This window comes from Balaenoptera physalus, assembly GCF_965194825.1.
Source record: "Balaenoptera physalus genome assembly, chromosome: 2".
NCBI classification, from domain to species: domain Eukaryota; kingdom Metazoa; phylum Chordata; class Mammalia; order Artiodactyla; family Balaenopteridae; genus Balaenoptera; species Balaenoptera physalus.
This window is the reverse complement of record NC_138883.1, coordinates 7,471,873-7,616,051: the sequence shown is the minus strand read 5'-3', so window position 1 is coordinate 7,616,051 and position 144,179 is coordinate 7,471,873. Positions and strand designations below refer to the sequence as shown.

Here is a 144,179-nt window from a genome sequence, read left to right as displayed (position 1 = left end):
ATTGACTTCTGTCAACATGTATCCAACCACAAATTCTATTGGATAATTTCTCCTCCTTCTACAAGACCCATCTCAGGTGTCAACTGCCCAAGTAGCTTTCTTGAGTCCCCCACCCCTCCCTCAGTGGATCTCTGTGCTTCTACAATTCCTTGACCTTTCTTTATTTCCATACTGACTAAATCTCCTCTGTACCTGACATAGATGTACAGCAGAAGTTTGTCGAGCTGTCTCTAAATTACCATTCTGTAACTTGGACAAGTTTCTTGACCTCCTCAAATCTCAGTCTCTATCCTTGTAAACAGGGTTGTTAAACCACCTTAAAAATTGTGGCCAGATTTCAAGTAGGTTATTTAAAATAAAAATGCTTGGAAAATATCAAACCTCATAGTTAACACAAATAGAATTGCCTGTTATTTAAGATATTTTTAGAATCACAGAGATGGTCACCCTAAATGAGACTGTACATTTAAATAATAACCAGATTCTTGAAATTAGATCAGGGAATACAGTAAAAATTATATTGTGGCTCAAAGTCTGGGCTTTGGGGCTAGTCAGCTTGGGTGTGAATTTTGGAATTGCCATTTACTAGATTTTATGACTTTAGTTAAAAAACTACCCTTTCTGTGCCTCGGTTTCTTCACCTGAAAATGGAGGCAATAATAGGATTGCTGTAGTGATTAAATTTGTTAGCACATTTTTAACTCTTAGCATAGTCTCTGGCAATTGGGGATCCTCACTAAATGTGAACTACCACTACGGTTAATTATGATTAATAGAATTTGAAGGAAGACCTTTTTGATATCACTGTGAAATCAAGACTGCCTGATGGCTAGTTAAGCACAGGTATCCAAGCTGCACAATCCCATTACTGACAGAAATTATGGCCATATTCGTACTTTTGGAGAATAATGATAGGACATATAAATAGAAGGCACTGGGATGTCACAAGTAGATTTAACCCAAGAAATGGAGAGGTACTGCTCATGGAAGAATGTTGATGCCCTTCTCTTTAAATATATGAATCCTTCACATATATAAATATGGCACAAAACTAACAAAACGTGAATGAAATTTTATCACACTGATTAGTAAACAGAAAGTGAAGAACAGAAATGCCAAAGCAGGGATTTTTCAAACATCAATGGAATTAGCTTCTCCCCAGAATAAAGTTCTTCTGGATTCTACAATTTTAGAAACTTTATTTCTAGAAAAGTGCTATTAAGAACTGTATGTCAGAAGTACCCTGTAATCTGCTTTAGGGGTTGAGATAGGGTGGATGAAGAAAATAATACAGAAATGAAAAGGGCAGTGTAAAATTCCTTTTCCAGCTCTATGGGGAACCCTGATGTAAGCAAAAGATACTGATATATCATACAAAAACTGATAAAAACCTAAAGAATATGTTTTGCTATATATCAAATTGTACACTTGTAATATGTGCAGAGTTTATTGTATTCATTAAAACCTCTGTAAAGTTGTTAAAAATAAGTATTTTTAATGTGTTGCAAAGTAAAAGAAAACAATGAAAAATGTGAGATAAGATCAAGACATGATAAAAGGGATCAATTTTATCAGAAAAAGAACCAAGTAGAAAAACAAGAAATAAAAAAAAATAATAATTACAATGAAAATGTTTCTGTTTAATAACAGTGCTAATTAAAAGATCAATGAACTGGAAAATAGATCTGAAAAAAATATTCTAAAAACGCACCTTAGAAAGACAAACAGGATGAAAGAATGGTTAAGGAATATGGAGGATAGGGTAAGAAGGTCTAAAATATGTTTAAGAGTTCAAAAAGGAGATTGTGAGAGAATGTGGCAGAGGTGATATTTAAGAAATAATAGATGAAAAAATTCCATAACAGATAAAGTATATCAATCTGAAAATTCAGCAGGCTAAACAAATCCCAAACAGCTTGAACAAAATAAATTCATACCTACTTAGACACATTATACTCAAAGGCAGAACACCAAAGACAACAAGAAAATCTTAAAAACAGCTGGAGAGAAAGAAAAGGGTTTTCCTTTAAAATTTGTAGGTAAGTTGTCTTATTAAGAGCCACAGCAGGAGGCAGAAGACAGCAAATAATAGCTCCCACATAGTGAAAGAAAACAGTTGTCAACTAAGAATTGTCTATATAAGAGAAAAACTATTTCAAGAGTGAGGGTGAAATTAAGACATTTTCAGAAAACAAAAATGGAGAGAGTTTAACCACCAACAGAACTTCTAAAGGCCATTTTTTTTCTGGCAGAAGTCAAGTAAACCCAGATGGAAGTCCTGAAATTCAGAGGAAATGATCAAACGATGTGGTATCTGTGTGGGGATATCTAATCAAACATTAGCACTATGAAAAAATACTAAAGATGTGTCAACTTTAAAAAGACTGATCAAGATACATAAATAACAATCCACAAAAGTTAGGAGGAAAGTAATTTGAATTAGATTCTTTCAAAGTCTTTGTATTATTTAGAAGGGTGGTAATGCCAATTAGCTCAAGTCCGTGATAAATTAAGTATAAATCTTAACATTTCTTGGGTATCTATTAAAGGAAAGAAAACACTGAATATAACACTCAAACTAGGAGAGAAAAAAAGATCAAATGACAAGTAATCAATCCAAAAGAAGGAAGGACTTCCCTGGTGGTGCAGTGGTTGAGAATCCACCTGCCAATGCAGTAGACATGGGTTCGAGCCCTGGTCTGAGAAGATCCCACATGCTGTGGAGCAACTAAGCTCGTGCACCACAATTAAAGAGCCTGTGCTCTAGAGCCCGTGAGTCACAACTACTGAGCCTGTGAGCCACAATTACTGAAGCCCACGTGCCTAGAGCCCATGCTCCACAACAAGAGGAGCCGCTGGTATGAGAAGCCCACGCATTGGAATGGAGAGTAGTCCTCACTCGCCACAACTAGAGAAAGCCCGCATACAGCAACAAAGATCCAACACAGCCAAAAATAAATAAATAAACAAATATGAATCTCATGCAAAAAATAAATAAATAAATAAACAAAAGAAGGCAAGATATTAGACAAAACAAATGAAGAAAAGACAGGTTACTGGCATCTACAAAATCAATTGACTCAAAATAAACTCAAATTTAGAAATAATTACAATAAATGCACATTATCAAAATGCTTCAGTTAAAAGATATAAATTTTCAGAATGGATAAAAAATAAAGCCCAGCCTTACACTGTTTTAAAAAGATACATCTAAAGTACAAGAATAAAGATAGCTTAAAAGCAGAGGCATGGGAAAATATATAGAAGGTAGCTACTAGTCAAAAGGAGGCAAGGGTAGCTATATTGATAAAAACAAAGAAAAAAAAAAAAAAAGAAAAAACAGAGATGGTCACCTCATAATGTTAAAAGGGTCAAGTAACAATTCCCAAAACCAATGCATCTATGAAGATAGTCTCAACATATATAAAGCAAAAAAAAAAAAAAAGACAACTTCAAGGAGAGATTGACAACATTATGGGAGAGAAATTTTAGCATACTTCTCTTTGTAACTGATAGATATGGTTAGTATTGCATAGACAACCTGGGTTCAAGTCTTGGCACTGGCATTTATTAGCTGTGACCCTAGGCTGCAGAACTTAGAGACTCTTCCTAATTTTCTCATCTGTAAAATAATAGGGATTCACTTATAAGATTTTGTAGAAATCATATGTTAGTATACAGAGAGCATTTGTAAAATTATCTTATGAATAATAGTTCTATATGTAAATATTATTTTTTAAATTGAACCAATGGGCATATACAGGCTACTCTAGCCAATGATTGTAGAATACATATACTTTCCAAACATACAGAGAACAAATACAAAAACTGACCACATACTAGGCTAAAAGTAAATCTCGTTCAGACTACATTCTCTGACCCCAATGTAAATAAATTAGTATTAATATCAAAAATACATCTAAAAACATCACTGTATCTTTGGACATTTAGAGATATAGTTTTGTTTTTTGTTTTTTGTTTTAATTATTTATTTATTTATTTTTATTTATGGCTGTGTTGGGTCTTAGTTTCTGTGCGAGGGCTTTTTCCAGTCGTGGCAAGCGGGGGCCACTCTTCATCGCGGTGCGCGGGCCTCTCACTATCGCGGCCTCTCCTGTTGCGGAGTACAGGCTCCAGATGCGCAAGCTCAGGAATTGTGGCTTATGGGCCCAGCCGCTCTGCGGCATGTGGGATCTTCCCGGACCAGGGGTCGAACCCGTGTCCCCTTCATTGGCAGGCAGATTCTCAACCACTGCGCCACCAGGGAAGCCCGAGATATAGTTTTTAACAACTCATACATTAAAGGAGTAATTGTAATGGGAATTAGAAGTATTTAGAACTGAATATTAATTTAAAACATTCAAAATATGTCTGAAACAGCCAATGCAGTATGTAGAGGAAAATTTATATTCTTTGAAGATTATTCTATAAAAAGGAAAAAGTTGAAAACTAATGAGCTTATTCTCCAATTTAGGAGATTAAAAAACACAACAATAATAAAGACAATAAATTACAAAAAGGAACTTATTTTTGAAAAAAAGAGTAAAAAAGTGAAATTAAAACGCATGGAATAGAGAGGATTGGTAGAGTAAAAACCTGATATTTAAAAAAAAATAAAGAAAATAAAATTATTACAAAAAGAAGACACAAGCAGAAGTAAGAATGAAAGAGAAATGGTATGTTACTACTAAGTTGAAAACATTTAAATGGTAATAACAGGATATTACAAACAATTTCATACTGATAAATTTTAAATTTCCAGTACAATGGAAACTTTCTTAGAAACAAATGTGACTTACTAAAACTGACTCAATAAGAATTAAACAAAATATGAATAGCTCTATAATGTGTAAGGAAATTTGGTCACACTTAAAAAACCTTCCCCCCCAAAAGCTCCAGGTCTACATAGCTTCATCAGCAAGCTTTACCAGAGAGTCAAGTAACAAATAATTCAATGTTATACAAATTGTTACATATTATAGAATAGAAGAGAACACACCTTAACAAATTTGGGGACCAAAGGAACCTCAATACCAAAATCCAAGAATCGTTTTATGAAAATAAAAATTATAGACAAATCTCCCTGTGAACATACATGAAAAAATCATAAATAAAATATCAGCAAGCAGAATAGAGCACTATATAACAATGATCATTCATTAAGTCCAAGTAAGATCACTTTCAGGAATGAAAATTAGTAGAAGGGTTTACTAAGTTTTCCAAAGTCAAAATCAACCTACAAAATTCAATGACGTGTATACACAGACAGTAAGTAGATAATGTAATTTAATAGCTATATTATTGTTAATAACATCAAGAATATTAGGAATTTAGGAGTATATCTAACAAAATATGTTCAAAGTCTTTATAAAGAGAACTAGAAAAAGAATTCTTATGAGACCTTGAAGATCTATAGAAATTGAGATAATGTGGACCAACAGTTGGCAGATTCAGTGTCATACACGTGATGACTCTCTCCAAATTGACCTACAGAGTCATTGTAATTTCAAGACCAAACCAATAGGTTTTGTGGGCATGTGGGTATGCATGTGAAATTTGACAGGCTGATTCTAAAATCTATATGGAATTGCAAATGGCAGGAAAAGGGGCATCCTTCTGAATGAGAAGAGCAAAGTTGGTTGGCTGGCTTTTGCAGATATCAGTAATTACTTTAATGATGGTAATTAAGACAGTGTGATATTGTTCCTGGCTCAGACACACCAGCCAATGAAACAGATTAAGAGTCAGAAGTGTGTGTGTGTGTGTGTGTGTGTGTGTGCGTGTGTGTTTATTTTATGTGCAGAAGTGGCATTACAGATCAGTGGCAAAATAATGGATTTTTAAATACACAATGGAGGACAATTTGTAATCCACAAGAAAAATTAGAACCTTACATCGCAATATACACTAAAATGAATTTCAGTTTAAAGAAATACATGTAAAAGGCAAAATCATAAATGTAATAAAAGAAAACATAGGATAATGTACTAAATGAATTTATGTGAAGAGAATTTTCTTCAATAAGGCACAAAGAGCAAAATCCATGAAAGAATAGATGAATAAATTCAGAAGACAGCAAAATAAAGAAAAATAGAATCTTTAAAAATAGAAAAGATATTTATAGCATATATAATTGAGAAATGATTACTATACAGGATAAAGAACGCCGACAATTCAGTAAGAAAAATACAAGTGACCTAATAGAAAAATGGTCAAAACACTTAAACAGATACTTCCCCAAACCAGAACCTCAAATGGCCAGTGACAGAGCAGGAGATGTGCATTGGTAAATGGGAATAAAAATTAGAATCATAATGAGATACTATTTCATACCTACCAGAGGGGCAAAATTTCAAATAACTGCTAATAATAAATTTTGGCAGTGATAGCGGAGCAAGGGAGGCTCTTACATTTCTCAAGAGGGTGAAAAGGTAAGGCTGTTATGGAAAACAATTTACCATTATCTAGTAACAACTCTGCTCAATATTCTGTAATAACCTAAATGGAAAAAGAATTTGAAAAAGAATAGATACTTGTATATGTATAACTGAATCACTTTGCTGTACATCTGAAACTAACACAACGTTGTTAATCAACTATACTTCAATATAAAATAAATTTTTAAAAAAATAAATAAATTTTTAAAAAGAAAGAAAATATACACATCCTTAATCCAAGCACTTCCTCTCTTGGAATACACCCTAGATGTCTCCTATACATAGAGATCTGGCAATGTAGAATAATCAGTCCAGAGAAACTTGACCTAGTAAAACACTGGAAAGAACCCAAATGCATACCAGGAGCAGACTCTATAAGGACATCCTGGCCTGGTCACACAATAGAAGCTTGTCCAGCAGTGAACATAAAGCACAGAGACACACAACAAGGATGCATCTCAGAAACAATATTGAGCCAAAAATGCACAGCGAACACACCACAGCCATTGCAAAAATAGCATGTTGTCAAGAGAACCCATTCAGGATGATTCCACACATGAAATTCAAAAACATGAAACCATGAACAATGATTTGTAGGCAAGTGGTAAAGCTCTAAAGAAAATAAGAAAGTCTTAAAAAGACAGGTGAGTTGTTCCAGCTGGTGATAGAAGGTGTCAGGCTTGGGGTCTAAATTGTGTGGGTCATACAGGTGTTTTGTTGTATTTTAACTTTTTATAGCTTATATATATTTTGGAAGAAGTAATTATTCAGATATATATATATATATATATATATATATATATTCATAGTGTGGTATAATGTGGGTATATGATGACTGGAATTACTCCAGTTTTTGACGAATATGCTGTAGATGTGTGAAGGAGATGGACTTGCTTGTATCTTGTGATTCTGGAAGGCTTCTGGAAGGTACAGGGGTTTAAAGGAGGTCAAAGCTTTGTTACATCCATAGTGAGGAAGAACATCTCAGCTTGTACAAAAAGGAGGAAGAGGTGGAATTTTAAGTGGGGAGGGACCTAGGATAGATTTGGCATTTCAGAGTTGCTAGAACTCGGACAATTTTTAAGCAGAGGTAAAGATTCAATGAAGCCCAGGGTCGAGTAAGTGGGCATGCATGTTGTGGTTGATAATGGTCTTGGGTTTGACCCCTGCCTCTGCCAACGTTCTGGCCGTGTGACCTTGGAGGAGAAATGTCATCACCTTGAGGCTCACTGGCTTCCTCATGATGGAGTTAAGAAATGCACATGCCTCACAGTGTGGTTTCGAGGGCTCAGTAAAGGAATGCATACAGAGCGCCTGAAATCAACTAATCAACCGTTGGTGTTGACCACTGTTTTATTGTTGTGCTTGTGGCTGCCAGAGGTGATGGACAGAAAGGACAACAGATGCGGGAGGAGCCGGTGTGGGGATGCAGGTAGGACAGGAGAGAACCTCACAGGGCGGGGTGTCTGGAACCCAGTGACCGGGGGGCACCAGGGGGCTGTGAGGCTGCAGCGGAACAGATCATGAAAGGCCTTCTGCGCCAAACTGAGAAGGTCGAATACAACGTGGAAACAGTCAAGGGAAGCCACTAGAGTGTATCAAGCAGTATAGGAGCACGCTCGTGGAGGGAGCGTGACGTGTCTTAAATCTCAGCTGTGTGACTTTGGGGCTGCATCAGCCCAAGGTGGCCTTTATTTTGTGAGAAAGCTGCCTCTGCGTGGAGGGTGGCTTGGGGGCCACCGACGGGACAGGCATTTGGGAGGCTGTGCTTGCCGTACCGCACAGGTCTGAGAACCGGTTGCAGCTGGCAAGAAGGGGCTGATAGGAGCCCCACGCAAGCAGGAGGCGTCTTTGACAGCATCCCTCGGTGGCTTAGTGTCAGAGCTTATTTTAAATGCAAAAAGGGAAATGGGGGCGGCCTGGTGAGCAGGGTGGCGGGGAGAAGGCAGAACTCAGATCTTATCTGGACTCTTGGCTGTCATCGGAGCTGTTCAGAGCAGGTGTTTCAAAGCCTTCGGCGGCATTATCCTGCATTCGGGCCGTGGCGGGTACACACACAAAGTGGGCATGCATTATTCAGGTGGCATCGCCTGCTTCGCGCCGCTCGTCAGAACATTTGCAACGTCGGTCCCTCCTTCCCCAAAAGCCCATTGTTAAGAATTATAAACAAACAGTCACTTCACTGCTGGCGAGATCCACAGTCATAACAGGAAATCATGCCCTTGCTGCAGAAAGATTCTGTTCTAAGAAGCGGCATGAATGCCATTGACCTAAATTCCAGCGCCCTAGTCTATACCTGCAGAACTTTTCACAAAGCAATGCTGGCGAGAGGCAGATTAAAAGGATCTGTAACTATTTCCTTCTTTCTGTTTTATGAGAATTCATTGCCATGAATATCTAGTGACCCTGAAACCTACTTCTGACTTTTCAATCAGCTCTCCCAAGGTTGACTAAAGGTACAGAAGAAAATGCAGAAGATGCCGGCTTGTTATTCATGGAAGCTGATGTCATCTACGCTGTGACTGAGCAAAGTGACCTTGTGGCCCAGCTCTGCCCTCAAGGGACCTGCCTGTCTGCAGCGCCAAAGGGGCAGTGCCAATGCCCGTGATCTTTCAGATTTGGATCCAAGTCTGACGCGGCTAACTCACAATGCCTTGCCTGTAGTGGCTGTTTCAATGATGAGCACATCTGTGACGGTGAATTATTACTTTTTTGTTTTGGCAATTCTGTGGTCTTTCAATTTTCTTAGCATTTTGCAGTTCTTAAAATGACTTGCCCAAGATATCATGCTGTCGCATAGCTAGAGCTCAGAGAGTTCGTTCACCTGGACCTTTTTTCTCCCACTTCAACAATGCATCTTTTAGGCTACCTCATTCATTTACGCAGTCATCAAGTAACTATTTATAGAATAACTACTGCATTCAGGCATGGTACTAAACACTAAAGAAATGGAACTTAATAAAATGTAATTCCTAGCTGCAAAATTCTCACTGTCCAATAAAAGAGCAGGTAAGTTAACTGCTAGATATGATACACAGTGATAAATGCCACAATAGAGTTTCTAGGGGATTCCAGAGAGGGGTCCTTAAGACCAGGCTAGGGTGTCCAAGGAAGGCTTCCTGGAAGAGGTGACATGGGCATTGATCTATAAAGATAATAATCTGGACTTAGTAATTTGAAAGATGAAGGATGTTCTGGGGAAAGGCCATTTGGATTTGAGACAACATAACAACTTTCAGCTGGTCATTCATTTTGGTGGGGAAAGGGTACACCATGGCGAATGGCAAGAGATAATAACCTTGATGGGTAACATACCAGATGGGTACCAGGAGAGCTTAGGTGTTCTAAACCCTTGATTTCGACCACTGCAGCCAAAGAACAATTCTATAAAGTAGTCACTAGGAATCCCTTTTAAAGTTTAGGAAATGGAAGCTTATAGAGGTGGGTGACTTGACCAGTCACAGAGCTAGCTGAGTGAGAGATGGGAGCTTTGAACATCTGAACCCCACAGTCTGTCCCAGAGTCCACACAATTAACGACCATCTCCTCTTCTGTCCCACCCAGGAAATTGATTACACCTCCTTTAGTGGAGGGATTCTGATTCCTGTTCCTTTATCCTATCATCCGGAGAGTAACCAACAGGGAATAGGTATAACTTTCTGCCTGACAGTGGGTATCATTGCATTTACTTCCTCCTCTTGCACCTTGGAAAGGGATGCACTGGGTAAAGTGTGGGGCATTGGCACAGCAAGTATTAGTATTGCCCCACGAGTGTGCATTTCCAGCTGGCAGATTTCTCTATAGCTCAGAGACTCCTGTACCCATTTCCCCGCTGTCTCCGGAGGGTCATTTCTCCACTTGGAACTCTCAGGCCCTGCTATCCTCTGGCGATGAAGTGAGAGGGATGGAATGTCATTCGTTTGCTTTAAAGACTCATCCCATGTATACCTGGAAAGAAAGAGCTGGCCAAGAAGAGCCTCTGCTTTTCATCCTAATATGCTGACTCTTGGGGGGAAACCCATCTTGCTCCAGCAAAGTGGGCCCTCAGGGTGGCTTTGCTGAGAAAAAGAACATGTGGCAGGGCCACAGCTCACCCGAAGGCCCCTTTGTTTGCATGTGACAAGGTGCCCCTTCCTCTGGCAGACACATTCCTGCGTCAGGCACTCGGCCTGGGAGGACGTGCTCAGGCCAAAGTCCCAGTAAGGACTTTGTTCCAGCCGATGCTGCAAAAGGGGGCGTGGTGGCCCTGGTGGCCTGCAGACTTCCTCAGGCCTGGGTTTGAGTCCTGGTCTATGGAGTACTAGTAGCGTGATCCTGGACCAGCTGTTGACTTTCCTTATCTTGGTGTCCTCATCTGTAAGCGGATCTGTGCAGCATTACCCGAGAATGAAATCACGTACCCGTCTCAAGGGCTGGATAATGGACTTAAGGCACTCAACATCGTGCTGCACTTGACAAGTGTTGGTTCCTGATGAAATAACTCAAATATTCCTCCATGACCCTAGTGACAGACAGTGACTATGCCTTCCTGCCAGACACTCCACGCACAGGAGCGAGACTTCCTACAAAATAGTGACCCCCGCTTCCAGCTCCCTCTCAGGGAGGTGAGAAGGGAGGCTCAGAGAGGGCAGGTAACTTGCCAGGGTCACACAGCAGGGGATGGAGCTGAGCTTCGAAAGAGTGACTCCCGGGATTTGCCTCTTGGGTCTCAGACAAATTACTTAATCTCTCTGTGCCTCAGTTTCTGCACCTGTAAAATGAGAAAATTCAAGTTATCTACCCATCTGGGAGAGTAGCGAGAACCCCCTGAGTTGATAAAGGTAAACCTTCTAAAGGTCTCACAGACCTTTGAACGTTCTGTTTTCTGTGCCTGGAATGTTCTTCCCCTATTTACATTTCCATCCTTCCCCCACTCTCACTTTATTTTTCCTATCCTTTTTTTTTTAATTGCATTTTTTTCCTATCCATTGTTAAGGCTGGGTTCAAACATCATTTCGGAATGATGCTGTCTCTCATCTCTAACTATTGTCATTCGAAACAAATTCTTTTGTCCTATTCATTGCAGTTTGTGATTATATGCGGTCCCTTGTACCTATTTGATTAACATGTGTCCCTGTCCCGCTAGCTGGCTAGTCTTTGCACCCATGAAAGTAGGTACCGTTGCTGGCTTATGCTCACCATTACATTCCTGGGCCAACCATATAGGAAGCCCTCAATATACAACAGGATAAACTGCCCATTGCATGAGGGTCCTTGGCTTTCTGAAGGGCTGTAGGAATGAAGCTGATGCTGGACTGAAGAATGAATGCTTTTTCGCTTCCCTCCGTAACTGCCAGGTTCTGTGACCAGGGTTTGCCAAATCCCCAGCGGTTTCGCCTTATCTCCTTGACTGTGTTGTCTCACGTGCCTATTGAAGTAAAATATTGTACTCCCAACAAAATGATTGTGTTCCGCATAATGCACCAGTCATTAACTCGGCAAAGTTACTTTTCATATCACTCTTGAATGTTCATTGCTAGGTGTGTGCAGTGTTTCCTTCCTCTTCTGTTTATATCTGCATAACTGTGTGTGCTAGTTGTGCTATTTTAATTCTCTCTGTATATTTTGACTTTATTAATTGATTCCATCTGATTACATTAATCATGAGTAATTGAGATGTAAAATAGTTTTCAGCTGAAGTTTTTCAACCGTTGCTACAGTAGAGAAAGGGTCTCCGTCTCTAATGGCCAAATCGTATTAGAAACATATTTTGCCTCTGGTTCAATGTACGTGTGATACACATACACATGTATCTGATTTATTTTAATTTTTTACATAATTGGAAGTCACTACGCATTTTGTTCCACAACTGACTTTTACCAATAGACTTTGGAAACCTTTTCCGTGTCAGAGCTATCTTCTTTGTAAGCTGTCTGGTATTTCATATTATGTGTACACTGTAATTAATTTAATAAAGTCCATTTAGCTCGTTAGCAATTTTTCACTATTACACAGACACATACAAAGCTGCAACAAGCAGCCTCTGCATAGATCATATAATACATAGGAGAAACTCCTAAAAGTGGGATTCCCAGGTACTTTGCTGAGCTTGTATGAGTCTCATTTTCATTTATTTTGCTACAACAGCATGTAGGTTGTTTGTTACAGTTATTCACTTTAGCACGTGTGCATGTGTGCACATGGCCTGAAGTTGTTGAACACACCACGGCAATGCTGTGAAGAATTCTTATGTGAGCCCTCCTATGCTACATACAATGTATTTGCAAAGTTCACCCGTTTTCACCTGCATGCCTAAGAAAATAACAAACCTTCTTTTTGAACTCTAGTTACCTCTGCTGTACATCCATCCATTAGCAGGATAAACTGCTAATTTCTGTTTTACTTTGTTCTGCATTAAAGTGGTAAGAATATCAATTTTTGTTAATCTAGGGGTATTTTCCATCTTTTAAAAAATTATAAAAGTGAACAGAAGTCGATCTTTCCTGCCTCTTCTCCATGTCAGAATTGCCCTCCGAGCTGTCCAGCGCAGTGGTTGGTTGGAAGCTTTAGTTTACGAATCAAATGGGCAGGTGACTCAGTATCTTCATGCCTCTCCTTTGCCACCTCTAAGATCGCTGCCTCATAACGAGTCAGGACAGCACTCAGGACAGTGAACACAGCAATTCTTCATGCACTGGTACCTAGGGGGTAAATAACAGAGGCTGAAAATCTGATTTTGGATTCAGGCAAACCTGGAGTCAAAATCTTGCTCAGTTGCCACCAAGCGAGACAATTTTAGGCAAGTTAATAATTCTTGGATTCCTAATCCACGAATGAAAAAATGTAACAGTACATATTTTAGACAGTTGTTATAAGAGCTGGAAAAATAAAGGTGTTATATAGAGTCCTTTGTGCCTGGCAGGTAGTAAGCACTCAGTGATGGTTAGCTGTCTTTAAGCCTGTTGTCAAAATATGGGGACAAAAAAATCTTATTGTCACACTTGAGTTGGAAGATAGAACTTGAGGCACTCCACAAATAAAGCTACCTCTAGTTTACACTCCCCAAATGACCAACCAGGCTGGGTGCTGAAAATTCATTATTTTGTAAGGGATTTTTGTACAAAAATACGCAAGATGTGTTTTCCCTGGAGGACTGGAGAATGTCTCATTTCTTCTGATTGACGGTGAGATTCCTTGAGAAAATGACAAAGTAACACACAGTGGAAGGTGACCCACTCACCTAGCCAGTGACTGGGATTGGCTTTGCCACCTCCAGGACAAAGACCACAGCTATGCTGAATTAAAAATAAAGACGGAAGCCAGTAAACCCAAAGTGAATGGAACAGATTGTTTAAAGTCACTTTCCCTTATCTGTACAACACATGCATAAGATAATGCCGTTGACATTTTTGTCAAGGAAATGAGATGTGGACCCTTAGCATCACTTTAGATGGAAGTCAGGGGGAGGAGGATTGGCAGCGGGCGTGCCAGGACCCAAGTATCCGATGATATGACAGACACAGTGGAGGACTTGCATGTTCTCGGCACCAAGTGAGTAACTGCGCTCACGGTTAACCACTTGGAAGAGATAGAATGATCTGCTCAGCCCTGCAAAGAATTGGAGAGACCACGTATGTCCTAAAATGTTAGCAGTGCAAGGGAGCTTGAAGATGGTCTTGCTTGCCTTTTCTTCTGTACATGGTCAAACAGAAAAAGGACTAACCCAAGGTCAAAGGAAGAGGTAGTAACAGGACAGAACTCTAAGTGGAATGTCCCCCATTAACAAGGGTGGGGGGAGTACTGTTAAAGTACCAGAGTATATTTTGCCAAAGAATGCCTCCTTCTTCTGCAGTTGAAGATATGTTTGACTTCTACTTCTAAACCCTCTCTGTAGCTATTGTTGCACCTTCTGTTCCCAGTTGCTTTTGGCTTGAGCCCCAAATGTGCTTTATTTAAGGCAAGTTCAAAGAAAGGTTCTCCACACTGTTAATCACTGGAGCATCAAACTAAAGGTACTTGAGAGAAGAAGATGAAGTGCTAGTAGTGGCCAATCTTGGTCTACAGCCCATTGAGTCTGAGCAGAAAATAAAAATGAAAATAAATCCACATCTAGGCACATATGGTGAAACCGGTAAAGGGCAAGGACAATCCCTAAAGCAACCAGCAAGAAAAGTCAGATTATCTGGAAAGGATGAACAATTAGGCTGGCAACAGACTTCTTGTCTCCAACACCAAAGGCCAGAAGACAGCAGAATAATATCCTCAAAACCCTGATGGAACATAGATCGCAACCTAGTTCTAGACATAGCTAAATGCTGATTCAAGAGTGAAGTAAGACATTTTAGGCAAACAATGTCCCTGGGAGGTATCACTCAGGGACTGCTGCTTAAAGAACTGTTGGAGGGTATACACACAGATGAAGGACACTGAAATTTAGGATAGGGAGGGATGTGAAAAACAATGCTGGGAAAAAACAATGATTGATTTTGCATACAGATTTATAGCAAACTGAGTAATTATCATACAGATGAATTTGAATAGGTTTAGAAATAAGAGAATGTTATACCACAATGTCATGAAAGATAGGAGAGGGAATTAGATGTTCTATAGTTCTTGTAATATTCAGAAGAATAATCATGTTGACTAGAGTTTGTTAAGTCAAATATGTATTTTAAAAGTGAAGGAAACCACCAATGAAGGGATAATTTAAAGAAAAAAAACAAGAAAGAAAATCCAATGAATGCAATAGAAGGAAAAATAAAGGGGAAAACAAGAGTTAAAAAGCTGCATTAGGGGCTTCCCTGGCGGCGCAGTGGTTGAGAATCTGCCTGCTAATGCAGGAAACACGGGTTCGAGCCCTGGTCTGGGAAGATCCCACATGCCGCGGAGCAACTGGGCCTGTGAGCCACAACTACTGAGCCTGCGCGTCTGGAGCCTGTGCTCCGCAACAAGAGAGGCCGCGACAGTGAGAGGCCCGCGCACCGCGATGAAGAGTGGCCCCCGCTCACCGCAACTAGAGAAAGCCCTCGCACAGAAACGAAGACCCAACACAGCCTAAATAAATAAATAAATAAAAGATTTAAAAAAAAAAAAAAAAGCTGCATTAAATAAAAAATAAGATTATTGGATTAACCTTAAATTTATCATTCGTCACAATAAATAAATGAAATTTGCTAGTTTTAAGAAAGATGTGTGTATTAGAGTAAAAACACTTTCCAGCTATATAATATTTTCAAGAGTTATAGATAAAAATAATAGCATGGAGATATTGAGAGTAAAAGAATTAGGAAAAAAGACAGTAAAAGTAAACAGTTTAAGTAGAAAACCTCAAGGAATCTACAAAATATTCCTAGAAATAGTGGGTTCAGCAAGGTCACAGGATATAAGACAGAGAAAGGCAAATTAATACTATTTCTATATACTAGAAATGAATGTATGGACACCAAAATTAAAAATACAGTGCCATTTATAATCCCTCAGAAGAATGAAATACTTAGGTGTAATGAAAACACCTAATGAAACATGAACAGGACTTGTATGCTGAAAACTACATAACACTGATTAAAAAACAAAGGAAATTTGAATAAATGGAGAGATATACAGTGTTCATGGATTGGAAGACTCTGCATAGTAATGATGTCAGTTATCCACATATTGATACGTAAGTTTAATGTAATGCCTATCAAAATCCCAGCAAGATGTTTTGGGTAGATATAGACAAGATTATTCTAAAATGTATATGGAAAAGCAAAGAGACTAGAATAGCTAAAACAATGTTTTAAAAGAGTAATCAACTGGGAGTAATCATTCTACCCAATTTCAGGACTTACTATATAGCTACAGTAATCAAGACAGTGTAGTGTTGGCAGAGAAGCAGACACATGGATCAATGGAACAGAGTAGAGAATTCAGATACAGACCCACACAAATATGTCCAATGACTTTTGACAAAAGTGCAAAAGCAATTCAATGGAGGAAGAATAGCCTTTTCAACAAACGGTGCTGGAGCAGTTGGGCATCCAAAGGCAAAAACAAAAACAAAAACAAAAAAGAGCTCTTGACCTAAGTTTCATGACTTATAAAAATTAAATTAAAGTGGATAAGGGATTTACATGTATAATCATAAAAGCTTTAGAAAAAAAAGAGAAAAAAAAATCTGCAGATGTAGGGCCAGGCAAAGAGTTCATAGACTTTAGATCAAAAATGAAATTTGTAAAAGAAAAAATTGATAAGTAGGACTTCATCAAAATAAAAAAAAAAAAAACTTTTCTGCCTAAGACATTGCTAATTGAATGAAAAGACAGGTTACAGAGTGAGAGAAAATATTTGCAAATCTGATAAAGGACTATTGTCTGGAATATATAAAGAACTCTCAAAACTCAACAATAAATAAACAATCCAATTAGACAACAGTCAAAGACATAAAGAACATTTCACCAAGGAAGATATACATACAACAAATAAGCACATCAAAAGGTGTCAGCATCATTAGCCACTAGGGAAATACAAATTAAAACCACAATGAAATATCACTACACAGTTATCAGAGTGGCTAAAACAAAAGATAGTGTGTATCTGTTAATCCCAAACTCCTAATTTACCACACCCCCTTATAGATAACAACAAGGTCCTACTGTATAGCACAGGGAACTCTATTCAATATTTTTAATAACCTATAATGTAGAAGAATCTGAAAAAGAAAAAAAAATATGAATCACTTCGCTGTACACCTGAAACTAAAATAACATCGTAAATCAACAATACTTCAATAGAAAAATAAAAATAAAATAAAATGCAAAAATAAAAAAAAAGATAGTGACAACACCAAATGGTGATGAGGAGGTAGAGAAACTGGATCACTCATATGTTGCTGATGTGAATGTAAAATGGTACAGCCACTCTGGAAAACAGTTTGGCAGTTTTCTGAAAAACTAAACATGCAACTACCATATGACCCAGCAATTGCATGCCTGGGTAATTTATCCTAGAGAAAAGAAGACTTATGTTCACATAAAAATCTGTACACAAATGTCGATAGCAGTTTTATTCATAATATCTAAAAACTGGAAACTACCCAGATGTCCTGCAATGAGTGAAGGATTAAACTGTAGTATGTAATACTACATAATACTACTCAGTGATAAAAAAAGAACTAACTTTTGAACACACAACAACCTGGATGCAACTCTAAAGAATTATGCTGAGTGAAAAAAGTGAATCCCAAAAGGTTAAGTACTGTATGATCCTATTTATATAACATTCTTGAAATGAGAAAATTATAGAAAGGGAGAACAGATTAGTGGTTGCAAGGGGCTAAGGAGTGGTGAGGACAGGAAGGGGGTAGGTGTGGCTATAAAAGTTGAATGGGAGGAATCCTTGTGAATTTTCTGTACCTTGACTGAACCAGTGTCAATATCTGAGTTGTGATATTGGACTACAGTTCTGCAAGATGTTAACACTGGGTGAAACTGGGTAAAGGGTACATGGGATCTATTTTAGTTGTCTCTTACTACTGTATGTAAACCTACAATTATCTTAAAATGAAAAGCTGTTTAAACAAAAAAGCAAACAACTTCTACCTATTTTCTATTTACAAGGGACATATTAATAAATAAAGATAATGATACAGAAATGTTGAGAGTAAAAAGATTAAAAAAAAAAAATGGTAAAAGCCCAATGCAAAGGAGAGACGGAACAGCAATATGAATAGCAGAAAAAATAGACTTAGAGACAAAAAAGTATTAGGGAAAATAATTTTGTTAGATAGTGTTTAAAACAACAACGATTCTCTAGGAACATAGAACAATCCTGAACCTGTATGTACCTAACAACATGTTTTCAAACTACATAAAGGAAAAATGGGCAGAACTATAATAATAATAGAAAATTTCAATTATAGTGGGAAATTTTAACATCTCTCAGAAACTGATAACTCAGGAAGACAAAAAGTTATTAAGGAAAATTCCAACAGTAAAAATAAGCTTGATCCAATGACTTATATGAAAAGGAAGAGTGAGAGTGACGGAAAATGTAGAAATATAAATAACCTTGTTAAGAGTATATATAGCACAGCATTTTTTAGGGGGGGATCTGGGGATCTGATTGTTTCTCAAACTTTGCAATGATTTTTTTCCCCAGCTTCATTGAGATGTAATTGACTTATAACATTATGCAAGTTTAAGGTATAAAATGTGATGATTTGATACATGTATATATTGCAAAATGTGTATCACAATAAGGTTAGTTAACACATCCTTGTTATGGTGAGAATTTTAAAGCTCTACTATCCTAGCAACTTTCAAGTGTACAATAGAGTATTGTTAACTATAGTTACCATGCTGTACTTTAGATCCCCAGAACTTACTCATCTTATAACTGAAAGTTTGTACCCTTTGACCAATATATCCCCATTTACCTTAACCCTCAGCCACTGGCAACCACCATTCTTTCTGTTTCTATGAGTTTGATGTTTTCAGATTCCCATATAAGCGAGATCATGCAGTATTTGCCTTTCTCTATCTAATGTATGTATATACCACATTTTCTTTATCTATATTCATCAATCAATGGCTTAGCAATTGTGAATAACGCTGCAGTGAACATGAGAGTGCAGATATTTCTTTGAGATAAATAGTGATTTCATTTACTTTGAATACATACTTAGAAGTGGAATTGCTGGATCATATGGTGGTTCTATTTTTATTTTTTTGAGGAATCTCTATGCTGTTTTTCATAGTGGCTGCACAAATTTACATTCCCAGCAACAGTGCACAAGGGTTCCCTTTTCTCCACATTCTCACCAGCATTTATGTCTTGTCTTTCAATAATAGCCATTCTAGCAGCTGTCAGGTGGTATCTCGTGATTTTGGTTTGCATTCCCTTGATAACTGGTGATGTTGTGCACCTTCTCTCTCTTTTTTTTTTTTTTTTTTTTCATAGAACACAGCATTTATTACACAAGGGGGAGAGTGGTTCACTCGGTCCAGCGGTGGCCGCAGTGTGGGGCCGTGCACACGTAATACAAGCGCATGGCATCCTCGGCCCGGGCACTGTGTGACTGGAAGAACACCGCCTCCTTGTGGCCGCACTTTTGGCAAGGGTGGTCTTCGGTCCGCGGCAACGTGGGGTCCTGGGACACGTCAGCGATGATCTGGGTCAGTTCGTCCACTTCGTGCGTGATTTTGTTGACGTAGATGCAGCTGTTGTCGGCTTCCTGCTGGTAATCACAATTCCGGCACGCGTACAGCAGAATGCGGTTCTCCTTGTCCTCCTTGGGGTAAAGCATGTTGTTACTGTGCGGAGGGGGAGGTCAGAGGTCAGTACTGGGGCCACTACTTGCTCCCCTTCCACAGTGCTGGCCGGGTCTCACCATTCCTGACAGAATCGAATACCCACGAAGCCCGGCTCGTAGGTCCCATCGGGTTCCATGGCGACTCACTGCCCGCCTAGCCTTCAGCGATTGCTCCGCCGCGCGACAGGTAGGTCATTTGTATATCTTCTTTGGAGAAGTGTCTGTTCAAGTCCTCTGCCCATTTTTTTAATCAGATGACGATGGTGATGGTGACGGTGATGATGATGGTGACGATTTCTGCTGTTGAGTTGTATGAGTTCCTTAAATATTTTGGATATTAACCGCTTATCAGACATATGTTTTGTAAATATCTTCTTTCATTTGTAGGTTGCAGCACAATGTTTCGATCTGCAGATGAGAAAGTAAAAGTTCAACCGCACCTGCTTGCTTAATTGTTAATGTCTCTGTGAATTACTGAATCTATCCAAGGCACTGAGCTGCCACTGGTCTATTTCAGAGGCTCCTGAATGCTTACCTGTAGGTCAAAGATAGTTTGTGAGGTCACTTTCACCAGTCTGCAGCAAAATGAGAAAAATAAGAGAGAGATGAAGTATGATTTCATGGTGGGGACTTTCTTTGTTCATCACTGTGCCTTTAAAAATGTCCTTTCTCCTACAAAATGATGCTGTTGATGTTATTATGTTTATTGTTGTTGTTCTAATTTTCTTAATGGATAAAATTCAAAGTTTGAAATACCTAAAAATTGCAAATATATATATGTTCATCTTCAATTTTTTAAGTATTTCGAACTTTGAATTTTATCCATTAAGAAAATTAGAACAATAAACATAACATCAGCAGCATCATTTTGTAGGATAAAGGACATTTTTAAAGGTACAGTGATTAACAAATAACACACTACCATGTGTAAAATAGATAGCTAGTGGGAACATGCTGTATAGCACAGGGAGCTCAGCTAGGTGCTCTGTGATGACCTAGATGGGTGGGATGGGATAGGGAGTGGGAGGGAGGTCCAAGAGGGAGGGGATATATATATATACAGATAGCTGATTCACTTTGTTGTACAACAGAAATGAACACAACATTGTAAAGCAACTCTGCTTCAATAAAAAATAAAAATTGCAAATGGATTATGACTCTCTTGTTCTTCCTGATTCTCCTCAGTACACAGGTCAAAGTCTGTGACATTGGGTGTCTTTTGTGTTATTTGCCATGGCAATTTGTTCCAAGCATTTTTACAAATGTGGCCTTCCTTCAAACGACCTTGAGGCTGATGGCACTACACCCATTTACCAGAAGAGTAAACTGAGTCTCAAAGATTTTGAGGAACTATGGCTGCCTTGGATTCTTCACATTTATCATTTGACTCCATGTTCATGTCACTTTTTCAAGCAAACTTACCCTCTCCTTCCATTCCCCAAGACATATTTGAGTTGGGTTTCTTTATGAATTGATGCTCTCCAAATCTTTGGGTTAGAGGTCTCACAAAGGCACACCTAGTGTAGAAATGGTAACTGACATGATTTATTTCAGGGGAGGGAGTTTCAAGCTCTCTGCATTAAGGTCCTGTCAATATGCCCTCTTAAATTATATGCTTAAGAGAAGAAGCTGCTTTAACAAAAATAGATCCTAAACGACATGTTATTCTTTATAATTGGACCAAAGATCACAAAGATCATACACTTACAAGATAATCTGAAAATGAACGGCCAAATAATATAATAATCACCAAATCCTTATTACTTGAAGCCTATACGTGCCAGGAGGCCCTTTCTCCTTTGATGATCAAGCCTGACCCCTATTAATTTTAATAGGAGTTAAGTAGTCACATCAAGGAAAGTATCAGTGAGTACTCTCTGCAAACCAACCCCGGAGATTAAGACCTCCACTTTCGGCTTTCTGCTGAAAATGTGACACATCGCCTGATGCTTATCTGCTTTTAATTGTGTGTTGTGTGTGTATGTTTTTCTCCCTTCTTTTTGCAGAGGAGGCAATTTGCAACTCGTTGCTATGTGCTTCCCTACAAGGAAGAGATAAATTATGTGAGAGGCTGTGGTGTTTGGCCTGTTTGATATCCTTTGCTGATAAATTGAAGTGTACCTTCATAATTAATACCCAATCTTTTCTGATCGACTCCATTTCACTAAAGCTTGAGGACATCTTACTGTAATGAAAAATGATTGTTGTGCTGCACCCTGCCTTTTCCCCTCTTTTTATCTCTCTTGTCAAAAATATGCACGGAACAAATCTACTGGAGGTTTTGTTGGACAGCGTCAGAAAGATCTCTCGTTTTTATTAAGCAGCGTCTTCAAAGATTCAGCAGAGACAGACTTGCTTCTGTGAGCTTTTTAACATGTAAGTGACATTTCCCTGCGTTTAAATATGGCTTTGTTAGGCTGTGCTTGCAATCAGAATGCAAAAAAAAAAAAAAAAAAAAAAAGCCCCACTGTTAGAACCTGAAACCAAAGAGAAATAGATCCTCCTTTAGTTTCGCTCTTGAAATAGGAAGTCAAGGGAAAGCCAGAATCAGAGAAATCAAATTAGATTTAAAATTCCTGTGAGCTCTCAGAATGCAAGATCAGGATAAACATTTCATCCTGAACAACTAAACCAAACAAAGCAAGATACCATTTAATAAGATTTTGTGATGGATAAGTGAGACTGTGCATTTGTGCCGGAATACATGGTTTAAGAATACCAACTCCCTGCACTTCTCATTTAGAGGGGGCAAGAATAATTCAGGCCATTTTGCAGATGAGGAAATGGACTCCGTAAGTGAGCATGACCTCTCAAGGCAGACCCAGGGTCAAAACAAAGGTCTTTTGACAGCTGTTGCCATTTAATAGCAGACTCCCCAACATTTTATGGTGATTTACAAGACAGGAGGTACCTACGGGGGAAATAGACAAAACAGAGGAGAGATGGAGCCAGCGTCATCCCATTGGTGAGCCATTCCAAGCGTCTTCCATCTTCCTTTTCCAGAAAACCAGCCAGTCCACTGGCTCTTTTTAACTGTATGATTTCATTTATTTTTTTTCATTTAAAATTATTTATTTATTTATTTATTGAACTATAGTTGCTTTACAATATGATATTAGCTTCAGGTATACAGTATAGTGATTCAGTATTTTTACAGATTATACTCCATTAAAAGTTAAGATAATGGCTGCAATTCCTTGTGCTGTATAATACATGCTTGTTGAGTATCCATTTTATACATAGTAGTTTATATCTCCTAGTTCCCTACCCCTATCTTGCCCCTCCCCCCTTCCCTCTCCCCACTGGTAATCACTAGTTTGTTTTCTATACCTGTGACTCTGTTTCTGTTTTGCTATATACATTCATTTGTTTTATTTTTTAGATTCTGCATATAAGTGATATCATACAGTATTTGTCTGACTTATTTCACTAAGCATAATATTCTCTAGGTCCACCCATGTTGCTGCAAATGGCAATATTTCATTCCTTTTTAGAGCTGAGTAATATTCCATTGTATATCTATCTATCTATCTATCTACATATACATCATATCTTCTTTATTCATTTGTCTTTTGATGGACACTTGGGTTGCTTCCATGTCCTGGCTACTGTAAATAGTGCTGCTATGAACATTGGGGTGCATGTATCTTTTTGAATTTTTTTTTTTCCATATGTATATACAGTTTTGCAATTGCTGGATCATATGGTAGTTCTAGTTTCAGTTTTCTGAGAAACCTCCATACTGTTTTCCATAGTGACTGCGTACATTTACATTCCCACCAACAGGGTACAGGGTTCCTTTTTCCATACCCACTCCAACATTTGTTATTTGTAGACTTTTTGATAATAGCCATTCTGACAGGTGTGAGGTGACATCTCATTGTTGGTTTCATTTGTATTTCTCTAATAATTAGCAATATTGAGCATTTTTTCATGTGCCTATTGGCCATCTGTACATCTTCTTTGGAAAAATGTCTATTTGGGTCTTCTGCCCATTTTTTGATTGGGTTAACTCTTTGATATTGAGTTGTATATATTTTGGATATTAACCTCTTATCAGTCATATCATTTGCAAATATTTTCTCTCATTCTGTAGGTTGTCTTCTTTTTGTCCATGGTTCCCTTTTCTTGCATAAGATTTTAGGTTTACTTATATCCCATTTGTTTATTTTTGCTTTTATGTCTTTTGCCTTCAGAGACAGATCCCCAAAAACTTTGCTTTGTTTTATATTAAAGGAAGTTCTGCCTATATTCTCTTCTAGGAGTTTCATGGTTTTAGGTTTTACATTTAGGTCTTTAATCCATTTTGAGTTTATTTTTCCATATGGTGTAAAGAAATGTTCTAATCTTATTCTTTTACATGTAGCTGTTCAGTTTCCCAGCATCACTTGTTGAAGAAACTGTCTTTTCTCCACTGTATACTCTTGCCTCCTTTGTTGAAGATTAATTGACCGTAAGTGGGTGGGTTTATTTCTGGGCCTCTCCATTTTGTTCCATTGGTCTATGTGTCTGTTTTTGTTTTGTTTTGTTTTTCCAGTACCATGCTTTTTTGATTACTGTAAGCTTTGTAGTATAATCTGAAGTCTGGGAGGGTGATGCCTATAGTTCTGTTTTTTGTTGTTGTTGTTGTTTTTTTCCCTCAAGATTACTTCCCACTGGCTTCCTGAGGGCCATCCCTCCACTTGATACTCACCATTTCTGTTCCTATGGCCGCACTGCTAATCTAGTGTCTGGCTCCTTGTCATATTCATCAGCCCTCACTACCGCCAGCAGAGTAATATTCCCCTGCTCTTTAAGAGAGACCAGAGAAAAACCTCAGGGCCTGGGGGGCGGGGGGCGGGGGGCAGGGCAGTCTTTTGGGGGGACCTCGGCATCCCGAGAGCCAAAATTGCTGGTGTCAAGATGTTTTAGCTTTTGCAAGGCATCTGAGCTTCTGGAGGGGGCACAGAGTGACTCTACAAGACATGTGTCTGAAAACGCAAAGCTCTTGTTCCTAGAAGTAGACCATTATTTTTAAGTGCCTGCTGTGCAGGAATTTTGTGGGGAAACCAAACTAAATCAAACTGAGAGTTTACATTTTTAAATGTCTTTCAAATAAGCTTATGCAGTTCTGGCAATCCACAACATGGAACCAACTATTCAACCGCCCACCCATGCAACCTTCGTTGGTCAAATACTAATTAAGTACATACTTTATGTAAAAATCTTGTCTACTGTGGAGTTTAGGTATTGAAAGTTTCTGTAGAGAAATGTAATTCAGAGTAAGGAAAGAGACAGTCAGCAGAGGATCAGTGAAGGTGTCACTGAGGAGGTCACTTCTGAGCAGTGACCTGATCAGAAAGAGTGAACTATGTAAAGGATGGAGGAAGGAACATTCTAGGAGCAGAAGATGACAAGGTAAGAGGATTTTAAGGGTACGTGACTGTGAAACATAGCAAGACGACCAACGAGACAGCCCTCTAAGACCCCTGAGCCTGACAACATGCATCCATGAATGGACATCCCCAATTGCCACTGACCAGCCTCATGCTTTTGGGAAAATTATTTCTTCTTGAAATTGTTTCCCAACAATTGGAACAGTTGGAAATAAGGGGATGGACTGAAAAAAAATATTCTGGGTCACTTTGACTAAAAATCCTGATTCCATGTGAGGTTGACCCCAATGAATGGATAATCCATTTTTTTCATTTCCCCTAAACCTATTTTCCATTCATATTAGAAAACTATGGTGAGTCCCCTTGGGATTCCAATCATGGGCTCCAGTGGTGGTTTCAGAGATTCCAAATGTAAGGAATGATGAGACACATCGTGTATTCTTGACGAAGTATCCTTAGCACAGATAGAAAATCATGCTTCAGAATGAAAGTCAGAATGGGGTGCAAAAATGGGGAAAAATCATAAACAGTAGTAAATGGATGGTGATTATTCTGAAGAAGACAGTTCATGTGGTGAGAAAGCTCTGCTGCCAACCTCATGTCTATATTCAGTTGAGAGAGTGCCAAATCCTAACCGTTAGACCACTAGGGACATATTCAGTTAAGATATCATCTTGGAAAAAAAGATTGATATTAACCCTTCAAGCCAGAATGTTTAGGAGAGACTACCCATGTTCCTGCCGTATAAATATATAGAAGCCATGGGTATGAAAGATCAGAAATTCAAGAACTGTTCCACAAAAAAAAGCTTTTACCTCTTCCTTTGCAAAGAAAAACAAAATGAATTCCTGAGTTATTCAGTGATATATTATTGTATCTATTAAGTCTATTAAAATATATATTGCTTTTAAAAAATTGAAGTATAGTTGATTTACAATGTTGTATTAGATTCAGGTGTGCAAAATAGTGATTCAGATATATATTATATGTATATTTTTTATATTTTCTTTTTTCAGATTCTTTGCTATTATAGGTTATTACAAGACATTGAATACGGTTCCCAGTGCTATACAGTAGATCCTGTTTTTTATTTTATATACAGTAGTGTGTATCTGTTAATCTCCAATTCCTAATTTATCCCTCCCTCCCCCCTTTCTGCTTTGGTAGCCTTAAGTTTGTATTCTATGTCTGTGAGTCTATTTATGTTTTGTAAATAAGTTCATTTGTGTTATGTTTTTTTAGATTCCACAGATAAGTAATATCATATGATATTTGTCTTTCTCTCTCTGACTTAGTATGATAATCCCTAGGTCTATCCATGTTGCTGCAAATGGCATTATTTCATTCTTCTTTATGGCTGAGTAGTATTCCATTGTATATATATGCCACATCTTCTTTATCCATTCAACTGTTGATAGACATTTAGGTTGCTTCCATGTCTTAGCTACTGTAAACAGTACTGCTGTGAACATAGGGGTGCATGTATCTTTTCAAATTAGAGTTTTCATCTTTTCCATATATATGCCCAGAAGTGTGATTAGTGGATCATATGGTATCTCTATTTTTAGTTTTTTAAGGAACCTCCATACTATTCTCCATAGTGGATGTGCCAATTTACATTCCCACCAACAATGTAGGAGTGTTTCCTTTTCTCCACACCGTCTCCAGCATTTATTATTTGTAGAGTTTTTGATGATGGCCACTCTGACTAATGTGAGGTGATACCTCATTGTAGTTTTAATTTGCATTTCTCTAATTATTAGTGATGTTGAGCACTTCTCCAAAGAACCCATACAGATGGCCAACAGGCACATGAAAATATATTCCTTTTTAAAAAATGTTTTGGAGATTTGTCCTAAAACTGTCAGTTGCAAGAATGCTTACAATTTGGAACATTTGTTGGTAACTGAGTGCATGGTAATAACAGGGCTTCTGTTGAAAGACCATGGATCTTAGGGTTAGAAGATAAAATTCAGGCCACAGCTCTTCATTTACTAGCTGTGTGACCTTAGTCAAGTTACTAGACTAGTCTAAACTTTGACTTAACAGTCTATAAATTAGGGGCATTACACCTGTCTAATTTACTTCATAGAGTGAGAAGCAAATAAAAACATGAAAATAAAATTCCTCCATTAGCAGCAAAACACTGGCAGATATGAAGAAGAAATATAAAGGAAGGAAAAATAGAGAAAAAAATTAGAAGAGGAGGAAGAGGGGGTTGTTGACGGAAAGAACTAAACTCTTACACATTTTCATCCCATTTAAAGTAGGCGTCAGACTTAGAGGATCTGAGCAGGAGTGGGTTGGACTCTGGACCCACATTCTTTCTCCAGCATGTTCAATACAATGCACAACATTGTAAATCAACTATACTTCAATAAAACTAGTAAAAAAGAGATGTCGAGAAAAACTGGTGATGGAGCTGGACTGTGAAATGTCCTTAGAGTCAGGGAGAAAGGGGATTGACCCCAGTCTGCCTTAGAAATGGGGTACAGGCTGGAAAGTGAACACTGGAGGACAGGATAAAGGCATTCAGTAGTGCAGCTGCGAACCACATTCTTGGGATCCTCTCAAACATCATAGGAGATAGGCTTTGTTTTTTCTAGCTTACACTTAAAAACTGATGTATATGTATAACTGAATCACTTTGCTGTACACCTGAAACTCACACAACATTGTAAGTCAAATATACTCCAATATAAATAAAAATTAAATTAAAAAAAACAAACCCTGATGTTCAGAGTGTTGAAATGGCTTTCTTCAGCTCTTAACCTATTTTTAAAGTGGACCTAGAATCCAGATCTGCAGACTCTGAAAGACATTCTTTGTTGACCACATGTAGCTAGTTGCGCAAACTTGAAACTCAGGCTGAGGAGGTTGGAATCTCTGCTGCAGGGTATGGAGTATGATGAAGAGTTTTGTGCTGGGAAGTGATTTGATGAACGTGGAGGCTTGATTCAGCGTCAATAAAATGTTTATGGAAGATCAGTCCGGAAGTAGCCAGGAACTGATTCACAATGACAGCAGTGGGAAAGATCAAGAAGAGGCAGATGCAATAAATATTTGGAGGAAGGAACGTGTGATGAAATTGTCAAAGTCAAAAGAGGGGCTGGGGAGACATGAATGACCTGGAAATTCCATGTGCAGGACCGAGGATGAAGAACCAGATGCAATGGGACATAATGAAGAAAATTACAGCTACGAGGGTATGTGCTTGTGGGTTGAGGTTTGGGTTGCACAGAAATTTGATTCCTCTTGGAGATCACAAGTGCTCCCAAACCCTAGAATCAGCATTTGCCTTTGAGAATTAAAATCATCCCATCCACACACTATAGGTGGGTTAGCCATCTTTGGGCACGAACTTAGCAAACCATAAATGTGCACTGAAGCTTGGGTACAGCTCAAACCCAAATCAAGGAATCAGCAATAGTATCTAAGAGTCAGGGCTGGAATGAGCTTATCCTTTAGGACGTGGGTGCCTGGTGGTTTTTATTATGCTTATCAGGAGAAGAACCTTTGTGATTAGCTGGAGGGTGGGCAGCCTGAGAAAAAGAACTGGGAAGTCCAGCTGGCTAGACCTGGTAGGGCCCATAAGAACTGTCCCAGCAAAAGCAGTCCTTGGTTCAGAATTTTTCCTGGTGGTGATTCAGGTATGAGGCTGTCGTAGCCAGATGTCAGAGTCACCCACTCACTGTCTGGGTCCCAGTGGCCATTCTCCTTAAGAAACCTTTGCGCTTCAGTAACTTTCTTGGTATGGCTGCATATGGAGAGTGAATATTTTGGTCAGCTTGGGCATTTTGTCACTGGCAGGTCAATTTCTTATCTGAACCGAGTCAATGAACATTTTGGTAGCTCTACATCTGACTTTTTGTGCTTGGTTAGCATGAGTCCAGGCATGAGGGATGGGTCATCTCTTCCAACCTGATTGAGTTCCTGAATGTGCCAAGGTGAATAGCAATGCCTGGTCCTGTACCATAATGTAGTCATGATTAGCAGCTTTTAGAAACATTCTTCTGTAACCACATGCTTTTCTCTCAAATGACAACACTCCATAATCTCTTGATGGCTAGGGCTGGTTCACCTCTGCATGAGCTCTTTATGTCCAGGGCAAAGTCATGTACGTTTAAGCTATGCCTTTCTCAGAGGAAACACTCAGCAAAGTAGAGAATGAATGAATGAATGAATGAATGAAAGGAAGTTTGCTCACTTCAGTCTATCAAGGTTCTAATTCTGATGTTCTATTTTTTTATGTGTGAAATATTGTCTCTAATGCTTCGCTCCCACCAAAATAAGCATTGGTACAAGCAGGAGTTTTTACAAACATTTCACTGTGCTCAAGCCACACGGCCGTTTATTAATGACACTTCCAAGCTCTGTTACTGTGCTCAAATTGGCAAAGGGGAGTTCTGTGCTCGCAGAATGTAATTCAAGAACCAATAAAAGTTGATTACATACATATGAAACGTATGGACTGGGGGTCGGAGTCTTGGATGGATTACAAAGCGGGTGTCATGTTTCATCTTCTGCATGGGGTTTTATGGGAGGCCCGCATGAAGCCACAGACTTCTACATCGTCCCTTTCACTAAACATCATGTAAACAGAATCATGTTCTCATTCAAAAATATGTCTGCAAGATCACAGTTCAGAAAGAGGTCTAGGTTTTCTATCAACTTTAGCTCTAACTGGAGAATCTTACAAGAAACTCAGTAATTAATTAGGAGGTACAGGAGGTCATCTTTAACTATGAACAATTAAGATAAAACAGACTATTAGTTCCCTGATTGGAGGGTGGCAGCTGGAGGTACACGATCTTATACAACGATGAGCTTTTTCTACTTCAAAATAGAGGCAGAAATATAAAGCCATATTTCTCACTCCCCCATCCTCGAATTGTAGCATCTACTGATAAGTATAATTGAGAAGGCTTTTTTTTTTCACTAGCAAAAGAAAATGCCTGGGTACTCTGCTGGTTCTCTCTGGAGCCTTGGCCACAGAAATACCCAAACCTTGTTCTGGTCCGTGTTGAAACACGGCCACCTCTGGGTAGCCACATGGCAGCTGTTTGCCAGCCCCATAGCACAGCTGGTTTTGAGCAGGAAATGAGGGAACCCTTCTCGGGGGAAAACTACAGGGAGTTTTTGGTGAGCAGAATGCAATTACCCTGGCTGGAAGTGTGCCAGGCTGGGATGGTACATGCCTGACGGTTGCAAAGGCATCACAGGACCCTCTCCCACGTAGGCTGTGTTTTAAACAGAGGACAGAATGAGAATATAATTATGAGCGTCTTAATGACTATAAGATTATTACAATGATGTTAATAACTCTAATATTTTTCAATAAATATTCTTTAACTTTTCAAGGTTGAGCGTGAAAACCGATGGACTCCACGATTGAAAACAATAGATTCATAACAAATGATCTACCAGTGGTAATAATCATCTTGATCAACACCTTCAAAATTACTGACAGGTATGCATCAATTCTTTAGTAAGTTCTGGTGACTGTTCTACTGGTCAAAATAGCAACATGAATTCTTTCCAGAGCTTACATTTACTTTAGCGTTTCACAAATCATTTTCACAGCCATTTCCTCTGTGCCCTCATGCCAATTTAAAAGCCTTTTGAAAAGATGTATGCTTTTATTTTCTCCAATTTACAGATGAGAAAACCAAGGCTTAAAGAGAAGAACCGACTCGTTTACAATCATACATTGGTAAGTGCTAGAGCGATTACACTACATTAGTCCCTACACTTCACCACTCTTCCAGAGAAAACTTGAATAATACACATCATTCTTCCCCCAGAAATGCTAATTTATGTTTCTCAACATATTTTTAGTGCCAGATTTTAAAATTATGTAAGATGTAGCTTTGAAGTTGGAGCCATCAAAAAGTTCAATCATGACTAGTTGACTAGAAAATATATCTGATAATAAAAATTCAGTTCAAAAAATGGATTACATAATCCATTTTGCTAAACATAGCCTGCAAGAATCTAATGAGAGTCAACTCTGAAATCAATCACTCAAGAAGCTAAATTGTTAAAGTTCTTGTGAAGTAGTTTCCTGATAAATGGCATTCTTTGATGGAGCATCTGGGTAAATACGGTGCACTCATGATTGATCCTCCAGAATCTTGAGTTATTTTAAAAAGAATACTTCATTTTTTATGCTGATATGCGGTTGCAAAGAATGACACACATGGATTCAAATTCCAGTTCCACCATTCTCTGAATGACCTTGGAAATGGTCCTTCATTCTGGAGTAAGATGTCAGGAGGTAGAATAGAGTTGACATTATATGCAGAGCTATGAGTGATTAAATAATATATATGAAAATGTCTACGATGACGTCTCCACACAGATGTAAGCCCCAGAGCTTATCAAAATGATTTCTAAGAGTTAAAATAATTGTCTACCTTCAATCAAAGTAAAATATGAAAAGAATTTACAGGACATACTTCTCAATGCATATATTAATTTTCATGACATTCTCTTGAGATTTAATTTGGATTTTATATTGAAGACAGAGTGAACTAAACCATATTTGGGAGTTGCAGATAGAAAATTCGTTAACAAATAAAATAGAAACAGAGCAGAGAACTGTTTCAAATGACCAGAGGTGCAAAGCACTTGAGTTCTAGAAAAACTAGGCTCTTTCTAATTGAGTGATTTTTTTTGTTTCATCCATTTATTTACCTAATATTTGTTAAATGCCTACTAAATGATAGGTAATGTGCTAGGTGATGAGAATATAAAAATTTTAAAGCAGGGATAAAGATAAAAAGTATACTCTTTGGTCTCAAGAAACTCACAGAATAACTGCTAAACAGATGTGGAGACAAAGTATTTTCATATAATAATTATATTTATGTGTAAGCGATGGTAGCTTAAGATCAAATCCTCTTGGAGACTCTAGATAATTTCCAGTGCCTTGAAGCATCACTAATCCTTGGTTACAAACAGCTGGATGGGATAGACAAGAATAGTACTGAATGGTAGACCTTGATTCTCAGATGTCCAAGATCTTCTTTATGGGCTTCCTTATGGGCTGATCTCTAGCTCAGCTTGTAGAATTCCTGCACAAACCCAGGAGTCTTACGTGTAAACAGGGCGATACTATTTTCTGACATAATCGTTGGGATACCAGGGCTTTTTTGACATCTGTGAGAAATTAATGGAACATTCAGATCCAAATCTCCAATCCCATGCAAGGTCCGAGGTAACAGATGCAAACATGCAAACATGCTTGTCCCTCTTCTTTGTAGGGTCCCACTATTTTGTGACTTTAACCAGAAGTGTGGGTTAATTTCATGAATCCATCATTAAACTTTGTAATATAGTCAGTGTTCCATATTAAGACTAGAAGGGGAAAAAAATCTTCAGGGCACTGCCAATTCTGAGCTGTCAGCTCCAGCATCTTGTCTCTTTCTCATGATGGCAGATAAAAGGAAATGAGAGGGAACAATAGAACAGGAAGGGAGGGAGGGACAAGAGACTGAAAATCGCAAATCTGGAAGCTTCCTTACCACCGCTGAAATCTTTGTCCACAATTAGACATCACTATTTTCAGCATTCCTATCCCAGACCTCCTTCCCAATTAAATTGGCTGCATGTGTCAACGAGTTTCTATAGAAACATGTTTCCGCCTCTTGACAAAGCTGTAAGGACCTACCTATAAATGTAGTATCTAAATCTCTTCCTTTTCATTGTGCAACTTATGACCTTTAGGAAAATTTGCAACATTCATTATCCATTTCATTGAAAACAGAAGTCATATCTAATTCTTGAAGCATTTTTGGAAGCTAAAGAAATACAGTCTGGCTTAATTTGCAAAATAATTGTGTTGACTCTCCAAGTAATAACGTACCATGGAGAACAGGAGACAAGGGGTTAGTAGGAGTTTAGGGTATATTCTATCAGAGTCCATGTATGATCTTGGGAAGTCGCTGGTGTTTTTAGCTTTCCAAGGACAGATTGGACTCTTGGTATCTTTTAGCAATATGACTCATTAGCCACAGGTAACATTTGGCCCTGATGACTCACAGCGTTATTATTGACCCAACACAATTTTCACAACATTTCTTCATTTCATGAGAGAGTCTTAGGCTGCAGAAATGCTGGGCATTCGCTCTTCCTTCTCAACCTATGACATGTTGGAGCGTGTGAGTGTTTCCTTTCATTTCCTTGAAGAAAGGGGCTATTGTATGGTTTCATGGCATTTCCATAGATGGGATTAGTCTCCTCATCACAATAAACTCAGACAACATTAAAATGAGTAACCAGAACACACACACACACACACACACACACACCACTGCAGTTAATGAATTGGTGGGGGCGTTTCCCTATCTTTTTAATTCTTGAGCATCTTAGGGATCAAGATTTGACATGTGACTCCAGGTATTTCTATTAGTATATGGTGAACTGGGGAAATTAAATACAACTTGGAAACAGAACTTATATAACACATAATTTACATAACTTCTTTTGTGCCAGTAAAAGAGATTGTGTTCAGATGCAACTGGGCCCTTGAAAAAGCCATCTAACTACTTCTCATTTCACGACTCCTTTCTAATAATCCTTTCCAGAACCCCCAAGGATGGAGAGTTTGGAGACTGCCTTTAACATCAGGCAGCAAGCCACACCCCTGCACCCTTACCGTGAGAGTACACCATATTTTTCATTTCTTCAACTTGCATTGGCAATCTGTTGTAGCATAATTTACACATTTACACATTTTAGAGAGCAAGGCACAGTCATTCAACTTAATTCCAAAAAACATAAGCACTGAAGGCCTGCCTCTGCACATTAGCTTTGCAAAGCATATGAACGCCTTTGCCGAAACCCAATGCAAGGCACAGGCTTATTCGGAATCCGTGTCAAGAGGTATCTGCTGTTTGTCATTTCCCACCCCAAATTCTCTGGAGTAGTCATTTTTAGCCCTATTAGGTTGACCTTTAAATATTGGTCTGGGGTCGGCAAGCCTTGGTCCTGGGTTCAGCCTACCTTCCAGGTCTATGTGTTCACTAGCATTCTGCAGACACCAGGAATTCTGCTGACGAACTTGCTTCTAAGTGTCAGGGGAGCAGGTTTTACCCAACTCTTCTATGAAGAGTCATTTGACTGATTCATCCTCCCACACTGACTATTTCTTTTAAATGGGCTTATAAAGCTCAGTGGAAAACAGAGTTGGTGCCTCTTAGCTGGAGCAAAATCTTTGGAATTGCACAGAATTGGGTGCAAGACTCACCCCTTCCCTTTCTGGCCTTGTGACCTTGAAGGTGGACTTTACCCCTCTGGGACCCCATTTCCATTTCTGTCAACAGAAGGGAAAAGAGTTCACTAAAAATCTTGTGTTAAAGAACTGGTGAGAAAACGTATGGGAAATAGCATTGGCACAGTGATCCCTCCTTTGATATCCATTCTCTTCCCTTCTCTTTGCCGGTGGGAGGTGGAGCTGTCGCTCAGTAAAGGAAAAGGACAAATCGTTTGCAGAACAAAGTGTGCCTTGCATCTCTCGAGAGGAAGGCTCCTCTGAAAGACACTGTTTGTGACCCCCTCTGACAGTCGTCTTGGTATACAGAGTAATTGAGTTTCCCTCCTATTCAATTGGGCTGCTTCCTTAAAAGTAGTGATTAAAACAGATTTACTGGAGGGCAGGATGACATTTATATGGACTAGAGGCATTTTCCTGTTCATTTTGTTTGGGGAGTAACCTTTCAGAAAGGGTAGATTTAATTTAGGGAACATTTCATTAAGGCAGGAATGGATCACCGGAAGGAATACTCTTACAAGGAAAAATGCCACCCTCTCAGAAGGGTGTGCTCAGTTTTCAAAATCTGACAGTTAAGGGAATTGAGGATTTGGGGAGGGAGGAGTAATGCTTCTTTGAGTTGGTGGTACTTGGATTTCTTGCCTTTTCTTTCTTGTGTTTCCCCTGCCTTTTTTGGTTTTAAATAATCAGTGGTGCAGGAATGCCTATTCAGTACTGCTGGCAATTGTTGGTGAACTTGAAATAAATAGAGTCATATAAATGCAGACACTTGAGGTGCTAATCTGTATGTTGAATTTGTTCAAAGAGTAATCAATCTTTCCCCTGACCACAAAAGTCCACCTTCAGTTATTAGAGCTATTTGGAGATCTTTTAGGATGGCTGTATGTCAACTCTTTCTTAGGCAGAAAGTTGAATGTCTAGCAGAAAACATCAAGGAATAGGATGGACTTCATTAGTTTGGAAAACACAGTAGCCTAGGGGAATAACACACATTTACACAAAAGCAGCATTTATTCACTGAATCTTTCCTTCTTGACCCTAATAGAACAGAACACAAAGGTGTTTTTCAAAGACCTTTGGGTGGTCTTTGGCAAGTCTTTTGGTGCGAGGAGGTTTTTCTTATGTGTTCTCATTGTGTTGTTGTTTTTGCCCCTTTGAGTGGTTTTCTCGCTGCCTCTCCTGGTTGCTTAGTCGAGTATTCTCTATGGCTCTCATGGCAAAATCTCAAAAAGACCATTTTAAAAAAAAATTTGTTTATTCATTTATTTAATTTTTGGCTGCATTGGGTCTTTGCTGCTGCACGCGGGTTTTCTCTAGTTGCTGAGAGCGGGGGCTACTCTTTGTTGTGGTGCGCAGACTTCTCATTGCGGTGGCTTCTCTTGTTGCAGAGCACGGGCTCTAGGCGTGCGGGCTTCAATAGTTGTGGTACACAGGTTTCAGTAGTTGTGGCTTGTGGGCTCTAGAGTGCAGGCTCAGTAGTTGTGGCACACGGGCTTAGTTGCTCTGCGGCATGTGGGATCTTCCCCGACCAGGGCATGAACCTGTGTCCCCTGCATTAGCAGGCAGATTCTTAACCACTGCACCACCAGGGAAGCCCTCAAAAAGACCATTTGAAACCAGGTTCTCAAGCATCTCTTCTGTTCTTGAACTCAAAGTGTCTGTCCAAATACCAAGTGCACCATCCACCTTCTCCCTTTGGCATAGTACCAAGCCCGATAATATGAAGTCCTTGAAGATGCACTAATTCAATCACGTTTAGAATCTAGTGCAAACTGACTTAAATTTTATGCAAAAATCTAGTATCACCCTTGTTTCCATGAAATTTTCCCTGGACTAGAAAGACTTCAGTATCTTGTAATAACCTATAAAGGAAAAGAAGAATCTGAAAAAAATATATAGATAGCTAGATGATAGATAGATACATAGAAAGATACATAGACAGATAGATATTGATACTGAGCAGGACCCGGTGGGGCTCCTGGGCACAAAAGCCTTTCTGTGTTCCTCATTTCTTGATTACAGGAAATAGGCTTCATTCAGCCTCCACGACCTTCCCTGAGTTCCAAGGGGCAGGTTCAAACAGATGCTAATTAGAGAAGGGAGGGTATTTGAGACAAGGGAAGGACAGTCAAGAAACAATTGTGCAGGCTTGGGGCGGAGTCCTGTTTCCTCCTCAAGGGATATGCATAACAATATCTTGAGCTGTTTTGCAGATACTGAAACCTGCCCACACCAGGTGGGAGAAGTTAACTGTATGCTGCCTACAAGCACTGAACCACAGACCAGTTGGAACCAGATGGTTGATGATGCTGACTCCCACTTACCTCACCACCAGCCAATCAGAAGATTGTCCACGAGCTGATCACGCCCTCTTTGAACAATTACTATAAAACTCCTCACTACCCACTCCAGGTTGGGACACACAGTTTTCAGGGTGTTAGCCTGCTGTGGCCCCCTTTGCCTGGCAAAGCAATAAAGCTATTCTTGTCTACTTCACCCAAAACTGTCTCTGAGATTTAATTTGGTGTTGGGGTACAGAGGCTATCTACCGATAGATAGATAGATAGATAGATAGATAGATAGATAGATAACTGAATCACTTTGATGTACACCTGAAGCTAACACATTGTAAATTAACTATGATTCAATTTGAAAAAAAAATAGCTTTTCTAACAACACAGTCTACTATGTATGATAATGTATCACAATTTTGTGGCATTCATTGATCAGAAAACATTCTGGAGGTAAACTTTGAAATTTCTTGAATTAAAATATTTTTTAAATGACTCTATTGCTTGGTATACGTTTAAAAATTATTTCAGGCAAAAGTTACCATTTTTTTGTCATCTTTCTAATTTGCAGACATTTGTAAAAACCTTGCAACAGAGGAGATACTGTGAGACAAGCACTCGTATATGCTCGTTGCAGGAGGGTAAATTGGTATAATTTTTATGAAAGGCAATTTGCCAATATGCGTCAGGAACATTAAATATGCTGGTACCCTTTGACCTTGTAATTCTATTTCCAGGAATCCATTTTAAGAAAGTAATCCAACATAGCCATTTTCCATGAATTGGTTTATTTAAGCATTACTGCAATTATGAAGAAAAAAACGGAAACTACAAAATGCCCCCAAACAAGCCAAAGATTAGCTAAAGTATTATATATAAGTATTAAGTTATATAAATGAGGAAATTTTAGCAATATAAAGAAATATTTATTGATGAGATTAAGAACAAAACGCAGTGAACTCAACTCTATAAAATGTACATGCACAGAAGACAATGCAAATAAATCATGCCAAAGTATTTATTATTGGTTATTGTTTTGGACCATTTTTCCTTCTTGCTTTATCATTTTTGTATTATAAGCATGTAAAATAATTAAAAACATTCTAAGCAGTAATCATAATTTGGCCAAAATTGTGTGTGTGTTTGTGTGTTTAAATGAAGAAATTTATTTTAGAAAAAATATGTCTAGCAAGAAAGATGAAACAAAGAAATAGTTGGGTTAAGTTCACATTTTTCAAACCTACTTGTGCTTCTAAAATAAAATTCTGCCTCTCTACACACTGGGTTCCTGGAAGCTGACCAAAATCTGCTCAGTAATATTAACTCCACTTAAAAAAGGGAAGAGAACATATTGAACGGCATTCACTTACGGTCTGGGTGCTTGGAGGAGATCAGTTGGTGAGTACCAAAGTGATGACATGCATGTTTCTATTTGCATGTTGAAAATTGACAGATAATTGAAAAGAATCAGCATATGCAATTTCTCAGAGGAAGCAAGCTGAAAAGTCAGAGGAACCTTGCCTACAAAGGCATCCTGTTGCCCAAAGTCTCATTGCAGAATGTTCTAGAACCATATAACTTTTTAGTTATCATCACATGGATTCCATGTTTGTTGGGGACCATGAAGACCTTTGCCTGGCTGTCCAGCCAATGCAATAATAGTGTGTATATTCAGAACTTCTTCCCTGTTCCTTACTCCAATTACGATTGCTGAAAAATTGCAGAGACCTTACACAGGAAATCATCAGAAATCATAATCCATCCTGGTGCCTTTTAGGGTATCCACAGAAATACTCTAGAGAACAGCCTTATCTACTTATTAGGTTTTAAACTAGAAATGGTAGGACTGGCTTTACCTTAAACAAATATTTAATATATATATTTTAAAAGAATCATGACCATCTAACAATATTTTAAGGTTGCAGCCATGCACAAAAGAGACACTAATAGATTAAAGAATAAAAGCATGTAGAAATATAAAAGAAATACCAAATTTGTCCCTAATTAAAGAAAAACACAACTACTGAATAGAGATGTTTTGTGGAGGGAACAAGAGATGGTGAAAGTCACAAAGCCAGAAAAATGGGGGAAGAGGCAGAGAGAGAGTTAAAAGAAACTTTACTAACAATAACATGAGATTTTGGTTGTAGCTGTGTAAGTTTAGACCTAAAATACCTATGGGAAACTATAAATCTGAATTTACCACCTCGTTCTGCCCCCGGGGCAGGGGTAAGGGTGCTGAGAAGCAAACAGAATTTATCCGAGAACATTGCTTGCACGTCTCTTTCCTTTAGTGCTCCAGTCTCCCACAAAATGTATTTATTTAACAAATGTCACCCAAAACAGCTTGGTAGCAGATGAGGTTTATTTAATGGCAGTAAAACAGGTAAAACATTCCCTACATTTTTTGTCTCTGTTTATGTTTCTATCAAAAAAAAAAAAAAAAAAAAACTGAGCTAGTTACAGCTCTTTAGACACTCAAACAGAACCGTGGCATATATTTGGGAAGTCATGCAAATTTCACTCAGTAACTGGCTAGGAAAATACACATCTCTATATTTTCTCAAAGCAATTTATGATTTCTCTACCCAGAGGACAGGAGCATCCAATCCGGATTCAACTTTGTTTTATTTTAATTTTTTTTTTTTCGAATGCTTTCTCCTTCAAGATTTGCCGTCTCGGTTTGGCACCGGTTTTAAGTTCTTTTAAGTCTTCTGTTCTCTTCCTATTTTAGCTTTACTATGCTTTGGAGTGCCCTCTCAGTGAGGAAAAAAAAAAACCCACCCGACCTCCCCCCCCCAGTCCTTTCAGCTGTAACCTTTCTACAAGTAAATGCTAATTGAAAAAGAAAGAACACCACTAATCTTGGAATTTAAATGCATTTAACAAAACCAATCTCACTCTAAATTGTTGTTTCGCCATTCCCTTTTCCCTAACAGATGTCGAGAAACTGCAATTCCTATTAAGAACACTTGACTGTTTACTCAGCACGAGAACTTCAGCCTCAGTCTGTATCAATCTAAACGCCGTTTCGAGACGTCAGGTCCCCGAAAAGTGCAGACAGTTAGTTGGTTATTTTTAAATGTAATCTTCACATAAAAGCATCACAGCATTTTCCCTTTCACTTTGTCAACCTTTCTCTTTTTTAAAGATGGCATCCAGCATCGGCAGACGAGGGAATTTTTATGACCCGTTCCATTTAAGTGGCTGTTGGCATGAGCTAGTGGCTTTGTCATGCGGCGAATGAAATTATTAGTTAAGTTTATGAAGTTGATTGGGAGAAAATGTGCTGTCCGAGATTCTCTAGCCCAAACGCGTAACATCTGAAATGGTGTTGCGTTTTCCTGATGGTGTGTGCACGTGTGTGGGTGGCCACTGGACACAGGTCGGCAGGGAGGGGGTCCCTGCTAGGGGGTGTCCCTGGTGTGGTACTGGCTGGCAGACGGGGACGAGACGAGCACACGTCCACGTCGGAATTTAGAACACCCTCACACTCACTTGGCCTTATCCTCCAAGAGTCTTATCGTATTTGTCATTTGTTTAAAAGCACTTGCTTAGCACTTGGCACGTAACATACATATACTGCACGCGCGAGCTGCGTGATTTTGCAGCTCTGTGTTTGCACTGGGTTGTAGGGGCCCTTGTCATCTTGCCAGCACCAAGCTGCACGATTTGGAAAGTTATATTTTCAGAATTCTTGGCATTTTGACATGTTTTCCCTTTCCAGTTCACTGTCCCTTTGATTAAACTTATTAAGAATAGAAGAAAAAAAAAAAAGAGATAAGGAAATAGTATCAAGTCAGAAATGGAAAAAAAAAAATCCCTGTTTGGAATGTAACTGGGGCGTGTAGGTTTTGGTTCCCTGATAATAAATCGACTCAGGCAGTCAAGTGCTCTGATGTATCACCTTGACTTTGTATAGCAAATGATGATACAGCTCTTATTTGCTCCATTTTATAGGTGAGAAAACTGAGGATCTGAAACGGTGATTTGACCTCAGAGCTAGTCTGTAAAAGAGGCCAGACTAGTACTAAAGCTTATATATACTCTTATCCAGATCCTGCAGGTTGCTGGCATTTTTCCTTTTTGAATTTCCTTTTAAAACTCTTAAGAGACATTTAAACATACATGTAAAGTCTCTCACTACATGGCAAGCTACTGAAGGGCAGAATTTGTCCTGATTTAATATGGTATAATCCCCAGAGCTTGCACACTCCAGCTGGTCACGTATTAGTGGTCGAATGATGAATTAAGGAACTAACAAATACATTAATTGCTAGAGTTGCAGTCACATCTGCACCTTAGGTATAACTTTCCAGTAGAAGTTGACTTTTCTAGCCTGAAGATAAAGAAAAAAAAAAAGGAAACATCCTGGGCACTGGGTCCTGGCCCCCAGGTCAATTGGCATGTGTGGTTCAGGTTGAAAACTGTTTCCCTCACTTGTTCTAACTGATTTCCATGCTTTGGAGTTCAGTGTGTGTCTGAGACTCTTTGGGTGAAAACAGGGTTGAACTTGGAGACAGGCATCCCAGCCCGGTGGGCAGTCCTGGACTCTGGAATCAGGCGGGCCTGGCTCTGGGCTCACCTCTCAAGCAGCTTCAGGAAAATGATCTGGTCTGAGACCCAGTGTCTTCCTGATGATGGTGACAAGTAACCGTCCTCCCGGCAGGGAGTCTGCCGGGACTGAGGAAGGGAAGTGCGGAGATGTGGTGACTTGTAGCCGCACCGTCAGCTTCAGTTTATGTTAGTAAACATTATAAACTTGAAGATCCAGACAGCAAAGGGCAGGGGTTCTAAAGTTTAGTCTTAAGTGTGTCCCGTCTCCTAATTTTCTCCTGTTGCCCATCTGTTTTCCATTTCTTTGTCTCTCTGTTGCTTCCCTGCCTCCGTCTCTTTCTGCTTTGCTTCTCTCTTCCTGACTCCTGCTCTCTCTCCATCTTCTGTTTCCTCCCTTTTCTCGCTTCCCACTTTTTCTAGGTCTCATTTTTCCCCTCCCTTATCTGTAAACCCTGTTCCCAGGATCTGTTTGTACCTCGATTAGGAGTAGCAGGGAGCAGGGCGCCCAGAGGTGGGCAGTGGGAGGCATCAATCATGGCTCCTGCTGTGGGTGTTTCCATGGGGCCAGTCTGGGTTGGAGACTCTCTCTGGGGCAGGATGCTAACCGGATTTTTTGTACTCCAGACACTTAGACTCTCAGAATCCCTCAGCGCCGGCGGAGAGGTATGGCCCTACATCTATCTGGAGAATCCTGGGGAGAAATCCAGCTCTGGTGTTCTCTCTGAGTGTGTCTTCCTCTTGTGTTCTTTGAGCTTCTTGGATAGTAGGTGACAGCAGGAGGAAGTGAATAAAGAGAGGGGGGAAGAGGGGAGATGTTAAGACTTAAAAATCTTAAAATAATTTAGTCCAATTCCTTTTATGCAGGAAGAAACTGAATCTCAGAGAGGTCAAGAGACTTTTCCAAGCTCACACAGAAGGAAACAAGGAGGAAAATTGAAACCCAGGTCTCTTGACGCTCAGATTTCTCTCCATTCTTCCTCCTATTTCCTAGAAAGTGGACAAGGGAGGGGGTGGGGTCAGAAGGCAAGAAGGAAGGAGAGCACAGCTGAGGATCTGGTGAGGTTTGGCCTTGCCAGGCAGTCCACAGGCTGACCTACACACGCTTGATTTGAAATCAAATGGCTGATACAGAGCCTCGTGACCTTGAGGAAGACTTTGACTCCTTGATTCCTTTTCCTTTATCAACCCAGCAGCACTTCCCTCCCTTCCTCCTGTAGAAGATCCAGGCTGAAATCTCACTGACATCTGTGGACACCTGCCTTGTCCCCTGCACTGTGTAAGCCATGGATAAATCAGTTCTTCAAATCAGCGTTTGAGTTACCTTTTACTGCCCCATTTTATAGATGGGGAAACTGAACCAGCAGCTTCCTTTCAGGCTCTTTATCAGATGCACTTGTGTCTGAATCTTTTCCTTCCTCCCTCCCCCCTTCCTACCTTTCTTTCTTTCTTTCTTCCTTTCTTTCTTTCTTTCTTTCTTTCTTTCTTTCTTTCTTTCTTTCTTTCTTTCTTTCTTTCTTTCCTTCTTTCCTTCTTTCTTTCTTTCTTTCTTCCTTCCTTCCTTCCTTCTTTCCTTCCTTCCTTCCTTCCTTCCTTCTTTCCTTCCTTCCTTCCTCCCTCCCTCCCTCCCTCCCTCTCTCTCTCTCTCTCTCTCTCTCTTTCTTTCTTTCTTTCTTTCTTTCTTTCTTTCTTTCTTTCTTTCTTTCTTTCTTTCTTTCTTTCTTTCTTTCTTTCTTCCCTTCACCACTTTCTACATTTTTTCACTCTGTAATAGCCCTAAAGTTCAGCCTTCTCATTTGTCCATGGCAATAAGGAAGCTGATGTTGCAGGAATAAAGGGGGCTGAGTGGGAACTCTTATAGGAAGGCATCCAGTCCCTGCTAGAGAATCTGACCCCGCAGGAAGCAGAAGCAAATGAAAAGGCACACATTAGCACCTGTGACACTTCAGTCTGGAGCTTGGTTCTGAAGGTGGGTGAACAGAGTAGATGAAGAAAGATTCAAGAATCTTCCTACATATGGAATTTCATTCTTTACATTCAGGAGAATCCAACAGAGTCCCCACTAGGATTGAGTCATGCTTCTTGGTTTTGAAACTGTCAGAATGCTTCAGAAAACAACACTATACCTATGACTGGTGGGTGCAGAAACAGGGAAGTTCTTAATGAGGCAGAAACAATGGCTGGAGAGCAACTTCTAGACCCTCAGAGCGCTCACATTCCCCATGCATCCCCGGCTCTTCCTGTGTGGCCGGCCCCCTGGTCCCCACGTGGAACAGCCAAAGGGAAAGACACAACGCGGGGGCAGTGCACAGGGAGATACACACTCTAGCCAATCCATCTATTCATCTTCCGGGGAGTTTGCAGAAGAAAAGATGAGAAGAATGGATAGGAGGACGAGTTCATTGTAATAATTTAGACGCTACGTTCTTAGATAGTAATCCACGTTGTCCACATCCAGAAGGTAATTGTGTGCCATTTAGAGAGCTTTTGTCGAATTTGGTAAGTGTGATCATGACAGGTTCTGCCTGCAACCTTGCCCACCATCTACGTGGTTGAGAATCCTTGTACAAAAACTCAACCAGACGTTCCAAAGCCACTGGCATTCAGCATGATTCAAAACAAAACAAAGCAGAAGAATGAGCTCCAGTTGGCTATCACAGCCTCCTTGTCTTCCTTTCCTTGGAGGAAGGAGCCCTGAGTTGAGCCCCACCGTTGTCATAGCCTGAATGCCTGCCTCCCACTTTCCTGCCCTCTGCTTTTCTCCCACTGTTCATCCACCTGGCCTGCCTTTTCCCGGTTCCATACCTTTGTGGCCTGTTCCAAACCTGTCTTTCATTAGGAACCTCGGGACCCCTTCAGCCCCGGGCCACCTCCCCTCTGCCTGGTATCAGTGGAATCTCCTTTCTTGTGCTGACTTCTTCCCCAAAATCACAGCTCTGTCTCCCCAGGTCCACTCTTTCCAACCATCTTTAGGGCTCCTGATGACACAATAGGACACTTCTGCGATTCTCCGTTCTGCATGGTGCCAAGCAGGGTGCTGTGCACGTGAATTCATACAGACGTTAGTGAATATGCACAAGCCGCAGCCTTGGAGGGTCTGATCCAGGGTCATTCACTGCAGATCTGTGCCTTGTAGAGGTTGTTCAGTGCTCTCTGCTCTGTGCTTTGGAACCATGGGGTTGAGGTTGGAATTCTGACTGGGCCAACTCCTGATGTGCCCTTGGGCCAACTCAGTAAATTCTCTGTGCCTCGGTTTCCTCATCCATCACATGGAGAGGTTAATGCTGCCTGTCTCCCAGGGTACTATGAGGATTAAATGAGTTAATGCATGGACAGCATGTGACCAGGACTTGACATCGTTAGTGGTCAATATAGGTTAGCCCTGAAATGCACAGGATATAAACAAGGAGACTCAGAGAGACTCCCATCCAGTCCCTGCCAATGCAGATTGAAGAATGCGCATTCAGAGAGGCTGAGAGCCCCAACAAAGTTCACGTCCATGTGGTCAGATAGTGGTGGGAGCCCAGCTGAGACCTCTGAGTCTTTGTGACATTGAACATTACTGTGAGTGCGTGTGTGTGTGTGTGTGTGTGTGAGAGAGAGAGGGTAGGATAAAAGGATGGGGAGCGAAGGCAACACCAGCCAGTTTCCAAATCTGAGCAGATTTCTAATTAGGATAACATTCAACTATTCTTATGAGAAAATATAAGGAAAGAGGAACTCATCACCGGGCCTGCTTAGAATACACGATGGCAGAAGGTAATCAAGCTTCCTTGAACCTCTGCAACTGCTTGGCTCAGAATCTGGCACAGCTATCTTTGTTTCCCTATCTTTTCCCGAAGCCTTTAGCAATCGCTAACAATCCTATTTACTCTGTGTACCAGACAAACACACTTACTGTCGCCATCTCACTATTTTTATCTAATATTGAAATTCCTCTTCCTAAGAACAGCCTTGAATATATTATGATATCTGCTGAATAAATGATGTGCATAATATACTGTGCAGAGATGGTATTTATGAAGCCAGGCTCTAACCGAAATGAAGGAATCCTTCAGTTCTCGTTTGAAAGGAAATTCAATCGGATACATTTTCAAGAAAGCAAAGTCATGCTTTTTTTTTTTTTTAAATCCTTGCAAACTTTTGGATTCAAGACCAATTTCTTCATATTCCCCCATGGGATAGACTGTCCTGCAATTTCTAGCATACTTTTCCTGCAGAAATGAGGCTGTCTTCCTGTTCTTAGATGAGGATTGTCCCATTAATAACATCATTACCATTGCTTTTATGTATAATAATATGTCAAACACATTTAATAGTGCTTGAGACATTACAAGTCATTCTCTTAACAGGCCTCTGAGTAAAAGGGGTGTTTTTAAAAGATGCCCATTTCGCAGAGGAGAATGCTGGTCTGTACCACGGGAGGGCTACAGAGCAATCGCTGTTCCCTCAGCAGCTTTGCCAGCTGTATGAAGTGTTTACTATTCACAATGTCATTTTGTTTTGCATTTTATGTTTTGTGCAGAGTGATGGTAGCACTGCTGTTATTAATGATAACACTCTTTGCTTATTACAGCAGGTTGGAAAACACCACCGTCTCCAGCGACACAGGTGAACTGAGACCAGGAGAGGAAGGGTGGGTAATTTGTGCACAATCCCGTGGATAATAAATGCTGAATTGGGTTCAGACCAGGATTTCTGCTTCTGAAAGCAAGGCCATCAAGAGGTCTTTACCAAGACATGCTGCCTTCCTCCTGGGGCCTGGATCCTTGTGGTTCTGAATCCAGAAACAAAATTCAGCTAACTTTGTTTTCATGGAATGGAAAGTCAAGAAGTCAAGCCCATGGGTAAGAAGTGCTGGTCCATGTGTCTGTGTATTCTTCACCCTGTGAATTTGCCTCTACCTTCTAGCTCTCCTAAAAGAGAGCAAAAATTATCCCACAGTTGGAACAAAAGCAACAAAACAACAAAACCCTCAGGGATTTCCTCAGTGAATGCCTTCTTTTTTCAGCTGAGGAAAGTGATTTTGTTGATGAAGCTCAGAAAGGTGAAGCAGCTTTCCAGAACCATGAAGCTAATGCATGGTAAACTGAAGACCAAGACTAGGGTTTCTTAAATGGATCCTTCCATGAGGTCATGAGGCTGCTTCTTGGCTGGTCTTCAGCCCTTTAAGAAAAAGTTTCCCAACCAAGTAATCATGGATCTTACCTGCTGGATCTATTAGCCTCCCCAGATCCCAATCCTGTCCCCCCAGATCCTGGATCACCCAGGTGAAGGTTAGCAAAGTAGGGTAAAAACTCTTCCTTTTCTGCATCCCACAGCCTGCTCACAAACACATGCTTCAGAGAAGTATCCCTCAAGACAAGAGTCCTTTGGGTAGGCACAGGGGATAGATACCTAGGAAGGTCAAATAAGTTTGGGAAAATTCTGGCTTAAACAGTTTCTCTGTATTAGGATTTTCCCACCCATTTAAGGGGCTAATGTGCATGATAAGTGTCCAGGAGTGTCAAGATGTGAAGTGCTTCTCAACTTATTTGCCTAGAGAATCATTTTTTTCCCCAAGAATATCTTGTTCAGCTCAAGGTTCTTGGATCATACTTTGGGTAATGATGCTTTAGACCAGTGATCAGCAAACAATGGTCCACAGAGCAAATCTGGCCAGGTGCCTGTTTTGCAAATAAAGTTTTATTGCAACACAGACATGCTTGTTTGTTGACATAGTCTTCTGGGTGATTTTGCACTACAAGAGCAGAATTAAGTAGTTGCAACAGGCACAGTATGGTAGGCAAAGTCACACCTATTTGCTAACTGATCCTTTACAGATAAAACACGTATAACCCCGTAGAGAATGCTACAATGGGATCCTTTTTCCTTTTTATTACAAACTTAGAGACTCAGTATTAATCATCACAAGTGTTAGAGCCAGAACATTTTTCTCCCTTCTGAATGGTATAATGGGACTTAGCCATTGAGATGGTCATTATGGACACATTTTTAGAGTTATAACTTAGAGTCCATCTAATTTTCCATTCATGGGTAAGTTTCCTAAGACTTAGCATGTAAATGTGACAGCCCTGAGATCATGAAGATGGGCATTTACAGGCCTGGGTAGTTACATCTGCTGCATGGCAATCTCTTTCACTTGCGACTGAGTAGAAGAAATTGGGATGGAGTGGGTGCATCTCTATGGCAAAGTACATCCTGATTGGATGTCCATTCTAAGCTTCCCAGCGAAGAGGAACAACAGCTGAGCTGCCACCTCTCCTATGCCAATGGTTACAGGCACGCCGACTTTGTGTTTTGCTATAGGCTTAAATTTATCTTTAAATTCTTTAATTTTTTTTCTTTGTTGCAGATTGGCTTCCAGTGAACTGAATATTTAAAAGATATTAGAGGGAGAAACAACACGGTTGGCTGATTGTTTCTCCCCAAAATGGATGAGATGATGAATGAACGCTTCCATTTACATAAACAATCAGCTGAGAGAGCCTCGCCAAATGTGAGCATTTATATTTGATGACATCCTGATTGTAACCATAAATAACAATATTTTCATTGTTGGGTAATAAACATCATTACCCAGTGTGTTTTAGGTAAGTGGGCACTTAACGGGGTAAGGAGGAGATGATAAGGAAGATTAAGGTGAGTACTCAGCAATATGGGAAGAGATAACCTTGCAAATTTCAGATGTGTAATAAATATCTCTGCCAAGGGCCCGCTGGTAAATAAGATGAGATTTTTGACTCATACCAGGTTAACCCGTGCAGAAGAAACAAATCGAGGCAGAAAAATGATTTCACGCAACCCCCAAGCCTGTGTCTAGGGACCAAACGTGCCAGGCTCTGTCCTTGAGCTGTGGTCTGGCTGGATGACAAGAACACACCCAGACAACCGGTGACAGTGTCATGTGATAAAAGCATCAAAGCAAAGAACCCATGTTTCAATGAGTCTCTTTCCTTGTAGACACTCTAAAGTCCTGTGATCCTGATTTTATTGTCCTATTCTTTTGATTTGTTTTGTCTTCTGGTTATTTTTAAATTTTTAGTTTTTCGTTTTGAATTCTTTTACTGAGGTCTGACCTACCTCCAGAAGGCTCATTAAACTTTGGTTCCTAGGTTGATGAATTTTTACATTACCTACATCAAGACACAGAGTATTCCAGCACCCGACAAGTGGAGTCTTTACTTTTAAATGGGAATTATTGAATTAAACAAATATTTTAAACTCAAGAGCAGTGTACACTCTAAATAAACACAGGGAAAAAATATCATAGAGACAAAAAAAAAATACTTTGGAAAAAAATGACAAAGAATGCAAGTTCCCCAACGGTCACAAACACAGGTTTCAGCACAGACAAACCTGAGTGGAAATCCAGCATTGCCATTTACAAGCTGTGCGTTTCTAGAAAATTTATCTTATCTCTTTGAGACTCAGATTCCTCTTCTGCAAAATGCAGACGACAACACCCACATGTGAGGCTGATGGTGACCTTTGTGCAGTAACTGTGGTGGCACAGGTGGAACGGACACCCAGTACCTCGCCCACATAAGAGCTAATGCGAGCTGATACTGTAGTATAATGACAGCAATGATGCAAAGACCACACTTTCAGCAAGTCAACAGTTTGTGCAACCCCCAAATAATGGATTTACTTGTCAAAAGAAATAAAATTCATAAAGGAAGAGGGACACGCTGGTGATGGATGATCATGCATTGTGAAGTAAAATGTGATACGGAGACGATTTAAGAAATCTGGGTTTTGTAGATGATAGATGCCCATCTTGATGTTTCTCATTCCATAACTTCTGTGCTCTTTGTCACCTGAGCCTTCTCATTCACTGGGAATAATGGATCTGCCTCTTCACAGGCTGACCCGAGAATGTGATGTTTCAACTGGTTTTTGAACAAGGATAGGAGATTCTAGACTCAGAGGATTTTCTCTTTGTCACTTTGCATCTCATCATAGATTACTTTCTTGTGATGGGAAATTTTATGTGTCGATTTGGCTGGGCCAAGGTGCTCAGATATTTGGTTACACATGATTCTGGATGGATGCTTCAATGAGGGTGTTTTTTTGGATGAGATTGACATATAAATCAATAGACTTTGAGTAAAGCAGATTGCCCTCCATCCAATCAGTTGAAGGCCTTAACAGAACGAAGACTGACCTTCCCTGAGAAAGAAGAAGAGGGAGTTCTGCCATCAGATGGCCTTTGGACTGGAATTGTATCTATTCCTTGGGTCTCCAGCCTGCCAAGCAACCCTGCAGATTTTGGACTTATCAAACCTCTATAACTGGTGCAATTATTTTGTCAAAAGTGGTAGGGTTGATTTTTTTTTTTTTAATCTTTGAAAAAAAGTTAATTTACAGTTTATTAACTTAGATTACTGGAAATCGCTCCCATGGGCTTTTTAACTGCAACAAGACCTCAGAAAAGTGAGTCCTTAAGACCAATCTGAAAGATTTAAAAACATTAATAACTATCATCGAACCAGCAGGAGGAAAAATAGACTGTCTTTTTTTCCTCCCTCTGCATTCAGGATCAAGTTTTTGTATTTTCCCCACAAACAACCTGAACTTGATTTTTCTGTTCTTTTCTCCTGCAACACAAATGGCTATTTTCTGTAACGATGATAATTATATAGCACCTAAGAGCTTAAAAACACACTCACTTCCACACTCTCTATTACCGGACTCTTAGCTCATTTCAGAAAAAAAAAAGATTATTTGTTGATTATCTGGTTTTTAGTTGAGGGAACTGAAACTCTGGGAGGATGGCTAGTGTAACCAAGTTGAGGTGACCACAGTGGCTGAGGAGGGTCTAGAAACTGAGGTTGGTTTGGGTACTAAGCCTCTGAGCTTTTTTGTGATAACAAGCTGTATGTCCAAATTATACAAATTTAACAACCAAATTGAGGACCATCTCCTGTCCATTGTCTAGGTCCCCCTCGCCTTTCTCATCCCTCCCCATCTTTGAAGATATATCCAGGTCTGTCTAGATCATCATCATCCAAGATTCATTCCTCCCTAAGCCAAAAGTTACCTGTTGAGTGCCTCCAAAGGGCCACAGGGAAAGACAGCAGAATGCACATCTCCTGTTTGGAGTTTAAGTCCTTTATCTGACATGTAAATAGCTGTGTGATCTTGTCTAACTTGCTTCTTGTCTCTAACCTCAATCTTTCTATCTTTAAATGGGAAGACTGATATCCAACTGGCAGCATGATTATAATTATTATGTGAAACAGTATTTGCACATATACAAGGAAAATAGTTAAGCATATGATAGGTTCTTCATAAACGTTGGCTTTATTTCCCCTCCTCCCTGGAATGAGTTAACTTTTCTCAACATACTGACATGGATTGACAGATACGGACAATGTGAGGTCTGCTGATGCAGAGGTTGCCAGAAGATCACCAGCTCTGCCACCCACCCTCTTCCTGAACACACAGCTAGATCACGCTAACCAGCCTCCTTCACATTAAGCATTGACACTTGCCTTCTTGCACAACCCCCCATGCTTTGTTCCCCTCCGGCTTGATGAAGAAAAGCATGGCGAACTTGAAAGCCACTCTTTCCTTCAGGGACACACGTGTTAAAATGAACTTAAGCAAGAAATAAACTTCAAAGTGTTAAATCACTAGAAGTTGAGGGTTTAGCTATTTTAGTGGCCAGTGTTAACCTTATCCATTACTTATCCACACAATAGTTTTTAATTCATTTACAAATAGATCAGACGTACACCGACACAAAGACACACCTACACCAACACACACACACACAATGCATATACACATAATAGCAACACACATAGACACATACCTACACACCAGAAATTTAGCATTTTATGGACACAATGAACGTTTTATTGGCTTAATATTTGAGTTCTCACCTGATTATTCTTGGCCTTACCTGTACAACTTAAAGAATACTATTAAGAATTTTAAAATTTATATTGGAATTTATATTTAAAATTTATATTTGAGGGACTTTTAGAGGCCAATATAGAATCCCCCTTCCATAGCTGTCTTACAGATCACCATCTTCTGCTTGAACCTCTCCCGTGACATGGCGCCCACTGCCTCCCATGGAAACTGGTGGCCAGACAACTCTAGGCATTGCAATGGTGTGTTACATATGAAGGTCAGAGCTACCTTCTCTAACATCCACCATGGAGCCATCCCATGGCTCCACCACCTGAGAAAAAAAGAAGCAACCTATTTGATTTTCTATAGGCGACCCCCTTAAATAATTGAAAATACAGCCAGTTTTGCTGTAACTCTTGTTTTTGAAAACACACATTTGTGATTGATATATTAAGGAATGATTTAAACATTATGCAAAACTTGCATTTGCTTATGTGTCATTTTCGCTGCAGAAAACACTAGTGAAAGCAAAAACCTGCACCCATGTGGATGGAGTCATGCGGAAATGCACAGATTACACACGTGTGTACCCCTCAAACACCCATCCACCACCCCAGTCTACCGCAGGGGTTATGATTCACACTAGTGATACAACTTTTCCTCTGATTTCAGAAAACCCTCCTTCCACCATTTTGCAATAACTCACAAACTTCCACCCTTCCCATACACACTTCTGTAAGCAACTTTGAGACTTTTTCTGGGTAAAGTACCATATTTAGTGCCATATTCATATATTTTTCTTAACCACTGAATATATATTACCTTTTCTATCCACTCTTATCTTTTTCTTTTTTTCAACATGCCATTGATGAAGTGTTTGAATGTTGATCCCCAGCCTAATTTTCCCCATAATTCTGTGGTTCTTATTGCACAATTTTGCATAATGGGTGATATTTAGAGATACATATATCACATGTTAGCGGAACTGGTTGTGGAACTTGTATCTTCCTTTAGTCTGTTAATAGAATGGGGAGTATTTGTCATTAAGGTACATCTCCACATTCTCTCAATAAAAAGGTATTGTATGCCAAGCCTGGCCTGATGCTGGCCACCCAACAATGAATAAACACATGTAGTCCCTGCATGTTTTAGAGCTCATAAATTCTAGGTCTACTGACCTCCTAATTCTCCCGGGAGGGAGAATGAATTGACAAAAATAGGATACCAATTAAATGGCGTAATTTCTGATTAGCTAATTCAGCCACTAAAGGCAGGAAAAAGGAATGAATTAATATTTGGTGGGCCACCTATGCCAGAGTCTATGCCAAGTGTTTGTATGAGCATTAGGAAAACCCAACCCCACTTCAACCTCTCAGATAAGCATTACATCTGCCATTTTGGAAGTGAGGTAGTGAAGAGTTTTAGTGCCTTCTCAAGAGCTAGGCATCAAGTCTAGTTCAGCTCTGACACAAATTCTTGTGCGTTTTCCAATATGCCGTGTTTCTTCTGCTGTGCTTTCTTGTCTGCCCAATGCCTACTCTACTGAATTAAGGATGAACTATGTTCTTGGTACTGAGAATTCTTTACAAGAAGTCCACAAAGCAGCCAGAGAGGTGAAAATTGGAACTGCCAAATAAAAGTAGGTGGAATTCATCTGACCAGAAAGGATGAAAGGGAAAAACAAGTACACAGATTATTAGCAAACACGCCTTGTCTCCAAACCTAATTTAAAACTAATAAAGTTGCATAATTCATGCAATCATAAAGTCAAATATTTTGTAAAATTGCATCACTTATGGAAGTGATGAACTTCCATCTAGTATCTGAAATGCAAGGGTGATTTCAAAGCTGCATTTCAAGTGGTGCTTGAGGGATCATTATAGGCTGGAAATGGCCAATACAGTGGAGTTGCAGCCATTTGGTGCAGGCATGGAAACTAAAAGCTGGAACTGCAGCCAGAAATGCAGTAAAAAGAGACTATTTATCCTGTTTCTATGACTTGTATTCATCACTACAGACAACCAGGTAATTCAATTATCTTTGGCCTTGGAAGTCTGTCTTGTGGTTTACGTGCCCTTCTCTATCAGGCCCTGCTGTTCAGTCAGACCTGCGGACACTGGTGCTGGGCTTGCGGGTACCGGGGGGGAGCCCTGGTGTGCACGTGGACGGGAGGCTGAGAAAAAGAACCTGTGTTATTTACTCTGAAAGTGACGACAATGATCTCATGGTCCAGAATGCATTGTCCCTTGGAGCCCCCGGTATGAATATCATGATTCACTTTTATAGCAGCACATTTTATACAAACTCTTTTGTTGGTGGAGAAAAATGTCTCATCTTACATGATTGCAGGGGAAATCTCTTTGTGTTCCTTTCTCTCTCTTGCCCCTAATAGTCTCGTGCCCATCTATAAGAGTACATAAAATGTGTGGCGTGCAGGATGGTAATGAGATGGCAGACTTTTTCTAACATCAGAATTTCAATAAGGAGGGAATTTGCCTCCAAAAGAGGACAGTGATCTTTTCACAAACACTGTCCTTTGTCCTGAGGCACACAAAATCCCTAAATCCCTAAAATATTTCATCTGAAGATAAGATAATTTTGCTCTAGCCTAGGCTGAAAAAGAAAGAAGGGGAAAAAGCCATCTATCAGATGCAGCCAGGAAAGTCCTGTTGCTTAGGGAGAAAGTAGATTAAAGGCCCCTATCTTATCTGTATTTCAATTAAAATCTTATTTTTGGTCCCCAGCAGTGTAACCCCTTGAAGTCTTTCCAAGTAAAAAACACCACTTCAGTAGGTGGATGTTAGAGAAATCTTTAATGGGCACATTCTACATGTGATATGGGCTACTTCTCATGTGTGGGAGAAATGACAGGACAATATTTTGAAAGAGATGTGAAACTTACAAAGGTGGGAAGGGCAAGAAATGCATTACCCTGGTGAATTCTCTACTGCGGGATCTTTTTTTTTTTTTTTTTTTTTCCACTGAGGCCCCATTTGAATATTTGCAAACCTGCCCCAAGTAGTTAAAAAAATCACTAAGGGGGCAGGAGGAGAGAAATTCAGGGAAAGGAAATAGGAGCTATTTGAGTATCTTGTGATAATCCTTTTGAGATTCTGAGTTCAGGATCAGGTTTATCTCCAAAAAGCTGGTGAAAAGAAAGAAGCCAGTACTCAGATTTAGAGAATGTTATCCATGTAAGTAATGTTTATGGAAACAGTCTGGTAGACCTCAATGACTGAGATCTAAGGACCCATGATAAATCATAGACTAAATCAGGCATCAAACAATAGATCAATCAATCAATCGATCAAACCATCAGTTGGGACTTCCCTGGTGGGCCAGTTGTTAAGACTCTGCACTTCCACTGTAGGGGGCACACGTTCTATTCCTGGTCAGGGAACTAAGATCCCATAAGCCATGCGGCACAGCAAAAAAAAAAAATCGATCAATCAAACTAAATGTGAAGGGATACAAAACTATGTTCCAAAGTAAAAATAAGGCAAGTGTAAAATGCAGGTTTTAAGTTATCGAGCAAGGAAGCACAAAGGAAGACTTTCTATGTCCAGGGCACTGTGCTGTGTAATCACAGCGGGGGAATGGGGCGGAGGAAAGGGACGAAGAAGCATGTTCTGGAGTGAAGGGAGGACGGGCGTGTTCTATTGCTGGCTTGGCTACAGTTGACCAAGACAAAGGTCAGTAAACTTTCTCTATAAAGGACTAGATAGTGACTATTTTAGGCTTTGCAAGCCAGCAATGTGGCCTCTGTCAAGCTACTCCACTCTGCTGCCTAGAGCAGATACAGCCATAGACAACATGCAACTGAATAGGTGAGGCTGTGTTCCAATAAAACTTTACTTGCAGACGTTGAGATTGAATTACATGTAATTTTCATGTCCTAAGATAGCATTCTTCTTTTGACTTTTTTTCAATCATTCAAACATGTAAAAACCACTCTTGATTCAATGACCATGTAAAAGCAGACGATGGCCAAATTTGGCCTGTCCCTGTTAGCTTGCTAACCGTTGATCAAGATGGTACATTGGGCTTCCCTTGTGGCGCAGTGGTTGAGAGTCTGCCTGCCAATGCAGGGGACACGGGTTCGAGCCCTGGTCTGGGAAGATCCCACATGCCGCGGAGCAACTAGACCCGTGAGCTACAACTACCGAGCCTGCGCGTCTGGAGCCTGTGCTCCACCACAAGAGAGGCCGCGATGGTGAGAGGCCCGCGCACCGTGATGAAGAGTTGCCCCCGCTCGCCGCAACTAGAGAAAGCCCTCGCACAGAAACGCAGACCCAACACAGCCAAAAATAAAGAAATAAATAAAAGGAGTTCATTTAAAACAAACAAACAAACAAAAAAAAAACCTGAGCAAATAATAACTGTGCTACCTAAATTGAAATGAAAAAAAAAAAAAAAGTACATTAATACCAGCACAGCGTGATCAGGTTCATTGGTAGAAGTGATTCGGAGAATATCTGGTCTGAATTGTGAGAGTGGTTTCACTCTTGGTGTTCCAAGAGGCAACATCTACTCCTGTTCAGATAAATTAGCTTATGTGGGAGAAGATGCAGGCAGCTTTAGTTAACTGTTAACTGTTTGGTTAACTAGAAACAGTTATGATAAGCAGCAATGGGCTCATAATAATAGAAGTAGCAAATCATCTTATTGAGCTAACACTTACTGAGCACTTACTCTAAGCTGGGCACACTGTTCTGCATGCATTTCCACTTCCTTAACCCTTATAACAATCAAGCGAGGTAGGTATTATTTCTACCATCACTTTGTAAATGAGGAAACTGAGGCCTGAGGAAGTTAACTAACTTGCCAGAGGGCGCAGAGCTGATGAAGGGTGCATCCAGAACACATTGGGACATGTGGTTCAGAGATGAGAATGTGGAAAGTGCCATGTAGAAGTACAGATCTAGAACCCATGAGTCAAATTGTCTGGCCTCTAATCAAGACTCCACCACTTGCCAACTCCAAGAAAAGCTTCCTAATCTCTCTGAGCGTCGGTTTCCTCATCCATGAAACAGAACAATAATTGTATCTATTTCACAAGCTGAGGTTGAGAAATAAATGAATTTAGGGTTCATAGCTAGTACCCAATAATGTTGGCTAATGATACCATCGACCAGGAATTATCCTAAGGTTTCTCACACTTATCTATACATGGTATCATATTACATCCTTTGCTTTGAGCTAATCCTATTCTGACTTTGAGAGATTCTTCTAGAGCCAGTCTTTGCATCAGGATTTGGCAAAAGAGGCCATGCTCACTCCGTCCATAAACATAAAATGTATAATATTTTAAAGAGCCCTGGAACGTCCTCAGGCCTTTTCAGACAGCCCTGGTCTGTCTCCCAGGAGTGTTGCATGCAGTCCCAGACTCCCTTTGGTCTGAAAACCTCAGCCACATCCAGCACTGCTGATAGAATACAGAGTCAGTGGGCTTGAAGGGACCAGGAGGTGGACGCTTCTGCCTCCTGGCCTAGCAGAGGGGACAGCATGCAAATCATTCCCTCCAGCGCTCTGGGCCTGCAGCCCCTCCCTCAGGCTTCTCTCACATCGGGAAACATCCAGAGCATCAGCTTAGCTAAACTCCATCTGGTTTTATGTGCAAACTCCTAATTATTTTAGGCAATGGAATTCCTAAGTGTCACGGATTTTCTTTTCAGTCATTCTTGGTTTAAAAATCAAGATCAGGACCTACCATCACATAATCCAAGGGTTCCCATTCCCCAGACTTCAGTGACTGCCTGTGATTGTAGGATAAAGTTCAAATTTTTTTTTTTCTGATATTCAGGGTCTTTCAAACTCTCATTCATCTACTTAAGCAACAGAGGTTTATCAGTTCCTATTACTATCTTTCAAGTATTTTAATAAGCACATGTAAGCATCTCTAAAGTTGGAATGCACCTTAAAATCCCACAGCCTGTACCCATCGCTCTATACCAAAGGCAGTCATGACACAGTCATGGCCTGCACGTGTGTGCATGTCAAAGGGTTATTAGCATTGAATCTTGCAGAGCTGCAGAGATAACTGTAACCAAGAGATGATGGTATAGCACCTTTTTAAACCCCTAGGACTCAAACAGTTGTGGGAAGGTGATAAACCAGCTAGGTTTAGCAACATTCCCAAGGAGTAAAAAATCGGTGGGTTCCACATACTTGCAAAGCGGACTTAATAGCCCAGCATCAATGATCATAACTCTTTAAAGAAATGCTGCATCACCAACACTCTGGATGGCAGAGAAAATAGTACTGTATGGAGAAAGAAAACCACAGACTCTAATTGAAAAAGTGATTCAGGAAAGTTGCAATCTGTGAGCAAGTTTTAAAACTACCATAACCATATTCCTTTTCTATCACAACAGCAATATATGATACAAATCTGTTTACTTAAGTCTAAAGGATTTTTTTCCCATAAGTATAAAATAAAATTTCTAATAAGAAAGCATCGTGCCATTGTTTTATTTTCAATCCTTTCTTCCTTCCTTCCTTCCTTTCTTTCTTTCTTTCTTTCTTTCTTTCTTTCTTTCTTTCTTTCTTTCTTTCTTTCTTTCTTTCTTTTCTTTCTTTCTTTCTTTCTTTCTTTCTCTCTCTCTCTCTCTCTCTCTCTCTCTCTCTCTCTTTCTTTCTTTCTTTCTTTCTTTCTTTCTTTCTTTCTTTCTTTCTTTCTTTCTTTTTCTTTCTCTCCCTTCCTTCCTTCCTTCCTTCCTTCCTTCCTTCCTTCCTTCCTTCCTTCCTTCCTTCCTTCCTTCCTTCCTTCCTTTCTTTCTTTCTTTCTTTTTAGTGGCACATACAATATTGTTTCATCTTACAATTGATGGTATCTTAGATTCAATAAAATATGGTTGTGTGCTGATCATGGTCTAGAATCAGGGGCACAGATGAACAGAAGTGGTCTTTTCTCTTAAGGACTTACCGTTCGGTATAAAAGGACATCAGTCCCTAGGTCCTCTAGGTACCATCTCTCTGGACTGCCCTTTTCCCTCTTGGTTCTTTCCTACATATCCTTCAAGGTCCAGGTTAAATAACTCCCTACTGAGATGTTTTCCCAGATAATGTGTCTGCAGAAATAACATCTTCCTCTTTCGTATGTCTATAATGTTTTTATAATGTTTTTCTCATAGTCATGAGTTCCAGAGCCAGGGACCTTGGTTGAAATCCTGGCAGCTCTGCTTGAACAAGACAATTAAGCCTGCTGAACCTCAGTTTCTTCCTGTATGTGGTGGGTATGTATCTCATGCTCAGCTTTCATGGCTGTCTTGAGAGTTAATTACATTAACACAGGTAGGGCCCTTAGAAGTTAGCATAAGGTAAGTGGAATTGACCACTTCTCAAGCCACTTTGTCAGCATTGCTCCCGCCGTCATTTGATCCATTGTGATGTGGATCTGCATCTAGGCTCCGTGAGAGCTGTAATGGTGTCTGATGTCAGCCTCATCTCTCTCCCTGCACGTAGTACAGCATTTGGCTCAGGGTAGGGAGTCACTCATTAAGCCCGTCAACAAACATTTATTAAATTAAATACCTGGCATGCATTAGCCACTGTTCTAAGCTCTGGTCCTCGAGAGCTTGAAAAATATTTGTTGAACAAATGAGCTAATGGTTATTCATTTTACAAAGAATGAGGTGATACTCAGAAGACAGCCAAGCAATCCCTGCTTGGCCAAAGGACAGAATTCTCTAGAAGTCAGCAGCTGAAAACAGTCTGAAGTCTCTGGATGCAATTTGTCATGTTTTATTTGTTTGTTTATTTGTTTTGGGCTAATCAATACTCTCTTAAAGTTACAGCTGGCTCAGCTGACAGCATGGTCTTCTAGACTTCTCTCTGGCTCAGCCTACTTCTTTTAAGGGGTTATTCCTGACTCAGCAAGGGTCATGGGACTCTTTGTGATATAAAGGCCCTCCATCTGAAGGAATGTGGGGTCTTAGATTCCAAGAGTTCCAACTCTAGCTACACACTTACTCATCACTCTGGTCTACCAGCTCTCTAGTCTCAGCCATGGAACTCATTTCCAGCCTGTAATCCTTCTCTTCGCTCAACCTTTCCAAGTTGATTTGGATTCAACTTCTCTTTTGGTTCTTTGTTGGCTCTGTTTTGGTTTCTCTACCCCAGTTCTTCCTCCCCAAGGAAAACTTGGTAGGTAGCGCTTGTGTTTGCTGCCATCCAGTCTGGGGATCTGTCTTGCCTTTGACACTCTCATAGGCAACCCCCCTGATAGCATGGACAGAAAGGTACTATGCAGCTATTAAGAGAGCTCACCAAATATTTCATAGTCCCTGCCTTCTGGGCACAGAGTCAGTTTGTTTCTGGAACTATGTAATCATTTTGGCCAATGAGTTGTGAGCTAAAGAAATAGGTGCCACTTCTAGCGATACTATTTATTTGCCTGTGAGAGATCCTCTGGGTCTCTCTGTCCCTCTGTTTCAGTGACCAGCACAGTCAAGATGGCAGCTGACCCATCAACGTGAGTCTTGGAGTGAAAGATGAAGCAGAAATTCATTGGACCTATGACAGGCATGGAGCATGAGAAAGAAAGAAAGCTTAGTTGCTGTAAGGTTACAAATATCTGGAGGTTTCTTGTACCACAGCATAATGTAGAGAATCCAGACTGATAAGGGCACACAACGCTTTCTACATCCTTGACCTCCATTTCCTTTTGGGTTATTATAATGACCCATTAACTGTCAGTATAATGTGGATTAAATCCACGTGATATTTTTGGTACGGCATCAGCCAAACATGTCAAGATCTGTATATCTGTCTCCTATGGGAGACGGTCTCTGTTGCCAAGTTGTATGTTGACGAACCAGTTCTGGCGTTTATTACAATTGAAAAGTAGCAGAAAGCTGTCTAATAGAACGTCTACCGTTTAGCGAACAGGGCTGGAATTAGGTGATGGTGGCAGGCGACGTTATAAGCAATCGTGCTCCATGCGGGGTTTGTTTAGATTCATTCATAGTGTGGAGTCATTTCCAAATGCCAGTCTCCACTCTGCATGCTGCAGCCGTGTCTAATATTTCTAAACATATTTCGGCTCAGTGACACCTTAATGGTACACGATAACACTGGGCCTCCCTCTTAGAAAAATGGATACTCTCATTTCTCTAAACATTGGGCCTTTACCTTGAACCATTTCCATTTAAATGCAAATTTCAATCATGTCCACCTTTCTGTGTTCCAACGTGAGCCTATGGAAATGATAGCAGCTTGAATCCAAATTTTGAGAGGCTGAGAGCTGTTCCCTACAGGGGTCCTAGACAGGATAAATGGTTCCTTTTTGTCTTGGTCCTGTGTTGCTGAGATTAGTCTCAAAGGGACTGTTTTGCTTCCATTGAGTGGAGTGGCTAGGTCAGAAGAGGGAAGGTCAGCATCCAGAACTAAGGACACAGGATGGAGGTATCACATGGAGTTCCCCGAAGTGACCTAGTGTCATTTTAATGTGCTCTGGCTTATGCTTTTAGTTCTGGACTCCCAAAGACAGAATTCAGGGCCCACGAGCTCCTAAAGGGCTCCGAGGGACAATGGTTGCCTGGCGTTTCTTCCCTGAGGCGGGCCTCTGTTTCTCAGCACAGGCCTCTCATCTTCATCAAGGCCTGCGTCAGAGCCCAGGCCTCCCTGGCCTGAGGATCCTTTCTTGTCTACAGACAGGATGCTGGCACCCACGCCAGGCCAGACCAGGAGAGCAGAGCCTCAGCAGGGCAGTAAGGTCAGCATGACCTGCAGGGGTATTACAGAGCTGAGCCCTTAGTGGGGTAAAGGACATTTCTGAGGGCCTCCAGAGTCCCACCTAGTGAAAGAACCAGGGCCCAGTGACCAAGGCTACTGGGACTTCAGAAGACTCTGGAAGTCTGTCTCTTAGAGGAAAGAGCGTGAGTTCTGGAACCACACTGACTGGCTTCAAATTGGACCACGCCATTTCCTAGCTGTGGCATCGTGGGTGAGTGCATTTAACTGGGCTTCTGTTTCCACACGCATAAATAGAGACAAGAATAGTAGTTGAACTCTTGGGGCCGTGGTAAGGACAAACATGCTAATAATTCATGTCATCAGCTTACAATAGCGCCTGGCCCTCTCTAAGTGCCCTGGGAAGGTCTCTGAGGGAAAAGTACAAGGAGGACGGCTGGATGTAACAGTGTTCACTCCTTTCCTTTGTTGCTTGGTTGACCCAGTGGGTCGCCCTGTGTTCAGCAGAGAAATCCTTGCAGCCAAAAGACTTTTACTTGGCATTGGAAAGGGTGAGAACAGGGTGGCTATTATGAAGACCTTTTTTAAAATTTATTTTCCTGAAGTATAGTTGATTTACAATGTTGTGTTAATTTCTGCTGTACAGCAAAGCGATTCAGTTATACATATATGTACATTCTTTTTCATATTCTTTTCCATTATGGCTTATCACAAGATATTGAATATAATTCCCTGTGCTGTACAGTAGGACCTTGTTGTTTGTCCATTCTATATGTAATAGTTTGCATCTACTAATCCCAAACTCCCACTCCATCCCTCCGCATCCCCTCTCCCCCTTGGTGATCACAAGTGTGTTCTCTATGTCTGTGAATTTGTTTCTGTTTCATAGATAAGTTCATTTGTGTCATATTTTAGTTCTACGTATAAGTGATATCATATGGTATTTGTCTTTCTTTTTTTGACTTACTTCACTTAGTATGATAATCTCTAGTTGCATCCATGCTGGTACAGATGGCATTATTTCATTCTTTGTTACAGCTGAGTAGTATTCCATAGTATATATGTACCACATCTTCTTTATCCATTCATCTGTTGATGGACATTTAGGTTGCTTCCATGTCTTGGCTATTGTAAATAGTGCTGCAATGAACATTGGGGTGCTAGCATCTTTTCAAATTAGAGTTTTCTCCAGATATATGCCCAGGAGGGGATTGCAGGATCATATAGGCCTGGCTTGTTTAGAGACCAGAGAAATCCCTTGGGGAAACACTACTAAGGAGGAGAAGGAAGCAGGGTTGTTGTTGAAGGGAAGATGAAAGGGAAAATTCTGCACTGGCGAGCCCAGCTGTGGGACTTGGCCCTAGGGGCTTGGTGGTCACAAACTCCATGCTATTGCCATTGTGAATTAGTATAGGGTAATCTATTCCCCACTGGGAAGGGGGGGATGTGTCTGACTAAACTTCAATGTGACTACAGGTTGCATTAATTAAAGAAAATGTCAAGGGCCAAGGGATGGTGGGTATAGTGCTGGATGGACAGCTCCGGGGAGGGTTTTTGCTTTGGGACTTCGTTCTTGAATAGGAGTTGAAGCAAAGGTGGTAAGACCTCAGAGGAGGGTGTCTAGGAGAGCAGGGGATGCCAGACCATGTCCTGTGAGACATACAGCGAGGTGGTGTTAGCATGGAGGCTGGACGCCTCCAGATCAGTTCATCACCTTCTGGTGTGTGGCCCAGAGCAGCAGAACTGAGTGTAGATGACAGCCTAAGAAACGAAGCTTTTCTGATACTCTGACCTTTGCGGCAAGATCACAGAGGCTGTCGGCCAGGTCAGGAGCACCCTTTCAATGGAGGGATGCAAGGAGACAAGCAAGACACTCACTGTCCTCTGTGTGTTAATACTGAAGGGAGTTTTCCTGCTCTAGATGGGAGATGGCTGAAGTGCCCTGGGGTTTCTCATGGGAACAGGAGTCTCATACTGCTTTCGGAAAGGAGGCCCCTGCTTTTTTGTGGGTCTTTGCACTTGCACCGGGGTTTGCAGAATTGCCATGAAAGTGTTATTCCCTGAACTGCCAATAAATGGAGCTTTTCATTCTTAAAGGTTTTTATTCTTTTCCTTCAAAAGAAACACTTGACTGTTGGGGTCAGAGATGAAGCAAGTTGGCTGCAGAGGGAAGCAGACCTTGCTGCCCCAGAGCCAGACAGGGTAGCGAGACTGGGCATGTATCTGGACCTCCCTGCAGGAGGAGAAATGGCTTCCCGACCCTCTACTGGAAGGGGCCTGGTGTGAGGTAGCAAACACAAACCCTAGTGATCTGCCATTCCCCCCTGCTAATTTGCTTTTCATCAAGACCGGGGAACCGTGGAAGCTTTCCAGAATGGACTTGCCTCGAAACACTTGCCTCAGACATGGGAAGGCAGGGTGAGCTTCAGGGAGGTTAAAGGGCCCATAAAGGGCAGAATCAGGAAGGATATTGACTCATACATGACATTCCTCTACAGTTGCGGGCAACTTGGAAAATCCGTCTTCCATTTCAGCGTCTCTGCTCAAAACTTTACTAGCTTGGAGTAGAGGAAATAAGCTTATGGGTGTCTTAATTTCCTTGCCTGTAAAATGAGGATATCGATATACTTGCCCCATGATCCTGAGAATTAAAAAAAAAAAAAAAAAGAAGAATGAGAAAGGGCCAAACCGAGCTAATAAACAACGCTCTTTTCTGCAACTAAAATTAGCCTGTGTTCCCTAAGATCTATGGCATTCACTTTTTCTACACCTCCTTGATCAATTGATTTCTAGGAGAATTAATGCTCAGAAAGGGTGAGTGATTTGCTCAAAGGCACACAGTTAGAAAGTGGTTGTTTTAAGCAAACAAAATCTGCTGGCCTGGAGGCTAGTTCACTTGAATCTTGGATTTTGTCTTCTCCGCTGGCACCAACCTCCATTTAAAGAGTTCCCATCCTGGAGAATTCGGGTTATGTCTCAGAATAGCTGGCCCTGAAAGCAGCAGCCCTTTCAGCATTTAGAGAGCATTGCCTGAGACTATTCTTGAAGCTCCCAGCCTGCTCTTGGCTCTTTAATCTCAGAAAATGGGAGGATGTAGCAGAATCAGGAAGGCTGCTGATTTTCTGTAGAGGGCACAGAGGGGATGATGGTGGGGGACAGCACGAAATGCTGGGAGTCAGGAATCCTGGATTCTAGATAGATCTATTGCAGTATTTCCCATTGACGGTCCTATCAAATGTTAGTCCTTCGAACATAAGGTAACTTGCAGTTAAGTGGAAAATGCCACCTGCCCTGCTCCTCTAGGACATTCCCATGCACATGGGGATAATAAAGGCTCTGAGAAGTTCCCACGAAAGGGACCCATATACTTGTGCTTCTTCTGAACATCTCCAAAGATATTAGCATATGGAACTCCCTTCTGGACTCAACACTGCCCAAAAAGTTGTGGAACTGGTGGGAAATAGCACTTTATTTAAACATTCAGTTCATGTCATTACAGCCTCTACTGAATCTTTGCTTGTTGCCAGGCACCGAGCTGGCCTCCTGGGAGCAACAGATCTGCACACACTATGTCCCAGAATGGGTTAAGGGTCTAATGGGAGGGAACAACATATAAGCCAACCTTTAAATTACTGGGTAATAAGTGCCACAGAAAGGACATCTAACCCACACTAGGAGGGATCCACAGAAGAGATTGTGGGTGAGCTGAGTGCTAAATATAAGCAGGAGCCAGCCAGGTAGTGGAAGGGGATTTGTGGATTCAGTCCTTAAATGGATTTCTTCATTTCTTTCTTGGTTATGTGTTTGAGAATATTTGATCTATGAGTTCCTTAGTTGTGATACATGGGACAAAAGGATATTCTGCTGGAATTTTCATGAAATAATTATGCTTTTGCTCTGGATTTGACCCGTGATTCCAATATAGCTCAGGGCTATCCCTTTTCAATATAGCATGAGTACGAACCTCCATGGGGGGCTGTGGAGAGCCTGGGCCTGGGACAGCAACCCTCCAGCTTCCTCTGGCCTCCCAGCCACCACCAAACATGCGATGGGCCATTGAGCTTATCTTCAGAATGATGAAGACAGTATCTTGTAGCAGAAAGTGCCCTGGACCAAGAGTCTGAAGCCCTTGCTTGCAGTCTTGACTCTACCGTCCTGAGACCTTGAGTGATTAATACATGTCTGTAAAATGTTTTTTTAATAAAAATATTTGGAAGAAATCCTGTGGTGCATCACCAGATCAGAGAAGTACTCAGGTATCTCAAGGGTTTTAGATCTCCACCCCTCCCAGCTGCAGCCCCTCCTTGAAATTCAGTATCTCATCTATAAAATGAAGTCATTGGCTCTAACTCCAAGACAGCAGAGAGGGTCTGATGAGATGCTGTATATGACAGCACCCTGTAAACAAAGGAGCAAATGTGAGATGTGATTCCTTCTTCCCTACAAAGCAAGAGGAATTTACAGACCTCGCCAATAAGCTTCGATAAGCGGTTCTAAGCTCTAGAAAGACCCAGAAAAAGCATTGTCTGGAGCAAGTGTGCAAAAGGGACCGATACCCATTAACTCAGACAGATACAATGAGGTGACTGCCTAAATGCTTTTAGGAGAAAAAAACCTCACAATCTAAGCCTGATCCTGGTCAAACCAAGCCCTTGAGCCCTGGGTGAGGAAACAGAGAAGGCTGAGGTCCACATAGTTGGTAAACATGGAGCTGAATGCATGCATTTTGAACTAACTATGACATGGAAAGCCAGTGGTGGTGGGAAGTTTTATTCAGAGGCTGGTGGTATAAGTATCTCGGTCAGAGGACTTTCCAGTTTTGCCATTTAGAGTTTTATTTGAAGTTATTGATAGGGACACTGGCGTGAAAGACAGTAGCAGCTGGAGGTAAAGGAATTGCAATGAAGGCTGAAAAACAACCCAATGAGCACAGAAAAGCAACACAGAGCAAAGTAGGGGAATATTTGCGTGGATGGGGTTTTCCCACGAGATTATAAAGTTCTTGAGAGCAAGAACTAGGTCTGAGGGACTTCCCTGGCGGTCCAGTGGTTAAGACTCCACGCTTCCATTGCAAGGGGCACAGGTTTGATCCCTGGTGGGGTAACTAAGATCCCATGTGGCACAGCCAAAAAAAAAAAAAAAAAAAAAAATTAGGTCTGATTTGGAGAGCCTGGCACAGAGGGTACAGTTTTGACACGTGCTTGTTCAAGGAATGAGTGGAGAAATGGGTGGGTGAATGAATGAATTTGTATATGTGCTCATACACGTGCTTCCTCCCTTCCTCTCTCTCATCATCACCACAGTCATCTCACCAGCTCTTCCCTCTCCTGGGGGCATGATCCCTCCCTGACATCTGCTGTTGGCCGGCCCCATCTTGTCCTTTGGCTTCTGCTAAGAAGTTCCCCAGCTGCCTTCAAGGGACCAACTCCTATGCTGGTGACCCCTCACTTGTCACCCTCCGCCGCTCAACACTGGTTCACGATGCTCCACAACACTCACCATTCTTAGGAATTAGTTAAGTTATATTTGTCACTGTCTGCTACTCTACCCCTCACTGGAATACCAGCTGCCCCGAGGCATGGGGTGTGGTGATCCTGGTAACCTCTGTTTGCCCAGAAACTGGTACTGCACCCAATACACACAGATGCTCAATAACTATTGATAGAATGTATTAAGGACTCTTTATCAAGCTTATTATAGATACTATTTGTGGAGCACAGAGGTCTCCTAGGCCGTGGTTCTTTATATACATTGCAGATCCTTGTGCCACTGTAAAATAGGTCTTGTCAACCCCATTTTATAGATTAGTTATCTCAAAACACATGTGCGCACACCCGTGCACAGGAAGTTGGGCTCCTTTTAGCAGAAAGCTCCTGCCGACCTCAGAAAGTCCTCAAGAGTGTGATGGCAAAGGTCTGAATTCCGTGGGCTGAGCCCAGCTCGCCAAGACTCCAAGACACAGGGGGTAAGCAGGACGTGTATTTAAGGACACCCCTCTTCCAGGGCCAGCCCCGGATTCCCAGGGCCACGAACACAAACGTGCACTGCATGAGGGGGCTGGTTCTCAGCAGATGGGGGGCCCTCCCTGCCAGGCAGGGGCATGCTAACTGAAGTCAGATGTTGCAGCTTCAGGAGACAGGCCAGTCCCTGTACGTTTGGGAGAACTTGAAAGAATTCTGGAAGAGCCATAAATCTTGGACTGGAGTCTTTTATCAAGCTCTAATTTATCATGGTCTCTTAATTACTTTGACTGGAGAAGTCATAATCCATATGTATTGGAAATTTGGTCGGCCCAGGCCTGTTTCTCATGACAAGGGCAGTTCTTGACACACGCAATTTAACTTAGAGTGGTTCCACTTGGCCGTGACTGTGCCTGTGTCCCGCTGCTGGGTGTACTTATTCCCCCGGCAGAAATTCTCCCACCATCTCCAAAGTGCCATGTCCTGCGTTTGCCCATAAGGTACAGGCGGAGGAAGAGAGTCTCTCAAGAGACTTGGTATCGACTGGAATAAAAAGAAAACTAGACAATTCCAACTGAATGTGATAAATGGCATAAATGCCAAGCATGGCGTGTTGTGTGGCCACCTAGAGAAGGCACAGGACTAAGCCTAGGGCATCAGGGAAGGCTGCCTGAAGGAAGTGGTGCCCTCTTGAGACTTACAGACTTTCGGAAACCAGAGGCCATGTGAAGGCCTGGAAGAAGAAGGTAACAGGGAATGTTGGAGAACTAACATGAGCCAGGTGTGTGGCTTTATAGGCATGTTGATAAGGCCTGGCACACAGTAGGGCCTATTCTCTGAACTCCAGACAAATCCAACATGCCTACTTGGCATCTCTGTTCAGTTGGCTGATGGGCCATCTCAAACTCAACATGGGCAAAACGTGACCAAAGCTCTTGCCACATTCCACTCCCCACCCCTCTCCCCACAAGCTCCTGTCCCATCTCAGTTCTTCCCCATCTCAGCCCTGGTACCACCATATATCCATCTGATCAGGCCCCAAGCCTAGAAATCAAGCTTGCTTATTCCCTCCCGTAAACTCCCTCCTCCAGGACATCAAGGAGTCCAGCTGGTTTTACCTTCAGAATGAATTCCGAGTCTGTTCAGGTATCAGCCCCACTGCTACCATCCCATTCCAAGCCTCTACCTGCTTTGCCCACATCCTGCTGGTGTCTCCCATGGAGGACTCTGGACTCATCTAGCAGGATTGTGTCGTGGTGGTCTCAGCACCCCCAGTGCTGAGGACCCCTGCCTGGGTATGCAGGTCTGCTGGTGCACACTTGGAACTCTATTTGGAGAAAAGAAAAAAAAGAAGGTACCATCTGTTTGCAGGACATATGTTAAGTTAACCTTAAAAATACATTCCGATATACATTAGGTACAGACAAATACTGTTTGATTCCAGTTAAACAAGGTACCTAGAATAGTCAAATCCTAGAGTCAGAAAGTATATTGGTAGATGCCAGGGGCTGGGGGGAGGGGTGGAGGGCTGGGGGGTGGGAATGGGAAGTTAGTGTTTAAAGGGGACAGAGTTTCAGTTTAGGAAGGTGAAAAATTTGGGAGACGGATGATGGTGAGAGTTGCACGACAGTGTGAATGTACTTAATGCCACTGAACTGCACAGTTAAATATGGTTAAAATGGTATGCTTTGTATTATGTGACTTTTACCACAATAAAAAAAAAATTAAAAAAAAAAAGAAAATAGTGAAAACTGTTAAATTTGCCTTCAGTCCCCTGCAATGTACGTTTGGTAAAGGCAGAGGACAGTGTCAGTGGAAAACCCTCCCCATTTGGAGAGAAGTCCCATCATGTCTGCATCATTGAGGGGCCCCAGGCCCGTGTTGAGTCGGAGGTTTGGGGATCCCAGACATGATCTTTGACCTAATGCAGCATACAGTCTAGTGGGTGGGACAGGTAAATGACCAGAGCATCATGACGGAGCGGGAAAGGGCTCTGAAGAAGGTGATCACAGGGTGCTGGGGGACCTGATACAGGCAGGGGATGAAGGGGAGTGAGTCGGCTCTGAAAGAGAAGGTTCCTCAGGGCAGGAAAGGCAGTGGTGGTCGGGGTGCAGGGGGGACGGCAGTGATCATTTTAAGCTCTTTACTGTGGGCAACCTTCCACACCATTTGCTTTTTGTCACAATGTAATTATCATTCCCCTTTCCCTTTCTCGATCATTAGTAGCTGCCCCACCTCCCAACCCCATTCATTATCCAAGGTTTCCCAGTATGGCCTGTCTGTTTTACAGCCACCCCATTTCTGGGGAAACGTCACCACGTCCAAGGCATCCAGCTAATGACAGGAGGGGCTCAGTCCCAACGCACAGTGGGCTGAGGTGGAACCCTTTGGTTTGAAAAAGCTCCCCAAGTAGTTCTGATGCCACATCCACCTTCCTGTGCATGAATGCTCACTGGCTTGGGGCCCCCGCGGGCATCCTGAGAAGCTCCCGTGTGCCGGGCCCCAGCTGAACACTGTCAGCCCGACCGGCGGGGGGAGGGGAGATCACCTCTCCACGGTGCAGATGAAGAAACAGGAAGCTTGAGATCTTGTGACATTTTCCCAAGCTCACACACTCAGCCCAGGCTGGAACTAGCATCGTCTGGATTGCAGAATTTATTCTCTTTCTTTACACTTTGCTGATCCTCACTTTGGCCATTTCTGAGAGACCTAGAAGCCAGAACCAAGTGAATTTGTTACTATTCCACTGGCTCATTTCTTTAGCCAATTTTGTTGTTTTTATTTTGGCTGTTGGTGACAACTGCCCTCCTTCAGATGTGCCGCTGAAGAAAGTTTCAAGTCCATGGACATCGACCAGATTTGGGTTACCAGCCATAACCTGACTCATGGTATCACCTACATACACCTTTCCAGGGTCAGGAGGGCAGTTTATTAGAGCTTTATTTGCTCACCACAGAACCGAAGAAACACAGGTTTTGTGCTGCCTCACTAACTCCCCATTCAAGCTGGCAGGAAAGCTGGGCCTAAGGGAAGTTGTTCAAGAACTATAAGTCGCCTTCAGTTAATAGACCTCAAAGCTGCCTCCCCATCCTGCCTCAATACCTTTGTCAACTGTTAACCACTACTGTCAACTGTTAACCACGACTGATTTATCCTGGGAAGCACACACCTGTTGACAAATATATTGCAAGCAACCTCATGCGTTATGGAGTGTCCACCAAGTGTCAGGTATTTAGCAAATAACAATCTTACAAGTCAGTCCATGTCAGATCCTTTTAACAGATGAAGACACTGAGATTGGGAGGGTGCAGTGACTTGCCCTAGGTGCCACAGCAAGTAAGATGTGGAATTAAGACATCCACTAAGGTTGGTCTGATTCCAATCTTGTATCTTTGCTTCACATCAGGCTACTTCTATCTCTCCATCGAAAGGAAGGGTGCTGAATAATGAATCAGGAATAAACTTTGAGTTCAAAGTATTGACAGTTAAAAGGGGCTCATAAAATGGCACTCCTGGTATAAAATAGGCAAAGACATGGTGGTGGTACTCTCCTGGGCTATTTTGGAGACGAGCACGGTACTTATTTGGCTGGAATGCTGTGTGTGTGTGCGTGTGTATGAGCAACTATATGTGTGTGCGTGTGTGCTGGATTTTGTGCATGTGCATGCATGTGCTTGTTTTGTGCCTGTGTGTGCATGTGAAACTTTCGGAAAGTAAATTGCAATCAGATTCTGTAAAAGTTAAGACTACGACCAGAAGCCTGTGTTGTTCTACACTGTCAGTAGGGAGCCAATGGTAATTTTTGACTTGGAAATATGAGTAAGATATGAAACTACCTGTAGGATGACTGTTTTCCCAACTGACTCTCTATTCAAGCCTTAATTTGGGGACTTGTCCTTATACAGGAAATTCTAGGCAATCAATAGCATTTATTACCAAACATTTATTCAGTCAACAAAAATTTAGTAAAACCTATTACTTGCCAGATACTGGTTCACTTCAATATTAACAATTGCAATTGAATAGGGAAGATATATACGTGAAGAGAGCATTGCAAAACAGTGTAACGGAGTTGATAAAGACAAACATGGAAGATTATGTACATGTAAGAGTTTTAAAACAAACGTAAAAATTAATGAAACACTTCTTTCAAGTGTCATTGCCTAGGCTCAATCTTATAGGATGACTAGAAGTTAGCCAGGGAATGTGAAGGTACCCCAGAAAGAGGAGACTGGAAGAGAGAAGATATGGGGGCAAAGCATCTCCAGGTGATGGCAGAGATACATACTGATCACATCACTGAATAACCAGGTGTTCCTCTGCATTGCCCCTTTGCAAGAGGGAGGACCATGTGAACACTTCTACCTATAGGCTGTGAGCAGAAGTGCCGCGTCACTTCTAGGCTCAAGCATTTAAGAGCTACTGTGGAAATCTCAGCTCTTTTCCCCTGTTACTCCAACCATGGGGTCCACATGATGTGATCAAAGCATACTGGATCCCTGAGTCACTTCATGGAGGACAACTTCCCTGGAGGGTCTCCCAACATGTGTCAGAGTTTGGGTTCAACCATTGAGATGTTGAAGTTAACTTATTATTGCAGCCTAGTATGACCTACCCTGATTCAGAGAGGGGTGTTAGGACTCTAAGCAGTTTTGACATTGCCAAAGGATGAAGAACAAAGCAGAGGAAGAAGTAGCCTGCAAACTCCTCGTCTGAACTGGGAGTCTCTTGAAGCTGTTACTTTCTGACTGATGCTAAATTTCTCTTTTCATCGTTCCCACTGAGAAGGAATGCTGTCTGGAGGGTCTGATAAAGCAACTTCAGCAAAACTGAGAAAGAATTAATATATGTATTTGTATAAGAGTCACTATGCTGTACACCTGAAGTAATACAACCCTGTAAATCAACTATGCTCCAATAAAAGTAAAAAAAAACTGAGAAAGAGTGCTCCTTCCTTCCCCTTTCCCTTTCTCGATCATCTTGCCCTACAAATCTTAGTCAAACCAATAACTGGGTCTTAGTCAACCAAAGTCTCCTTCATGGGTGCAGGGAATTTGTTTTGTATACTGCTGAATCTTAGGAGCCTAGAACTATGCCTGGCACAGTATTTATTGACTAAGCATCCCAAGAAGACCAACGTGACAGTAGCTCCCTGAAGGCCGAGGAGGGTCACCTTGCAAATTTGAAATCTGACGATACATGTTTATGTCCCAGCTCTGCCTTTACCAGCAGCATTACCTTGAGTCAGTACTCCAGTCTCCCTGTACCTCAGCGTTCCCTTCCAGCAAATGAGGATTGCATGGCCACCTCCCAAATTTAAGGACATGCTTGCCCTATGAAGATGGAAGTTTTCCCAAGCTCTAAAAGAAAGTAGAGGTTGTACAACTTTTATCAATTTTTTTTTTTTTCCTCTTAGACTCTAGTAATTTGGTTGAAAGATAAGGTCCATTACCAGAGACAACTGGAAGTGTTTGCAGCATTGCTTGAGGAGTTGGTAAAATACTGTGGACTTTAGAACCATCAAGGCATCAATTCTCTTTTATCTAAAACTTCCCTAGGCAGCAAAATCACCCAGATTCCACTGAACAACCACAAGAAAACTGGGTCTGTCCCCAATCAGAAAATCTTGGGGAATCTCTGCACAGAGATAATTCTAGGTGCTCCAAGGTTTCTAAAAACTAGCAAATAGGATCTTTTTTAGAAATCCAAAAAGGGTTTCTGAGATTGTATTCCATATCATTATAGCAATGATAAATTTGTCATGACATCTCCAAAATATAGTAATATCTTGCATGAGTGCAACACTTTGCCCTTATTGTCCAATCATGAAAGCAATGCATGTTCACTGCAGAAATAGTCAACTGATAAAGATACATGTAGCCATGTAGCTACTATCTGAGTGATTGCAATGTACCAGCCTCAATTTAAAACAAGTTATAATTCAAAAAAAAATTCACATGCACCCTAATGTTCGTTGCTGCACAATTTACAATAGCCAGGTCATGGAAGCATCCTAAATGTCCATTGGCAGATGAATGGATAAAGAAGAATGTGGTACATGTATACAATGGAATATTACTCAGCCATAAAAAGGAATGAAATTGGGTCATTTGTAGAGACGTGGATGGACCTAGAGACTGTGATACAGAGAAAAGTAGGTCAGAAGGAGAAAAACAAATATTGTATATTAATGCATATATGTGGAATCTAGAAAAAAGGTACAGATGAACAGGTTTGCAAGGCAGAAATAGAGACACAGATGTAGAGAACAAATGTATGGACACCAAGGCAGAAAAAGTGTGGTGGGGGGATGAATTGAGAGATTGGGATTGACATATATACACTAATATGTATAAAATAGATAACTAATAAGAATCTGCTGTACAATAGAACCTGCTGTACAGGGAACTCTGCTGTACAGTAGAAACTAACACAACATTGTAAAACAACCATACCCAAATAAAAAAATATTAAAACAAAAATAAAACAAGTTACATCTTGGGACTTCCCTGGTGGTCCAGTGGTTAAGACTCTGCACTCCCAATGCTGGGGGCCCGGGTTTGATCCCTGGTCAGGGAACTAGATCCCACATGCTGCAACTGAGACCAGGAGCATCCAGATAAATAAATAAATATTAAAAAAAATAAAACAAGTTACATCTCTTAATTTTATCCTCACAACCATACTAGGAGGTGGATGTTATTATTATGTCCATTTAACAGATTGGGAAACAAAGGCACTGAACAAGTAAGCAACTTCCCCAAGCCTCGAAAGCTGGTAAGTGGCAAAGCCAGGATTCAAACGCAGGCAATCCTGTTCCAGAATATATGCACTTAACCAAGAAGAATAACCAGAAATAAGGTTAATCTTACTTAATCTTACTCTTATGGGCTCAACTGTGTCCCTCCAAAATTCATATGTAAAATCCCTAATACCTTGTACCTTACAATGTGACTATATTTAGAGACAGAGCCTAGAGAGAGGTAATCAAGGTTAAATGGAGTTGTATGAATGGACCTTAGTCCAATCTGACTGGGGTCCTTACAAGAAGAGGAGATTAGGAGACACACAGTGATACCAGGATACAGGCACATAAAGGGACGACTATGTGAAGAGGCAGCAAGGGGGACCCATCTTGAAGCCAAGGAGAGAGGCCGCAGAAGAAACCAAACCTGAAAACACCTTGATCTTAGACTCCTACCCTCCATAACTGTGAGAAAATACATTTCTGTTATTTAAGTCCCCCAGTCTGTGGTATTTTGTTATGGCAGCCCCAGCAAACTAACACACCAACACAAGCTAACACACACTATGTAGTCATTCAGTCACTCAACAAACATCTACTGGGCAATTTGCAAATATGTCTCCGACCATGCTAGGTCCTGGGTGGACAAAGTCACCTTCTACAAAACCTTTATTCTGAAAGAATTTATTGTCCATGTTTGCCTGTGCAGGGCCCTGTCCTGATGAAACAGACCTAAGATGATATGAGATGATGCATTATGACAATTTCATTCATTCATTCAGCATGTATTTATTCATGCTTCTTTAGGAACAAGACACCAGGGTATGGAGATAAGAGCTTGGGAAAGTGGCCCTGATCCCCAGGCTGCAGGTACACCCCAGATGGGGGACCATCAGAGTCCTGGTCCTGGAGTCAGTCTTCAGAGGTTCAAGTCTCAGCTATGCCACCTTTTGGCTGTGTGACTACGGACAGGGTTCTGAAACCCTCTGACTCTGTTTTATAACTGTCAGGAGTGTATCAAAGAGTCTCTACCAGGAAAGTCTGCTGTGAGGAAGTTGTGCAACTACACATGTGAAATCCTCAAGCCAGTGAACACTCCCTTGCACACTTGCAGTGATGATCAGTTACAGTTAAGTACAGAATGGCAGTGTCGTTAGGATGCATTTTGAATGTTCCCACAAAAGACATTTGCAGCCACAAGGCTGTACTGGTCACAGGGTGAGGAAAGCAGTCTTGTGGGAAGACTCAATCCTCAGAATGGTGGTCCAACATTCCAACTTCTTTGGGTTAAAGTTTTCTCATCTGAAAAATGGGAATTGTGTTATTTTCCTCATGTTTAGATATGTTGTGAGCGTTTGGGCACATGCTATTATTAATCTTCCATTTTGCACGTGAGGAGACTGAGGCCAGAGTGTCTCAGGAAGGAGGCCAAGGTCACACAGCTGCTAAATGTCAGACCACCTGTCTTTTGACTCCAGCATTTATGCCCTTAACCGCAAGTGGGAGGGGAGAAATGGACTGCATTTCCTTAAATGGCGGAAACTCGGCAAGGGGGAATCTCAGGGCGCGCCAAGGAGAGGATGCGGAGGGCCACCGTGTGATGTGAGGACCGTGCTTGTAATACCCCAAGGACGAGCCCCAAGGACCCTCCAGGACATGGATTTGGTCAGCCCTCCCTTTTCTGGGGGACACACAGTCCCAGCCTCCTCCACTTCTCCCACCAGCTAGGATTTGCTGTAGGAGACCAGAAAAATGGCTCCCTTCATATGCCAACTGGAAATTGAGAGAAGGTTCTAAAAGCCCCATTAGCGTAGCTTGGTGTCATGCTTACTGTTCTTGAATTTTTTTTTTTTCTTTTAGTCCCAGAATAGTGCCTTAGAACATTTTATTCTCATTTCCCAATTAACAGTGTTTGCTTGGCTTTATTTTGTTTTTTCGCACACTAGCCAAGAAGTAATAGAACCTTGACTCCAGGCCTCTGGGGCTGGGCTGTGGACACGGACCCACAGACTCTGGGGGGAAGGGAGATTTAGGGCAACACCTTCCCCGCTCTGTTCAGTTGTCCTTGCTTGTTTGTTTTTGGTTGAGGAGCAAGGGCACTGAGACATTGACAAGTGCAGAGTTTTACATTCTCATTAAAGTAGCCCCTGACTCTAGGCTCATTAAAGCCATCATGTTGGCAAAGATTCACTCAGGATATGAAATGTTGATTCCGACTCCATTGCCGATGGAGATAAATGAGCATGATCTGTATAACTTATTGAGGAATTTGTAATTTTGGATTCAAACTTGTCCCATCTGTCTGGCTTGGCCTCTACTTCTGCCCCAGGGCCAGAGCTGACCCTTCCTCATCCGCTCTCTCGAGTTGATATGAGATTTGATGCTATGCCCTGGCATCAATGTTTCTTTAGAAACCCAAGATGTTCTTAAGACTTGGCTCAGACTTGGTTCTGCCTTTCTGTATTGGGCTAAATAGTGTCCTCCAAAAATTCATGTCCACCTGGAACCTCAGAATGACATTATTTGGGAATAAATCTCTGAGGTGTGATCCAATGAAGATAAGGTCATCCTGGATCGGGGTGAGCCCTGGGCCCTAATCCACTGACTGGTGTCCTTATTTTAAGATGAAGGAAATTTGGATGCAGAGCCAGGCATAGAGGGAAGATGACGTAAAGACAGACACGGGGACCCCCACGTGGAGATGCAGGCAGAAGCTGGGGTAACGTGTCTACACAGCAAGGGCACCAAGGGTTGCTAGCAAACCACCAGTTGCTGGGAGAAACGTACGGGACAGATTCTCCCTCGCAGCCCCCAGAGAGAACCAATCCTGCCAACATCTCTGGAGACTCTCTCTACCTAGGATCCTGAAATCGTCCTAGATCAGCAGCAGGAACTGACAAGAGAGGTGAGAGTCAAATGGGCATAGTTTGGGGCAGGGCAGGGGTGTGGGCGTTTCTCCAGGTAGCCCAATCCAGCTTCTAAGATGCCTTCCTGAGAATCCACCTCTTCCAACTTCTCTCCTCCTACCCATGGGACATAGGAAAGGGACTGAGAAAGTGGCTGCCCCCCAAGGTCTCTGTGACTTCTGACGGAAATACGGTGAGGAATCATGGTTGTCCCATTTGAAAAGGCAACCAGATGGTGTCTTAAACCATATGGTGTCATGGAAGAGCAGGACCAAAAATAATAGGACTAAGTGATGGAGTAAATAAGTCACATTAACTCCTTTGTCATTTCCAAGGTGATAAGACTACTAAAAATATATCTTTATATGTCTCCCAGAGTTAAAGGTAGGCTCCAAAGAGGAGGCCATGGCAGGATATTAAAAGTTTAATGAGGTGCAGTTTCAGAGGTGTTAACATTTGACAACCAGAAACAGCAGTAGCCCAAAACTTATAATCTGAAACAGATGATCAATTATGGGTATGAAAGTCGCTCACTTAGAGTACAGTTCTGGGCTGCGGGGATGTCCTGGGAGGGGAGAAATCAGATGTGGATTCTAGGTTGGCATATGACCCAGGAAAGCACTTAGCCTGGGTTTATTTGCCCTCAAACAAGATGACCACATGTGCGTTGTGACCCTGATGGAGGTACTGAGTGGAGACCAGCACTGGGGCCATGGCGGGTACAGATAGCCATTGCTCACTGTGGCCTTGGGACAGGCATTGTCAAGGTTTTTTTTTTTTTTTTTTTTTTTATAATATCAATTTTTTCTTTATTTTCTTTCTTTACTTTTTTTCTTAATTATTTATTTATTTTATTTATGGCTGTGTTAGGTCTTCGTTTCTGTGCGAGGGCTTTCTCTTGTTGCGGCAAGTGGGGACCAGTCTTCATCGCGGTGCGCGGGCCTTTCACTGTCGTGGCCTCTCTTGTTGGGGAACACAGACTCCAGACGCGCAGGCTCAGTAATTGTGGCTCACGGGCCTAGTTGCTCCGCGGAATGTGGGATCTTCCCAAACCAGGGCTCGAACCCGTGTCCCCTGCACTGGCAGGCAGGCTCTCAACCACTGCGCCACCAGGGAAGCCCTGTCAAGGTTTTGCCTCCTTGAGAAATTTCTTTCACTGGGAAGGAACAGAGGGGCCGTGTTCTGCATTGTGCCAGGGGTTCTTGTCATCATTCTCATAAAACTTTCCGCTCTAATGTGATTTTGTCAAACTTTTAACATCTGGTTGAACAGCTCAGAGGGAAGCAAAACTGACTTAGACCCTTCTAATGAAATAACCCATTTGTGAAGGGTGTTCAGTGGCATTTCTGGAACGTGTCCAGGTTGCTGATTTCTAAAGAAGAGAGAAGGAAAGTGGGTTTGGATGTATCAGAAATTTAAAAGAGGGCCCAAGAGAACTGAGAGAGGGGCCCAAAGAACCCCCCTTCCCAGCCAGCTTTCTGGATTCTTCTGTGACATAAGTTGCCTGCCCTGTATATGTAGGTATCACCTCTGGCTGCTCTTGGACTGTTTAATGTGTGTATTGTTCCCTAGTAAGATTTTGAGATTCTGGAAGGCAGGCTGCAGCTCCAGTATAATGCATGATTTTTATGCATTTACTCCTCCATTCACTTGTGATTTCATTCATTCACTTGTGATTTCATTCATTCATTCATGCTTTCATTCATTCATTTTTAGTGGTGAGAAGCACAGATTTGTGGTACTGTCCAAAGTCTGGCTTGGGCTTGAATCCCACCCCATTTTTATCGTGCAATTTAGGAATTCTCTGCATCTGTTTCCTCATCAGTAAAATAGACTAATGATAGTTCCTAATTCAAATTGTTTTGTGAGAGTTAAATAAGGCAAACCAACTCACATAATTCCTCAAGAAAAGAGATGATTAATAAATATCAACAGTCATAAGTCATATAATCAGGCACACTTTAATGTCCAAATATCTTATTCTGTGCTGGAAGCTAAAACATAGGTCAAGTGGCTTTGTCCCTCACAGAGCACAAGTTCTAGTGAGAGAAACTTGTTTACAAACAAATAGTGATTCATTACTTATTAGGTGTTATTACAACATGGTGGTCAAAATCACTAACATGAACATATTGGACAGTTTTTCTATTGTCAGATATTTTTCGATGTGTTTCACATGCACTCATTTAGTCCTCACAAAAACCCAGGAGGTCGGCACTTTTTGAAAAATATCCATTTGACAGATAAGTCAATGAATCTACACAACTGTCTTATCAATTTGGTTTGTTTGAACCCATAATAATGCCTGATGTTCGTGAAACCCTTTACAAGTTTCAGCTTCTTCCGTTATTATCCATGTAATCCTCACAAGAACTTGGCACCATGGGGATGGCTGTTATTTTTAAATGAACGTTACAGATGAAGACATTGAGCCATGAGGAGTCTAGGAAACATGTCCAAGGTCACTGGAGCTGGCACACATTTGCTTCTAAGTTTAGGGGACCTTTCTATGTCCTCAAATGTCACCTTAGTGTTTCTCTGAGATGTGTCCAACTGGAAAGACGGGACGATGTCTTCCTGGGCTCATACATTCATACTTGACTTTGGGCAACAGAACACATTATTTTGATCTTGTTCAGTTCATGCAACCCATTCTTCCCCTGTGCAGTCTATGACCGTCTTTGCATCTCCATTGGGACTTCTGCTTTTCTTGTTGGGGTCCCACTGCATTGTCTGATTGTCTCTGATCATTTTTCTCCAGATAGGTTCGTTTGCATTTTTTCCAAGCTGCATTTCATTTTTAGCTCATCATTCCAGCTTTGATGAGTTCCTTGCCTGATGCCTCTCACTTTGACTGTGTTCCTAGGCCATGATGATTTAGGATATCTTTGGCAAACTTCATTAACCTGCTCTCAATTCATGAATGGTGCTGCAGAATCAGACCCTGTCCTTCTCACCCTGTACCCTGTAGACTAAACCCCTGGACAATCAGGCATCAGCAATTTTATTACATGTAGGCTTTTTCTCAACCGGAATTATTGCCAGGCAACTGTGTTCGTCTGCGTTACTCTGGTGAGGGCAAATTTCAAGGGATGGAAGTTCATGTGTATTTCTGGCACCAAACACAGATACCTACCCTGCTTCCTTCATCTGGTTTTATAAAACTATCCAAAAGGAAAAATATTTCTCCCCCAGAGCACATGTTATTATTTATAGGTTCAGACACACTATTATTTTATGTTGTGATTCTGACTCTTTCAAATGTTTCCTGTATTCTTTGTTCTGTTGTTTCTCTTATTAGAAACTGTCCTTTGATTTACTGGCTGGGATTGTTCTTTCTTTTCTTGAACATTTACTAGCTGTCAGGCATCTGGTGTAAAGCCCTGTGCCTTTAAGTGCAGACACAAGGGCAAGACCCATGAGAAAGCAATCCTACCACAAAGAATATGGGCCAAACAACTTTGCCCTGTCTGACCATATGAACTTACTGAGCACTTACCAGTGCCAGGCTGTAGTCAGGTATCTACGTACAGAATCATACTTTGGGAAACAGCTTAGTAGGCAACATCCAATAATCCTCCCATTTAACCAAGACTTAAAGGAACTGTAAAATCAACAAGTGGGACTATATCAAACTAAAAATCTTCTGCACAGCAAAATAAACAATAAACAAAATGAAAAAGCAACCTATGGAATGGGAGAAAATATTTTCAAATCATATATCTGTTAAGAGGTTAATATTCAAAATATATAAAGAACTCATACAACTCAATAGCCAAATATTAAACAATCTGATTTTAAAAATGGGCAGAGGATGTGAAGAGACATTTTTCAAAAGAAGATATAAAGATGGCCAATAGGTACATGAAAAAATGCTCAACACCACTAATCATTAGGGAAATGCTAATCAAAAACACAATGAGCTATCACCTCACGCCTGTTAGAATGGCTGGCATCAAAAACTCAAGAAATAACAAGGGTTGGTGAAGATGTGGAGAAAAGAAAACCATTATATATTGTTGGTAGGAATATAAATTGGTACAACCACTGTGAAAAAAAGTATGGGGTTTCCCCAAAAAATTAAAAATAGATCCAGCCATTCCACTTCTGGGACTATGTCTAAAAGAAGTAAAATCACTGTCTTAAAGAGATATCTGCACACCCATGGTCATTGCAGCATTATTCACAATAGGCAAGATATGGACAAAACTTAAGTATCTGTCAAAGGATAAATGGATAAAGAAGTTGTACACACACACAAACACACACACACAGAGGAATATTATTCAGAAGGAAATCCTGACATTTGCAACAACATGGATGGACCCGAAGATACTACGCTATGTGAAATGGGCCAGATAAAGACAAATACTGCACGACCTCACTTATAGGTGGAATCTAAAAATATAGAACTCACAGAAACAGAGTAGAGTGGTGCTTACCAGGGACTGGGGTGTGGGGGAAATGGGGAAATGTTGGTCAGAGATACAAGCTTCTATTTATATGATGAATAAGTTCTGAGGGTCTAATGTACAGCATGGAGATTATAGTTAATAATATTTGAAAGTTGCTAAGAGAGTAGATCATAAATGTTCTCACCACTAAAAGGAATTGATAATTATGTGATGTGATGGAGGTGTTAGTATCATGGCCATCATTTTGTAACATGTATATAAGTGCATGAAATCAATGTGTTATATACCTTAAACTTAAACGATGTTATATGTCAGTTATATCTCAATAAAGTTGGAAAAAAATTAAAACTAAAATTAAAAAAAAAAACTAAAGGAATTGAAGTGATCTGGAAGATAAGAAGTGCTGAAGCTGGCATTTGAGCTCAACTATGTCTATTTCCAATGCACACGCCCTTTGCTTTCATGTACTTCTGGTCCCCCTCCACCATACTCTGATGCAAAAAAAGCATGTGTTACCCCTGCCCCAGGTCCAGGCCAGCCCACTCAGCCTTCCCTTTGTAGATGATGCTTTGACAGCCCATCCCTACGGTCCCCAGCACCTCGCCCAGGTCGTGCCCAGGGAATCCACCAGCAAACCTCACGGGTGTTTTCATAGCCTAGCTTATGATGGCTTCAGGGGTCAAAACACCAGGATGGGAAAAGGGATTGAAGTTGGGCTTGAAACCATCAGTCCTGGGTTGACCCCAAGATGCTCTGTGTAGAGTTCCATGAAATAGAGCAGCATCCCCACTTTGGGGGTTCTCAAACAGGCTACATCAGATTCATAACCCTGGCTGCCTAAGCTGTAAGCAGTGGTGGGGGGGATTATAAAGAGGTGAAGGTTGTATTCATGTGCTCTGAATTTTAAAGTGCGAAAAATCAATTTTCCCATGGTAAGCCCCAGTGCAGATTCCAGCATCCTTTCACTCAAAACAATATTGAAATATTGAGATACAGTTATGGCCCCATAGCTTCTTTACTAATGACCTGCAGATCTTCTTTCCATGTGAGGTTCGACACTAAAGCTCTAACTTTATGTTTAAAGCCCTAGACTGGAACATTCCCACCTGGCTGTCTCCCTGGTGACCTGAACTCAACAAATCCAGACTGAACCCCAGCCTCCCCCTCTGCTCCGATGTCCTCACTACTGCCCAGCTCACTAATTAGCACCATCATGCACCTGGACCCTGAAGTTCAAAACTTCCCTTCACTTCCTGTGCTGGTCACCAACTGAGCCCAGGAAATGCCTTTTAGATGCCTTCCCTCCTCTCTGCCTGATGTCCATCCTCTTGGGCCAAGCCTTTGCCATTTTCTACCAGGTCCCTTGGTTGCTGGTTTCCAGGTTGGTTCCCTCCATCTCTACATGACCTACTCACCAGAGTGGTCTTTCTACATCTGAAATCAGTAATTGTCAACCTCTTCTCAAAATCCATCCTTAATACTCTGGTGCTTTCCAGAGAGACTCCAAGTTCAACATGAAGGCACTGTCTCTCCTGGTCGAGTCCAGATCGGATCTCCAGGCTCATCTCAGGCAAATCCACGACTGCCCCTAATTCTCCCGGAGCTTGAGCTTCTCACTAGTCCTCACACAGGGCGTACTGTTTCAGGACAATGGAACTGTGCACTCAACTGTCAACTGAAAAAATGCACAACCTAAAAGTTGAGAATTATATTTTACTTGGTGGACTTTCTGAGGACTTAAACCCAGGAGGCAGCCTCTCTGATAGCTCTGAAGGATGGCTCCGAAGAGGTCAGGGAGGAGCCAGGATATATAAGAGTTTTTGCAAAAAAACCAAAACTAACCCTCCACCCCTCCACCTCCACAAAAACAGGTACATCAAAAGGTTGCTGTTAAGTAAAGAAAAACAAGACATCAAGTTAATGAATTTAATGCTTATTCTATGTATGGGAAGATGCAAGAGTCTGGGCTCATTGAAGTTATCCCTTAGATATGCACCTTAGCCATCTAGCACCAGTATCCTCTTTTTCTCCATCCTGAATCCCCTCAGGGTGCACAGTGGGGGGTGGTGGTTGAGGGCTGCAGTGGCTGAAGGCTTAGTGGCTGCAGCATCCTTTGTTCGCTGATATGGCAGGGGATGGACACAATGCTTCTTTTATTCCCAAAGCTACCCCCTCTCCTTTCATGTAGGAAACTCAACAGCATCATTCAAGACCCACTCATGCATCACCTCATGGACAAAATCTTCTCTGACTCTTTCCTCTCTGAGTATTTCTTTTCCCCCATCACTTAGGTGTTCATGCATTCCTTCATTTATTCATGCATTGATGAACATTCACTGAGCCAGACCTGCCTGCGGGATGTACTGGGTATGGAGATGAGCTAGACAAGTGCCTCCCTCAAGAAGCTCATGTTCTCAGTGGGGAGATGGGTGAGGTCACAAAGCATGACATACAAAGTGAGAGATGCACATCCTACCTGCTCAGGTTCAAGGGCTCTTCAGGTACAGCTCATTAGTCTCTAAACCTCTGAGCTGAGTTCTATGTGATATTTAAAACATGTGAAAACCACTCTGGGAATCAGGATCTAATACAAATAAGAAAGAGATTCTAGGGCTTGCTGGTGGGTGGGAGAGTTGGGTGCTGTGGGGAATTTAGAGTCTCGTAAGCTGGACCTTTCTTGAATTCACAGAGCCCTGACCAAAGAGGCAACAGGACCCAGTGGGTATGCAGTCCCATAGGTGTCAGAGCCTTGGTCCTGTGCCCAGGAGCTGCCATCAGCAGGTGGTGACCCTGCTGCGTGGAGATCCAGTACATTTTGTCTTAGAGATTGTCCAGGTTTATTTATTTGTCTGTTTGTTTGGAGCATAACTATTTACAACTCTTTCAAAGCCTGACACCTAGATGACCAAAGAGCCATGTTTGCAAACACATGGTCTTCAAACAATGTTTTTAAGTTTTTAAAAAATTTATTGAAATATAGTTGATGTACAATGTTGCTTTATTCTGTATAGCAAAGTGACTCAGTTATACATATATATGTACACATATGTGTGTGTGTGTGTATATATATATAATCTTTTCCATTATGGTTTGTCACAGAATATTGAATATAGTTCCCTGTACAGGAGGACCTTGTTGTTTACCCATCCTATATGTAATAGTTTGCCTCTGCTAACCCCAAACTCCCATTCCTTCCCTCCCATCCCCCTCCCCCAACCCTTGACAACAAGTCTGTTCTCTATGTCTGTGAGTTTGTTTTTGTTTCATAGATATGTTGATTTGTCTCTTATTTTAGATTCCACATGTAAGTGGTATCATATCATATTTGTCTTCCTTTTTCTGACTTACTTTGCTTAGTATGACAATCTCTGGGTCCATCCATTAACAAGGACAATAATAATCTTTCCGACAACACTTTTAAATAACAATGCCTTCCAAGTAAAAAATATTTCCTCTCTCTCTTTCTCTCTTTCTCTCTCTCTCCCTCTCTTCTAACTGCTGATTTGGAACATATCTTATTTTCAGGTCCTTATTATCCATTTCTATTCTGTTTTTAATTCCAGAGCAGTCAGATTTTCAACTGTAAGAGTTGGTAGGTGGTCAGCTCATTTTCTTGTCCTGAGTCTGTCCCCTGGGTCGCCTCTTCCAACTCAGAGAGGGAGGCAGCATTCTTATTAGTAGCAATGACTTCATCCAGCGATGAACTTCTGGAAAACAAGAACTGTGTCCTTTCCTTTCAAGACGTATCCCCAGTGCCTAGGATGGCGGCTGGCACCCAATAAAAGCTCAATTAATACTTGATGAGTGAAAGCGTGAGTTACTGAATCTCTAATGAAATTCCCAGGCATTTCAACCTACAATGTATATTAAACCTTTGCCTCTTTTAAAAATTGTTTCCATTTATTCAACACAAGACTTCTTATTTCCTTTCATGCTCTGTGCTGAACACTTAACAGACAATAGCTCATTTATTTTTCTTAACAACAAATCGCTCATTTATTTTTCTTAACAGCAAATCTCTGTGTTATTATTAGCTCCATGTTCATCTTGAGCAAACTGAGACTTGGAGAAGTTAAATATTTCACCTAAAGATCTTAAAAAGGAGGATCACAGCCCCCTCCTCCCCCAGATACCACCCTTTGCTACTAGCATTGCTCTTATAAAACTGCTGGCTTGAGGGTTCCCAATGGCCTTTTGTATTAGTTAGGAAATAGATTTGCCTGCTGGTAACGGACTGCAAGGACTGTATTAGTTTGCTTGGGCTGCTGTAACAAAGTACTATAAACTGGGAGGCTTAAAGCAAGAGAAATTTATTTTCTCATAGTTCTGGAGGTGAGGCATCTGAAATCAAGGTGTTGGCGAGTTTGTGCTCTCTCCCTCAAGGAACTCACCCATCAACAAGGCTTTCACACACAAAACCTTGGGGTGGACCCCATATCAGTTGCCTTCTCCCCAAATGTCTCTTCCAACTTCTCATCTGCCTTTCCAGTCTCCTGATGGATCCATGACCCCAGATGCTCCTAGACCAGTGCCTGAGGTCAGTGAGCCCAACCCTGACTCTGAGGTCCTCCCCAGACCCATGTCTCCTGACTGCTGCCACCTGCTCTGACAACAGAGCACCGTGGTGAGGAGTGTGGCCTGAGGACCAGAGGGTCCAGTCCTGGTGCTGCCCCAGAACAGCCCTCTGAGCTTGGGCAGGGTGCTTGGCTTTCCCGTAATCAGGCTTTCATCCATAATTGCTCTCTGAGTGCTAGTGATGACCATCAGCCAGGAGCTGGGAAAGCAGCAGTCCTCTCCCAGTGAGATGGCACCCCTTGTCTTGAAAGCTAGGAGTTTAATTTCACTCCTTTACTCTTACCAACACAATGGCCTTTCAACTGGTTTCCTGGCTCCTAGCTTATTCCCAGCTCATCACATCCCCATGCTCTGGTTCTCAATCTTCTTCAGCATAGCTCCGGAGTATCTCTCCTGCTCAAATACCTTCAGTGGCTCCCTATTACCTCTTTTTAAAATTTATTTATTTATTTATTTATCGCTGTGTTGGGTCTTCGTTTCTGTGCTAGGACTTTCTCTAGTTGCGGCAAGTGCGGGCCACTCTTCATCGCAGTGCGCGGGCCTCTCACTATCGTGGCCTCTCTTGTTGCGGAGCACAGGCTCCAGACGCGCAGGCTCAGTAGTTGTGGCTCACGGGCCTAGTTGCTCCGCGGCATGTGGGATCTTCCCAGACCAGGGCTCGAACCCGTGTCCCCTGCATTGGCAGGCAGATTCTCAACCACTGCGCCACCAGGGAAGCCCCCCTATTACCTCTTGATTTGAGCTCAAGCTCCTCATCTGGGCATTCACACCCTCTGGATCTCTCTGTGGCCTTGATGAGTCAGTCCCCTACACTCCAGGCTGACATACCCTAGGCCCCCCATCCCATTGATGCATGTTTAAATCTCATTAGTCCTTCAATATTTCAAACTACCTACTTCCAGAAGCATCGTTATTCCTCTTACACAGTCACTATCCTTCCTTCTTTTGAACCAGCTCCCTCCAACCCCACAGCATCTGCTTCCTCTGTCTTACCTGGGGTCACACACCTGTGTGTTCTTTTCCAGTCCCCTTGCCCCGGCCAGCGGCATCATGCTCAGTGTGGTGACACCCAAGTGTTAAGTCACTAGTAACAAAGAACTAAGCTTTGTGATTCATTTCCCTATTCTTTAGAAATCTGAGCAACTCAGCATTAATTCTGCAACATCTTCACCCTCACTCATCTGCATGCCACTTGCCTTTCTTGGGAGGCTGGAATTCCAGAAGCCCGGTGGGAATGGTGCAGAGCTTGACCACATCAGTGGGTCCCCTGTGAAAGTCATCCAGCTTAGAGTCTCAGCAGAAAATAATCAGATGGGCACAGGAGCTGCCGCAGGACCAGGGCAGCCAGACCGAGTTCTCTGGGCTTTGTTCCTTTAGTCCCCTTCACCTGGCACCATAGTCATTGGTACCCTAAGGCCTGGGCCCACCTTCCACATGCCTTATGCTCAGAAAAACGAATCCATTTACCCTTAATTCTGCTGGAGAATTTTAATAAAGCAGTTGCTTTATGAAAAACATCTACATAAAAACAGATAATGACCTATTTTACATATAATGATAATAAGAATAAATTCAAAAGGAGTTGCGATTTGCTGATCAACAACTGAATTGTCAGGCCCTGTGTAAGTTAATGTATGGTATTCTTTAGTTTCATGACAGCACAACTATCTTGGGGGTCAGTACTGTTATTCTCATTTTTCAGGTGAGGACATTGTCAGCAAAGAGGTCACCTGTGTAGGAAGCATCAGGGGCATGAACGCTACTCAAGTTTGCCATAGGCCACATTCCCCCATTTATATGTGGGTCTGGGTAATACGTACCATAAAGTTGGAAGGATTATAAGAGGCTGCTACAACATCCAAAACCAAGTCACTCTGAGAACAGGCTTCTGAGTCTCAAAAGATTTTTTTTTTCAGTTTTACTGAGGTATAATTGGTACATAAAAACTTCACACCTTTTAGAAAAAACTTATTGGAGTATAGTTGATTTAAAATGTTGTGTTAGTTTCAGGTATACAGCAAAGTGAATCAGTTATACATATACATATATCCACTCTTTTTTTTTTTTTTTTACACTTTTTTTTTGATATCCACTCTTTTTAAGATTCTTTTCCCATATAGGTTATTACATAGTATTGAGTAGAGTTCCCTGTGCTGTACAGTAGGTCCTTATTAGTTATTTATTTTATATATAGTATTGGGTACTATTATATATAGTAGTACGATTATGGTTACCAGGGGCGGGGGGGAGGGATAAACTAGAAGATTGGGATTGACATATTCACATCGTCACATAGGGAATTCCCTGGAGGTCCAGTGGTTAGGATACCCGCTTTCACTGCTGTGGACCTGGGTTCAATCTCTGGTTGGGGAACTAAGATCCTGCAAGCTGCATGGCACAGCCAAAAAACAAACAAACAAAAACTTCACGTAGTTAATATATACTATTTGATGAGTTTGGGTGTATTCATACAGTGTTACCATCACCACAATCAAGGTAATAAACATATCCATTACCTCCAAAAGTTTCCTTGTGTCCCTTTGGTTTTTTTGCTGTTGTTTTCTCAGGGGATGGCGGGGGAGGTACGGAGAGTTGTTCAGTGGGTATAAAGTTACAGTTACAGAAGATGAGTAAATTCTGGAGGGCTGCTGTCCAATGCCGTGTCTCAGTTAACAATAAGCGTTATGTGCTTAAACATTTTTTCAGAGGGTAGATCTCTTCTCAAGTGTTCTTACCTCAAGGGACTGTTTTAATTTGTATAAAATACTTGATTTATCTCCCCTGACAATAGTAATGATAAAATTGGTCTTTTGTTGCCTGGAAGGATCTGCTACCGTGGGACCCGCCCCAGCCTGGCAGGCAGCAGGATCCCTGCCGCCCCAGCTCCCAGAGCCCTTCCAGCCTGTGTGAGTCACCTCCTTCTGTCCCTCCGGCGAGATGCCTCTGTTGTCAAATCCGAAACCTCCTGACACCCTATAACCCACATCTGGCTGGTCAGTCATTTCTAGCATTATGGGAAAGCTCCTGATGGCTCAAGGCTGAAATTTGACTTCAGTAAAAATAATGCTAAAAAGAATTTTGTGAGCCGTGCATTCTTTCATTTACAGATGCTGAACAGTTCTTGTGGCTGCTGAGTATTTGGAGACTGACAGCTGGAGATTTGTCCACTTCCAAATCTCAGGGAACGATTGATGTCACTTCATTTCATCAGCTACCCTCAGTGTCATGGTGCTGATCTCACCAAAAGGAGAAAAGATGCAGAGAATGGCTGACACCAAGGGCCTGAAGAGTGCCAGCAGTGTGCCAGGCTCACCATTGCCTTTGCCTTATTAAATCCTTAGGCGTCTTTGCCATCTAAGCAGTTGCCCCATTTTGCATATGAGGAAAAATGAGGCTTAAAGACCCGGCCACAGGTCAAAGTTCCTACTGTGATTCAGTGGCAGAAAAGGGATTCAAATCCAGGTCCCAGACTAAATTCTTTTATTTATTTTTCCCTAGTAAACCACATGTCTCTCTTTACATGCTTGCCTGTGCTTTTGATTACTTTGGGATATATTCTAGAAATGCTGGGCAGAACCACGAGGGAGGGGCTTAGGGTCAAGGACTAGCTCCCCAGCCACAAGCATCATTTTTCCCTGGGCTAGGACTAGGTTTGGTAAGTAAATCCTCAAGTGAAAGAGAACACTTTTCTTGGAAAAAGGCTCATAATTTGATGCATGTAAACAAACTCTTTTATAAGAGCCTCTGTCACACTGGGGCCTGCGGGCAAATTACATCAAGCAAAGATCAGTTTTAATTGAGAAAGACCTAAAAGGAGGTGGGCTCAGTCATGAGAGCCAGCATCTACTGGCCACTCACTGGTGCCAGACATCTTGCTAGGTACTTCACATGTGTGTTGTGTGATTTACTCTTCCCTATAGCCTGGCCTTTCTCTGTTTGTTTTGTGTTTTGTTTTTTTAGTCTGAGAAATATCTTTTGATTCAATTTTAAAAATACACATGAATGATCCTTTTCCTTTATATGTAAAAATATCTCCAAAAATCATATATAAATTAACTGTAAGAGTAGTTATCATAGCATCAGAAGAAAATGATATATACTAAGCGGTCTGATTTATTTTAATAACATAATGTAAGTCTTTTTTTTTTTTTGGTAAGCTATCAGTGTCATTTATTTTTTACTTTTACTTTTAAAAAAACTTTTTAAATTAAATTTTTATTTTATATTGGAGTACAGTTGATTAACAATGTTGTGTTAGTTTCAGGTGTACAGCAAAGTGATTTAGTTATACATATACATGTATTTATTCTTTTTCAAATTCTTTTCCCATTTAGGTTATTATAGAATACTGAGCAGAGTTCCCTGTGCTTTACAGTAGGTCCTTGTTAGTTATCTATTTGAAATATAACAGTGTGTACATGTCTATAGCTCTTTGGATGTTAGCACCTCTCCGCTGAATAGACCAGGAAACTGAGATACTGGTCAAACAGTTAAAAGGAGACAAGGCAAGGATTCTGAATCAGACAGTCTGATGTCAGAAGTCGTAATCTTAACCACTAAGTTCCTCTCTTCCTTACCCTTTGAGGGGAAGGCCTGTGCATCCTGCCAAGGTCACACTGGTGATTCTAATCCAGCCAAGGCCTTCACTGTTAGTGGTTTAGCATTCTATATATACCTGAATCCATTTCCTAGGGCTGCTGTATAAAAGTACCACAACCTGGGTGGCTTAAACAACAGATGTTTATTGTCTCACAGTTGTGGAGGTCAGAAGTCTGAACTCAAGGTGTTAGCAGGGCTATGCTCTCTTTGAAGATATTAGGGAATAATCCCTTCCATGACCGTCTCCTAGCCTTCAGTTTATAGAAACATTACTCTGGTCCTGTATCTTCACGTGGGATTTTTCCTATGTGTCTTCACACTGTCTTCCTTCCGTGTGTGCCTGTCTCTGTATCCAAATTTCCCCCCTTTTATAAGGACTCCGGTCATATTGGATTTGGGCTCCCCCTAATGACCTCATTTTAACTAGATCACCCCTGTAAAAAAATCCTATTTCTAAATAAGGTCGCTTTCTGGGTTATTTGGGGGTAGGATTTCAACATATCTCTCTCGGGAGGTCACAATTCAACCCTTGGCGATACTGAATAAGTTGGATGCTTACCAAGACCAATGCAATAGGGCCCAAAATGATTTTCCAGTTTCATTTCCTGCCACCTGCCTCCCACCCCCAAGCAGCAATCTAGCTCACCAGCTACACAGCCCTGTTCCCTTTGGAACGCACTGTAGTCTTTCAGTCTTTCATGCCTCTTTGCCCTGCTCATGCTGGAATAGCCTTCCTCACCTGATGTATCTGAGAAGTCTCTGCTCATTCTTCAAGGACCAAGGGTTCATGCCTCTCCCACCTGGAAGTCGCTACAACATCCACGCTTATACATCTTGCATTTAGTTGTATTCCTCTTCTGTGGTTCCCAGCGTGATCCACTCCTTGCTTATTTGTGTCCCTCCAACAGCGTGTGAGCTCCCCTGGGCCAGGATCTGTGCCTCAGACACAGCTGTGTCCCAGAGTGTCTATATACAATGCCCCGTCCATGCAGTGGTCTCAATGCTATTTCTCTCATGAATGAATATCATAGTCTTACTTCTTCTGAAATTCACATGCTCAGTTTCACTAACTGTCAAGTAAGAGTTAAAAGTCTAAAGTTATTATGCGATCCTATGGTTTCTTCTGAATCTCCAGAGAATATCTGTTTTATGTAATGTTGGATACCAATCTCCCAATCTATAACTTATCTTTTCATTTTTATGTTTTTTTAAATAGAGTTTATTTTCTCCTTAATGTTTTGTGCCATTTGTGTCTGGTTTATGAAATCCTCCCCTAAAGCCATGGAGACAATCACCATTTTTTTCTTCTTCTAATAGTCTTAAGGGTTTTTCTTCTCATATTTAGGTCTTTAATCCATTAGAATTATTTTTTATGCACATGGTGTGAGGTAGGGATCTCACCTTTTCCCCAAATTGATAACCAGTCATTCCAGCACCATTTGTTGAAAAGCAACAATGGAATTTTTGCTTTTTTAGATTCCAGGGACCCTTGAGAGTTAATATTTGATTGATTCACTTATAGCTTATGTGCTTCTCCATTCTATTCTAGACACATCACGAATCTTGTAAACTTGGAGATAATCCTCCCCAGCATCATCCAGGGTCAAAAGACTTAATTAAAAGTTCGAGGATGTAGAACCCCAAGTCTTTATTTAATGTGCTGACCATAATTACATAAAGATTTGTATAAATTCTGGCATGATAAGAACTTTACGTGCCTCTGTTTTGTTGTATCTAAATTTTAAAATTATCAGAAAGAGATGAGTGCTTTAATGAGTTCAAAGACATCAATCCCAGAGCAGTTGGCTACTTAGAGCCACAGTGGAAGGGAAAATGCTGAGATCACTTCAGAGAAGGATTCGGGAACACATTCAGATGATAAGCTTCTGCCTGGAACTATTTTTAGCTCTTTCTATAGTCAGGATTAGTGGTTAGAAAAATTTTTAAAGTGAGAGGGCCTTGGGTTTATCCCTGGAAAAACCAAGTGAGAAAGGAATTCTCAGTCCTATTTTTCAGACACAGCTGGGGATAACGGAAACCCAACAGACCTCAAGTAGCTTAGTGAGGAGAATAGAAGCAAGTGAGCTGGGTCCACAGGCTGGTGGGGACAAAGGAAAGGCCACATGGGGAAGACACCCTGGGGATCAATCAAGGAAAACAATAATGATAAACATAACAACTGCTACTAGTATCAATGATTCCATACCTAGTCCTGGCTGGGCACTGTGCTAGGTGCTTGATATTTCTCTCAGATCTTTATGCCATCCAGAGTATAAATAAGGAAGTGAGGTTCTGGGATGATAAGTGACTTGCAGGGGTCACTCAGTCAAGGTTATACGTGGTACTCAGACCTAGGGTTCTGAACAGGACCATCTACCATCATGGTGTATGTCAGGCTATTCCTGGCACATGGCAGGTCTTCACTAAACACTTGTTGAATCTTGCCAGAGGAAGAAAATAATCAACAAGTAGCGATATTCAGAGTATTTCTGAAGCCTTGAAAAAATGTCCCTGTGGACCTGGGGCCCTTTATACTTGTGACGCAAACCTACTCTGGTTACTTTCTACATATTTCTTGTAACCTCGTCAAATTGATTGTCAGCATAGCTGAGTGGACAGGGACCCGGGTCCCACGTCAGCCACACCTGGCTAGAATCCCAGCTTCACCACCTATTAACTATGGAGGATGTGGGCGAGTTCCTTAACTTTGCTGACCCTCATGTCTTCATCTGTAAAACGGAGCCTACGAGACCTTCCTCAGGGCGTTGCCACGAAGACTAATGATAAGGGCATGTGAAATGCCTGGCAACCAGCAGGCATCCTAGGACAGATGGCAGTTTTTCCTATTAGTGGGGTGGCCACCTCACTGCTGGTGTCACTTTCTGGTGCCTGGGAGATGATGGGAAGGCATGCTTTCCCATGTAGATCAAATGACCACTTTGGTTGATTATAGGGTTTGCTGTGTGTGTTTGTTTTACACAGACTCTCAACACGTGCCCTCTTGGCTGCAACAGCAGTGAGTCTGAGGAGAGTGAACAGAAGGTGGGAAGAAGCGGGAAGGCCAGATGCCTCCAGGGACAAAGAACCACCTGGACGTCTCCCCACCCAGGTTCCCAGGTAGAGGTGACCAGCCCAGCGTGTGGCAGCCAGCTGGGGGCATTATTCATCCCTGGGTCCTCAGCCTACGTAAGGGAATGAATGGGGGCTGGCTGGAAGAGTGTTCTCTGACAAGTAATTCCTGGAACTACAAGAGATGCACTTTGAAAAGCTTTGTCAGCACTTCAAAGTCTGGTATTGCAAAGAACACCAATACCAGCATGAGTGACAGCTGAGGTCAACAGTGAGTCACTGAGAACATTGCCTGCTGGCTCCCAAATGCTTTCTCCTTCCTCACGGCCACCCTTCCCACTGGTGCATTGTCCTAATCCCCCTCTCCTCTTCTAGGAGGAAGGAAATCTCATGGATCATTGTTTAACACCCATGTCATACAAGGAGCTGGACTACAGATTCACATAATGCTGGTATCGCTTCAACTGTCACTAAGTAATATGAAGAGCTCATGTTTACTGAGCACTTACAGTGTGCCAGGCACTGGGCTAGGAGCTGTGTATATATATCATTTTCTTTCAATACTCAACAAACTTCTCAGCTAGTGACCATTATTATAGTCTTCGTTTTAAAGGTGAGGATATTGAGATTTAGTTTTTTAAAGACACAAGGGTAGAAAGTGAGGAAGCCAGGACTGGCACATAGGCCTAACCTGAGATTCTTAGCTCTGTGACAATCACAAGAACCGTTGGGGAAGAGTGGTGTCATTTTCACTTTGAAGTCGAGGAGATGGAAATGCAGACAGGTGAAATAGCAAGGGACGAGCAAAACCATCAAGATCAAGTGTTTTTGGGTTGGAGAAACCTGGATTCCAGTCCAGGTGTGAAGACTCCTTTCCAACGTTGTGATGGTGACCAAGTCACTTCATCTCTCTGCAAAATGAGGTAGGTGAGTGTTGGCAAAATTTGAGTGACCTCGCATGCACCTTGAGTGACATCATACACACGCAGGCCTGGCATGTTGGAATCCTTAGTAAACAGTGACAGAGGACAGTGTGGATTCCGATATCTGAGTTCACAGGGACAGGGCTGGCCGCTGCTAACGCCTGTGCTCTTTCTACAATGCAGCTTTGCCTCAACTGATTCTTTAACGCCCAGCATGTGGACCAACTCATTCTACGGTTGGAGTGTCACCTGTTTCTGCAGCTTCCCATTCACTCTCTCCCATGATTGTGCACTTCAAATATTTCAAAGGGAGTTGGAATGGGATGTGGAGATCTTTGGGCCCCTATAAGGCACTCAGTAGCATACAGGGGGATTGAGTGATTAAGGAAAGATCTCTTCTTCCTGTGGGCCCCATGCCAGGGCAACAGTTTTGCAAGGGGAGAGGCTGGATTTCACCCACCATCTGCCTTCAGCCAGGAGCCTGCGTAAACCACCGAACATAGCATCCTTGAGTCTCCCCAAGACCAATTTAAAGAGCAGGAAACTGAGGACTAGATAGTAATGTCATGTGGTCATCCAGTATGTAACAGATGGAGGAGAGCACGACAAACTTTGACTATCAGTCACTGTGCTACCACCCCCCTGCCCTGCTCATTGGGTAATGAGTGTCCATGGCCCAGGCACAGCACAAGTGCCCACTGCTGCCTGCTGCTGTGCCCAAGACTCACAGGTATCAGAGAAAGAGCCAGAATGAAAAGGAGCAAGACCCTATGGTCCTTGTCCCCCATGTCCTCAGCCTGCCTGTTGTCTGTGGAAGAACTTTAGCCAAAGAATAAGTTTAATCAGAGAAGTGTGAAAATGAAGAAACGAAGGAAAACAGTCCAACAAGACTAAATAATAATAGTTTAGTCATTAAGGGAAGTCAAGGACATTTAGTTCTTCTTCAAGGGCTATAGATCATATTCTGAGCCATATCCTTTAAGCTGTCTTGTAGATAGTGAAACCCGCCCCCCAGGTGAAAGAAGTTAACTATCTCATGACCAGACTGTAGCCATGACATAAGCTGCCATAATTCAGAGAACTGGCCTCAAAGAAATGGGAACAAATCGACCCTGGAACTGAAGATTAACTGTACTGAAACAATCAAGATGACACTGATCAGACCACCGCATGACCAATTTCAAGATAACTGTCAGAGCTGACAGGGCTGTTTCTGCATGTAATCCCCTCCCTTCACATATAAAAGGGAATCTTGCCCCCTGATTGTCAGTGGCGGGAAGTTGGTCTTTGGACAGGAGTCCGCCCTCCCTACCCGTTGCTGGCCTCCAAAATAAAGCAAACTTTCCTTTCCACCAACCTGGCCTCTTAATTGGCTTTTGAGAGTCAAGCAGCTGGACCCCCACTTTCAGTAACAAGAAGACCCACTCTACTGCTAAAGAGCAGTGGGGCCTTCTTCAAGTTAGTCCACATCTGTAAAATGGGATTTCTAATATTTCCCTTGAAGTCTTATCCTGAAACAAACATGGAAAAAATGCACATGAATGCCCTCAGTCCTATATTGTTGTGGGAGTAGCTCTGAGCTTCCAGAAGGGAATAGTCCAAGCCTTGTGAACTGATGATAAAATAAGAAAGGTTCTAAGACTTCAGTGAGACCTTGGGACTCTTGGTTGTTGAACTTTATGAGCCCAGAATGCCTGTATCTCCAGGGCTGCTGTTGAACCTGGCTCACTGCAAAGGCCCCAAAATATGAAGAATGAGGAATGAATGAATGAAAACTGTATCACACTCTCAAGGTCACAGAACACAGGAGGAGCCGACATGGGCGGCAAATTCGTCTTCAGTAGACCAGAAAACCTGAAGTCATTCTACTGTTCATGCTGCCGCCTCTGGACAGAGTAGCAAATGCTAACTCTTGGGAGAATTCCCACAGCTTCTACTTGGGTAAGGTGGGCTGGGTGGGGTCTATTTCCAGGTTTTCACTCTAGTATGTTTGTTCTTGTGCTCTGGTTAACTTCTCCCATAGCTGGGAGGATGCTCAGAGATTTCCCTATCAAAGCACTGAGTTTTGTAATTTTCCACCCCTTTCTGGAATTATTCTGCTACTGGCTTGGATTGGCCCAACTGTTGCCTTCTGAGCAAGGGAAATGGGGCATTGAATCATCACCTTCCCTGCTGATTTTCCCAGAATCACAGAATGGTCTTGTAGCTCTGAGCCCTACACCAGAAACACCACCCATCTCTCTTTCAAAAAAGCAAATCATCTTTTCTTAACAAACCAAAATGACAGCCTCTTTGCTCCCACAACTAGCATTTCCCAAGAGTTCATGTATTCCAAAATTATTTGAGCAATTAGCCTTTGAAGTTCGGCTTCCACCTTGGACCCTCAGAATTATTTCTTGGAAAAGTGATTAGCACTGAAACACTCCGTGAAAATTGACATCTGAGGATGGTTGTCTCAGAAGTGCCCATAGATTCACCTCCAAACACCTTGTGATTGCACCAGCGCTATTATCTCTCAGCTACATCTCTTCTTTGGAACTTATTACTTAAATAAAAAATGTAAATTGTTTCTGAGAAGTGTGGCAGTGAGGAAAGAGAGCTGCCATCTCTGAGGAGCCAGGTCTCTGAATTCCAAGGCTACTGCTCACTTTCTTGCCTAATGCTGGAAGCTCTCCACTGGCCAACCATCAGTTTGTGCAAACTAAGTCACAATTTACATCAAGCACAGTCTCCTCACGGGGTGTTATTTATTGAGCTGGGTACCACATAGAGGAGGGCAGGAGCTCCTGAGTAATTAGAATCCTGTCCTCGCTGGGAGCGCACAATGGTTTCCTGTTATCTCCGCCTTCTAATGGGTTTGCAATGGCGCTATCTCTGCTTCCATAAATAACGTGCTCCATGTAAATAAGGAGTCATTAAAAACGGGGCAGCACCCACATATCATTTCATAAACATGAGGGAGGTACTTAGGAAGAGGCTCATCAATAAACAGGCTGTGCTCTGCATTACAAAACTGAAGCTGTTCTCGAGAGACTGTACACACTGCCTTTGTATCTTAAATCATTCCATTAACACCTACTCTGTGTTGGCTGCTGTAGGTATTGGTCAGGGTGGTTTGAGCATGGCTTCTGGAGGCAGACGAACCTGGATGCAGAGCTCCAATTCTGATTCTCGGCATCTGTGAAATCTTGGGCAAATCACCCTGCCTGTCCAAGTCTTGACTCCTTCCTCTGGACCATGGAGATAGCAAAGTCTACTCGATTTGTATGTCAGAATTTGTGAATGAGTTGGGTTAGATTGGGTGCAGGCAGGAAGCAACTTTATTCTTTCACATCATGTCCTTGCCTTCATGTTCCATCCTTGTCTTTGGATTGTTAAAATGGTGAGTCCAGTCTCATGGCATTTCTTGTCCATTTAAAAGCTTTATCTCATCCTCAGCTTGGGCCAGATGGGCTCCAATGCCAGCACTGGAGGAGTAACACCTCCCTCTCCTTCTCTTCCTCCCTCTCTGGTCTTCCAGTGGAGGAGTCACATTAGAGGGTAGGCACAGAGGGGACGTCAGTGCCAATCATGTCTTTTGTGCTTGGCACAGTTGCTTGGACACTGACATTTGAATCCAAAGGTCAGTCTTTCTTCTGAGATGCTTTTGTGGGTTCCTCAAAGATCCTCCCCCTGGGGACTCCATTGGCGGTTTTCTGATGAGGGTGATATCCCCTCTAGTGGGTCTTTCATGAGTGCTTTCAGCCATCAGCATGTAAGGGGTCTCTTCAACTTCTAGAGGCTGAGATCCTCTCACCATTTTAGGACATTCTCCTGGGCAGCCCAAAGCAGAATCTTTCTATTGGCAACTCTAGCTGCTACCAGGGGTGGCTGGAAAAAAAACTTACTTGAAGGCTGTTACCCGACTTTCTTCTGCCATCCTAAGCTATTCCAGTCTTCTACATTTAGACTTTTATAGGTAAGAGATAATGGTCCCTATGACTCCCAAATCCAGGGAACACATATCACATTCCCCTAATTATTCTCCTGATACTTTCTTCAGTTGTTAACGGTGATGGGAAAGCAGCATGCCAGCAGCTCACTGCAAAGAGACTTTTACTGTCCGTTCTTTCTTTCCTAAGAATTCCAGTGAATTCTTAGCCTGCTGGAGGTAGCTGATGGGCTCACAATGGCAGAACCAGACTGTGGATAATTTATCAAATTGTTCATTGATGTTTGGTCTGGTCCCATGTGTTCTGGTCATTTGAGTCCCCTATTTCTGTCACTATGGTTTGGGTTTTCCATGGGATTAGCCACTGGCATCATTACCCACGGACTTTCCTTTTGGCCGTGCCGTGCGGCTTGCTGAATCTCAGTTCTCTGACCAGGGATTGAACCCGGGCCATGGCAGTGAAAGCCCAGAATCCTAACCACCAGGGAACTCCAGGGACTGTGGATACTTTAGAAAGTGAAGGCATGTGTCACTGTTTTTCTTGGCCTTGGAGCTCAACTGAAAAACAGATAATAGGAAATGTCCCTTATTCTATTGACTGTGTTGAGGATTGCCTAAGAGTCTGTCCTAAGTGTTTGGCAATGATCCATACTAAGGTGTCAGTGAAGTTTTGCTCTCAGTATTGTACACTCTCAAGCACCAGATGATACATCACACCTATTATTCATAGGTACTATTTTAAACGCTCGACATCTTACAGCAGCCCTATGAGAAAGGTTCTATCATTATCTCTATGATACAAATGAAGACCCAAGGTTCAACAAGACCCAAGAGCTGGTAGGTGGACCCAGGAGTGTAGCTCCAGAGAACAGGCACTTACTCACCTTCCTATATGCCTGGAGATACAAGTAGAGGCAGATCTTTCGTCTTCCAAGAAGTGTTTATACAAGCAAAATTTATTCCTTGAAATTCATCATGACTCCATCTGAATCCAAGCCCCTTTTCACTTGCTTGTTCCTTGTTTCTAACTAGTAGTAGGCTTCTGCCCCTAAGGATGCTACAGACTCTTGACTAACTCTTTTTGTTGTAGTCAGACCTTCATTCACGTAAAAGCTGCTTGAGTTCCTCAGATCAATCCCAAACTTCTTATACCATCTTGGCATTGATGCTGAGTTGAACCTTTAGACTTTCTCAGCTGAGTTGTTCGGTCCATCTGGTCTCTCGGCTCATCCCATCTCTGAGCTGCTATTTCCACCTGGTTTCTCCTGTTTTGGCTCCAACTACCCCTAATCACAGTGTGGCACTGGCACTCCTGGCATAAGCTCATTTCTTGTCCTGGTGGTGAGACCTAGGAATTCCCTGGGTCCCTCTTGACCCTCCCTGGCTTTGACCCACACTGCCTCCCCATCCCACACATGTACTTCCTCACTCAGTCACCACTGCATTGCCCTGTCCCATTTGATTTAAAACCCATGCCTCTCCATGAGCTTGTGTTATCATTTGTGTTTTTGTTTGTTGCTTTTTTTCCTCTCTAGAACACTAATGTGTGTAGTATGAAGCTAATCTAGAAAAACAGGTCGCTACCCTCAGCTATCTTACTGTCTAATTGAGGAGAGTAAAGGTCAAGGGCAACAAGTTTGTATCTGCTCACTCTGTAACTTCTCCCAAGGCACAGCCCCTTTCCGAGCCTCTCGTTTTCTACCTCTCCCATGGGAGGCGGGACCACATGATTAAAGAGGCTATTCCCGCTTTCAAGATCTTTGACTCTGGAATTGCGGCTTCCCTTAATGTTCCAGGAAGAACAGACAAGTCCAATTTGAGATACTTGAATCTGATTAATGCGGGAACAGTTAACATGGGGATGAAGGAATACCCCAGCCCCTTCTTCTCTTTCCCCTCCAGGCAGCTTTTATGTTTCTGGGCTTTTATCCCATTATCCCAGCCTGACTTTATTAGTACCACCTGGAGAGGAGCCCGTGCCCCACCAGACACTGCAGGAAATGCAGAGACTCAGCTCGCCATTTTTTGTCAGCCTTAGCTCTCTGTTTACACACTTCTGGACCCTGCCTCTCCCTCTCCCCTGTTGATCTGAGAAGGAAATCTCTGGCCCTGGTCTGTGCCTGAGGGAAGGAAGATTTGCTGAAGCCACTTGAAAACTCAGTTCAGTTTCTGGATTTTTTTTTTTTTTTTTTTAGCCCAGATGAACCAGGTTGGAGTTTTCAAAATGGCTGTATTTTGTCCAGAGAACAAGCATAAAGAAAACAGATAAGACATATAAACACTGCTATATTTAAAATAGGTAACCAACAAGGACTTCTGTATAGCACAGGGATATCTGCTCAATATTCTGTATATGTGTAACTCACTTTGCTATATACCTGAAACTAACACAACATTGTAAATCAACTATACTCCAATATAGAATTAAAAACAAAAAAAAGATTGAAAGGCAGGGGAAGTCTGGCTGACCTAGTCCAGGTGGCTGATGGCTGTCTTCTAATACCCTCTGAGAACTTCTAGACTTTACTTGTTCTCTACCCCATCAGGCAAGAACCTGGATTCCTTCTAGATTTCAAACATGGTGTCCCCTCTCTCTCTCTCCTGAGGGTCACCACAGGCATTCTCTTTACCAAACACTTGGCCTCCCATTTATGTACAAAAGGCAGGTTATCCTCAGAGGTCACATCCTCCAGGCCATTTCTCCCAACCTCTTAAACTTGGGTGAGGTGCCCAGCTCTGCATTCATGCCACACCCCATAACCGTGCGAGATACTGAGCCTGCAGTGATGAAATTCAGCACATCCCCTACCTTTTTGGTGGATCCTACTCTCTGTGCGCAAGAAGAGAGAGGACAAGGCAACAGGCAGGTGAAATACAGGGTAATAAGGGCAATGCTAGAGGAGACCCAAAGAGCTCTGGGAACTCAGGACTAGGGTGCTACCCACAGGCAAAGGGAAAGCCTCCCCAGAGAAAGAGCCTGAAGGGTGAGTAGAAGGAAGAAGGATTCTAAGGAAAGAGAAGTGCATGTGCAAAAGCTTTACGGTGAGAAGAAATAGAGCGTAGGATCCAGGGCTGTATTACAAAAGGACTTATGAAGTATTTTAAAGTTTGGATTTTCCCACAGGGTAAGGAGAAATATACTAAACATTTCTAAAGAGGAGTGAAAGACACCAGCATGTGTACAATTTAGAGGTTGTTCCCTGGGTTCTACTTACCTAACCAGAATCCATAAAACCCATCTGCCTCCAGAATCCCAGGGCTACGGTTTGCCTTGGTCTAAAACAGTGGTTAGTCATAGAGATCCATGGAATAGAATTGAGAGCCCGGAAATAAACCCTTACATGTGTGGTCACTTGATTTTCGACAAGGGCACCAACACAATACAGTGGAGAAGGAAAAGTCATTCCAACAGATGGTGTTGAGTATCCACATAGCCAGCAACTAGATGTTCACATGCAAGAGAAAGAAGTTGGACACCTACCTCATGCCACACACACACACACACACACGCAATGAATAAAAAGCCCGAATGTGAGAACTAAAACTGTAAAACTGTTAAAAGAAAGCATAGTTGTAAATCTCCATTACTATATATCAGACAATAGTTCCTTAGACATGACACCAAAAACACAAGTGACAAAATAATAAAAAAATTAAAAAGGACGTTAGAAAAATTTAAAAACATTGTGTGCTACAAAGTGAAAATGAATAAAGTGAAAAGATTATCCACAGATGAAAGAAAATATTTGTAAATCATATATCTAGTAAAGGATTTACATCCAGAATATATAAAGAATTATTACACTCCAATAAAAAACAAATAAGCTAATTAAAAAATATGCAGAATATTTGTAAAGAGACTTTTCCAAAGAAGATATAGAAAAGGACAGTAAGCACATGAAAACGTGTTCACTGTCATTGAAATCAAAACCATCAGTAGCAGTTCTGGCTCCAATCAAAGAGACAGACAGCAACATACAAGTGTTGGCAAGGATGTGGCAGCAATGCTGGTGGAAATGTAAAATGGGGCAGCCACTTTGGGAAACAGTCTGGCAGTTTCTCAAAAAGTTAAACATAGAGTTACCATGATTCTGCAATTCCACTCCTAGATATTCCCAAGTGAGATAAAGGACATACGTCCACAAAAATACTTGTACATGAATGTCAGCAGCATTATTCATAATAGTCAAGAAATGGAAACAAATATGCATCAACTGGTGCCTGGATAAATAAAATGTTGTACCTCCATACAATGGGATATTATTTGATAATAAAAAGAGATGAAATACTGGTACATGTTACAACATGGATGAACTTTTGAAACATTATGCTAAGTGAAAGAAGCTAGTCACACACGTGTGTGTATATATATATATATATATATATATATATATAAATATACACATATATATATAAAAGTAAGTATATTATGTTTAAGTATACATACATTATATATATAAGTATATGCATATATATAAAAGTATACATGTCTATATACATATATAATATATATATGTATGTAAGTAATAATATATATGTGTAAGTGTATAATATGATCCCATTGATATGGAATGTCCAGAATCGGCAAATTTCTAGAGACAGAAGGTAGATTAGTGGTTGTCTAGGGCAGGGGGAGGGGTGGGAATGGGGAAAAGAGGGAAATGGGAATTTACTGCTAATGAGTATGGGGAGAATTCTTTCAGTAAAGGGACAAAAATGTTCTAAAATTTGATTATAGTGACGGTTGCACAATCTTATGCATATATACTAAAAAGACATTGAGTTGTATATTTTAAATGGGTGAATTCTATGTTATGTGTATCTATGTCAATAAAGCTGGCTTTTAAAAAGGAATTTATTAAGTATCAAATTTAGACTTATTTAAGAAATGTCTAGGAAGCAATGAAATGTAGCACTTTATTAAATGTCAGAGTGGGGTAGAGGAAAAGGAAGAGAAACTATTTGTGGAGGTACCATGTTTCAAGGACATCTGGAGGATGGTGGTGGCAGGTACATAGACCAGAGTTGCTTCTCTACATCTCCTGTGACTGCATCTCATGCTTCTCTGCATCAGTGGCCAAAGTCATCCTCTGACCCATCCCATGTGAACAGGTCTCTTGAGCAACTTTTCTTCACAATCACATCAACGAGTGAGAGTCCCGGGAAGTCCCCATCAGGTCACTGTGTACCTGCAAGCAGCTTGCATATTGTACACCTCGGGAGCTCAGCCACACCACAGTTCTAGAAGACAGACCCTGAAGATGTATGCTGTCCAGACTGCCTGGCCGTTGGCCATGGCCCGGCCAACCTTCCATCCATGGTCTGCTAACTCAGTGTATACTTGATTTTCTGGGCTTCTCATGATGGAGGGATTTCTCTCAGGCCTCAAACCAGAAAAAAAAAAAAAACAACAACAACAAACTTTTTCCTGAAGAACTGGTCTGTTCTTAGCTGATGACCTTTCTGAACATTTAATTAACTGTGTTTGCTTTGACTCCTCAGACGCGTTGGGGTGAAATTTGCAATTTTCTTTGAGTAATTTTCCAAAATTTTGGGACAGTGGTTCCCAAACCTTAGTGTGAATTACCTGAAGATGAAAACATGCAAATATGCTGTTTGCATATCTTCCCTTAAATATGAACATTTAATAGGTTTAGGGAGGGGTGAGGGATCTGCATTTTAGTCAGACCGTAGGTGGCTCAGACACATGGTAAACCGACAGCATTTTAGAGACATCTCCCTATGCCCTTTTATATTTTCATTCTCCTTAGTTTCATCTTACTTTCACTAATTCATCAACTAGGAACTAAAATTTGCATGGCATATTACAGTTTTCCAAATGTTTTCACATGTATAATTTTCTTTGCTGTGACCCTCCTAACAGCTCCCTGAATTTTGTATGGGTGTTCTAATTTAACAGATGAAAAGGACTTTGGTTCAGAAAAACAAAATAAAACAAAAACAAAAACAACAACTCGTAGGAAAGCAAGTATTGACTTAAAAAAAAAGACTGCAAGAACTGCATGTGTGATATTTATAGTATGGGCATTAGTTTATAATGCTGTAAAGTAGGGGTACAGGCATTTGCAGAAATGAGTCAGGTTTCCATCTCAGAAGAGGACGTGATCTTTCTAAAAACTCACTCAAGGGAGAAGGCAGCTGATCTCAGCTCCTGTTTCAGAGCTGGAGCAGATCATTGGGGGTGGACCTCTCCGTCCATCTTCATCTCAGCCCAGGCCCAGCATCTGAAACCGCATGGGTAGTCCCCTCCCCACCGTCTGGGCTCCAACCAATCATTAGGGCGGTTGAATATTCACTGCCAACTGTGCACTCTCTCCTGTGGTGAGAGGTCCTCCTCATATCCAGGCCCTCTGGAGCTGCAGAGCTCAGAGACCCAGATGGCGGTTGGAAGAGGGAAGGCACGGGGAGGTGGTGGGTAGGCGTGGAGGACATCAGTTAGGCTGGTACAGGAGAGAATTGGTAGGAAGCAGGAAAGTTTGGTAGAAAAAGCTAGACCACCTTGGGTCTAAATTTCAGCTTGGTTTCTCACTGGCTGTATTGCCTTATGCAATTTATTTACTATCTCTGGACCTTTAGGTTCCTCACCTATAAAATCACATTTCTGATACCCATATCTGAAGGTGGGTCCCTTTCAAGTGAGGAATACATAAAACAAAGTGTGCAACATCCCCAGGTGCATGAAGTCTCAAGATACGATGTTGGATCATCTTTTCCCTCCCTGCCTTTGTTTCAGTGGTCCCGTGATGAGTGTATTAGTTTCGTATTGCTGCTGTAACAAGTTACCACAGCTTAGTGGCTTCAAATAACACAACAGCATGATCTCGTAGTCTAGACACTGGAAGTCCAAAATCAAAGCACCAGCAAGCTGGTGTTTCTTCCTACAGGTGTGAGGGAGAATCAGTTTACTTTCCTCTTCCACCTTCAAGAGGCCACCCATATTCCTTGACTTGTGGCCCCTTCCTCCAATCTTCAAAGTGCATCACTCCATCCTCTGTTTTATTGTCAATCACCGCCTCTGACTCAGACCTTCCTGTATCCCTCTCATAAGAACCCTTGTCATTACACTAGGACCATCCAGGTAATCCAGGATAATCTTTCCATGTCAAGATCTTTAATTTAATAACATCTGCAAAGTCTCTTTTGTCATATAAGGTAACATATTCAAAGGTTCTGGGCATTAGGTTGTGGACGTCTTTGGGGGTCATTGTTCAGCTTGCTATAATAAAAAAGGACGTTCAAGAACTTGTCTCCCTAAAAACATATCCTAAAAGCTATGGCTAAGGAAGATGATGGTGGTAAGAAAACATATTTTTTACAACAATTTGAGCCCCATTTAAGAGAAGATGTGAAGCCTCAGGGCACTTTAAGAGCTTCCTGCATCCTTATAGGGTGTTCCAAATTAGAGCACACTCTGGTCTTTTCCTTCAAGCATTAACATATGAAAATCCCTTTGAAAACTTCTCTACCATTTGTTCTTCCAATCTTTGACTAACTCCTCCAGTGATGACAAGCCCCAGGCTTCCTGTGGCCAGCTTTAAAGGAGAAAATCCTTTCCAGATAAGAATCATGTCTCTCTGGATCTTCCATTGGGTCTCTTCATTCTAACCCTGGACCTACAAAGAATGAAAATATAGCTCCATTCACCTTCAGAGCTGTTTCGCTCCTCCAGACAGAGAGTTTGTGTGAATTACCCCTTCCTGCTCATACTCTGGCCAAGAGTATACATCTCCAGAATAAATATTCTCGATTTCTTAATTATTAGTTGTATAAGATAGTTTTGAATTATCTTTTCATCTTGACTGCTTGTCTCTGAACATTTTTTCTAAGATTTCTAATTTTTCTAAGACTTCTTTACAATTAACAAATCTGATTGTAAAAATAATTCCCATTCATTTTCGAAACTTGGGAAAATAAAGAAGAAAATTAGTTACGCATAAGGCCAGCACCGAGTGAGAACTACTAAGTATGTACACGCTTTCCCACCCTTGGGATGGACCTGGGAGTTAATCTAACTTCTCACACTGAGTTATTGTGTGATCTTGGACAATTCTTTTCTTTTCTCTGACCCTCACTTTATTCTTCTCTAAGATGCTTCCTTTACATTTTTTGAAACCCCTGCTCTCCTTTCCATCTATAAATTTGTGAAAATCATTTGTTTCAAACATTCACAGTGGATTCTGGCCAGGGCAGTCTCATTTCAGATGGCCCAACTTTAAGGGCATTTAAAATTCATCCATGGAAATGTCAGTCTGAATCCCGCTGGTCCATCTCTTTTTACAGCTCCACAGTCCTAGGCATCAAGGTCACCCCACTGGACAGATCTTGTCTTCAGCCTGCACTGATGTCCCCAATGGCCTCAGGGTTTATATCATGCCTTGTATTTATTGTCACCTGCTTTCATTTTTTCAGAACTGTTCTGTGTTTATTAGACAGTTATGAGGAACAGAGAAGGAGTAGGGGTACAAAACTGGAACTGAGGGACATCTAAGGCCAGTTCTTTTATTGGGAGTAAACAGCTTGTTTTTGAGAAATTAGATTTTACAAAGTCCTTTAATATATATCTCATTTGGAACTCACAATCACTCTTTGTTTTAGGTTTTATCCTTACATTTTAGAAAAGGAAACTAAACTTTCAAAGAGGTTTAGAAATGTGAATTTAAAACTTTTCAACCTCAGTCCATAGTAATAAACACATTTTACTATAACCTATACAAAAGTGTTTATGGAGAGATAGACCAACAGACAGGTAGGCTAGATAGAGATAGACAGATACATAGACAAGTGAAACAAAAGTTTTACAAAGGAAAATTTACAGATAATTTATAGATAAGTAGATAGACAGATAGCTGGATAGATATGTAGATAGATAGAAAGGTGATAAATAACTAGATAGATAGAAAGATAGTTGGATGAATAGATACATAGATACATAGATAGACAGATCTGAAAAAATAGCTTCACAAAACTTTGCCCAGCAGCTTTGTTAGGATAATTAAATAATGGAGTGTTTTATATAAAACCTGTGAGCTCAATTGATCCTAGATCTTTGGACGCTCAAAGAACATTCTGGATGCAGCATATGGCTGTAGTGGAGCGCTCTGAGTCTGGGCCCCCAATATTTCTGAATTGTTGGGACTGCACACATGAAGCAGAAACTTGTTTTGGGCAGAGGGTGTTTGTCTTTGGTGGGACCACGTTGGAAAACCAGTCACAAGGCCAATTCCCCATCAAAAGTTTGTGCAGGGCAAGAGGAGATGTTACTTTGGGAAAAATCCAGGATCTTTGAAGTTATCCAAGAGCTTAAGCTTCCCAGCAGGATATTGAAAGTCATTGGAAATATGTGAAAGGCAACCCTCCCAGGAATCCCAGAGGTTCTGAGTCCAGTTGAAGCCTGGCAACCGATGGGGCTGGCTCTTCAGAGGGAGGTGAAACCACTCCCCGGGGTGAACGTAGAGGGTCCCTGTGAGGACGCGAGCGACTGCTGGGTGGAAGGGGCGGTAATGATGCGCCACTGCGTTCGAGGTACTTCTTCTTTGGGCAGTGAGTTCACCCTGTTCCTTCCGCTCTTTCAGTGAGATCTGCATCCATCCCGGGCATGTGAGGACAGGACCTGAGTGTGTGTGTGTGTGCGCGCGCGCGTGTGTGTGTGTGGTATGTTTGTCATGGTGTGTGTGGTGTGTAGTGTCTGTTTGTGTGTGGTATATAGTATGTGCGTGGTGTATTGTATGTAGTGTGTGTGTGCATGCGCGTGTGTGTGTGTGTGGTGTGGTATGTGTGTGGTATGTTTGTCATGGTGTGTGTGGTGTACAGTGTCTGTGTGTGAGTGTGTGTGTATGGTGTGTGGTATACAGTATGTGTGTGGTATATTGTATGTAGTGTATGTGTGTGTGGTATGCATGTGTACATGCATGTGATGTGCCTTTGTGGTGTGGGGTAGTGTACAGCATGGTGTGATGTGTGTGTGGTGTGGTGTGATATGTGTGTGTGGTGTGTGTGTGTGATGTGTTTGTATGGTGTGTGGTGTATGATATGCCTGTGGCGTGTGGTATGTGGTGTGTACGTGGTATGTAATGTGGTGTGTGGTGTGTGTGTAGTGGGCTGAAGTGGGCAGGGTGGCCATGGTGGTACCGGGCAGTGGTAACACGAGAGCCAGAGGAGAAGGTGAGGAAGGTCAGGCATGTTCACAGGGCACAAGAGGAGCAAAGAGCCGGAAGATCCTTGCAGGCACAAGGCCGCCAGGGAGGCTTGGATTTCCAGGAGTCCCGCGGCATTTGGTGTAGGTTATTATTAACACTGGGATATTAGCAGAAGATTGTCCAGGGACGGCAGGGGGAGTGAGTTTATGGCCTTGAGACCTGAGCATCGCGGAGTTCCAGGCAGACTACAAACCCTCTCAGAGTCAGTTAAGCTCTTGGGTGAGCCTGTGGACCGGGTACTATTATTATGCTCATTTTATGCTAAACTAAGGCACTGAGAAGAAATTCATTCAACTTAGTCCATGGAAGAAGGCAGAAGTGAACCAGCGGGTTTGGCTCAGGAGCCTGCAGTGGTGACCCTAATGCCAAGGCGCCTGCACCATCTTCCTTCCCTCTGCATATTGCGATGGCTGTTAAAACACAGACACTCTTAAAAGTAACCACTTCCTTTTTGCTCTTGATGGAAGCATGCTGCAGGACCACAAGCTGAGAGAGGGCAGCGGTGGAAACCCAGCCAAACTACTGATGGAAGCTGGGTCCCATCCTTTACCATCCTTCTCTGGTCCTGCTGCCATGAGGCTGAACCCAAACCCAGGGCAAGAACCTGCTCTGTGACCTCACACACCCCAAATGCAAGATCAAATGCTGTGGAGAAGGAGGTAAGCCAGGGCTCTTCATTAAAGCAAATACCATTAAACATATGTTGAAGATAACAGAGTGTTTTGACCCCTGCAAGCATTTGGACCACAATGAAAATTTATCTTCCTTCTCTGAGGGTAGAGGAAGCAGAAGATGTTTTCCTGGACACAAGCCACAGTTATAAATACTTATTTCTTCATAATGAAATGTGTATTAAGTATGTTTGTATATATGTACAATTAGTGATTCAACAAATATTTGGGCAGACCTACCATGCCTGGGGCAACGTGTGTGTTTGTGTATGTGTGATGCACGTGTGCACAGGACATCTCTGTGACTCTTTCTTTACCACCTCTTTCTAGTTAACGGCCCAGCTTGGCTCTCAAAATCTTTACTGCTGTTATAGAAGTCACTTTAGTGGTAGAATCTTACTCACTCCTTGCCTATTTTTATTAGTTTAACATTGGTCATCTTACCCCAAATAAACCAATCATGGTCTTATCCAGGGAATTTGGGGATAGAAACTGAGAAATAGGGTACAGTCTTGTTGAGCAAGCATGGAACAGAGTCTGGGTATGTGAAGATTTTGGCAGAAGTGGCAGCTGCCATGTATTCTTTTCAATTGGAAAAGAAAAACTAAAAGAAGGGGAGGGGGCTGGAGAGAGAGAAAGAGAAAAAGAGGGAGAGAGAGAAGAAGGGGGAGAAAGGAGGAGAAGGAAAAAGAAGAGAAAGAAGAGGAGAAGGAAGAGGAGGAGGGGGAGGAGGAGGAGGAAAAAAGAATAAAGAACAAACATGAACAAGAGCCAAGAAGAGAGAGAATGAATGCATTTTATGTGAGGGTCCTTTTCTCCAGCCATTCTTGAAATGTACTAGAATTCCTTCTTTTAGCTCCATGGTATTCCCCAATATCTTCATGATAAATTCCCTGTTTTGTTTCATTTAACTGAGTTGGGTTATCAATGCTGCTTCACTGATCTGACCCCTCAAATAGCAATCCAACTAACATTTATTGAGAATCACCCGTGTGCTATACCCTCTTCTAGGCACTGAGAATGCCCCAAAGTCCGAACTTGCTCCCAAACCTTCCCAGTATGGAAGAGGTGATGCTCTGTTTGTGATATTGGTTCAGTGTTTGGGGAAAGGAAACCCGGCAAAATGATCTCTAAGAAGGGAGAATGGACTCTTTAGAGAGGTCAGCGTCTCGGGGCTCTTTCCAGAAAAGGTCATGCTCCCACTGTGCCTTGGAGGATGAGTACCATTGCCAGCTGGGAGAATCTGTTCAGACTCAGAGGTGAGAAATAGCAAGGCACCAGTTGGTGAGCACGGTTTGGTTTGGCTGTATGGGAGAAATCATGGATTAGGACAGGAGGAGAGATGGGAGGAGAAAATGGAGAGAGAGGAGGAGGAACCTCCAAGCCCAGTGTGAAGACTTTGGACTTTACCTTGTTAAAGGGTGTTAAGTGAGTCATTTTGCAGAAGTTGACTCTGATGTTCCCATTGGATTCCATAAGTAGACATCCCTTGAGAAAGGGCAAGCCCACACACAGAACAGGGTATATATTTTCTGTTCCCCAATCTGGGGTTGTTTTCTGATTTGTAGATTTTCTGGAATATTCTCCTTGCAATACCCAGTACAAATATGCCCTTCCATCTCCTGCACTTGAACACATTTTGATAGACAAAAAGCTTCACGTGGCATGATTCCTTATATTTTTCAAATAGGTATAAATAGGAGAAAAAGTAACTGGGTACGAGAGAATCCATAGAAGTTGATGTAAGATAAACAAGTCATATGTAATAATAATAAAGCAGCAGCCATGGCTGAGAGCGGTGAGTGTCCTTTGTGTGCCAGGGGCAGTACTAAGAGACAGACACGCTGCCAGAACTGTCTAAGGGCTGCTGCATGGAGAGAAGTGGATGCAGATGCCTGGATGCAAATCCTGGCTCTGCCACTGGTTGACTATGTGACCTTGCATACGTCATATAAAATGGGGACTGTTATAATAATTCCCTCGTAGGTCGGCCTTGAGGATTCAATATTACTCGTTCAGAATGCAATAATTCAAGTCCAGTGTGAGAATACTGTAAGTGCTCAAGAAGGGTAAATTACTTGTTCTTTGAAATTAAGAAAAAGGAACATAGAGATAGATAGATAGATAGATAGATAACATGGATATATTTAAAACTATGTTTCTCAGCCATATTCTAATGCAAGTCTGATTCTCTACATTTCTTTCACTGCAAAATTCAGTATGTTTCGTACAACATAGGTATCAGTTTGAGACCACCTGAGGCTGTGGGGAAGACCAAGGAAAAGGAAAACTGATGATGACTTTCTGACTGGTTTTAAATCTGAAAATGCTCTGATTTATTGACTGTACTTGGCAGATATACATAGCTGTGATAAATGATTTGTATTTTAATTTATTACTTCAATAAAAGATACATTGTAGAACATTTGGAAAAATAAAATGCATTTCAAAGGCCTACTGTCCATGTTAATATTTTAACTTTTGTTCTCAACTCTTTTCATTCATGTATTCATTTCACAAAATATTGTGAGTACACAAACACACACAAACACAATTTTGTACCTGTCAGTTCCATTTTCATTATTTGATAACTATCTAAAAGTTTATTTGACTTTTGGAACCAATATTTTAAATATCTGTCTATTATCTTTCAAATTGCTGATAGTTTACTTAACTATCTCCTTGGATTGAATATTTGTTTTGCTTCCAAATACACAGTAATAAATTTGAATAGACACGTGCTGATGTCATTAAGTATAAAAGGAAATTGTTGTGAAGCTGTCCTATTAAATCAACAAACAAACAAATTCAGCCATGGTATGACCAATGTGAAAACTTGTATTATATGAAGACAATCTTAGAGACAGCTACAACACCACAGCAATTCTTATTCTTGTCTTCCTAAAAGAAGAAAGTACCCAGACAGATATAGGTTCAGAATCCACCACTTTCTAACTGGTGGTCTTGGGCAGCTGCTTGACCTCTCTGAGCATTTGTCTTCTCATATCTAAAATGTGGGTAATGTTGCATCCCTCACAAGGTGATTGTAAAGATTAAATCATGTTTGTCTGTTACATGTCCCAAATCATACATACGTGTTATCAGTCCTATAACTCATACATGTTATTTATGTTTCCAAATCCCATCAGTCTTGTAGACAGAAAACCCTATGAAGACAGGATCCATGCCCCTTTTCCACCACATCTTTTGTGCCTAGCACGATGACTGTCACATAACAGGTACTTCATAAACAGTTATTGAACAAATGAATTAATATCCTTTAACAAGAAATTTTGGAAAAAATTTAGTAATCAGCTAGTCTTCTAAGGAAATGATGTGATCTCCATTCTCTATGTCCAATACTACAGTTCTGCATGTGACCAAACTGTGATTGCAGAATATTTTCCAGCAGAATGTAATTGTATTTATGGAAATTGTAATGTATCTTCAACAGAACAAACCTTTGACTCAATTCTCTTAAGTGGAACAACTTTAGACAACAATAGACTTTCTAAGTGGAATTTCCCCTCCCCATACTTTGCTATCAAAACACGAATTTGGGGGGAGGGGGAGCAATTTTCCCAACAAAGCATCTCTACACGTGGGTGGGCAATGATGTTTACATAAAACGGATTTGTGGCTAAAGAGAAAACTTATTTCCCGAAAGGTGAATCTCACTGACGTTGATTACAGAAATAAGTTGTACTGTTTGATGTAAGGAAAAAAAAAGAGAAACTTTCTAATTTATCCCTACCCCATACAAACAAGGGCAAGGGAAGATTACATGTTTTCTGTGACTCTGAGTTCTGCAGAGGCAGGAGGCTGAATCAATATTGAAATTGTAAACGTTAGAACATTAGATATGCTTTCTGCCCATGAAAAGTAGATTCTGTTGCTTTTCTTTACTCTCTGTCAACAACGTGTAACACTGGGGACCCAAAATGTGACTCTATGGTCATGCTGAGGTCCTCCCCCTCACCTCCTCATCCCCAGCAGAGGGAGAGACCTGCTCAGAAGGGTGAGATCCTACCAAATGGGACCAGATTCTTGTTAACAGTTTGCCACAAAGTTTTGAGCTTCAAGGTAAAATCAACATAATCACTTTTTCCCTCTTGAAAAATAATTGGATGCCCAAAGCTGCTTATGATCATTCTTTTCATCACATCTATGAGTAACTGAGACACACTGGAACACGTGTGTCCCAACCTGAGATCCCACTGGCATCTGTAGGAGGTATTACTAGGATCCCAGAAATAGGCTCTGAGAAGAGCCTACTGGAGAATAGATTGAAGCACGTGAAGAGAGCTAGAGGAGAGCTGGTGTCCCTCACCTCCTGGCCAGCTCGTCCTGGACACATCTTCATCTCTGTGAGTCTTGGTTTTCCCGTCTGCCAACATCACCCATATAAACTCCCTCTCTGCCCATTAGGAGGACTCAGTGTGATCAGGCTGAACTGAGAGGGCAGTTGTTCAACTGCAAAACTCTAAACTGCTTATTTCCAGCCCAAGCAATTGGCAGATACTATTGGTAAAAGCTGAGATCACAGATCACTCTCTTGAAGTGTGAGTTCACCTTCTCACTAGGGATTGATTTAGTAATTCACAGACACATGACCAAAGGAAAACTTGTTTTACAGTTGAAAATCAATTGTTGGCCTGTTTCTAAACATTTCTTTACTATTCAGAGGGCTTCGAGTTATGTTCTAGAACCTTTGTTATTTATGCTTCATCAAGTCAAACCTTTCATTGCTTCACCTATAAAAAGGGAATAGTTGCCATAATAATTTAAATTATATAATATGTATATAGGAAATTGCCAAGCACAGTGCTAAGGGCATAGTAGGTGCTTAAGAGATAGCAAGGGCAGCTGAAACTGAACATTTACTAAACGTATACCTCCTTTCATAGTTCAGGCTTCTGGAGGGCAGAGGCAGTCCTGGACAAGACTTCTCAGGAGAGGAGGGTGTGAGATGTGGAATCTAAAATATGACATAAATGAACTTATCTATGAAACAGAAACAGGCTCCCAGATATAGAGAACAGACTTGTGGTTGCCAAGCGGGAGGGTGGAGGAGGGATGAATTGGGAGTTTGGGATTAGCAGATGCGAACTATTATATACAGAATGGATAAACAACAAGGTCCCACTGGATAGCACAGGGAAATATATTCAATATCCTGTGATAAACCATAATGGAAAAGAATATGAAAAAGAATGTATACATATGTATAACTGAATCACTTTGCTGTACAGCAAAAATTAACACAACATTGTAAATCAACTATACTTGAATAAAATAAATTTTTTTTAAAAAGGAAAGGAGGATGATAAAGGTCTTCCATGATAGCTACTTTTTAATAAGATTTGAGTACTTTCCACACATTAACTTAATTAATCCTCTCAACCACCTAGCAAAGGAGATTTTTATACCTCCACTAATGAGGACATAATATTAGAGAAGTTAACACTTGACCAAGGTCACAGAGCTACAGGAAGTGGGTACAGCTGGGTTTAAAACTCAAGTTCACTTCACTTCAATGAGTTGTGTTGGCCATCTAAGTAGGTGAATAGAGCAAACCTAAGATAAAATCTTTACCCGCCCCCCACCCCCCAACCCCAAGATGGTACTCAGTGCAAAAAAGATTAAGTCAGACCTCCAGGCTGGAATCTTAGCTGCATCATTTACTCTCTCTGTGACTCAGTTCCTATTTATAAAATTGGGATAATACTACCATGATTATGTTTCATTGCCTATTATGTGGCAGGCAGATGCTGTTCTAAGTGTTTGCATGTACTGACTCACTGAATCCTCACCAAAACTCTAGGAGGTAAGTACTGTTATTATTCCCATTGTATAGATAAGGAAACTGAGTCACAGAAGGGTTAAAAGTAAGTTGAGCTACTATAAAAGTAAGTTGAGCTACTAATAGAGCTACTATATGATCCTACAATCTCACTCCCGGCCATATATCCAGAGAAAACCATAATTCAAAAATATACATGCACCCCAATGTTTATTGCAGCACTATTTACGATAGACAACATATGGAAGCAAACTATATGCCCATAGACAGATGAATGGGTAAAGATGTGGTATATATATAAAATGGAATGTTACTCAGTCATAAAAAAGAATGAAATAATGCCATTTTCAGCAACATGGTTGGACATAGAGATTATCATATTAAGTGAAGTAAGTCAGACAAAGTAAAATACCATATAATAATACTTATATATGGAATCTAAAACAATAATACAAATGAACTTATTTACAAAACACAAATAGACTCACAGACATAGAAAATGAACTTATGGTTACCAAAGAGAAAAGGGGGAAAAGGAGGGATAAGTTAGGAGTTTGGGATTAACAGATACACACTACTATTTATAAAATAGACAAACAACAAGGGAATATTGTATAGCACAGGGAACTATATTCAGTATCTTGTAATAACCTATAATGGAAAATAATCTGAAAAAGAATATATATAATATATATATATATTTACAAAAACACGTGTAACTGAATCACTTTGCTGTTACCTGAAAGTAACACAACATCGCAAATCAACTATACTTTAATTTTTAAAAAGCAATATTTTATTTAATAGATTTAATAAATGCAATAAGGTACTACTGAATAACTCATGCATTTATTTTGCTTTTCTTTTCAAAGGAAGAGATGGAAACTTTTTTTTCCTGGAACAGTTATTGCATTTCTGACAAAATAGACATATGTGTATGTATAACTGGATCACTTTGCTGTACACCTGAAACTAACACAGCATTGTAAATCAGCTATACTTCAATTAGAAAGAAAAAGTAAGTCGTAGATACAAGCTAGTATATGGCTGAGCTTGGATCAATATCCAGACAGTGGTTCCTGGAGACTATACTCAACCACCATGCTAGTTGCCCCCATAGACTATTATCGGGCTAAAATTATATGATATTTGAAACTCCTTAGAACAATGCCTGACCCACAGAGTCATTCAATAAACATGAGCAATTATTTAGCATTATTACTACTATCGTGCTTGTTATGTGTGCAACAGCTAACCTTATGAAGCTCAGAGTAACTTGAAAAGCAAGTTCAAGAAAGATGGTCCCTGAGGTACTGACTTTTAGGGAAAGGAAGAGGGTATGATCTTCTAGGGATGAGGGTACGATTTTTTTCTGCATCTTCAATTCAACCATTTCAAACAATTCTGGAAAAGGATGTATATAATTTCATTCTCAGTCCTTAAGCAGAAGGGAGTGAGGGAGGCAGCTGTGGTTCTAAAAAAAATAGAAATCTGACTACTTAATCATAGATAATCCCGACAAAAATAAAATAGATCAGTGTTTAAAGTAACAAGGAAGCTGCAGAGGCAGCTCTCTAATAAGTTCAGATATTTATAATAGTTTTTTCTCCTTAAAAATGTGTTAAATCAAATTATTCTTTACATCTGCTTAAGAATTCAAAGAATACAAGAGTTTATGATAAAAAGCAACAATCCCCAGACCCCATCTACACTCCCAGCTCAATCTCCCAAGGAAATCACTTTTATTTTTTTCTATTATCAAACCTTTGAAATACTATGGTCTTCTAATCTTATTTCTCATTTTTCCAACATCAGATATTGTCTACTGATTTCCTACTGTGACAAAACCCAGTTTCATTCACCTACATTACTTTCTACCAACTTCTCCATTGATTCAGTTAATTTCATTGCTAATTTTAAATGACTACTTTTGCTCACCTATTGGTTAACTGTGTATGTCAATGATCTATTAATCCTCCATTTCTATTGCATAAATAGGGTGGTATAATGAGAATATCTCCTTCCCTGTCACCCTTTTCCCAACCCTTCCCCATCTCACCTCCCATTTTTCATCATTTGTATCAGCACTCTTATCTTGTCCAGAAGGATCCCACAGACCTTCTGCTTCATCGCTTTACTTATCTCTTCCATGTTTTCTCTTTGGTTGAATTTATAAGTGAAAACCCAACACATCACTCTTCCATTATTATAAAACATCTTAAATACATAATTCTGGGGGCCCTCTGAGTCTCTCGAGTATGTGGCCAGATGGGCTGCAGAAAGCTCTCATCCTAGTTTTCCTTTCTTTTCAATGGCCCTTGGATTGGATCCTTTTATTCTCCCCACATTATCCTCTTTGTTTATGTCCTGCTTGTTTGACTAGAGGTACCTTCAAGAATCTCTCTCAAATGGGGGATTTAGAAAGTAAAATTTTAAGTTCTTGAAAGTTAAAACAAGCAAATCAAAAAATTATACCCTCACACTTGATTGATAGTTTGACCAAGTGTAAATTCTGGGTATGAAACCATTTCTCTAAAAAACCTTGGAAGGTGTCATTTCACTGTCCTCCATCACCTATTGGTGATCATCAAAGACTGATGTTATTTAAATCTTATTTTTTGGTAGGTAATACATTGTGTATTTTTTCCCTTTGTTATATTTTAAACTCTTCTTTTTGTCATTGGGATTGTGAAATATACAAATAATGACAGGTGGACTTTGGGCTGATTAAATTTCCTTACCCAAAGAATCATGATTACAAGAACAATACAACTGAGGAAGAGGACTATCTACCCTGTTCCATTCTATATTATCACCTACATCGGAATTCTTGATTAAAGACATGAAAATACGAAAACTAAATTTCAGACAGTGTAAAGAATCTGAGAGATAACATCAAGATTCAAAGTGTCTAAACAGATTTGAATATATTCAGTTATCTCCAACAAGTGGCAGCAGTGTAAGAGGAAATAGATCATTCATGAGACTTGCAAAGCAATTGCATATATGATTTCAAATTTTTCAAGATCCCAACACCCTTCATACTCTCTAAACATTCATATTCTCTCATTCTAACTTCAATGAAAATATTCAAGTATGGAGAGGGAGTGCCCTCTCCCTCTTTGGACCCTGGAAACATTTTCTCTCTTCTCTCTGACACTTGTCTTTTTCTCTCTTTCATTATTAATAGATTTCGTTTCCCTGGGGAAAAGCCAGGACCTCTTGTTTTCCTCTCTCCTTCCTCCCACAAATATACTTGAATGATAAACACTGTGGATGTGGGGTGAGCACAATCCAGGCCTTCCCAGAGGTTAGTGTTTACCAGGGAATATAAGCATGAGACACATAATGTTATGGAGAAATACAAGATACTATGGGGATGCGTAACAGGGTTGCCTAGTGTATGTTTGGTGGGCATGTGAGCTAGTCCAGGAAGGTTCCTACGGGTCAGTGATCTCAAATGGAGGCTGGACCAGCAAGTTAGGTTTACTTATTTTCTAAGACATTCTCCCTGTGACATTCTTTCCTGTTTAATCTTGGGACTTCAAAGCTACTATTTCACCATGAAAAATCTGGATTCTCAGAAAAAGTTTTGTCTTACCAGTGTCAAAAAACCCGGTAACTAACCCAGAGACTATCACATAGTAGGGGCCCAGGAAATTGTGGTGAATTCTTAAATAAAAGTGGCACAGATAATTAACATTTTTCCCTTGGAAAACATCTAGTCCTATATCCACATCCCTAAATATCCATTTTATGGAGGTTTAGCGTAGTTAAGTGACTTACATAAGATTACTTAAGAGTTATTAACCTTAAGACATTACTTAACATTGTTAGTTCCTTTTCCCTATTGTTACTTCATTTATGTTTTGACAGTTATTTAACATGCCCTACTATATACTCATTCCTATGTCAGGGGTTATTGGACTAACAGAGTGAAACTAAATTCAGCACCTGCCATCCCTAGGCTTATAGGCAATTGTGTAGATAAAACAGAATCTGCTACTATGAGTGTTAATACCAGTCAGAGTACCTACTTTATAGGAGTTGATGATGATTACATGAGATTACACATGGCACATGGTCAGCATTCCAATAATAATGGCTAATAATTAGCCTTTATTAACATTATTAGCCATGGTAGCAATTTTGGTATTTTTCTCAAATAAAAGAGGTTCCAACTGATGTTGGGAATCACAGAAGGGAGACATTGCATGGAACTAAAAAGATGAGCTATGTTGTGAATTAACTAAACAAGCAAATCTTCTCTATACGTGGCAAAGGCTGAGTGCTCTAATGGAAATACCTCTGCTTGGAAGGATGGGGAGATAGGATCTTTGAAAAGAGCTAACACAGTGTCTGACATTTAGTAAAAGTGCATGACTTACAATTTCACCACTGTATTCTTTATAAACAAAAAATCTAGGACAACCTACATGACAATAAGAAAGTGATTAGATAAATTATGGGATAGCCCCCCAGTGGAATATTAAGCAGCATATTAAGACTATATGAATAAAGAATATATAATAGGATGGGAAGTACCTATAAAATAATTTAAATAAAAATAATATGATGAAAATTGCATATGCCATATGATTGTAACAATGAAAAATTAAAACCTAGATAAAGACAAAAACCCTGGAAATAGATATATCAAAATATGTTCTCCTTTGAAATGTGACAACAGAAAACATTGATGTATTTCATTTTTTTCTATTTTTATGTATTTTCTAACTTTATCAAATGAGCACATATCTGTCCTATAATGAGAAAAATAAGAAAATGCCATTTTAAATAATATCGAAAAGTTGGAGCCTCATTAGACTAAACATGTCATTATAGAATGGCCTCCTTTACTGGGGGAGGTGTTTAATTTAGACTGAAGTGTGGGGTCCCAACCAACTCAGCTTCCATCTCCCACCATCCTAACCATTTTCCCTCTCACCTGAAGGCACCTGGGAAACATCTGTTGAGTAAAGCACATGAGTGAACCACTGAAGTGATCGAGAAGAAACAAAACTGTACAACTAGTTGAAGACAACTCCCACTTCCAAATACTTGGGTGGTGGAGTGCTTGGCAGAACAGTTGCTGGGGGTTGAAAAGTGATGATGTTTATATCATGTTACTCAAATATCCTGTCATAGTAACCTTCGAAAATTCCATAGCCTTCCAGAGTGTATGGGGCTAGATCTACTTGCCCTTCAAACATTTTTTTGAGCACCAACTATAAACCAGACTTTGTTCAGGAAGCTGCGGGAGAATTAGACATGGATAAGCCTGATCCCTCAATGAAGTTCAGAAATACAGATAAAATCAGATTTTCATAGAAAGCTCTAAAATGCAATCAAAGAAATGTGCATTAAGCCACTTCAAGTTCATTCAACAATAATCTAATGAGGATATACAGGTGCAGTACTGGATTAGTCATGGCGGATACAAAAGAAGTGAGCCAAATGGTGCTGACCATCAAGAAACTCACACTCCAATGGAACAGTGAAGTGTTCAACTGCTCATTATATGATTGGTTGTCTGTTCAGAGACTGGATGAAAAGTGAGGCAGTGATACAATGAGAGTACATACCGGGCATGTTAGTTTTCTATTGCTGCCCAAACAAATTACTACAAACTTAGTACAAACTTAGTGGCTTAAAACAACAGAATTTTATTTTATCACAGTTCTGAAAACCAGTATTTAAAATTTCATAGGGCAGCCCATGCTCTCTCTGAAGCCTGTAGAGGAGAAATCTTCTTGGTTTCTTCCAGCTTCCAGAGGCTCTAGGTATCCTTGGCTTGTGGCAGTATCACTCCAATCTCTGACTCTGTCTTCACATGGCCTCCTCCTCTGTGTGTTTCAAATCTCTCTCCAATCTCAAGTCTGTCTCAAATCTCTTTCCTTTTTCTCTTATGAGGACATTAGTCACTGGACTTACAGCTCACACTAAATCTAGGAGGACCTCATCTTCATATCTGAACTTAATTACATCTACAAAGACTCTATTTCCAAATAAAGTCACATTTGCAGGTAGTGTGAATTTGGACTTGGGCATATCTTTTTTGGGGGACACTAGTCAACTTACTACATTAGGAGTTAGTGTTGAGGAGGTAGAGCTGAATATGGAGAAGTCAAGGAACTATGAAAAAACAGTCGTTTTCTTTCTGAGGAGCAAGTTGAGATCAAGGAGAAGGACCAGTTCAAGGCAGAGGGAACTGCTGGGGTGAAGGCTCTGGATGGAAAATCTGAAAGCCAGTCAGTGTGATTGGAGTGAAAAAAGCCAAGAAGATACTGCACAAGTTGGGACTGGTGAGGAAGCCCAGCTCTGTTGGGAGTCTGGAGTTTTATCTGAAGAATTAAGGGACCCAATTTCATTCCTTTTCATGGCTGAGTAATATTCCATTTTATGTATCACATCTTCTTTATCCATTCGTCTGTTGATGGGCATTTAGGTTGCTTCCATGACCTGGCTATTGTAAATAGTGCTGCAATGAGAGACTGTCATACAGAGTGAAGTAAGTCAGAAAGAGAAAACAAGTATTGTATATTAACACATATATGTGGAACCTAGAAAAATGGTACAGATGAACCGGTTTGTAGGGCAGAAATAGAGTCAGAGATGCAGAGAACAAATGTATGGACACCAAGGGGGGAAAGTGGTGGGGGGTGGTGGTGGTGGTGGGATGTTTTAACAACATCATTCTGACTCTGTGTAGAGAACTGATTTGGAGACCAGGGCGTTGTGAGCACCTTGCATTGATCCAGATACAGTGGCTGCTTGAGCGAAGGTGTCAGCTGAAGAATTGGAGAGATAGAGGATTTGAGAGATATTTAGGATATAAAAGCCATAGGACCTTGGAAATGATTAAAGATGAGAAGTGTGGAATCAAGGGCATCTCCCAGGTTTCTGGTTTGTAGTTCTGGATGGATCATGGTTCCATCCGCTGAGATAGAGAACCCAGAACCAGAACCAGGTTTTGGGGAAAGACAAATTCAACCCATTAGGATGGGGAGGGGGTTAAGGGCAGCAGATAAACCCTGACTGGGGAAGAGCTCAGAAAGCTCCACCAAGGAGGCAGGATTTATTTAGACCAGGCCTTGAATAGTTTCCAGACTCAAAGTCAAGCACAGTGGACAGAGCATAAAGGAAGGGATATTCCCAACAGAGGGAACACCCAGAGGCAAATTCTGAAGGATATTGATGTTTTTGTTCATTTTCCTGCTAGTAAGCTTTGCATTGAAGTTTAACATACATACAGAACAATGTATCATTCATGACAACACAGGTCTACAATGTTTAACAACATGAATCATTCATTTCCTTGGGAGTGGTGTCCATTATTTTATTTATCCAGTTCAATTTCATTTATTTTATTTCATTTATTTTATTTTATCTTATCTCATTTTATTTTATCTTATCTCATTTTATTTTATCTTATTATTTTCCAGTTTAACTGTATCTAGTTCTCAGGTTCAAAGCTACATCAAATTCTTCTTGGAAGCAGATTGGGAAGAAAAATTCATTACGTGAATAAATATGCTGGGTAAGAAATAGTAAGGTTGTAATGATGATAGTAGCAGTGACTGAAAACAGTGGTGGCTGCAGTTGGAAAATCACTGTAATTTGTATTGAATTAGAAGGATGCAAGGGGGAAGAAGACTGGAAGGTGTCACTGGTCCCCAGTTTCGGTGTATCCTTAGCTATTTGCACATATCGGCAACTCTTGACGGTGCAGGGATGAGTTCAATGTTAGACGTTTAGAGTTCAACGTGCTTAAACAAAATTCACATGTAATGTCTAGAAGAACAGAAGGTCAGAGCAGAAAAATGCATGAGTGCAGAAAGCAAGAGAGAGGTCCTGGTTGGAGAGAGAAATCTGTGAGCCTTGCTTACACATATAATAGTTGGCGTTCTTGGTTTGGAAGGAGTTATTTGTGTGTTTTTCTTTTGTTTTGTTTTGTTTTGTTTATGTTTACCCACAAAGGAATGAAAGTAACTGGAGTGACTGTTATACAGTTGAAGATGTTCTGGAGTAAGAAAGATTGATCAAAGCTGGAGGTAGGGCTTTGGGTTTTGTCCCTCTGTAGAGAGTAATGGAAGTCCTGGGCTTGGATGAGATGGTCCAGAGGATGCAAGGACTGGATTGAGGGTGTGGGCCTGAAGATGGAGCTGAGGGAAGGGGATTCCTGCTGCAACTCTGTGCCCCAGGAAGTTAGGTTAGGGAGGGGGTGGGGAGAACCTAGGGGCTGACCCAAGACAGGGTTAAAAGCTAGATAGAGTGTTTTCCAGATGTCAACAGCTGATTGCAGACAATTAGAAGACTGCCTTTTTTGCTGTCTCCCAAGACCCCTAACAAACTGTCACAGCAGTTGAGTCTGAGCATATCAAATAAGTAAGGCAAAGAGGGACCCCAAGAAATAGCTGCGGTTAGTGGCTTGTGGGGCTGTGGATGGTTTTGCGGGGACGGCTGCTTGAGAGAAAGAAACTTGCTTCTAATCAGTGTGCTAATCCAGGACAGAAGGCTTCCTTTCTCTCTGTCCCTCATTTCATTTTCCCGTGTTCAATCCTAGACTCTCTCCCCCTCAGCCCCCTCCTCATCCTGGCTGAATGAAAATTTGGTCCAGTTTTTTTTTTTTTTTTAATATAGATACATTAAAAAACAGACACTGATCTTCAAAGAAGCCTGCAATTTCACTGGCGACGGAATGTTTATAGCCACAATTTGTTTGGTTCTGATAAAATGCACATGCCCCCTTATTCCATTTTCTTTTGCTTCCCAAGCCAGGCTTGCTTTGTGCATGGGCCTGCAAGGCAGAGACAGAGAGCAGACAGACAGAGAGATAGAGAGATCTTTCCCAGAGCTGTGGCTGCATCTGCCAGTGGTGTTTTGGATTCTGTGGGTCCAGAAGCCATCTGATATAGCAGAAGGGGACACCACTCAGGGGTCAGGATAATTAACTAGAGGGACATTTAAAATACTCCCTGAAGCCCTATCAAGACACATGCCAACCTTCGCAGGTCTAGTTAGAGCTAGGATATAATCTCCCCAATTATTTTAGGGAGGTTGTGTGATGGATGTAGGCGAGTCTTAAAGCTAGAAAGATGTGGGTTTAAATGTCAGCTTCATTATTTACAATAGCCAGGACATGGAAGCCGCCTAAATGTCTATCAACAGAGGAAAGGATAAAGAAGATGTGGTACATATATACAATGGAATGTTAATCAGCCATAAAAAGGAACAAAATAGTGCCATTTGCAGAGACATCGATGGACCTAGAGATTGTCATACAGAGTGAAATAAGTCAGAAAGAGAAAAGCAAATATCTTATCGCTTGTATGTGGAATCTAGAAAAATGTTAGAGATGAACTTATTTGCAAAGCAGAAATAGAGTTACAGATGTAGAGAACAAACTTACGGTTACCAAGGGGGGGAAAGGGGGGTGGGATAAGTTGGGAGATTGAGACTGACATATATACACTATTATGTATAAAACAGATAACTAATGAGAACCTACTGTATAGCACAGGGAACTCTACTCAGTGCTCTGTGGTGACCGAAATGGGATGGAAATCTAAAAAACAGTGGAGATATATATACATATAATGGACTCACTTTGCTGTACAGCAATAAACTAACACAGCATTGTAAAGCAACTATACTCCAATAAAAATTCATTAAAAAATAATAAATGTCAGCTTCACTTTCTTGCTGTACAATGTCGAACCAAACTTTCTCTGAATTGGTTTTCCTCACCTAACAACTAGGGGCATCTCTCCTCCAAGATTGTTACCAGATTAAGAGGAGTGGAGTTGGGCCAGCATGACAGAGGGTGCCTGGAAGGAAGCAGAGAATGGAGTGTTTGTGGCAGGAGGACGCAGGAAGAGTATTCTAGGCTGGAGGGCAGCAGACACCAGGGCACATGGGCATGAGAAAGCAGCATTGCTTGGGGAGAAGGAGAAGTTTGGGGTGACTGGGGTATTCAGTACAAGGATAGAGCCACAGGAAACGAGGTTAGCAGAGCAAGAGGTAAAGTTGTAAGCTGTGCTGAGAAATTTGAGTTTTTCTCTACAGGCAGTGGGAGAGCCTTGAAAAGAGCCATGCACGTTTAGATGGTGCTCTAGAAAACTGACCATTAGCAGCATGGCAGATCCCACTGTAGAGGTGAGAGGGAGAAGGAAAGAAAATGTAGAAAAGTTCAGTGATGCTATTCAATACCGTGCGTGTATTAATGCTGCTATAGTATTACATATCTATATCTATATCTATGTATCTATACCTATGTCTATTTCTACATCTTAGGGCTATGGTAAGGGCACTCCACTGAATGATGAAGAACAACAGCTCTTAGTTCAGATCCTAGCTCCACCATGTACCAATCGTAAAACCTGGAACAAGTTCCTTAAACCCTCTGGGCCTCAATTGCCTCATCTATAAAATGTGTATTCCTCACATTACTATAGTGAGGCTTAAATTAGTTTTAAATAAACAAAAACACTGAAAAACACTGAGAAGAGTATATATGGCATATATATGCTAAACATTGTATCTAGATAAAATTTCAGGCCATAAAATTTCAGTGCTCTAACTGAGCACTTCGTATACGTTATTTCATTTCATATTTAAATTTACCCAACAAAACACATCCTATTTTCCTTTCTTTTTTTTTATTCTTTGTAAAACAAAGCTCAGAGAAACTGAATCATTGCTGTCGTGATTAGCTGTTACTTGGAAGAGCTAGGGTAGAAACCCAGGGTGGCTTCCCAAACCAATACTCTTTAAACATTCCCTATTGAAAGAGAGCAATTAGGAATGAAAATCTTAGGTACTTCAGTCTTGAGATGCACAGAGTATATAAAATAGCCAGTGGAAATATTGCTGATGGAAAAGCCTGGCTTTAATGCCTTTTAAAGAGTTCCCTCCATCGCCTCACCCCAATCACTCTGTGTGTGTGTGTGGGTGTGTTTGTGTGTGTGTGTGTGTTTGTGTGTGTGTGTGTGTGTGTGAGAGAGAGATTTTCCAGATTGACTCTGACCAGAGCTAATTGTTCTCATGATTTTGAGAAACTTCAAATGAAGTTTTGCTTTTGGACAGATCCATCAACCAAAGAGCAGATTTGTACATTTTTACTCTTGGCTAAGTTCTTCTTCTATCCCTCCCTTCCTCTTAGCTATATTTGGTGGAAGTTTAAATCTGATAAAGATGCGCTGTATTTAAAACCAGTCAGGCTCTATTTCAGAAGATTAGTGTGATTTTATCTGAAAAAGCAAATTTGTAATTATAATTTGAAGTTTCTCTACCAGTAAGACCCTGGCACTGATTTTCCATCCCCAGCGAGAGAAAGCAATAGAGCAATGGAATCCTGGTGTTGGCACAGCCTCCAGTCTAACCACTTGCCATGCCTGAAGTCCTGCCATGGTCCCTGGGCCACCACTTGTACACTTCCAAGATGCAGAGCTTTCTGCTCCCAGGAGTTCTTTCCTCTTCATAACTGGGACACTCTGGCTGTTTAGAAGGTTGTTACTAGTAGCTGAAATATCGTTCTCTAGAGCACCCCTACTCAACCTAATTGGCTCCCAGAGCACTGTTCTGTCCTTTCTCTCCCAGGAGAGCTCTTTGGGCATCTGTAGCCATTACTGTGTTCCTCTTGAGTCTTTCTTTCCTTGCGCTGACATTCAGAGTTTGTTTAGTCATTCCCTAAAAGGGCATGATTTCCATATCCCTTCGGGGAAAGTTGTGCTCTGGAGCTAAGTCAGGTCCACACGGATGCCACTTCCTACTATGAAATCATGGGCCGAACTTTGTTGTCAGATGGTTTCCAATGTAATTGATGTTCTACACTGAACTTGTAAGGAAGTTGCGGGAGATCTGTTGAGTCATTGACATAAATGTGATCCTCCGATAGCTCTTCATTGCACTTGGAAGAAGATTCAAACTCCTGCGCACCAACAGAGCCCAATGGGCTGCAGTCCCCGCCCTTGAACCCCAATTTATCTTTCAGTATTTTCCACATGCCCTCTCTCCCCCAGCCACACTACCTTTGTTTTGTTCCTTAAACATGTCAAGGGTGTCCCGTAGGGTCTATTCAAGTGCTGTTCCCTCTGCCTGGAGGGTTCTTCTCCTTATCTCTGTAGAGCTGATTCTTACCTGTCTTCAGGTCTCCACTCTTTTCTTAACCTTTCTCTCTCATGTGTTCCCTGCCACCTCAGTCTCTCTCTAGCTCACCACTCTTTTCATTTCTTCACAATCCTTATCAAGATGAAAATCGCCTTATTTACTCACTTGTTTTCTCCTTTAGTACTTTCCCCACCTAGGCTACAGGCTCCATGAGTGGAAGTGATATGCTTATCTCGTTTACGTCTGTGTCCCTGTTGACTGGAGCGGTGTCTGGCACTAGGCATGACCCACGGGGGTATTTGCTCAATTAATGTGCCCGTGAATGAGCCAATGGGCTGAGCGTGGGGAGGACTCAAAATAAGTATACAGAGTCATGGCATCTTAGAGGCTGTAAAATACTGGAGAGATTGATTCTAATCCACTATGCTTACCCCACAGGTGTCCAATGAGGGTGATGGATGTACCCAATGTCACTCCATAAATTCATGAAAGAGCTGGCACAAGAATCCAGCTTTTAGAGGTGACACTTTTCTTTTTCCAATGAAAAGCAAAATGCACTGGCGTATCCTAAAGCCCTAAATTAATATGGTGTCTTAGTAGGGAAGACTGAGGGTTCTCAGAGCAGGTTTTCCAGAGTGGTCTTGTTGGTACAGAGAAGATTTGGATAGAAAGTACAGAGATGAAAATACACATGGAAGGAACAGCCCAGAAGCAGAACTCTGGCATATTCAAAGCAGGAAAAGCCTAGAACCAGATCTGGTGGGGAAAGAGGGAGGGCTTGAGGAGAGGAGGGGAAGGGAGCTGCGTGGAGGGCAGGCCTTGGCTGTCCAGATAAAGGCCTTGGATCTTGGCTCCTGCACATGGGTGGTCCATGAATGAGAGAGTGAGATTCAGGGGGCTTCACATGGCAATGGTGGACAGAGAAAATGGGAAGAGGAAAGGAGTGAATAGACGAAGGCTTGACCAGACATCACTGAGGTGTCCAGCCATTCTATGATGGTGACCACACCAAGGAGTGATAGCAGAGAGAGGCAGCGTGGTTGAGAATTAAGCGGTTTGTGCGGAGGAGGGAAGCAGGGAGGTGAAGGACGCTTATGGGAATGTTCCCAGGGCTTTCTGCAGCATGAAGCACTCAGGGTTCAAGGACCCACCAACTGCATCCTCAATGACGTTCCTAATGAGCTGACAACACCTGGGTCACATAAAAGACCTCACTCTTCAACAGTGCCTTCCTCGCTTCCTTGGAGACACCTGGGGGCCTGCCACAGACAGGTGCCTTGGAGTCCAACAAGCTGGTTTTCTAGGAAGCAGCTGTGTGAAGTTGAATGTTTTTGCATTTTTTGGTCTCAGTTTTCTCATCTGTGCAAAGGGGAAAAAAATGCCCACCACCTATAACTCTTGTATAGATTATATGAGAATTTGTGTGTAAAATGCAAACAACAATTTACTGCAGCAGGAAGTATGCATAACATATTTGTTCCCCTCTATTCTTCCTTCTGTGTGTAACCTGGACCTCCTGCTTCACCCCCGATTTTGCATTGATTTCATTGATTGACTCATTTGAGAAGAATATTCCCAATGGAGGAGTTTGGAAGTCATAGTTTTATAGAGTGCTATAACTGAACAGGAATTTAAGGTCATTTAGTCCACGAGTTAAAATTTGTGGTTAGAAGAGATTTTTTTTTGGGGGGGTGGGAAGAGGGTGAAAGGGTCAGGGTTGTAGAATTGTTTAAAATTTTTGAATCAGTTGCCATTTTAAAATTAGGAGGTTTCACACATTGAGAGATTTCTGGCATATCTTGTCAAATCTGAAGGTCCAGTAGCTCAGAGCCTGCCACGTTTTGGCTGTTAGTTGGAACCAGTTGGCTATCCTCACCCTGTTCAGCTGTATTTGTTTCCTAGGGCTGCCTAACAAAGTACCCTCAAGCTGGATGGTTTAAACAACAGAAATCTATCATCTCACTGTTCTAGAGGCTAGAGGTCTGAGATGAAGGTGCCAGCAGGGTTGGTTCGTTCTGAGGGCTGTGACAGAGGATCTGTCTCAGGCTTCTCCCCTGGCATCTGGGGGTTTCTGGCAGTCTTCGGCAATTCAGAAGCATCACTCCGATCTCTGCCCTTATCTTCATGTGGCATTCTTGCAAGCTTGTCTCCGTGTTCAAGTTTCTCTTTTTTATAAGAACACCAGCCTTATTGGATCAGGGGCCACTCTAGTGACCTCATCTTAACCAATTACATCTGCAATGACTCTTATTTCCAAATAAAGTCACATGCTGAGGTGCTGAGGCTTAGGACTTTAACATACGAATTTTTAGAGGACACAATCCAGTCCATAACACCACCAGTTGACAGCGTCTCTACCACCAGTCTCCTGGTACCCATCTGGCCCCTGTCACATGTCAGCAGGCAGTGAGTGGCTAACTTTTGGTTAAAAACCTCCCTTCTGTCATTGAGGACCTGGGACCCTAGTCTTTATTTATTTTTTAGACATCTTTATTGGAGTATAATTGCTTTACAATGGTGTGTTAGTTTCTGCTGCATAACAAAGTGAATCAGTTATACATATACATATGTCCCCATATCTCTTCCCTCTTACGTCTCCCCCTAGTCTTTAAAGTACTGATCAGCTCCAAGGTCTAAAGTGGTTAGGTGGTGGCTGCTCACACACAGTGGTTCTTGAAGGTGGCACAGGTGGTGGCTGGTGGAGCTGGGATGTGTCCTTCCTCATGGCCAGTTCACTCAGCCCTGTGTCCCTCCTTCAGTCAGAGAGGACTGAGTAAATGGTGCGGTTTCCACGCCGGTAACTCAGACATTGGTGAGAAGTGAAAAGTCAAGAAGGAGCATTAGTTTGGTGGGGGGCAGGTAACAAGCAGGGCTGTGACAGGTGGAGCCTGAGGTGACATCCTCGGAGAACTCTCCAGGAGGCAGTGGAAATGCAGGATTGATGTGCTCACGCCTGCCCTCTGAACCAGTCGAATCAGAATCTTTTCCCATTTGGCGAGGACCTCATTAGGATGATAGTTTGTTAGAAATTCATAAACATTTGTAATCTTTCCCCTAATGTAAGTTGATAATTAGGAAGCATTACACAGATTCCCAGAGGAAAAAAGATTTTGAGGTAAAACACAGTTTGCCAGTGTTTTATTTTGGAAGAGAAATGTTCCTTTTTGTGTTATTCTATGAACAGCAAGGGTGGGTTTTTTCCTGACCAAAATGCCAGTTAAACTATATTTTAATAATTTTCTCAATGTGTCAGCTGCCAACAGCACTTTAAATAATAAGAATTAGATCCCTCCTAAATAAGGTAGTAATTCTATTAAAAAATGCTGGAGGCCCCAGAGCTCAGGGTCTAAGGAACTGAACCACAAGCTTGCTGCAAGGTTTACAAAATTATGAAAGCCCAAACACAAATTTACCATGCTTTTCTAGGGATCCACCATATACCGCAATCCCAGTGAGTAATTATAACTCTTAGGAGATGACTAGGAATATTCATATAATTCTTCTCATTTGGGAATCTCTAAACTTCATGTGATCAGGTAGGAATTATTGTCTTCACTTACAGAAGAGACAACTGAGGCTTAGAGAAAAAAATCTCATCCAAGATTGTGCAAAAAAGTAAGTGGCCAAGCTAGGAGTAGCCACAGCGGCCACACTCTGGGGTGCCATATGCCTTGGCCACCTTCTGGAGCCAAGGTGGCCACAGTCAGTGCAGTGACAATATGGTCCCCACGTATTCACCTTTTTGGGTGTTAGAAATGGCCACAAATTTGCATTCATAAATGGTTTGACTTTGTAGAGCTAATGCATTGAGGATCAGAGAAAGAAATAGGTACAAGGTCCAAGCAAAGTACTTTATTCATGAATGGTCACTGTGTGCCAGGCCATATATCCATACATTCAGTTCTTGAGCTAGTTTATATCCCATATTAACACCACACAACCCTATTATTAACATCATCATCGCCATCATCATCAACCATTTTAGAGTTGAGGAAGCTGAGGTCCAAACTCTCTATCTATCTATCTATCTATCTATCTATCTATCTATCTATCTATCATCTATCTATCTACCTATCTATCTATGTGTGCAGCACATAGCAAATTATTTAGCAGGCTCTGTACATATATACTCAATTCTTTTTCAGTACAAATCTGTGTATCTCTATGTGGGGTACACATTATTATGTCCCTATGAAGATGTCAAATGCTACCTCTTCTCTTTCCACTAGAATAAAAATTAAAAAAAAATGGTTGGGAAAGGCAAAGAATCCAAGTTACCTGGAATGAAGAATAAATGTAAGAACAACTCATGCTAAAATTATGGAAAACTCTTGGGAGAATTTACCAGGACTCAACTAAAAATAATTTTATTTAGAAATAATTCAAACAAACTGACATATAAAAAATTCTATAACAATGTTTTAATCCAATACCTAGAATTCGCAAATGTGAACATTTAGCTATTTTTCACTTTGACATTTTTTTAACTACTCTGGAGAGAATCTAAGTCTACTTACATCCCTCTCTGACCGTGTTTTTCTTGCTGCATCTCCAGAAGTCTTCAGAATTTTGAAATTGTTCTGCATTCTTCTCATCCATACTTTATGCTTTGATTACTCAGGTATACATAACAATTTGTAACATATTTGTAGAATTGTGACTTAATTGGCATGATGTTGTTATTTGTTAAAATGCTTTCCAAAAATTTGTATTCACAAAGTATACCAAACATGTAAAAATATAGATAACAGTAGAATAGACACAGATATTTATATAATACAGATTTGACACATGTGAATATTTTATTTTCTTCAGATATTTTCTCTTGAAAGATATAAAACATTACAGATTTGGCTAATGGACCGTTCCTCATCCACATCTCCCCCTACCTCTACCATACAATCCCATTCCCTTTCTTCCCTCCCTGAGAAAATCTTTTCCAGAACTCTATTACTGTTTTCTATGTTCTCTGTTTTTACTATATAAAAGTAGCCCTAAACAATACAGAATGTTGTGTTGAATATTCTTTTTAAGATTTGTATACCGGTATCTTCATTTCTCTCTCTCTGTCTCTCTGCCTCTCTTTCTCTGTCTCTATCTCATCTCTTTATTGTTCAAATAAAAATTTGAGAATCATTCATGTTGATACATGATGCTTTATTTAGGTCAACTGCTATTTAACATACCTTTTATTTATCCATTATTCTTTTAATGGGCATATAAATAGTTTCCTTATTTTTTATTACAAACAATACTATAATGAACACCCTTACACATGTCTCCTTGTACATTTTTGTCAATATTTATTCTGGGTAGCATGAATGCATCCAGAAGTAGAATTGCAGATCACTGAGTACATATATCTCCAAGTTACTGGATTTTGCCAAATTGCTCTTCAGCATGGTTGTGGCAATTTATATTGCTACTAGCAGTATAGGAGATTTTTGTTATCTCCATATCCTCTCCAGCACTTGATATCATCAAATATATTCTTTTTAATTTTATATTCTTAATGTTATGAAATAGCAATACATTGTTTTAATGGTGTCACTTGGTTTAATTTGCATTTTTCTGATTGCTAGTGAGTGGGACAATGTTTCCCATACTTATTGGCCATTAAGGTTTTTTCTATGAATTACAATACCTTCTAAATTCATTGACAATTTTTTTACTATGTTGTCTTTCTATCTCAGTGATTTGATGGAGTGTGTGCATGTATACTAAAATATATATAAGATAATTTATATAATTTATATGTTTTATTAAATGCTTTGCAAATACCTTATCCCAGTCTGCAGCCCATCTTTTTTTCTTATAGTGTCATTTAAATCACAGAATTCTTTATTTTCAATATAATTACATTTAATTCATCTGTTTTCTCTCAAGAGTGGTCTATGAATAGAAAACTCTTTTAGTCTTTTTAAATTATCATTATTAATCTGTCAATATTGATAATAATTTTGTTGAGTATAGAATTCTAGATGACACAGTTTCCTTCCCTCAAAACTTTGAAACATTCTTCTTTTTCTCTTTCTCTTCCCCCTCCTCTTCCTCCCCTTCCTCGCCCTCTTCCCCTTCCTCCTCCCCCTGAACCTCCCCCTCCTCCTCTTTCTCTTCCTCTCCCCCGCCTCCTCCTCTTTCTCCTCTTCTTCCTCTCCCCCTCCTCCCCCTCCTCTTCCCTCTCCTCCTCCCCTTCCTCGTCCTCTTCCCTCTCTTCCTCCCCCTGAACCTCCCCCTTCTTCTCTTTCTCCTCTTCTTCCCCTGTCCCACTGCTCCTCCTCCTCCTCTTCTTCCCCCTCTTCCTCCCCTCCTCCTTCCTTTTCTTCTTCTTCCTCCTCCTCCCCCCTCTTCCTTCCTTCCAATCTAACTGGCATTCCTCATACAAAATCCATATTTTCTTGCAAAGTTGTCTAACTATGGATTTATTACTCATCTTCTTCAAGATTCAATGTTCTCCCTCAAACCAAAGAATTCTATCTTTCATTAGTTTCGGGCTATTTTCATCTGCTATCTTTTTGATAATTCTTGCTATTCTCTCCCTTCAGAAATTCTGTTAAATATTTGTTGGACCTTCTAACTCTGTCTTCCATGAGGCTTAATCTTGCTTTCATAATTTCCATCTCTTTTTCACACTGTGAGGTATTCAGGGTAATAACCTCAGTTTACCCATTCTCTTTCAGCTTTGTCTAATCTGCTTTTTCACTTAGAAATGTAGAACGTTTTAAAAAATAAGTGTGCATATGTGTGTGGATATGTGTATATTATAACTACATATATACACATATGACTTATATAAATATAAATAAATGTCTATCTCTATTTTTTCCTTTATCTATTTTAAAAAATCTGAGTCAATCCTCTAATTTCAACCAACACAATACAGGCTAGAATCTGGTTTTCTCCTCTCCATATTTGTAACTCCTTTCACAGCAGTGAGAAATCTGTATCCCATTATCTTCAATATATTTACTCATTTGCTGTAGTTTAGAATACACAGAAAGCCATTTCAGTATTGCTAAACCACACCACTGTGAAAAGCAAACCTACTAACTAAAGTTCAAAATTTATTTACCACTTTTTACATACAATTTACACACTTTGAAGTGAACAAATCTTAAATGTACAGTTCGACGCAGTTTGACAAATAAATATGTCCCTGTAAACCATACCACCTCTAAGACATAAAACATTTTCATCCTCCAGAAATTTCCCTGTATTCCTTCCTAGTAAATTCCCCCTTCTTGGTTCCCAACTGGAGGCAACCACTGTTCTGATTTTTCACCATAGATTCATTTTCCCTGTCCTAGAATTTCATATAAATGACATTATATGGCATGTTCTGCTTTGTGTGAAGCTTCTTTCACTCACTATAATATCTGCAAGATTCACTAATATTGTTGAATGTACCAGTAATTCACTTAAAGTTATTGCTGAGTAATATTTTATTATGTTATGATTTTCTTATCCATTTTCTTATCCATGGACACTTGAGCTGTCCCCAGTTTTCAGCTCTTACGAATAAATTTTTTATTCACATTTTTGCACAAATTTGTTTGAAGGCATATGTCTTTATTTTTCCTGGGTGAACCCCTAGGATTAAAATTATGGGGTCAAAGGTAGGTCTATAATTAACTTAAACATGCAAACTACTAAACTTCTTCAAATAGATTATGCCATTTTACATTCCCGTTAGCCATATAAGAGATCCATGTTCCACATTATCACAATCTTGACTTAAACAGTCATTACAATTTCAGCCTTTCTAGTGGGAGTGTGGTGGCATCTTATTGTACTTTTAATTGCATTTCCCTGATGACTAATAAGGCAGAAAACTTTTCAGGTGCTTATTGGCAATTTTCATGCCTTCCTATGTGAATTGTTTGTTCATGTCTTTTGCTCATTTTAAAAATTAGCTTTTTCCTTTTATTGTTGAGTTGTAAGAGCTCTTTATAGTCTGAATAAAAGCTTGCTGTTAGATAAACGTTTTGCAAATTTATTGTTCATTTTCTTTAATTTGTTTCTAGGTAAGCAGAATTTTTTTAAAAAAATAATAAAATCTAACTTCTGAATTTTTTTTCTTTTACTGATATTGTGTTCCATGCTCTAAGAAAACTTTGTCTACTCTCAGGTTGTGGAAGTATTCTCCTATGTTTTCCTATCTAAATGCTTTACAGTTTTAGCTTTTACATTAAATTAAAATTAATTTTTTGTATGGTGTCAGGTAAGGGTTGAGGTTCATTTTTATTCCCATGTGAATATCCAGTCTGTTAAAAAGACTTTGGGGAATTCCCTTGTGGTCCAGTGGTTAAGGCTTCCACTCTAGGGGTCACGGATTCACTCCCTGGTCAGGGAACTAGGATCCCGCAAGCCACACTGCGTAGCCAATAATTAAAAGAAAAAAAAAAATTTGTATTCATCATTTAATCCTTTTGACATTTTTGTTGAAAATCTAATGGATCTCTTATTCTGTTTCACTGATTTATTTCTCTATTCTTATGTCAACACCACAGTCTTGTTTAATGGAGCTGTGTAGTAAGATGAAGCCTGGTATGTCAAATCCTCCACCTTTGTTCTATTTGTCAAGATTGCTTTGGTCGTTTTAGATTCTTTGCATTTTCATATAATCTGCTTGTCATTTTTTTTTTTTTTTTTTAGCCAGCTTGAATTATGATTAAGATAGTGTGGAATCTATGAGTGAATTAGATAGAATTGATATCTTAACAATATTGAGACATTGAGACTTCAATTCATGAACATGGCATATCTCTTTATTTATTTAGGTTTTCTTAATTTATCTTAGCAATTATCACAGTTATTAGTGTAGAGGGCTTGTACATATTATGTTAAATTCATTACCAGGTATTCTATGCTATTTAGAATGAATTTTAAACTTTAATTCTCTAGTATATATAAATAAAGTTTATTATTTTATATTGATCTTATATCTTGAGGCTTTATTAGTTCTAAATGTTCTGTTCATTTATTTATTTATTAGAATACTGAGTACTTTCTAAACAATCGAACTGAGAAAAGAGACAATGTTACCTTTTTCTTCTCAATGTTTATGTCTTTATTTTTCTTGCCTTGTTTATCTGATTAGAATCATCTTTACCTTGTTCCTAATGTTAGGGGAAAATATTCTGTTTCTTCATTTAATATGATGTTATGGATTTTTCATGCAATCCCATTATCTGATTGGGGGAGTTCCCATCTACTCATATTTTGCTGAGAGTTTTTATCATGAATAAATGCTCACTTTTGCCAGATGAAATTATCTCTACCTATGATTGATTTTCAAGTATTAAAAGTTTACTCCTGGGAAAAACTTCATTTGACCAGATGTCTATAATTTTTTTTTTTTTAACATATGACAGGATGAAATATGCTGATCTTTTGTTAATGATTTAAAAATTTATACTAACAATGGATATTGGTTTAAGATTTACTTATAATATTTTCCCCAAATTTCAGTATCAGGGTTTTGCTGGTCTTTTAAAACAACTTGGAAAATATTCATATTCATATTTATATTTCCAATTTTATCTTACATTAGTTTTGAGAAGGGCTCTGTCCATTTTATCTAAATTGTTCATAATACTTTCTTAATATCTTTTTAAAATCTGTAGTACTGCTAGTAATATCCCCTTATTCACTCCTGATATTGATAATTTCTTTTCTTTTTTATTTTTTAGATCACTTTTGATTAGAGTTTATTGAGTTATTAATAATTTGGACAAAACAGTTTTTGTCTTTTTAAAATTTTGTTTGATGCCCATTTTCTAACTCATTAATTTCTGCTTTTATCTCTATTTCATTTTTACTTATTTTGGGTTTAATTTGCTCTTCTTTCTTAACTTCTTCGATGGGAACCTAGTTTATAAATTTTAAACCTTTCTTCTATAATGCAATATAAGTATTTAAATTATATATAAACATATTTAATATTTATATAACCCTATTTAATATTTATACAACTATATTTAAATTATATATAATAATTTAAGCATTTAAAGTTATAAATTTGTATTTATGCCTTGCTCTAGTTGTGTTCCATAGATTTTGTTATATTATGATTTCATTATCATTTAATTAAAAATATTTTCTAATTTATCTCATTACTTCTTTGAGTCATAAGATATTTAGAAATTTATTACTTAATTTATTACTATTAGGGGCTTTTCTGGATATCTTATCATTAATATCTAATTTTCTTGTGGTCAGAGAATATGCTCTGTATAATTGTGTTCTTTTGAAATTTATTTAGACTTATTTTTTAGCCCAGCATATGATATATCTTGGTGAATAGTCCATGTACACTTTTTAAAAATATAATCTCTATAATCTTTGCAGTTCTGGTGTGTAATGTGTTAAAAATATCAATTAGGTCACATCGTTGATATTTCTGTTAAGATATTCTATATCTTTACTGATAATTTTATCTAGTTATACTGTATTTATATTTTAAATTTCTATTGTTTGGTGCTGACAAATTTTTCATCTTCTTAATGAATTTACTCCTGCTATGACATGCCCATCTTTTCTCAGAAAATACTCCTTGTCTTAAAGTCTATTTTGTCTGATATTAATATAATCATTTCACTTTTCTCACAGTTACTATTTTCATGGTACTTACTTTTCTATTATTTTTCCTTTCATCCTATATGTGTCTTTGTATTTAGAGTTCATCTTTGGTAGACAACATATAGCTGTTAATGCTTTTATGCCCAATCTGGAAACCTTTGCTGTTTAATTAGAGTGTTTTGTGTTTTATTTAATGGAATTATTGATACTTAAAGGTGATGTAATAGCAATTATTTATTTCACTATTTTAATCCTTCAAGGCTAGTTCATCATTCTTTCATTTTTTATTATTTTAGAATTGTTTTACATAATTGTGAATAATTAATAAGTAATGATAAAATAATCCTAAGGATGATAAAATTGAAAAATATTTCAGATATAAGAAAAATAGAATCACTAAGATCTTATCATGTATTTTAAATTTATAAATGAATTCAATGGGCCTTTGTGGTAATTGCAAGATAGAATGAGTTTTATTCTATTAAAATATTCTTAAAAATGCTTTGTTCTTTGGAAGATTGCTATGAAATAAGAAAAGCCACAGAACACCAATTCTTATAAATTCTGTTCAGAAAAGGATCAAGATAGCAGAGTAGGAAGACCCTGAGCTCACCTCCCCCCATGGACACATCAAAACTACAACTACATGTAGAGCAACTCTCGCTGAGAACAACCTGAAGACTAGCAGAGCAGCTCTTCTACAGCCAAGGCTATAAAGAAAGAACCATCAAAGTCTGGTAGGAGAGGAGGAGAAGTGAGCTAGTCAAGACCCACACCCCTAGTGAGTGACCCAGAAGAGAAGAGGGGTACCACAGGCTTGAGGATCCTCCCTAAGGAGTGAGCCCCATATTAGGCACCCAGCCATGGGTCTGACGCTGGGAAGATGAGCCCCCGTAGCTGGTTTGAAAACCTGTGGGGTTTATAGGAGTGTTGTATAAAACCAAGACGCCACTCTTGAAGAGCACAGACACAGATTTGTTTGCTCCCAGTCCCAGTGCAGAGGCAGCCAATTGAAAACCACCTGGTGCTCTGGCCAGCCAGCCAGGACTGCCTCAGCATGCACCCCACCCAGCCCACACTAGACTCCTGCTCCAGACCCTCCTACTCCAACCCCACTCCTTGTTAAGGCAGAAACTGCCATTGCCAAGGCAAGTGCAGGAATCAGGGAAGGAGTAGAGCCAGCTTGGGCTCTGATCCTGCCATCAGCCAGGGTGGAGACCCAGAGCCAGCTCAAAAGTACAGGGAATATATCCAGTATTTTATAATAACGTTTTATGGAGTATAATCTGTAAAGATATCGGGTCACTATGTTGTACACCTGAAACTAATATAATATTGTAAGTCAAATATACTTCAATGAAAAAAGAAAGAAAGTGGTCTAAAGGACCCGGATAACACATCAATGTTTAAAGTACTTGTTAATTAATTCAGTAACCTGGCTTGCATCAGAGACAGTTTATACTAACTATATTTTGCTTGTCTATGGTCACATTTTCCTCTTGCATATCTAGTAATCTTTGATTCTATCCCAGATATTGTAAGTGATACACTGTAGAGACACTGGATTTAGTTATGTTTCTCTGAGGAGTGTGAATTTCTTTTCTAGCAGGTAGTTAACTTGGCTGCAATAAAACTCCCAACTCTGTTTCCCCTATGTAAACAGCATCTCAAATGTCACCTCGGTTCTTTTCAGCTCTTGTTTTTGCCAGATCCTATGGAACCTCCCAATTGTGTCTAGTTCAGCAGTTAGCCAAGGATTCAGGCAGGCTCCTTGAGACGCACGCCTTCTAATTCTCCCTGCTTTCTAGCATCTTCCTCCTTACTAGTTAGCCATGCAGCCACCCTGGCAGTCCTAAAGTCTTCCGTCTTATACATGAAGCCAACCAGATGATGCCTTTCTCCAGGCAATGCTGCACAGGCTGGAGTGTGCTCTCAGACGAAAAGTCACAAGCATCCAAGTCTCATCCAATTCAGTTCCTGCCTTTCAAGAATAGACTTCCCTCCAGGTTTGCCTACTTTTGGTTACTCTCTAGTACCTTCAAATATTTGATATTTTTTTCTCTTTCAGGTTTATAATTGTTACTGTAAGAAGGTTAGTTCAACCAGTCTATTTCACCATTATTAAGAACCAAAATTTTTTTTTTTTTAGTTTGGTTCTTAGTTTCAACTACTATAATTTCTATTTCTAGAAGTCTTATATAATTCTTTTTCTAATCCTATCTTTTTTTTTTTATCACAAGTTACCTTTCTTTCCTTATGGTTTTAGTTTTTCTACTGTCTCTTTAATTATTTCAAACACATTTATTTTCAGGGATCTTTTGGATTCTCCTAGAAGGCTTATGGTCTCATCTCTTGCCCCAATGTGGGTATTAAATTTCTAGTCACTAAAACCTATAAGCATATCCAAGTCCTGTAGGCCACCAAAACTTCAGCTCTAGCTTATATATGGCTTTGAGTTCCCTCTTTATTTCTAAAACTTGGTTATTTTTCTTCCCTTGAACAAACCTACACACATTTACGTTTTATTCATTGTATTTGATCCTGAGTTTTGTTTTCTTGGTAGGAAGAGAGAGCTGGCTCTTCATCACAGTATGAAATAAGGTTTTAAGTGTATTGCTGAACATAATGCAGAAACTGAATATAATGACCAATTGCCACGTACTTACAAATATCAAAATTCAGGAAATTTGTAACATGATGAATTACAAAGGTTGACTCTTAAAAGGCAGATAAGCACACTCTTGCCCTTAGGAGTGTTCATTCTGTTTATCACACTAAACCTTAAATCTGTTCTCTTATAAACATGCATGGATTTTCCTAACTGCATTTCTATCAGCAGTGGAAAGTAATACATTCCCATGTTTCCACTGACTGGAATTCCTATAGCACAAGAGTTACAAAGACTCTATTGTCTGTTCCATAAGCAACTTTACCAGTCTGCTGTGGCAACCACAATGGGAATGACTACAACTCTGAGTCAATTCACAGAGCTTAGGGGAATCCTTACCAATGCTCTTCTGACATCCCAGTACCCTACAATTCCACGTTTGCAATGTCTCTAATTCCTTTGGAAGACTGGGTGAGTGGAATGTTGAAATTTCCAGTAACCCAAAACCTCCACAGTCTGTCACACTTCAAACCCAGAGCTCTGCATCCAACCGAGAATTCAAAACACTATTTTCACACTTCACTTCTGACCAAAGGAAATGTGGTATGTTGGCTTTAGCTTTGAATTTCAATCAATTTAATTCAAAATATATGAAATCAAAGTGTATTTCCAGAACATCTGAGAGAGTCACCAAGTGCCTCGCTTCTTCTTACCCTGTCCTGGTGAAGCTGGTTCTTATTTTGCGTGTTTTAAGTCCCTGTTTGAAGTTCATCCATGGGGCTCAAGTTCTGGCTTGGCTTTCATTCCATGCCACATTTGAAACTCACTTCTCATTTCACATGAAAACCCGAACAGAAGAGCAAATGGGGACTGTGGTAAAAAGGGGTTAGAATCCTGTCCCTCATGAGAGAAACCAAATCAGAGTTTTCTGTATGAGTTTGAAATCAGACTCTAAAGGACAGAATAGATATTAATTGGCAGAAATATCATTTATTGAGCATCTACTGTATGTACCACGTTAGGGCCTCATGTTAGAGGACAAATAAATTGCAGGTCTTATAATAATAAGCAAGAGCCAGGCAAGTAACCATTTGTTAAGATAAAATGTGCTGAATCAATAATTCTTGGAGCACATAAATACAGAGGAGCATTGAGGAAGACTTAAGAAAGGACCAGACGTTTCAGTTGGATTTTGAATCATGAGCAAGAGTTTTCCCAGTGATATAGACAGGGAAGCTGTAGAAAATTAAGCCAAGGGTACTTAGGGTGATGATGAGGGGTTGAATCTAACCAAGATGGTCATGCTCAGTAAGCCAGGGTCAAGGCTGGGTTTGCTTGGCCAAGGCCAAGGTAAGGCACTTCTTTACTAAGAAAAGTCAGTCACCGAGAACCAGAGTAGAGGCCAAAGTAAAGTCTGTAATCTTTTGGGTAAGAGTAACAACAATGCAATTAACATTTCATTGAATGCCCATTGAATATGCTGGGCAGCATTCTAATCATTTACATTTATTAACTCATTTAATTTTTCTGCCCATCCTGGAAGATATGTATTATCACTCTCATTCAAATTTTATATACAAGGAAACTGAGTCAGAGAAAGGGTAAATTCATCCCCTAAGGTCACACAGATCACAGACGGCAGAGCCAGTATGGAAACCCTGGTTTTCTGATGCCAGAGTCAGTATGCCTAACTGTCACCTTACTCTGTCTTCTGGGGGGACACTCAGAATATCCTGGAGTGAGATCCTGGCATGGGCATTTTTTAAGAACTCCACAGGTCAGGGAACAAAGAGGTCAGAACCCCTCAAGGATGTGATTGGAGCAATGGGAACCAGGGATGTTCTGGGTGATGGTCCTGAACACTCCTCTCCAGCTCATGCCAGGGGTCTTCTATCAAGGCGGACGGGTGTGTGGGAGGATCTTGTTGGCTTAAGGGCTGAATCTGAGAGGACAGGAAGGAAGGGAGAGACAAGAGGTAGAAAAATAGTAGGCTGTGTTCAGGGTATGGCTCTTTAACAGTAAAGAGTCTGGAAGTGAAGGTCTCCTGGGGGTGACAAGGACTAACCAAAGAGGGCAAGAGGGATCAAGGTCTTGGTGAAGATGGGGTCCATTTCCTAGGTCATCAAGCTGGTGGGTGGGGGACAGGTCTGGGTGGTGGGGGTTACTGGATGAGTGTAGAGGCTGGTTCCAAGCACTTCATTCATAGTGGAAGCTGTTCTTTCAAAGGGCACATCAAGAGCCAAGCAGGAACCTGGCCAATCAATCTAGGGGAAAGGGATGGAGTACAGCCTTAGCATGGACCAGGGTGTTGGACAGGAAATCTGAGAAGAGTCTTCAAACCTCAGAGAAGAAGGCATGAAGAAAAGAAGGGTTTTGGTGGGCAGGCCAGCACCCAGGAGGCCACTCGAGTAAACCAGCTCCCAGGGACAGGATGTACAGCTGTGTGAGTGATTCCAAGGGTGAGAATATTCATGTTGTCTCTGGAGTTGTGCAGTACACAACCTGCACAACTGCATGTGCTGACACTCCTTGTAGTTCCCAGGACTGCAGTTCTGGTCCCTACTTATTGGTAGGAATGAGGATTTAATAATCTCAGCAATAAGCCCATCCCCACTCCATACTTCTCAAGGCTGATCTCGGCAACTCCGCAAGGCTGGGACCATGCTGGAGAACTGACTTCCTAAGGGGGCATTTGGGAGCTGAAAGGTAAAGAATTCTTCCTTTTCCTTCTTATCTCTGAGGATGTGTACTTAACTTTGTAAACCAAGACAGAACCATCTCTATAATTTGCAGGGTCTAGTACAAAATAAAACTGTGGGGACCTTCACCCCCAAAGCAGAGAAAATGTCATTAAAGGTACTAAAATATAAGGATTTTTCTTTTCTTTAGCAGACTCTTGACTTGTCATAGTGGTTTTTATTTTTCATGTTGTTCTAAGTAAAGTTAAAAGTTTAAATTTTTAGCATGGATTTTACTAAATCATCTTCCTATAGTACAGTGCTCGTTTCAAATGTAGTAGCATTTAACTCTTATGTAGAACCACCAAAAATCACACAATTTGTATTTTGTAGGCCCTATCTGCACACGTATTTGGATTTTTCCAGAACAGGGGAAACACCGCACAAAACAAATGCATCTGTTTTTATTCCATGCTCATTCTGCCAACATGCTCTACCCCATCCCCCTGATGAGTAAAGAAGGCTTGAAAGGAAGAGGAACTGTGGGGTGGGAGATCTCTGCCTTTCCTTCTGTGTCATCATTTTCAATGTAAGTGATTGCCTAATACAGGGAAGTCACATGAGTAAGATAAGGTTCCTTGGATGTTGCCCGTTCTTAGAATGCTATTGCCTTCTTTCTGCATTTGAGGCAAGTTTGGGTTTGAAAGGAAAAAGTGGCCCTGTGGGATTGTGAGTGCCCCTGCCCCTCTCCTCTGAGTCAGAGATGAAACACACTGACCTTGGGCTCACTTGGAGTCTCTCTGAAACTCCCACGCATCGTGGGTCCACTGGGATTCTGTGCTTATGGGCACAGTGATCCGTGTATCCAAAGGAGCAGCAAGGAAGGTGTATGCACATATTCAGTTACAGAACACAAGGTCAAAGATAAGTTGGTAAGAATCTCAAGACAGCCACTGCAAAGCATCAGACCAAGTCCTGGGGCCTTTTGAGTGTTGCAGGGCCCTGAGTGACTGCACGGGTGGAACCCCTGGGAAGCCAGACCGTCCAGAGATACTCAGTGTCCATCACCTGCCTGGTCCAGGACCATCAGAATCACAGACACTCTCATGGGTCAGTTGCACCCTAGAGCCTGATTTTTTTTTTTCTTTCTGGGAATAGCAACAACCTTTGTCAGAAAAGCCTTGTTATCTTTTTAATAGACTTCTTTTTATTGGAGTATAGTTGATTTACAATGTTGTGTTATTTTCAGGTGTACAGCAAAGTGAATCAGTTATACATACACATATATCCACTCTTTAAAAAAAAAAGAGTGACTCATGCACTTTTAAAGCCAAAGGTCACCTTGGTTATAATCTGAACCAAGAGTTTCCAAAGTGTTTTTGTTTGTTCATTTGTTTTCATTTTTAAATGAGAGAACTTTTCCTTCAAACCACTTCCTACACTATCTTAGGCTATTCAGGCTGCTACAGCAAAAATACCATAGACTGAGTGGCTTGTAAACAACAGAAATTTGTTTCTCATGGTCCTGGAGGCATGAAGTCTGAGATCAGGTGCCAGCATGGTCTGGTGAGGGCCTTCCTCTGGTCCCAGACTTCTCCATGTATCTGCACCCAGCAGAAAAGGGTAGGG

The 144,179-nt window shown here is 40.8% G+C and overlaps 1 protein-coding gene across 1 annotated transcript; it reads right to left on the bottom strand.

Moving 5' to 3' along the window:
* Positions 1 to 19,328: 19,328 nt before the first annotated feature.
* On the bottom strand, positions 19,329 to 19,915 carry LOC309655544 (DNA-directed RNA polymerase II subunit RPB9). The gene is made up of 2 exons (XM_082450857.1): positions 19,786 to 19,915; positions 19,329 to 19,708 (listed from the first exon to the last, which is right to left on the bottom strand). Exons 1-2 carry the CDS (start codon positions 19,842 to 19,844, stop codon positions 19,390 to 19,392), a joined length of 378 nt encoding a protein of 125 aa, XP_082306983.1. The 5' UTR covers positions 19,845 to 19,915; the 3' UTR covers positions 19,329 to 19,389.
* Between the last annotated feature and the right edge of the window lie 124,264 nt (positions 19,916 to 144,179).

Bases quoted from the DNA above. Each gene is read 5' to 3' on its own strand.
- LOC309655544 (XM_082450857.1), bottom strand. From the start codon at position 19,844: ATGGAACCCGATGGGACCTACGAGCCGGGCTTCGTGGGTATTCGATTC. The intron at 19,709-19,785 runs GTGAGACCCGGC...CCCTCCGCACAG, and splicing joins ATTCGATTCTGTCAGGAATG to TAACAACATGCTTTACCCCA.